Source organism: Diceros bicornis, chromosome 9 (genome assembly GCF_020826845.1).
Source record: "Diceros bicornis minor isolate mBicDic1 chromosome 9, mDicBic1.mat.cur, whole genome shotgun sequence".
Lineage (NCBI taxonomy): Eukaryota > Metazoa > Chordata > Mammalia > Perissodactyla > Rhinocerotidae > Diceros > Diceros bicornis.
Window position 1 is genome coordinate 13170805 of NC_080748.1, and position 144179 is coordinate 13314983.

Below are 144179 nucleotides of genomic sequence, written 5' to 3' on the forward strand. Positions count from 1 at the left end.
TATCAAATCAGGTTAAAAGCATAGGGCTATAACATTGTGCTATGCCATTTGGAGTTGCAATTTACCCTCTCAGGAACCTGTTTTTACCATTTTGTGCCTTGAGGTGATTCTTTTATAAATTCTCAAAAGGAGCATCACACACCCTTAGATAGGTCATTCCTGAGGAATCTTCTATTTATGGAATCAAAGATAGGAGGCTGACAATATTATGTGCCTTGCCAAAACCATTTAGCCTAAATCTAATCATGAAGAAACAGGTGCATGCCGAGGGCCACTCTATAAGACAACTGATCTAGGCTGCCATAGACTAAAGAGAGGTGACAACTAAATGAAATTAGTGCTCTCTGATTGGATTCTAGAGTGAAACTTCATTGTAAAGGCCATTATTGGGTTGATTGGGAGGAACTGGACATAATTTTATTGTCAGTGTTAAATTTCTTGGGTGTGATAGTGATACTGTGGTTGTGTAGAAGAAAGTCCTTGTGCTTTAGAGACACCTGCAGAAGGATTTAGGGGTAAGAAATCATGACATTTGCAACTTAGTTTCCAAAGTTTCGAAGAAAAAACTATATGTGTATATATGTATTTGTGTGTGTGTGCGTGTGTGTGTGTGTGTGCACGCACACATGCACATGCATAGAGGATTAGTAAACACCAAATGTCTTACGGATGTTTTGGACTGGACCAAATGTCCTGAAAGGGCATAGAGAGAGACACACAGACACACATAGATAAAGCAAATGTTGCAAAACATAAATAACTGGTGAATCTAGGTAAATGAATTCACTGTACTTTTCCAACATTTTTGTGGGTATGAAAGTTTTCATAATACAAAAGGTGGAGGAGACTTAAGTTCACTCTATGAGAAGCTGGTTACATTGGCTGCAGGACAGGAGAAGGAGGGAAATTTTTCACTCTGACATACGCCTTTCTGTACCTTTGAAATTTTGGACCAAATAAATGTAGTATTATTCATACCAAAAGTAAATAAAATTTATATTTAAAAACTTTTAAAAAGATAGGTGGTTGATTAATAAGTTGCAAAAGTTGCAGTGTTGCAAAAAGCCTTAAATTATTCTCAAATTTTCTTAAATAAGTGAAAATGTAGCAATAGTCAATTTTAGAATAATTAGGCCTTAGAGTACCTGCTTTTTATGTGATATATTAAATCGTGAGGTTCGGTCCTGTGGTTTATGGAGAGGATCATTGGCACCATTGACAAGAGCATGAACATTTCCCCAGAGTCAATTCTGGAGAAACTGCAGACGTGCAAAGGAAGCGTGCATGGATATGAAGAACTAAGAAGAAATGGTGAGAAAATCCTGGAGAAACTGAAAGTTATTGCTAACCGGCAGGTGTGGGAGGTTGTCGGGTGGGGCCAGAAGCATGGCGCTACAGGTGCTGAGACAGGAGCAGGAGAAGGTTCTGGAAGAGCTTGAAGTTCCGCTGTTGCCTTAAGTTCTCCAGCACTGCCTTGGGACTATCAGAGCCTGTCCATTGCCACAGAAATAGGCAGCAACGGCCCAGGTCTCGAGAATGTCAGCTCCCCAACTCTGCTGAGCTGATGGGATGAAGAAAGCAAGGGGGAGCTGACCCCCAGGATTGGAGCCTTGCAATACAGGCACCCCACCACCTCCCAAGGCTGTGTCTCCCTGAGGCTTTACAGACACAGCTCTGAGCAGGGGCATCAGTGATGTGGTGGCTGCAAACAGGGAAAATCAAAGGAGAGGCTGAATGGTTCTCTGGTTCCTGGAACTCTGCTCTGGGGCTCATTCCCTCCCCTCTCCTTAAACTCACTAGGAGGGATACACACGTATCCCTTCTCTGCTAACACACATTACCAGAGACAGAAGCTGACACTTTCAGGGAAATATGAGCTCCTAGGCGAAACCACACCTCTGAAGAGTACAACCACCCTAGAAGACAGCCAGCCAATCAGCATACGCCCTGAAGCAGAATTGTTGGAACAAACCAACCAAGAGTTAGGTCGACATAACAAATAAGCTCAAAGAGATAAGGGAGTATAAAAGCAATGTGAACCAGGAACAAGTTATTGAACAGGAAGCAAGTAGCAGTCTTTGGTGTCTGACATACTCACAGTGAGGTGGGGGCGGTTCCAAGATTCAACAAAATTCCCAGTACAGCAGATGGAACTCCGGTTCTTTTCCTACCTCCCCAGTGCGAGTGAAAGAGATTATAGGGATAATGTTAAATCTACCCTTCCTCATTGTTTTAAGGATGTCCTTTGCAAACCTCAACACTCTGACTGTACTTTTATTTCTTTACCACGTCTCAGAATCGATAGCCACACAGCAGTGAGTTGCAGCGCTGAAGTGAAGAACTGTGCCCTACACTGTGCACAGAGGATATTTTGGAAACACAGGTCTGACTGTGTTATTCTCCAGCCTAAAAACTTTTAGTGGCTTTCTGTCATCAACAGGAATTCAGAATGACATACAAGGCTCTTTACATCCTGGCCCCAAACTACCATCCCAACTTTGTCCCAACATCATCACCTGCCTTTCTTCTCTAAACTCCTTATCATCCAGCAGCATGAAAATTAGAATCCCAGATGGCAAAGAGGCTCCTTCTCAAGCACTGATTCCATAGATCTGTTGTAGCTGCCTGGACCCCTCTGGAGAGGAAGCCTGGGGAGAGACTGCTGTGGTTGATTGGCTTGTCTGCGGTGGGCTCAGGAGGTGGGGAATGGCTTGATGTACTGTGACTTAATGAGCCTCCATTAGACATTCTCCATGCATACCACGGTTTTTCATAACTTCATACCTTTGAAAATGCTGTTGCAATTGTCTTGAAGGTTCTTTCCCACTCTATGCACCAATTAAACTCCTACTCATCCTTCAAGACTCCAGCCTTTTGCCAGTAGAGCAAGTGTCTTCCTTTCTATGTGCCCATAGCTGGGATTACAGGCACATGTCACATGGTCCTGGTGGTAGTTGTTTACAGATCCATCTCTCCGTTAGCCCCTGGAGGTCAGGGACCACATTTCACTCTTCTTTGAATTTGTGAAATGCCTGTCACATAGACTCCATTTAATAAACGCTTGATTAATTAATTAAAGATGAATGGCTAACCAGCTAATTAATCATAGTGGATAATTATACATTACTAGAGGATCTGTCCAGGACAGTTCTTTGGAATTCCTGCCTTGAGGGAGGGTAAAATTAGTTTAATCTGGCTCATTCTACAGGTGGGTCAGCATGATTTAATTACAGACCCTCATTATGCCTCCCTCCAAACACCTGCCTGTTCTCTAGACGGAGGCTTTCCCCTGAAGGGTCCTCCAGCTTCCTTCTTAGTGCAGAGGCTGGCTGCCTAGCAGTGCTGGCCAGGGTCAAGCGGTGAATGTGTCAGAGATTAAAGGTTTGGTTTTCAAATCTCCTAGACCCAAAGGATGACCTTGTTCTGTTGAGGAAGACTTCACATTCTTTTACAGGCAAAAAACCTTGGGCTGTTTGCTCAGCCAGAATGAATGATCTTCAGTATAAAGCTAAGCTTCCTTTAGGGTCGGGGCTTCATCCAGAGACAGCCCAGGAGTCCTGGGTACACTCTGCTCCCTCATCTCTCACTGCACCCCTCCCACAGCAAGTATCCTCTATGCTTCTTCATCTTCGGTCAAGGTGTTTCCCGGAATTCTCCGTCCCTCTCCCACCCATCCCACAGTCTACTGATGAACACTTACTCTTCTTTTAAAACTCAGGTCAGGTACATCTTCCTGAGGAAGCCTCTTTTGATCTCCCATGCCCCACCACTCCCAGACCCCAGGAAGCACCGACCCCTACCCCTCTCATGCCCTTCTATCTAGCACCTATCACCCCATAGTGTTATTTGTGGGACTGAGTCTGCAGAGATCCCTGCTGTGAGGCCAGGACAATTAGGAAAAAAGAGCCAAGTCCTCCTGTCATCACAGGAAACAGTCCCAGACCAAAGCCTGAGACACCAGCCCCGGATGCAGCACAGGTATGCATGTCGTGCAGCAGGGTTCCGAAGGCGGGCTGTGTGGTCCCGCTGAGTGTGGACCATCAAAGGCCTGCATGAGAGCAAGTAAGCATGGAGCATGGGCTAGCAGCCGGGAGGCGGGGCTCTCCAGGCCATGCAGCCACTGGCTGTGGCTTTCAGGCCTCGCTCAGGAATTTGTCTGCTCTCAACAGCGACAAGCAACTTTGAAGCACTTCTTCCTTCCCTCTTCTGCTAGAGAAAGAAAACTAACTTGCAGCACAAGGATACTGCAAAATAAATTAAGGTCTTCGTTGCAAGGAACACAAACATCCTTGGCAGAGTGTACAGGCCACCTGTGGTTAAGAAAGAGCAATGATAGCTCAACTCTGAGAGATAAGGAGCCCAGGGCTGCCTCAACAAGTCAGCCTACAGCATAGAAACACCCGTTCAGAAGCGCTTTTGAGCTAAGATCCTGAGTCAGTTCACAAGGGAGATTAAGAATTAGAGAAAATGGTACCAACTTTTCGTAGGCATTTCTTCTATGAGTTAATATAATATTAAGTTCAACTTTTTTAGGGAAGAGAGCTCTTTTCAAAAATTACAAACAGAAAAGCATCTGGAATTCCCTTCCCCTCCCTTAAGCCTGGTTTTGATTTTCGCCTTCCTGTTCAGGCTGGGTGGCCAGGCATGCTAAGCACGATGCAATAGCGGCACTCCTAAAATTACAGAAACAAGTTTTTAAAAGCTGGCTTAGCTTTTAAAGATTAACTTAGCAAAATAGTAAATACATAGCACTTACTATGTGCTAGGCCTGTTCTAAATGCTTCATATGAATTCATTCATTTAATCTTCCCAACAACCCTGTAAGGTAGCTACTCTTAGGAAGTCCATTTTATAAATAAGGAACCTGAGGCTGAGAAAGAGTCACTCACCTGCCCTGGGTCTCACAGCTAGAGAGAGCAAAAGCTGGGTTTTGCAGCCAGGCAGCAGCTGGGCTCCAGAATGCACACTTTTAACCACTGTGCTATCCCACCCTCAGCATAAAGGCCATATACAGTCATGCGCTGCATAACAACACTTTGGTCAATGACAGACTGCATTATACCATGGTGGTCCCATTAGATTAGTACCATATCACCTAGCTGTGTAGTAGGCCGTACTATCTAGGTTTGTGTAAGTACACTGTATGATGTTTACACAATGAAGAAGTGGCCTAACAACACATTTCTCAGAACATATCCCTGTTGTTAGGTGATACATGACTGTAGTGAGGCATGCAGGACATAAAGGATGGTCACCCCTATCATAGTGGGGTTACAGAAAGGCTAAATTGGATTTTTGGCGTGACTATTCATGGGTGAGGAAGAATAAGAAACTGGAGCATCCAGTGAGGGATCTGGCCACAGAGGCTATTGCCTGGGTGGGCAATGACTGAGAGCAGCCAGGGGCCCATGGATGGGTTCAAGAGAATGTCAAAGGTTAAAACTAGAGAGATCCATAAGATAAGTGAAAGCCAAGATGAATCCTAAAGTTGAGGATATGGACAAGTGCAGAAGCCAATGAGGGGCCAAGAGACCAACATGGATGAGGAACAGGGAGGTAAGGTCCCACGTGGAGAGGCAGTGGGGTGGCTCAGCTGGAGCCTCCTGGTATGTGGTTGACGCATCCACCTGAAAGCCACCGGCTCACGCTGGCCATGAGGAGGAGGCCTGGGTTAGGGAATGTCATGGTAAAATGACCACAGACATTTGAAATCTGGCCACCAGCAGTGACAATGTCACCATAGAAAGATGAACCAGGATGGACCCATCAGGAGCATGCGGTCAGGAAATATCTGGGCTGGACCTCTGAGTTCTGCTGGACTAGGAGGCCACAATTCCAGGCTTATCCCTAAAGGGCCCCAAGGAAAATCTCTGTTCTGCAGCCACAGTCTCACTTGCTCTGGCCTTACTCGCTGAGGGTGCTGATGACTTAGGGCAAATCTGCCACCACGTCATATCCTATAAATTTTGGGCACTAAGCAAATCCTAAGCAATAAAACAAGAGCACAGAAATCATTAGCAAGGTACCAGTGATCTCATAATGTCACTGTAGAGGTTTCCCAAGTAAATAATTTCCTTTCCAACCACCAAGTATTATAATGATACAACCAAGAAAGGTTTCTATTTATTCCTGGCCAGTCTCTCTCAGATTTACATTCCAATCATGCGATGGGACCTCTCACTGCATTTCAATGCATTACTTAATCAAATGGTATGCTGGTTGACCCCAGTGTGTCTTAAAGTTGGGATTATTTATGGATATGGTTTCTGTGTAGGGTCACTGTGGGGCCTAATCTGCATATGTCTCTCAGGAGAGCTGGGAAGTTATTTGCATAAGAACCCCTGGTTTCTTCGGAGGGCCTACAGAAGACTGTGGAGCAGCTGAAGGGCAGATTCGCCACATTTAGGGCCCAGCTACCCAAGGGGAGACTCTAGCCAAATCCCAAAGGAGAGCACTTTGGGAAAACAAGCCCCTACCACTACCTTGAGTCAGGAGCGAGCCAGTCAACATCTGCTCCGCTTCAGAGGGCATCTCAGGTGGTACAGGCCACCATGGTATCCTGAATAGCCAGGCTCCTCAGTTGTTCTGAGGCCCTTCCTAGAGAAGGGGGTGTCCCTGTGAGCCAGACTGTAACTGCAGTGAACTTCCACTGCACTCAGTTAAAAACATTTCTTAAGCACCTCCTGGGGCATGTGGAGTGAGAAAGCAAGACTGGTAGGCATGATTCCTCCCCTCAAAAGCTGTTGGTCTGGTGAGGAAGAGACTCGTGTCATCACAACCAAAGAGTGGTTTATCTTTTGTCTTACTGCTTGATGTCTTCCGGGTAGCTTGAGCCTTCTGTCATTACATAATGTCCCTCTATGTCTCTACTAATTTTATTTGCTCTGAAGTCTACTTTATCAGATGTTAATACAGCTACTCCTGCTTTTATTATTAATTATTAATGTTCCAATGGCATATCTTTTTCTATCCTTTTACTTTGAACCTAACTATGAAGTTGTATTTAAAGTGAGTTTCTTGTAAACAACACATGTTGGATCTTTTTTTATCCACTCAGTCAATTTCTGTCTTTTATTTGGTGTATTTAGACTATTTACATTTAAGGTAATTGTTGATGTGTTAGGGCTTAAATCTGCCATTTTTTTGTTTTCTGTTTGTTTCCTCTATTTCTAATTCCTCCATTTCTCTCTTTTTTTTTTTACCTTCCTCTGGGTTACTTGAGCATTGTTTAGGATTCCATCTTGATAGATCTATAATGTTTTTGAGTATCCTGTTTTGTATAGTGTCCTTAGTGGTTGCTATAGGTATTACAATATATACATAATTTATCACAGTCAACTCGTAGCAACATTTACCACTTTGAACGAGGTGTAGAAACTTTACTTCCATTTCAGTCCCTTTACCTTTCACATTTTTAAAATATGATTTTTGGGGCCGGCCCTGTGGCTTAGTGGTTAAGTGCATGCGCTCTGCTACTGGCGGCCTGGATTAGGATCCCGGGAGCGCACCGACACACCTCTTATCTGGCCATGCTGAGGCGGCGTCCCAAGTACAGCAACTAGAAGGATGTGCAACTATGACATACAACTATCTATTGGGCCTTTGGGGAAAAAAAGGAGGAGGATTGGCAATAGATGTTAGCTCAGGGCTGGTATTCCTCAGCAAAAAGAGGAGGATTGGCATGGATGTTAGCTCAGGGCTGATCTTCCTCACTAAATAAATAAAAAAATAAAAAAATAAAAAAATAAATAAATAAATAAATAAATAAATAAATCATGATTTTCTTAAGTATCTCCTCCATATATATTGAACAGTACATCAGATGGTGTTATAATTTTTGCTTCAACCATCAAATATGTTTTAAGAAACTCATGAGAAGTAGGATAGTTCATTTACTCCTATTTTTACCCATGCTGATGTTCTTTTTTCCTTTTTGAAGTTCCAAGCCTTCTTCTATTATTGTTTTCTTTATGTATAGAGAGTTTTCTCTAGCCATTCTAAAAGGATAGGTTCATTAGCAACAAAACCTTAGTTTTTCTTTGTCTGAGAATGTCTTTATTTTCCCTCATTCTTGAAAGATATTTTCACTGGATATAGAATTTGTGGTTGACAGCTCTTTTCTTTCAATGCTTGAAAAATGTTGTGCCACTTCCTTCTGGCCTCCATGGTTTCAGATGAGAAATCTGCTGTCGTTTGAATTGGTGTTCCCCTGTAACTAATACACTGTTTCTCTCTGGCTGCTTTCAAGAATTTTTTTTGTCTTTAGTTTTTAAAAGTTTAATTATGACGGGTCTTGGTGTGAGTTTCACACCATTTGGGTTTATCCCATTTGGCTTTCACTCAGACATTTGAATCTACAGATTTATGGCTCAAACCCACTGATATCTTCCCAGCAAAAGTAGGGCACCAACTCCCACTGTCCCATTTTCTCCAAGGGTGCGTGTGAGCTCAGTTTCTCCCCAGGGCCCCAACGACACCTGGCAGTGGGGAAGTGGAGGGCTGACTCACACTGCTGTGTTGCTGCAGGGTTGGGGCAGAAGCTCAGCTCCTTGCTGGGCCCTGCTGACACCAGGGAAGGGAATCAGTGTGCCAATTATCCCTGCCTCCCACCTCATTCTGTCTCTTTGAAACAGGTAAGTGTGAGGCTCCACCAGCCACTGGACTCCACTAACACCACTCTGGCAGGGAAATTGGAGCACTGCCTGTTTCCACTGAGAAAAGATGGAAGATCAACTACCCACTCGGCTCACAGACAGCTGGGGAATTAGGGTACCACCTTCCACCAAGTTGGAGATGGAAGATTAGATCTCTGCTTAGCCCTACTGGTAGGAGAATTAGAGGGCCACCACCTGCTTCCATAGGGCAGGGGGGTTGTAGTAGAAGAGCAGCTCCCTATTTGGCCCTGCTGAAACTCTGGGGGCAAGAGGTATGGTTTTTCCACTGGTGTTTGGCTGGAGCGGGGTGAGTATTGCCCAGAAAGTTTTCTGTTGTTGGGTCATCCCTTTCTAAGTTTTCTGGCTATGGGGAACAGGATTTTCTTGAAAACTTTTTTGGCCTGTGGCTGTTGGCAATTTCAGGTTGGAGGTTTATGTAGAGCCCTGTCTGGAATATACAGGAGGCAACACAGGAAGCAGGAGGACCCCCACTATGCTGTTTCTCAAGACCTGAGCACCCTGGGAAGTCTGCCTTTTGGAATCTTCTGATGCTTGTCTGTTGTATAAAATCCAAGGTCTTGAAGTTGTAGGAGGGAGGGAGGAGCTGGGAGGAATGGGGCTGCTTCATCTTGGCTGGAACCGGAAGTCTGACTCCATCTGGCACGTTTTGGAGAGGTCAAATATGTTCCAAGAGACCTATAGTTCCCTTTGGGGTTATAGGCAATCTCACAGTTCCCTCATGACTCATCCCTCAAGTGGGGTGGAAAAGCTGTGGAGAGAAACTGCCAGTGAGCTTGCCAAAAGGTTGTTGTGACATGGAAGGAAAAGTTTTTATTGCTTTAAACATAATCCCTTTGCCACAAGTTAAAACTAAGCAATGATCCAGGAATCCTGCACATTGAGCCAGTTTCAAAATATAAACTACAAACTTTACAGAGCACAGCTTACACAGCTTACTTTCCCATGTTGGATGGATACATTTGGTTATTATTATTTATTACTCAGTAGGCTACTCGAGGTACTTAAAAAAATACCATGAGCACCATAAGTAAGCCAACATTTCTAGAACCTAAATTCTACCATTCCTTAACTGTGGCTTTTTCAGACATTGTCTTCAAAGGCCCTTTATGAAGCATAACACACTCAAGGCACTAGGGTTGCACCCAAGCATGCTGAAGCAGCATGCGTGGTTAATTTAAATGGGCTTTCCGGGGAATGTGGTGTGAAGAAACCAAATCAACAAGATGCCCATTAAAAAGGAAAACTTTGATAGACTGCAAGGAACAGTGACTTTTGTCCCCACTTTCTGACATCTCTTTTAACATGAAGTTTTTAAACATCTGTTTCTGAAGCAGAACAGGAAATCTCTAAGCAGCCGTAATTCTTTGGTTGTGTCACACAGTAACTACAGGCTGTCTGCATTTTTTTTTAATCCTACCAGGAAATCTTTCTTTTTCCTTTTAAACTAGTTCAAAGCAGAGCGTTTAATGGGCATTTATATGTAGGGAGAGTTTGAGAGGCCACTTTTACAAATGGTGTCATGAGATGAGTCACGGTCAAGGGTGTGTGACTCCGCTTTCGGAAGGGTCATGAATGGGGCTGCTTTATGAGCAAGCCAGGGTGGTGGGGGAAACCGCCTGATTCTGCGTCAGTCTCACAGAAAAGGCAAATTGCAAACGTATTTGTCAGGTATCTCTCTTCTGGGCACCTCTTTGAAGCAAGAATAACTCTTCTGGCCTTTGATTGAATGGCTTTCAGAACTGTGTTTCCAACCTTTGTGACAGAGGCTTATATCGCTTCAGTGGCCACGGATTAGATGTAGAGGGTGTGGGGAGTACATGTGTGTGCGTATGCCTGCTCAGTAGGGGGAGGTCAAGGTAGTTTTTTTCCTTGATGAAATATATGAGGTGCCACATGGTGGAGCAACCTGAGAATACCAGGTGTGCCTGCATCAGAATCTAATGTGCTGTTACCATGGAGACCAGAGCACCCTCAGCTATGTAGGGCCTCTATTTACCCGCTCTGAGGAGCTCACTCATCTAATAGGAGCAGGTGCTTTGACATACAGAAGAAGTAAACCTTGAAGGCAAGCCTTTAGCAATTTCTAATTTTTTTCCTTGATTCTTCCCAGAGAGTTTTCTCCCTCTCTACTCATGGCTCTTAGTTGAGTTGAGCTAAGGCCTTGGTAAACTAATAATAATAATGATGACATTTATTAAGATGGTACTTTGTGTTATACATACCATATCTACCCTCTGGAGTGTTTTATCTACATTTTACAGATGATAAAAACAAGGCTTCAAGAAAATAGGATATTTTCCCAAAGTCATAAATCTCATAAACAACTGTCCAAGTTGGAACCTGAACCCAAATCCATCTCACTTATGCTTGTGCACTTAACTTCCTGCAAAAGGGTGATGAATTCATTACATCTGGAATATGTCTTTTCAAAGGATCATCAAACTTTTTTGTCCTATCTGGGCTCTTCTGAATAAACTCACAAGGTAATCCGAGTTAGGAATGGACTAAGAACTGAGAGGCCAAAGAAAAAGGATGTGAAGTTCCTGAAGGCTTTAAAATAGCCAAGTAGTGACTTATTAACAAGACGTGCCACAACCACATTGAGAATGAATGGCTAAGATTTATTGAACATCTGTATGTGTCATTTATTCTTTCATCAAATATGTACTGAGACCTACCTTAGGCCAAGCATCATTCTAAGTCTCACGGATGCAGCAGTGAACGAAACAAAGCAGACAAAGATCCCTGACTGCAGGGACTTTCTGGACTCCCTAATTTGTGTCTGTGTCAGGCACTTGGACCTGGGAACTTGGAAAGGGGTAAAACATGGTCCTTACCCTGGAGTTTACAATTAAGGAGCCAAGACAGCTGCACAAATAACCTAACCGTAATGCACGTGATAAGCGCCAGACTCAAGAGAGGTAGAGTGCTCTGAATGGTAGATTGCCGGGTGGGCACAGGCTTCCGAGGTTTTTCTCACTAGCTTTCGATGACTAGAGCCCTCAAGAAATCCCAGATCCACTGACCTGCCTGGAGGTCCTCTGGGACTCTCATGACAAACTTCTGGGAAGCTGGAACCCCTCAGGTGACACATATTGGTACAAGCCTTTGTCATGTAGTGACTGTTATAGCAGGTCTCCCTAAGTTGCTCATCAGGCAATTGAGAAGTATAGGATTTTACATCCGTTCCTACCTCGTTTCATTTCTTACATTTCGCTTTGCTCGTTCCAGCTCTTCCTTAGACCTACTGAGCTCTTTTTAAATGCTGTTTCAATAATCTTAAATATAACCTGTCCTTCCCAGCTTTGGGTCATCTAGAAACTTGATATTTTCATCTTCGCCTCCTATTAAAACACTTAGAGAACAGGATCAAGTAAGAGGCCCAATAGCAAGGTATTAAAGCCTTCTTTCCAGTCCAGCAGAGATCCACTAATTAACACGCTTTGATGGAGTCCTTCGACCAGCCAGGAATCCACATAACTATCATTCAGGTTACATTTCTCTACCTTGTCCATAATGACGTCATTGGAGATGTTGCCAGATGCCTTGGCAAAGATCCTTCTTCCATTTTCAAAGACACACACATACATCCACACACACATACATCCACACACACACACACACACACCTCTATCTTGGTAGACGGTTGGGAAGACTGCAATTGCTTCGAGATTCAAAATGTAAGCTGAGAATACCCAACTATCTGGTTCGAGCCATACTAGTAAATTCAGGCCTATTGTTTACATTTGGGTTTTGTTGCAATGGTGCCAAACTGCCAGTCAAACACAAATGCAATGTTACCAGACAATTGTCCTACTTCGTTTTATTAATTTTTTAGTAGACAGGCATGGTAACAGAGCAACATATAAACATAGTTCAGTGTTGGCATTAAATAAAACTTACAACAAAGTAAATCTAATACATTTTAATAACATGCACAGACCTGATTTGCTGTATGGTAATTAAATAAGAATGATAAGGCATTTACAACAATTGAAATAACTTTCTTACACAGTAAAAAAGGAGTGAGAACTGGGTAAAGAGAGGTCCTAAAAAATGGAAGAAGGCATATGGGGGAGGGAATTAGGGCCATCTAATAAGATCAGGCTTAGGGGTGGGTTTTGCCTTTGTTAAGCCAAGCAGTTCCAAGGACTATGGTATTTCCAATCCCTGCCTGTGGCTGAATTTACAAGCTAGGAATTGGGCAGGCAGAACAGAGTCTAGGAATATTTAATCAGCCCTTCTAAGAGAAAAGAAACTAAAGAATTCTAAAAATAAAATCAACTAAAGCTGATTCTAGGAGTATTACTGAGATACTAAGGTGAAAAGCAGCACCTCTCTCTGTTACGACAAGCAACGAGAGAGAGCAGGCTTTCCTACGCAAGAGTTCTTTCCCAGGGAGGTGAAGAACTAGATGATTCGATTTAAATAACCTAGGAAGCTTACTAAAAATTCAGACACCTACGTCACTACAAACCTACCCAATCAGCATCTCAAGGGAGGGAGGTTTGTGTATTTTTAAAAGCTCCCTAAGTGGTCTTGATAATCACCCTAGTTGATTATCTAGAACCTTTATGTATATAAGTTTCATATTTAGGGGTAATTAGAAATTGCAGCCACAGAGAGGGGAAAGATTGGGGAGAGCAAGCCGAAGAAGAATATGCCAAGTGCTGCAATGTCAGTATGTATAACAAAATTTAATCAGATTGCTTTCCTAACACTAATACTCAAGGCAAAGGCACTCTGACCGAGACGGTGGGTGGGGAGATGGCTTTGATGCAATATGGAGCAGGCTGAGTGGGATGTTAAAAATTGAAGTTTTAGAAAACCTAAGGGGACTGGGCATGAGATTTGCAGGGAGACGATGTTTTGGGACGTGAGAGAGAGGGAAATGAAAAAAACAGAAAGAGGCCTTTTCAAAATTTAGTGGGACTAACCCTACCTCTATTCTCCAGATGCCAAAGCAGTCTTCAACTAACTCCTGTCAGGTGTGTCCTTTCCCCTCCTCCCCCTTTTCATTATGACAGGCATCCAGGGAGGGGGTGCTCTTTCTACCCTACAGCACTACCCACACATGCCACTTAACCTCAACCACGCTGGCAGCTCCACAAGAAATTCCCTACTTTTGTGGCCTATGTTGTCTTAGACACTGACAAATGCAATCGAATATTTAAATTATTTTGGTCACAGATGTAAGAGATTTAGAATGTGAAGTTAACCCAGACTGGTGCAGTCATTCATCAACAGGCTCTTGCCTGGAACTTTCCCTCAGAGAAAAGAGATTACACTGTACATTCAAGGCTTACTGGGGCACACGAGCAATCATCCCATTCACTCTCGTTCTGAATCTCATTTGTAATCCTCTCATGCCATAAGCACTTGTGTCTCCTCCACAGCCATCACCTTCCCAAAGCACTGGCAGCTCCTATTTTGCCTCTATCTGTTGTCTCCCAACCATAGGCCTCTACATGGAGCTCTTCCAGTAACTTCCATCTATTTTATCACTTTTTCATTGGTCCTTGACCTCAGAATGTGAAATCTCCGAAGAGCAGAAGTGGGGTGTTGGGAAAGTCAGTGGCTGAATAAAGGTTATCTGCATTTCCCACAGGCAATGCTGGGCTTTGTGATGTTTTATCAGTTGTGCACCACGAGAACATTAGAAGCCCGTGCAATACCCACTGAATAGCTCTCACCTAGTTTAATGTCTCCAGTATTAAGTCACCCACCTACTGTTCCCCACACAAAGGGTTAAAGGAAACCTACTGCATACTACCCACAGGTTTTATTTTAAGTCAAATAAGCATAGGGTGCAGACTATTTATAAAATAGAGACGCAATTTGCCTTGGCAGGAACTGTGACTTACTATAGCACTAAACAAATCCTGGTGCTCTGTTGATGCTACATAATAAATTCAAATAAGTTGCCTCTAATACGAATGTGGCTAGAAAAAAAAACTGATAGAAAATTGAGCCAGTTTTCGTTCCAGGACTGACCACTCAGGTTCTGTTTTATTTCTCTGTCTCCCAGGAAGGGTATGATTTCAGGAACAAGAAAGTCATTTTCTTTTACAAGTAGCAAAGCAGCAATTCTTTCCTAACGTTTTCACAAGTTGATGTTGTGAAGAGAGTACTGTAGTGAAGTCTTGCTGTGTGATCTTGGGCAAATCACCTCACTAGGCCTCAGTTCCTCTACTAGAAAAATAAAAGCATGAGATAAGATCTGTAAATGTCCGTCCAACCCTAAGGCTTTCTACTTCTAAAACTTCCAAATAAGAAAAAATGAAAATTAAAAACAGAAAGCCAAATTGAATAGCCCAGTCAGCCAGAGCCCAGTCAGCCAGAGTGACGAGTGGCTGTGAGGTGCACAGTTACATGGGTTACTTGTGGTGGAGCATATTATTGTTCCCAATTATTCAACTGCCCTCCTGGAAGAGGATTATACAATTACGCATTGCATAACATTTTGATAACGACAAACCACATACACAACGTTGGTCCCATAAGTACCACGTAGCCTAGGCGTGCAGTAGGCTATACCATCTAGGTTTGTGTAAGTACACTCTATGATGTTCACACGATGAAATCGCCTAACAACGCATTCCTCAGAACATATCCCGTCATTAAGTGACATATGACTGTATATCTCTATCCACTGCCATGTGATGCCTTATGGAGAGAATAATATTTCCCAGTTCCACTGAAAATGAGTTTGGTGATATGATTTGTTTCGGCCAGTGGAACATAACAGAAATGATCTATGGGACATCTGAACAGAAGTGTTAAGGGCCTTCGAGTGCTTCTGAGCCTTCTTGCTCTTTTCTCTATGTCACGAGAATAGGGGCTACTGAAGGTACCACGGATCTCAAAATGAGACATGCAGGGAGCAGAATCACAGCCAAAGCAGGGATGCAGATGACATGTGAACAAGAAAGATACCTTGCTATTGCAAGCCATTGAAATTTTGGAGTTATTTCATTACCTCAGTCTTACTGAGAGAAAGCTGACCGATCCACCACCCTCTACTGGGCATATGTGATAAATACTCACAGAATGACAAGGATGGCTTGGCTAACGTATGATCTAAGAATGAATGCTCCTGGCAGCAGTAGCCTTATAATTCAGATAGTACCATGGACATCAGAAATATACAACTATGCAAATATGTGGCACAAGCTGCCTCTCATAGGAATTTGGGGCTGGCATGACACCGCCATTATGGTCATGCCCTCAGTGCACCATATATCTAATCGGAGTCCTATGTGGTGAAGAGGGACCCTGAACTTATCCCAGAGGCCACAGGCAGCTCCCACTTGCTGAATTCCTTCAGGTTTGCAGGAAACCTTGATCCTATCACTGGAGCCAAGTCATGGGACCTTTGAAATCTCATGCTTCTCAGTTCAGAGAGGTCATTCCCACGGGTCAGACTGTGCTTATATATATTTTTGTGGTTGTTCATCTAAATGAAAACACAGTATTTAAAAATTTCTCATAGAACAAATGGATTCTCTAGCTCAGTATGAGAAACACTGGATTCAATGATCTGTAAGGTCCCTTTCACCTCTGAAATAAATCAGTCTTAAAGCATTACCTAATCTGGACATAATTTTCCTCACCATTTCACAGGTGGGTATCATATCTATTAGTGACACACATCAACTTGATGCAGCAAATTAGTGCAGAAAAACAGATGAATCTTCCAAGTGAACTGAAAGGGTAATTTAGGTGTGGTGAACACGGTTATAAGGCAAATCTGCCCCTAGTTAGCAGTCTTTGCTCAGCGAGTAATGTGTATGTTACTTTCAGAGAAAAAAGAATCAGAGACCTAATTAGATTTACAATCTGTGAACACAGTCTAAATAAAGAGCTCAAATCTATTTTTTTCATTCTTATATAGCCTGAGGGCAATAGCCAAAAGAAATTACTATTAAGTGTGAGTAATGCAAAATAGATTGTGCGAATTTCAATCTGAAATGTGTGAATTTAATATATAACTGCAAATTAAGAAATGCCTTTTGATTCATAAAGTAGGTTTGGTTCATACATGGAAAAAATTCTATCCTATAGACAACTCCAAGATGGGCTAACAGACTGCATGTGGACCTGGAAAAATGGAGGGGGTTTCATAGCACTGAGAAGATATTGTGACTGCAGAGCGGTGTCATCATCCATGGCACGTAAACATTAAACCACTGAGAGGAACGGCTGCTGCGCCTGCACAGCCACAGGGCCTGCCGTGGCTGGGGCAGCCACCATCCCTCTTGCGAAAGCAGGCAAAGCAGCTGATCAACAACTCAATAGTACTCACAATAAGGTACCTTTAAGCCACATAAAAATGAAAGGAAGTGAAGTTTTGTGTATATGTAGACCATGTCCACAGACGAGACATCCAATTTGGCTCTGGCCTTTCTGCTCAGAAGCTGATTTCAGATCTGAGCTTTATCATCATCACGCAGCGAATATGTTTCTTCATGTCAGCGTTCTTCAGAACAGCTTTGCTTACAGGGTCACGATGAAGAAAGGTGACCTTCCTGTATGATTACAGATTCTCATTGCCCGCTGAGGATATGAACACCTACAATATGCAAAGCCCTGTGGAGGAGGCAATGATGAGCGAGTGCTCCCTACCCTCATAGAACTCATCATCTAGTGAAGAAACAGCTGTGTAAAAGACTCACTCTAATAGAAGGCAACTGTAACTAATACAAGACACCAGGAAGGTGGTGACCGTCACCTCTACCTGAGTTAGTATTCCCTCTCTTGCCACCTAGTAATGCCTCTTCCTGCTTCAGAACATGGCTGACATCACCTCCTCTGTGAAGCCTTCTTTGTCCTTTTCCTCCTCCACACTTGTCAGTCACATACCCACTGTTGTTAATGCACATACAGTCATGTGCTGCACGACGACGTTTCGGTCAATAACAGACCACATATATGACGGGGGTCCCATAACATTAGTACTATACAACCTAGGTGTGTATAGGCTGTACCATCCAGGTTTGTGTAAGGACACTCTATGATGTTCACACAACAACGAAATCACCTAACGATACATTTCTCATAACGTATCCCCGTTGTTAAGTGATGCACGACTATAGCATTCTAGGATGGTTTGTCTCAGGGCTTTCTCTACCAGGATGAGTTTCCTAAGGCAGGGGCTGTGCTTAGACTCTGTTGGGCATTCAATAAGTTAAACTGACGTTATAAAGGTCTAAATAATAGACCTACATAAATAAATGTATAAGATTCAAATTAGAATGGATGGAAAAATAAGTCCTGGCTAGATCCTCCAGACTCCCTTCCTGCATAATTCCCTGTGGATTACACAGAAAACTTCCTTACACAGAAAACCTTGGAAAGCTCCCCTTTCTGGAACCTGATACCCTCTGACATCATGTAATGCTTTTTCTTTCTTGTGAAAAGCAAATGGGACTAACAAACCGCAACTCTAGTCTGTGATTCTTAAGCAATGAACACAAAAACCTGTGTGATCCTCTTGAGAAGATATGTATATATCTGCAATAACAAAAGACAGCGTGGAGTTTGTAAATTCCCTATTTAAAGTGCTTCTTTTCTGAGAAATTATGCTTGCTTTTTTGTTTCTATTGTAAATAGGGAGAAATTTAATCCTTAGTGTGCTAAATGAGGCAAGAGAGTTCCAACTGGGCACTACCACCCAACTCTGCTTTTTGGTTCAGGGAAGATACAAAAAAGTGAGGACAGAGCCCCCTCTTCCTCCTGCCTCTCCTGCCTTTGCTGGAAAAACAGCCAAATAGCTCTCACAAGCACTTGGCAAAACACTTCTGTGGACATGTGTCTACCATGACCACTAGGTAAGCCATGCCAATTTGGGGTTCAGAACCTTTTGGACGATTGAAGAATCTCACCTTTGGCAAAAGGCTGAGAGCAGTGTGGTATTGCCTAGATATAGCTCAGACTAGATTTGTCAGGGAATAAAAGGGTAGTAGAACACTTTGGTCTTTTTCTGGTGTCCTAAGATTTCTGTTACATTGCAATGAAAGTAATGGAGTCAAGTCTAGCTCAGAGAAGAGAGCGGTCTCTAATTTTGCCAGATCCAAAACAGCCACTCACCCCTTGAGACAAAAATGGCTAACTTCCAGTTAAACTGACCCTATTCACACGACTGGCAAGGGTTAGGAGTATTATTCATCATTGCAACTACTTACTTCAGAGGGATTGACAAAGAGCCAGGCTAGGTATCCAGAGCTGCTTTATTTGGAGAAAAAAAAACCCTACACAAAATAAAACTAGCTAACCCGTGATGTGCTGGTAAACTGTCTCTCCAAGGGAGTTGTGTGAAGGAGGAAGCCTTGACTTATGGTGTTTGCTGACTTCCATGGTGTAAATACTCTCACTACAACCAACTTCAACAGCTGACAGACTTGCGACATTCCTTAATATTCAACAATTGGCTCTGGGAAAGCCTGTTAAGTGCCAGCTCTAGCATACCTTGCAACTAACATGTATCGAGGGTTTATTACAGTGCTAGAAACTGATAAGCACTTTAAATTCAGTATCTCACTTCAACTTCCCAACAGTCTAATAAGGAATGTATAATTATTATCATCTCCATTTTAAGATGAGATAACAGAGGCACAGAAAGGATAAGTAACTTGCCCAAGTCACCCAGCTTGGAAGTGGTGGAGCTAGGGCTGGCATCCAGATTTCCGACTCCAGAGTTGAAGGTCTCACAATACCATAATGCCTCCCAGGATCCAACAGACAGACCCCTTGTTTAAATGGCTAACAGATCTCTAGCCAAAGAGCAGGAATGATGCTTTGACCAGAGTACGCACCATCCAAATAAGACCAAACATTTATGGTTCATGTCACTCTTCTTCACCCAGTCACGGAATTCATGGGGATTCCTTTCCTTTGAAAACTCAATATCCTCCTTCTTTGATTCTTCCTCCTAGTCTGACTCTCCTACCTTAGCACTTTCCTGTTATTAACTAAGAGTCTTTCTTCTCCTCTTGGTCCTCCCTTCAACGATTCCACTCACATTGAACTGAACATGAACAAGGCGAGCTCAGCAAGCGGCAGCACTGTCCCAGGTAGCTGACAGCTATCGGAATGTCCCACACCAATATATGGAAAAATGCAACAACCTGGTGCCTCCCCAGAGGAAGCTTTTAACATAAGTTGGAGGAATGTAGTGGACACTGGCACAGGGATCATTGATAACCGAAATGGAAGAAAGGGACAGTGACATCATATTACACCTATAAGTCAGGAATTATTTTAAGACTGAGGAGAAATGAAAACTCATAACAGAAATTAAACCTGTCCCACATAATTTAAGGACTATCATGTCCAGACTGAGCAGAATCAGGAAAGTCATCAATGGGACTGACTGAGAAGTGGAATCCGTAGGCATATGAGGGTCAGGGAGGCAGGCCGAGTGAAGGCTCCGTCCCTCACCTCGAGTATTTGTTTCCATTGTTCCCTGATTTTCTTGCCAAAAACAGTGAGTCTCTTATTAAAAACTCTAATATGTACAACTTAAACTTGAAACAACTTTCCTATTTGTTTAAAAATCTTCCAAATAAAGAGGTTCAGTGGGTTTTGAAACTATTCATATAAAATACAACCTTCCAATTAATTTGCAAGAACTGACTGACATCAGGGAAGATGCAAATTTAACAGCCAAAGTTAAATGGAAACTTCTGCATAAATAATAGGCATGATTAAAAAATGAAGCTCATGACATATAATTGCAGTCAATGATTCATTTCTTCCCCTTGGATCACAACCAGTGTGAAGTAACTTTTTCACAACAGTCATTAAAACTAAGCACTGAAATAAACTAAATCACTGTACCTAGCTAGCCCAAGGTTTTTAAAAAAAAACGAAGACATTTTTCAGTGTTTTCAAAATTTTCTAATTTTGTGAATATTTTTATAAATTACATACAAATACTACTATAAATTTCAAATATTCTGTAAACTATCAATATAGTAACAGTGTAAAATTCACGAACATCTTATTGATGGAGAGGCACCATCACGGAAGTCTGCAGATCATTGTCCCAGGTTACAGGGACAATGACCAGAACAATCTTGCCCTATGAGTCAAATGAAACGTGGTCAAGAGCCACGACTGACTTGTAAGCCAAAGGCTTTTGGGAGACAGAAGTAAGAGCAGGCATTTACCCAATTTCTATAAATATTGCTTTTTAAAAACTACCTTAATATTTTGTAAGCATATTTCCTTTGTAAAGTAAACTAATTACCATATGGAAAAATACAAAGTAAAAGCTAAAAGTCTCCCCTCATGCATGAAGTTTTTCATTTTGGTTTAAATAAAGAAAAACTTAGGTGTTAATTTTTAAAAGGAATTTATCTATCATAAAATTTTCCTAAAATATTAAGAGTTCATTTATAGCACAAACTAACAAAATATATAAGAAACTGTATACTTTGAAAAGTGAAGAAAAGATGTATTCATTGTTTAAAAATCCCACACCAAAAAACTCAGGGAAAAAACTTACAGTTTCCATTAAAAATAGGAATTTAAGAGGTTATTTCTTGTGATTACCACACATATATTTCACACAATTCCCTAATGAGAACCCAAGAAAATGGTGTCTTTCTTTTAATGTGAATATTTCTGACACAGTTTCTAGCTGCCTTGAGCAAACTCCAGTCTTTTGCTGCTATGTTTCTGCAAATCTCTTCCAGAGTCACATGGTGTATGACATTCTGTCCAATTAGCTGTCAGCTTATTTCCTTTTACCTTCATTGTAATGATCTTAATTTTTCTAAGAAGATTTCATACAATCAACCTGTTCAATTAAAACTGCACAAAAAGCTGTTCTCAAAGACCTACTGCTAGGCAACAGAAACCTGTTGAACCAAATCTCAGGTGAAAAACATTTCTAAAGAGAGATGAGAACAATTATAGTCCTTTCACAATAAATTACTAATTCAATCCAGAATACAGTAATGTCGTTAGAATTTATAAGTAGAGGTAAAAACAAAAAAGATAACCTATAAAAATTTAAACATTTTTATGAGCACATACATGTATATTTGAGTATGTACAAATACGTATACATATTCAGCATACATGATAGATCCCCAATAATTTAGTGGGATATTTTTGATCAACCCATATTTGTCACCTGTGCTATGACAGTACAGAATGTCAGTGCACTGTGTTTTCAAAAGAGCACATTGTGATTACAAGCTCTTTGCAGAGACTTCCTTTGACGAGAAACAAATGAAGTGAGTTCTTACAGTAAAGGTAGAATAACTTATTAGACTAAATTCAGAATTAGCTTAGATTTTGAAATATGGGCTCTGCATTGTAAACTGAACTGAAACATTTCACGCACATTTATCCCAGCAGAAAAAAGTTTTGATTGGGGAAAAGGCTTTCAAAGGCTGATAGAACACATGAGAAGGATTCCTAAGGCTTCTTGGAAACCAAATTGTTCTTAAAAAATAACTTTGATGAGTTAAGTGCAAATGAATCAGAAACACATGGATTAAATTTCCCTTGAAATACACAAGAGTTTAAAAATTAGAGGAAATATGCTTGGTAAAGTATGTTTGAGAAATGTTACAAAATATATTTCAAAATGTTTGAAAAATAGCTTGAGATATTTTACAAATCCCAGATGAAGTTGATTCATCCATCTCTAATTACATAATAATTACTAACACTATAGTTTAGGATTTATGTTGTGGAATACAGTAGTCATATCATGATTAGTTGTTTAAAGAAGTTATTAAGATGTGCTAAGTGAAAGCATTTCGAACACTCAGAACTAAACTCAGTTCTGGGGTAGTGCTTCCAATATGGACACCGAACCCAGCGCCAAGTACACTGGGGCTGCTCTCCCGATAAGTGATGGAGACCATACGTACCCAGTGAGTCTGGAGCTGTCATCCAATGAGCAGAGCACTGTCAGGAATCTTATTAATAAAAATAACTTACAGAGCTCTACGTCACTTAAGTTGGTGGTCTAAATATAATTCATAAAAACTTTTAGAATGACAGGTTCATTTCACAAAGCCTGCCCTGAAAGACAAGTACGTGTATATTTACACTCTGATACAGCAAATGGCAGCAATATTCCCAAATTCATTTTAATACCATAACACAAGAGCCACTATTTTTTTTCCTATCATTATAAACATAAATACTGTAACAGAATATTTCACAGTAATAAGCCTAAAAGTCTCCTGGTAAAAAAGCACTACAGCAAAGGGAAGGTAAAAGAGTGATTAATAACCTCAGAAAAATGAGTGAATGTAACATATTTATTTCAAGAATTGAGTACTTCTGCATTTAACATTGTTAAAAGTAATCTTGGAATATGGCAGAAGAACAGGTTCTAGAACTAACCTGACCTACGTTCCATTCCTTCTTCCACTTCTTAGGAGCCAAATGACTAGAGTAAGTCACTCTATAAACCTCAGTTCCCTCTTCTGCAAAAAGAGAATAGTAGTAAACACATTTTAGAGCTAATGTATGAATTTAATAAAACCATAAAAGTAAAGTATCTAGCACATAGTAAACAAAGTAAAAATGTTAGCTCCAATCTTATGGTGTCAACTTATCTTACATTTCTTATTCTTAACTATGATCAACTTGGGTGAATACTCTATATCAGTATGGTGCTTCAGAGGCCTAAAGGTCCTTAATAAACGTTCAGCTGGCTGGCTTGCTTTCTTTACACCTTATCTGCAGCATTCTTCAAGATCAGAAATAGATAAAAGTCCTATTTCCCAGTTCAGAATGTGATCTTGAACACATATCTGAAAATCTCCCTGGGTTCATTCTTTCACCTGTAAGACGAGGGAACTGGACCAAGTCATTTGCTCCCTATTTCAGGTCTCAATGCCCTAGGTTGCTGCCGAGCCTCTCAAAACTTATAGGAAAGAAGGCCTTAGAAAAATTAAAATTAGGGAAGACTTGGCCATAAAACTTTTGTGATTGGAAAGAGGACAGGAAGTAGCCACTGAACACATGTGCTCCTCCCCCTTGAGTCCCTTTCCCACCTGTTCTGGGGTAGCAGGAGCAATGGCTAGAAGGACTGGAGGAACCCCAGGTGAATCTCCATGTCTGTCTGGGCCAGGTGCAGCTGACTGTGGTAATATCCAGCCAGGGAGGGAGGAAGGCACGTTGCACAAGTCTCCAGAATCTGAGCATGAGTTGATGGAATCAGCCGGGGAAGACTTGAGCCCACCCTTCCCTTCTGTCTATCCATTTGAAAGGCAGCAGCTGACGCCAGCCAGACACTAGCTTTTATCTTCCCTCACAGTATCCAGCTAAATTCCTGGCTTCTCTGGGCAAACACCCCAACACTCAAGTATGCTCTGCCATATGAGCCAGTCACCATGTCACATCACTGGGCAGTACTGGCCATATGCACTGGAGAAAGTAGAAAGGACTGAAAGAGTGGGAAGGCTCTAGCCATAAATGTTTCCTTACCTAACTCTTTTGTCCCACTTACATAACTCTTTTCCTTTATACCCTTTAGTAGATCAAACCCTCATTAACAGTCACAGCAAGAAAACAGGGCGGGACCATGGAATTAAACTGTTGCTAGGTGCCTTCTAGCTATAAATATTATACAACTACATGACAACACAATCATGCATAAATATCTACTTCACACTTGGTCTACCTGGAACACTTCTGGCAACCAAAGGTAAAGGTAAAAAGGCCACAGATAGCCTAGAGGAAGGACACAAAGCACTAAAGCTCAAAGAGTAGACCCCTCTACCACTCCTCATTTACACATCTTCTAACCAGCCTAACAACTACTTCACTAGGTTCACTGAAGACTGGGGTAGGAAATTGAAAGAGCAATATGCTGACAGCCTGATAAGAGATGAGTAAAAAGGCTAGAAAAGCAAACACCAACACTCATATAGGGATGAGCAGAAAAGCTCTGCTACCCGACCACCAGCTGCTGAGGGCAGCATATCATAAGGATAACTCTGAATCACAAAAAGGTTAAGTTCAAATTCTCTATTTTACAAAGTCAGACAACAATATGATACATTTTAGCAAGGTTTCAATGAAGAACAATTAAAAAACAGATAAGCAGATGAAAAGATACTCAACATCATGTCATTAGAGAACTGGAAATTAAAACAGCAGTGAGATACCACTACACATCTACTAGAATGGCAAAATCAGAACACTGACAACACGAAATGCTGGTGAGGATGTGCAGCAGCAGGAACTCGCACTCATTCCTGGTGAGAACGCAAAATGGTACAGCCACTTTGGAAGACAGTTTGGCAGTTTCTTACAAAATTAAACATACTCCTACCATACAATGCACCCATCGCACTCCTAAGTATTTACTCAAGTGAGTTGAAAACTCATGTCCACACAAAAACCTGTACATGAATGTTTACAGAAAGTTTTATTCATAATTGCCAAAACTTGGAAGCAACCCAGATGTCCTTCAATAGGCGAATGAATAAACAAACAGGCACATCTATGTAATGGAACATTGTTCCATGATAAAAAGAAATGAACCATTAAGCCACAAAAAAGACATGAGGAACCTTAAATACATCTTGCTAAGTGAAAGAAGCCAATTCTAAAAAGACTACATACCGTATATTCCAATATGTGACATCCTGGAAAAGGCAAACTACAGAGACAGTAAAATGATCAGTGGTTTCCAGGGGTTAGAGGAGGAGGAAAGATGAATAGGCAGGGCAGGGAGGATTTTTAGCACGGGGAAACTATTCTGTATGATACTGTAATGGTGGATATATGACATTATGCTTTTGTCAAAACCCATTGAATAGTACAACACAGAGTGAACCTTAATGTAAACTATGAATTTTAGTAATAATAATGTATCAACATGGAGTCAATTATAACAACTGTACCACACAAAAACAAGATATTAATAAAAGGGGAAATGGGGGGAGCGGGGGGAAGTATATGAGAACTCTCCTCCCTGTTTAATTTTTCTGTAAACCTAAAACTGCTCAAAAAAATAAAGTCTATGAATTAAAAAATTAGTTTTGGAGCATTCATAAAATAAGACATAGTCATCTGGAAATTTCACCATATGGAACATCCATTTTGTAATGGCACCACACAAATAAGTATATTTATTAAACCACTTAGAATTAATTGAAAAGCCACTCCTATCTTACCTGCATCAACCTTGAAATTATTAGTGAAATGCACGGCAAACACAAAATGTCAGGTTTACATGTGACTTTATAAGAACTAAAACTCTGGGAAAAGTCATTCCTTACTAGTGAGGGATTTGCTACTCCCACTGGTGACAATAAGTGGACCAGTGACTAGAGATCAAATATGAACCACAAAGAAAATACCGACCAGCAACACTCCAGGAATTTATTAGAAAATTACAACCTATGTACAAACACAACTAAGTCATGAGACTGGCAAAGTAGCAGCACAAAATGTAAGCAAAAGCACGTTTAATAGATCCAATTTAGAAACGTCTTTTTCTTTAAATTAGGTTCAAAATACTGGGAGACAAACACTGCAACAAAAATCTTAACAACACACTTACAAACCATCGTAACATGTAGTGATCCTGCTGGACACTGTGTCCACACACTGTCAACTGAAGGCGACTCCCTGCTGCTGCACCATGTGAGCAGACACGTGTCCATTTGTGCCTGTTGTCATCAAGTATTAAGGTTCTTAGAGTATGGACACAAGAACTGTTAGGTTCCAAGACTTTTCATGTTGTCACATTAGCTTGTCTTGATGAAGCTATGAGAAAACAGGAGGATGTGTGTTGTGTTTGAAACTGCTCCTTGAAATGAAATACATCCAAAAAATGCAGCTAGCCATAAAAAAGAGGGAAGAATTCAGACATTTCACAGAGGCTTAACTTGGAATATGGCTTTGCCAGAGGAAGAAAGACAAATGTTTTAAATTAAAATTTCAGGGTTAAAAAAAAAAAAGCTAATGGAAGGAGGGCAAGAAGAGAGAGAAGGAAGTGCTTAAACAAAAAAAAATCTGCATAGACGATGAACTGAATTTAAATATGGTTTCAATTCATTCCCACCTAAAACTAAGCCCAGTTAACTGAGGTAGACTCTGGAAATAACACGTGCAAAGATTCAGGTTTTCCAAAGGGCAATATTTAGTCATTTCAGAGATTGTAAAACAAAAGTGCATTATATAGTTTTGAACATAAAATCAAATGGAAGCCCTTTTATAGGAGGAAATTCTCTATATTAATTCCCTATTTATTGTGCCAAATTTCCAAATGTTCAAAAATCTATACACTCCTGGTGACAAAGCAGTATCCAGGTTATTTATATACACATAAAAAATATGGTCAATCAAGACATGAGAAAGGTAAAATAAGAAGAATAAATTTTATCATTACAGTCTTATGCCACATAACGACGTTCTGGTCAATGATGGACCACATATACGATGGTGGTCCCATAAGATTAGTACCACAAAGCCTAGGTGTATAGTAGACTATACCATCTAGGTTTGTGTAAGTACACTCTATGACGTTCGCACAAGGACAAACTTGTCTAACAATGCATTTCTCAGAACTTAAACCCTGTCTTAAGTGATGCATGACTGTTCCTTAATATTTTTCCTGTTTTTATTAACAAGCCACCAAGAAATTTAGAAATATCCCTAAAGCCAAAGGTTGTCCAGAGCCAAAAAATCCAATAAAAATTCAAAGAATTACTGGGGGCCAGCATGATGGCACAGTAGTTGGATTCGTGTGCTCCGCTTCAGCAGCCCAGGGTTTGCGGGTTCGGATCCTGGGCTCGGACCCGTGCACCGCTTATCGAGCCATGCTGTGGGAGGCATCCCACATATAAGATAGAGGAAGATGGGCACATGTTAGCTCAGGGCCAATCTTCCTCAGCAAAACGGGGGAGGACTGGCAACAGATGTTAGCTCAGGGCTAATCTTCCTCCCAAAAAAAAAAAAAACAAATTCAAAGAATTATTGTTAATTTGTGAATGTTTAAAAACACAGCTATTATCTTAGGGATTTTATTTTTAAAATACTCATATAGTTTCCACATTAATAAACAATATTAAAAGCAAATGTCCTTAAAATATTAAATAAATAAATATGAAAAGCCTAACTTAAAAGTATAAATAAGTAAACATAGTATTATAACAGAATTTTTAGTTTTTCCCACAAAATAATTAGTGGAGATGAGAATAAAACATTTGGGGTTTAAATATTTTTATCCCCTTAACATGTCCTCCAACTATAATTCCTATTCTTCTCTATTGTGACAGATTCTTAGATTCACATAAATATTCTGTACATCACAAATTAAGTGGTATGTAAAAAATATTATACAATCAAAACAGTTAAGGAACAATAGATACAAAAAAAGGTTAAAAGAGTAATTACTTTTGTTTTCTGATACAAGTTAAGGTGGCCCTTTCTTGGAAAAGGCCAGCAAATATCCTTAACATTTTATGCCTGTCATACAGGATATATCCTAAGGTGAGTTATCATTAATAGGAAGCATGGGAATCTACTATTAAGAAAAAAAGACTCACTATCAAGACAATACTGAAGGAGCCAAAGCCCACATACCGTGAGCCCTTCTCCTTATCTCAGGTTCGGGGATGCAGGGGGGAGAGTGAAACAATGCAGTCAACTGGTTACTGTTTTATGATTCTCAGCATGGATTCAACAGTGTATACAGAAACATCCAAGGAAGGAATTCAAACAAACTCAAGCCGTTCAAAACCTGAAGAGTATCAATAAATTCATGTTCAATAGTCAGGCTACAAAGTGAAAGAGTGACAATTATATTGTAAATCTGGGCTGTATACACACGTTTTTTTCCTGATGTTATCTGTATGTCTGTTCATAGTAGATTCACCAGATGCTTGCTCACTTTTTGAGGAATTAGTGATTTCAGCCTGTTTTTTGACAGTCAAATATCACATCATAAAAACAGCAATCTCAGGAGCTCAAAGGAAGCCCCTAGTTACGCAGCTAGACCACAACATGTTTCCTCTTCCAAGCTGTCTGGGCATTTTTAGAGGCAGAGGTCCGAGCCCAAAGTGTGTTTTGGTCATTGCGGAATACCTACGCTGCTACTGACTAGAAGATAAAGCCTGTGATGCCATCGTCTATTTTCTACTCGGACTACTAGAAGGTTTCAGCCTACGTTAAAGAGCCATATGTCTGGAACATTTCATCAATATTAATTTCCTTTAAAAAATAAAGGAATTATGAGAGCAAAACGTTTACAATAAACATGTAATATGTTTACATGTTTACCATAATTACATGTGTACATGTTTACAATAAAGATGTAGCTGAGAAATGACAGAAATGCTTCATGAAAATAGTCAGATCTATAACAGTTATATTGTTCAAACAAATGGGTACGAGTTCTAATTTTAATCACTTTTTTTTTTTTTAAAGATTTTATTTATTTATTTTCCCCCCAAAGCCCCAGTAGATAATTATATGTCATAGCTGCACATCCTTCTAGTTGCTGTATGTGGGACGCGGCCTCAGCATGGCCAGAGAAGCAGTGCGTCGGTGCGCGCCCAGGATCCGAACCCGGGCCGCCAGCAGCGGAGCATGCGCACTTAACCGCTAAGCCACGGGGCCGGCCCATCCAGTTCTAATTTTAAAACAGATTTAAAGACAGAAAAAGAGAGAAACTTTTACGTACCATCTTCCCAAAGCACACACAGATACTGTGCCTCTCCATTTATGATCTGAACTCGCTGCATCAGTTGGAGCCAGAAGCTACACAGTGTAATTACACAGAGTTCCCAGTCACAACCGCACTGCCTGATCCAACTCTGTAAGCCACAGAGCTCCCACCCGAGGGTGGTGTACACACTAAGCAATCAACGCAAGCCTGCTGAATGAAGGAACTATCTGATCAAATATCTGCAAGACAGAATTGTACAAAACTTAGTCCTAACACCATTGTGCTGCAGAACCCAAAATACTCATGTTTTCAGATGAATTAAAGGAACCAAAATCTTTCTAATTTGATAATGCAACAAAGAAAAAGTAAAACAAAGCAAAACACAACAATTCGCTCATTCTGGGTAAGGCAACACACTATCTTGCAATAAAGACAATGTACATACAATGTACAGTAAAGGTTGGATAGAACACCAGAGGGACCTCCTCAAGATCCTTTAAGGAGTTTGAGATATACAAGGCATTCACCATCCACTGACAGAGTCAAATGAGAAAAAAGGGAAATAAAACAGCACACTTAACGTAGTAAAGATAAGCTTTCAGGAAGCTTGAGTCTCCAAATACTGCTTAACTGATAATTTTTAAAAATCATAATTACCATGTTATGATCCATGAAGAATTCAAGAAAAAAAATAAAATGCATGCCAAGACAAATAACATAAAACCTAGAAAAATGGTCTAACTAATCAACTAAAATATACAAACAAGTTTTAGGAATCAAAACACTAATGCTTTAATGATTGCCCCTGGGACTTCAGGAAAAAAATAGATTACTGGATGGCAATAGTTTGCAAGACTATATTAGTGGGATTACTTATTTCTTTACTTAAAAAAGTTCATTAATAAAAGGAAACTGCAAATTCTAAGATGAATTAATTCAATTGAAATAAAATCATGATGCCTTCTGATTTTAACTCTTATAATCTATGCCTCAGAGGAAAGGAGGGTAATTTACAGCATTAGATAAACACTGGAGTTTAAAGGCAGACTTAAGTTATCCGAAAATTACACAGTTCTTAGTGAAAAAAAAATCTCTTAAGCAAGATACTAGGACTTTTTCTTTAAGTATCTAGAAAGTTATATTATTTTTAGTTTTAAACCAGTAGGTGCTGTCCAAAATTGAGAATTCAGGATACCATCAATACAAATTTTAAAAAGCTTGACCATTAAAGCACAGGTTGCCCAATCAAAATAGGATAAATGTAATTTTAAAAAACTAACACCAGGATACAGTCATGCGTCACTTAACAACAGGGATACATTCTGAGAAATGTGTCGTTAAGCAATTTCGTAGTGCAAACATCATAGAGTCTGCTTACACAAACCTAGACGTATACAGTCTACTACACACCTAGGCTATATGGTACTAATCTTAGGGACCACCATTGGCCTGCAGTGACTGAAACGCTGTTATGCAGCGCATGACTGTACTCTACTTGTGATTAGATATACGCCATCTACTTTTTCTGGCCTCTTTCTATTGTGTAATTCTTGCTGAACTGAGTGAGCATGTCAGATTTCTATCCTAATCTCACTGTGTGTACAAGTTCTCAACCTAGGCAAGGAATAATTTTAATCTTTTCAAATAAACATCGTTCATTATGTACGATGTTATTTTGTTAAACAAGCTGTCTGGAAAACTATAAAGATTTTGTTTTGTTTCCTTTGCATCAACCACAAGAGAGTGGACTTGTTTAGAATACCAAAGTATTTACTTAGAATACGAAAGTCAAATTCAGCAAAAATCAAACAATGTTGGAGCTGAGAAAAAAAAAAGGGTTTATCTGTTTGAACACAGTGAAAGAAAAGTGAAAACAAACTTAGAAGTCTAGAATGAGGAAGTGCATCTTCTGCAATCACAATATGCTTCCCACCCTTCCGATATGAAATATAAAAAGTGCCGGCAAAAAATACTAAAGACCAGAGAAACGACCTGGCCAAATGATTCAAAAACCACAAAGCATGAGGATACTCCCCCATAAAGCTTAATAAAAGATTAAACAGCTAGTAGAAGAAATGGTGGGGGAAGGGAGGGTAAAAATCTTAACTATATGATAGACTCTAACAGTAATAGTTGAATTCTACAGGTGTAATTAGCAAATTCATTATTTAATCCCAAACTATCATTCTTAACAACAAATAATGAAGTTGACACAAACCCAGTTTTGATGTTAAAAGTCAATGTATAGAGGTCCCTCATGTTCAGAGCAAAGAACAGAAAAAAGCAAAAAACAACAAATGCAAGTGAGAAAAAGAGGACCTTCTAAATCTTCTGTAAACAAGTTTCTACAATAGCACATTGATCACTTTCTTCAGCCTCTGACACACTGGTTTGGGTGTGCAATGTTGATGCATGAGTATGTGGAATACCAGCACAAAGCCAGGTGATGGAAATTATCAGGCTCTCTATGCAAGCTTTTCTTATTTCTCAACTGCATTTATATTCTTTGGGGTTTTAGGGTTTTTTTCCTTTAAGTGAAAATCTCTCCAATGATAAGTTCCAAACCTGTTTTTTAAAAAAAATTGCAGGAACGTCTTCACATTTTATAAACAAAAATACCAGAAATGAAAGAGCTGACAGAAATTCAAGCAGATCCAAATTCAACCATCCATTTTTCATACTTCTCCAAGTCTGCAGCAGAGACAGACTTAGCAATTTTCTTAAGAGCCAATTCAAAGTCTCCTTTGGTAACTGGCATCTGAAGTTCCTCTTTAGAAAGTGCACGGATCTCTTCTGGACTTAAGCCATTGATTCGCCGTCTCATTGCCATTAAAGAGGCATCCCTAAAAATATACCAAAATCAGTGAATACTTACTGTTGCAAATATTTTAAACACTTCCAATTGTAACAAAGTTAAGAGAAAACATTCAAAAGATCATTTTATATGTTTTTACAATGCTGCTCAGAATTTTCCACTTTAGAGACATCCTGAAGGTTCAGGAAAGGTTAAAACAGGATGCAAAGGACTTAAACAAAAAATGTACTATTAATGAATCCTAAAAGTCTAGGTTGGGCTCAGATAGTACTGAACTTCCAGTATACTCAGATAAACTGAATTTTCTTCCCCCACTTTTGCTCTCAAAGACAGCCAAGAAGTTTAGGAAACTGAGGTAGAATTTTGAAATACTGAATTTCACACTTGAAAATGAATATACGGCTAATGTTAAGATAATTCAAACCTTATACTGGTTTGTCTACAACCTAATTAGAGGAGGTAAAGCCAGGAACCTCTCTCTCTGGAACACGAATATATCTACATATAGGATGTGGAATTCCCAACATGGAGTATTTGGGGACAACTAAAGAGATAAAATCTGGCTTCTCCAAACCCCATTTTCAGCTCCATTCTGATCACTTGCAAATAATCAGGAAGATTTGGAAAAAGTGGACAATCACCACTCACAAAAAAAGCTATTAGGAAGCCAAGCCAACCAAAACTTCAAATTTTTTTACATTTTACTATAGTGATAGGAGAAACTTCTGCGAACTTATTATGTGCCACTAAACTTAGATGTACATAGAAAAAATACTAGAAAAAGTGAAAAAAAAGATGTTATGATTTTAAAGAAAGACTACTGATGTCAATTTAAGTATACTTAGGAAAGTAAGAACTCAACGAAAAAAATCCTCTTCACTGAGTGATGTGAAATGTCTAAAAATTATGGCACTAAATGGAAAGGAAAATTTTAATATGTATCTTTCACAGCTCAAACTGATCAAGTTTGTTCATCTGCATGTGGTAAAATAATGCCAACCAAAACTAAATGATATTATTTTATGTTGATGCATCTAGGCTTCAATTCAGGGCTAAATCAACCTTCAGTTGTAAAGGTCATTATTACCACGTTAGGCACAACAATTTCTTAAAAATCAAAGGATCGGAAAGGTGACTGTATTCTTACATAATTATTCATCTAACAATGACCAATGAAGTTATGCAAAAAAAAAAAAAAACAAGACAAATGGGAAATCATTTCAAGGAAATGGGTAGCTGCTGTCATGTCAAGGGCTAATAACTACACTGACTTGAAGACCAGTCCTCCTGCCAAATCTACAACTAACGTCTAAGGTCACAGATCATTAAAAAAAATACCTGCAAACATTAGTTATATCAGCACCAGAATAGCCCTCAATCTTCTCTGCTATATCTTCCAGTTGGATATCAGGATCCAATTCAACCTCACGAAGATTGATCTTCAGAAGCTCAGTTCTTCCTTTTGCTATTAGAAGATTTTTTGTTATGGTTAGATGTTTTACTTTACAAATCATTTTGATGAGAAATCACATATTAACATTCAGGAAAAGAAAGAGAGACTAATGCAAAGAAGAGTCAATAACTGTGAGTCCACTGGTATTATCAATTCATTGCATGACTCACGGAATCATTTAACTTCCTAAGTACCCTGGATGCAATAGCTGAAAACTGAAACAAAACTCAGAGTTTTCCTTATAGATTGTGAAGATACTTGCTATGAGAACAAAGGGTCTGAGATCTTTTATGAAAAATAAAAACATTAGTATATAAGCACCAGAAATGCTTTTAGTAAAAAAATATTTAGCCTAATTTTATAAAAGTAGATTGCATGGAATGTAACACCTATGAATTATTTTGCTCACCTTTTAGTATGATACAGGAAAACATTTCCATAACTCTCATCAGTTGTTTAAAAAAAATTCAGTTTTGGGGCCGGCCCAGTGGCACAAGCGGTTAAGTGCATGCGCTCCGCTGCAGCGGCCTGGGGTTCCCCAGTTCAGATCCCGGGCGCGCACCGATGCACCGCTTGGCAGCCATGCTGTGGTGGCGTTCTATATAAAGTGGAGGAAGATGGGCACAGACATTAGCCCAGGGCCAGTCTTCCTCAGCAAAAAAAGAAGAGGATTGGCAGATGTTAGCACAGGGCTGATCGTCCTCACAAAAAAAAAAAAAAAAATTCAGTTTTCTTCTTCTAGAAATTAACAATTGGCACAGAACACTTTTTAATGTATTTTTTACTTGGAGAGCCAGTCTACAGATATTTGTTGTTCCAGTATGATTGAAATGTATATTGAGTAAGCACAAACAAACTACAGAATTTTTTAAATAAACAATCATACTTGCTGTTTCACTATCAGTTTTACTGGTAAATCTGCTTAATACAGCATACTAAGATAATGCAAAATTAGTATGGATCTGGTTCTCTACTATCTCCTGACACACATATGAAATATAATTTTCCCCAACTTTTATTTTGAAAAATTTTAGAACTACAGGTGGAAAAAAAATCAATGAACACCCATTTACCTTTCATCTAAATTCACCAATTGTCAACATTTTGCCATTACCACTCTCTTCTCCTCTCCTTTCCTCCCCCCTCTTTTTTGAATTGAGAGCTAGCTGTGGGCATCACAACACTTCACCTTAAATTCTTCAGCATGTCTCCTAAGAACCAAGGTATCCATACAATTATCACACTTATCAGGAAATTTAACACTGGGACATTAGTATCGTCTACTACACAATCCAGATTAAAATGTCCTCATTTGTCCCAGGTCTTTATAACTTTCTTAAAAACCATCACATGATACATTTAGTTATCAAATCTCTTTAGTCTTATTTAATCTAAAACAGTTCCCCAGTGTTTATTTTTTGTTTGTTTTGTCTTTCGTGACATTGACAATTCTCCCCCAAATGATCTTATAGAGTCAAGTCATTCCAATAAAGATCCCAACAGGTCTGCTGTGGAACCTAATAGGGAGATACTAAGATGTTTATGAAAATGGAAAGAACCAAGAACAACCAAGACACTCTGGAAGAACAACAGCAAGGTGGGAGGAACTGCTCTATCAGATTTCAGGACGTATTATAAAGCAGTAGGATTCAAATCAGTGTACTACTCTTGCAAAGACAGACAAATAGATCTCTGATACAGAATAGGGAGCCCAGAAGCAGATCAGAGCATATACTATGGACAGCTGATATAGGGGGGAAAGGAGCGTTTTTTCAATAAATGATGCCAGAACAACTGACCATCCACAGGGGAAAAAAAGAAATTGCATCCCATCTCATACCATACATAACAATCAGTGCCAGATATATGACTGATCTAAATGTAAGATGCAAAATTATGAGCATTTTAGAAGATAAAACAGGAAAATATCTTAATGACCTCAGAGTAAGTATTCTTAAAATATATATTCAAAAAATCAACTACAAAGTAAAAGATTGATAAACTGACCACATTAAAATCAGGAACTCCTATTCATCAAAAGAGACTGTAAATACAGTGAAAACACACAAGCTACAGAGTTTGAAAAGCTATCGACAACATATATAAGTAATGAAGGATGTATATCCAGAATATTTAAAGAACTCCTACAAATCAATAAGAAAAAGTCAGGACAATTAATAGAAAACTGGGCAAAAGACTTGAAAAGATATATCACAAAATCCAAATGGCCAATAAATAAAGGAAAAGATGTTCAAATTCTTTCATAATAAAGAAAATACAAATTAAACCACAGTGAGATAGTGCTGCAAACCAAGAGACTGGTATAAATTAAAAGTATGACAATACCAGGTGTTGGAAAAATGTGAAACAATAGGAACGCTCATACACTGCTGGTAAGAATGTAAATTGGAACAACCACTTTGGAAGACAATTGGATTTATTTACTGATGTTTCAGCTATGCAACATGACCTAGCAATTCACTCCTAGGATGGAATGTTCCATCCAGACCCAAAGAGACTTAGGCATTTGCACCATTACACACGTATAGGAATGGTCATAGCAGCATTGTTCATAATAGCCTAAAACTGGAAATAATCAAAATATCCATCAAATAATATGAAAGATACTTGTGGTATAATCACATAATGTATGTTATGGGCTGAATTGTGTTCCACTCCCAAATTCTTATGTTGAAGTCCTAATATCTCAAAATGTGGCTGTATTTGGAGATAGGGCCTTTAAAGATGGTAATTAAGGTAAAATGAGGTCATATGGGTGGGCTCTAATCCAATATGACTGGTGTCTTTATAAGAAGGGGAGATTAGGACACAGCCACACAGGGGAAGACCACATAAAGACACTGGAAGACAACGGCCATCTACAAGCCAAGGAAAGAGGCCCCAGAATGAAACCAATCCTGCTGACACCTTGATCTTGGACTTCTAGCCTCCAGAACTGAGAGAAAATAAATTTCTGTTATGTAAGCCACCAAGTCTGTGGTACTTGGTTATGGCAGCCCCAGTAAACGAATACAATGGAATACCACACAGCAAAAAAAAGGAATTGCATCTACATGTCACAACATGGGTGAATTTTAAAAATATACTGAGCAAAAGAAGCAAGATACAAATGAACAAAATTAGTGTGATTTCATTTATGTAAAATTTAAAAGGAGGTAAAACTATTTGGGGATACATTATTAAGTAACAAAATTATAAGGAAAAACAATAAATTATTTCCATAAAAGGAATAACAGTCATTACCACCAGGGGGCAGGAAAGGAGCTGTGCTAGGGAAGGAACATACCAGGGAGCTTCTGAGGTCTGATAACGCTCCATTTCTTGTCCTAGAAGGTGGTTATATGGTTGTTTGCTTTGCCAATCACCGGATACAGTGAACATTTTAATACATGTTTCTGAATCTGAGTTATATTTCACATACACATACACACACATCCCGCCCTGAAGTAAGACAAAGGAAAGCAACACAAAGAGCAGCCACAGTGGAAAGAGAAGCAAGCAGGCATTATCTGGCATTGTCAGAAAAAAAGAAAAGGCATGACTAGAAAACCTTTACCCTCAGAATTCCTTAATCTGGGGAGCTCCCTATCCTTGACCATCCCCAGCCAATAGGCCTGCAGTTCACAGAGGTACACCACAGGTGGTACAGGGCCAAAGAAGTCCTTTCAGGTGGTCAGCAAAAGGGGTGTGGGAAGAAAGAAGGAAGGGGAGGAAGCTCCTAGGTCTGCTGCTACAGAAGGTGGTTGTGCTCCTGATGCCCCAGGAAGAACTCTGAATTTAACATAAGAGCATCATTTCACAGTGCTCCACACGTAGCAGGTGAATGTTAGTGAAGGAATATCACTTTGTTCTTTTAGTCCCAATGTTAGAATACCACTGTATTTGTAAATCAAATGTTTTACTATGGCCTGCCCTAAGAACTTAAACACCAAGCTTAACATAATGTATTCTCCCACAGAAACGAAGTTCCAGACAGCCAACTTAAATGAACTTTGGAGCACAGACTTGTTCGTAAGCGAGGGCTTTGTGGTACTGAAGCTCAGTAGAAGCATCCTCCTTTTCCCTAGTAACTATGATTTGGGGAAAGTTAACTTTTAATACTGGTTGTATCAGTGATTTCTTAGAATATTCTAAGTAGGATCTGTCAGCTCTATAAAACTAAATTAATGACATTTAATAACCTTGTGAAAGGATTTAACGAGGAGTTAATGTGTTAACAAGATAAAGATCAGTGAATGCCACATAACCAAGTTAATACACATTCTAAATTTAAATTAACATTGTTAGAAGGATCATACACTTCTTGTAACACCAATTCTTCTCAAGTATACTAGGCAGTCCAGCACAGCGCATACAGCGTGTGCTCTGGGGTCAGACTGTCAGGGCTCACATCCCTGTTCTGCCACACTGGATAGAATACCTAACCTCACAGTGCCTCAGTTTCCTCATAAGTAAAATAAAGATAAGAACAGCATCTACCTCACAAGACTGTTGTGAGGGTTAAATGAGTTAACACATGTAAAGCCTGGTCCACAGTCAGCAGTCAATAAATGTTCATTGTCCCATCACCACCACCACCATCAGTCAATCAACAAACAGGATTAAAGGGAGACAAAGAAAACCCAGATCCCTTCTACTAAGGAACATCTGGGAGACAGATAATACAGATGAAACACCCAGGGAAGTAAAGTCCACACAACAGAGATAGGCCAGAGCAAAGAAAACTTCATAGAATTGGCATGCTTTAATGTCGACTTTGAAAAATCAATAAAATTTAAATAGAAGGGAAGAGACAGAACAATCTGGGAAATGGGAGCCCCATAAATAATGACACGGAAGTAGGAAGAAGCATGTGTATATCAGAATGAAAAAAAAAGGAAGTGGAAAAGTACAACAGAGTACTAAGAAATGCAAATAGACACAAATAGGATAGATAAGGTGTGAATTTGCAGTAAAAAAAAAAAGACTCTGACCCTGATGGGATAGGAAATTAGTGTCATTCAGAGTCTAAGACACTTTATGAGGCCTTGGTGGTTTAGGGAGGTTAGGCTAAAAGCAAACTATAACTAAATGAAGGGGCCGGAGAAAGGAGTTCATCAGGCTGACCACGTGGCTGCTGCCACCGTTTAGATGTATCAGGTAAGAAGAGACTTCGTGTGAGGCCAAGCTCCACCTGTGCCCGTTACTTTCCCTTTTGTTGACTACGGTAGATTGTATTCACCAAGACGGCTGCAAGAGTCTCTCTCACCCTACACTTGCTTCGACAATGTGGCCTTGCCCCTCTCCCACCAGAGCTGGTCTAATTCCCCTCCTCTTGACAATGGGGGGGATTGTAAACGCTACAACCCAGACTACAGCAGAAATGACACTACATGACCTCCAAGGCTAGTTTACAAACAGCAATGCACCTTCCACCTTTTCCAGTGGAACAACCACATCTGAAGCCCTGACATACCATGTAAGAAATCTGACTATCCCGAGGCCGCCATGTCTGAGGAGGCCCAGGCCACATGGAATGGACACAGGTAACACGGAGGTGCTCCAGACAGCCCGAGCTGAGGTCCCAGGCTTCAACCACCAGGCATGTGAGGAGACACTCCAGATGATCCCAGGCTCCAGATGCAGAGTCACCCTCAGCCACTGATTCCTGGCTGTGACCCCAGACATCATGGAACAGACACAAGCCATCCCCACAGTGCCCTATCCAAATTGCTGATCCACAGAATCTGAGCAAAATAAGATTGTTTGGAGTGGTTTATTAGACAGCAAGAGTAACTGATACAGTGACTTTCTTTGCCATCAAGTTCTAATTGCCTCTCAATCTTAAATACATTTGCATATTTCTTTATGTAAATTACATAATTTACAATATGCCTTTTTGGGTGGTTTTTCTTGTTTTTTTTAATTGATGTTTTAATAGTTTTTAACATTGTGAAATTTTGGGTTGTACATTTTTGTTTGTCCATCACCATATATATGACTCCCTTTACACCTTGTGCCCACCCCCTACCCTCATTGCCCCTGGTAACCACAATACAGTTTTCTCTCTCCATGTGTTGGTTTATATTCCACATATGAGTGAGATCATACAGTGTTTGTCTTTCTCTTTCTGCCTTATTTCACTTAACATAATACGCTCCAGGCCCATCCATCTTGTTGTAAATGGGACGATTTTGTCTTTTTTTATGGCTGAGTAGTATTCCATTGTATATATATACAATACACCACATTTTCTTAATCCAATCGTCAGTCGAGGGACACTTAGGTTGCTTCCACTTCTTGGCTATGGTGAATAATGCTGCAATGAACAGAGAGGTGCATAAGCCTCTTTGGGTTGTTGATTTCAGGTGCATTGGATAGATTCCCAGTAGTGGGATGGCTGGGTCACAGGGCATCTCTATTTTTAATTCTTTGAGGAATCTCCATACCATTTTCCATAGACGCTGCACCAGTTTGCATTCCCACCAGCTGTGTATGAGGGTTTCTGTTTCTCCACATCCTCTCCAACACTTGCTGTTTTTTGTCTTGGTGATTATAGCCATTCTAACGGGCATGAGGTGCTATCTTAGTGTTGTTTTGATTTGCATTTCCCTGATGATTAGTGATGTTGAACATCTTTTCATGTGCCTATTGGCCATCTGTATATCTTCTTTGGAGAAGTGTCTGTTCATTTCCTCTGCTCATTTTTTGATCAGGTTGTTTGTTTTTTTGTAGTTCAGTTGTGTGAGTTCTTTATATATTATGGAGATCAACCCCTTGTCAGATGTACGTTTTGCAAATATTTTCTCCCAGCTGGTGGGTTGTCTGTTCATCTTGATTCTGGTTTCGTTCGTCTTATAGAAGCTCTTTAATCTGATAAAGTCCCACTTGTTTATTTTTTCTTTAGTTTCCCTAGTCTGGGTAGGCATGTCATCTGAAAAGATTCCTTTATGACCAATGTCAAATAGTGTGTTGTCTATGTTTTCTTCTATGAGTTTTATAGTTTCAGGTCTCACCTTCAGGTCTTTGATCCATTTTGAGTTAATTTTTGTGAATGGCGATAGCAGATGGTCCACTTTCATTCTTTTGCATGTGGCTGTTCAGTTTTCCCAACACCATTTATTGAAGAGACTTTCCTTTCTCCATTGTATGTTCTTAGCACCTTTGTCGAAAATTAGCTGTCTGTATATGTGTGGTTTTATTTCTGGGCTTTCAATTCTGTTCCATTGATCTGTGTGTCTGTTTTTGTACCAGTACCATGCTGTTTTGATTACTATTGCTTTGTAGTATGTTTTGAAGTCAGGGATTGTGATGCCTCCTGCTTTGTTCTTTTTTCTTAGCATTGCTTTAGCTATTTGGGGTCTTTTGTTGCCCCATATAAATTTTAGTATTCTTTTTTCTATTTCTGTGAAGAATGTCATTGGGATTCTGATTGGGATTGCACTGAATCTGTAGATTGCTTTAGGTAATATAGACATTTTAACTATGTTTATTCTTCCAATCCACGTGCATGGGGTATCTTTCCATTTCTTTATGTCATCATTGATTTCTTTCAATAATGTCTTGTAGTTCTCATTGTATAGGTCATTCACCTCCTTGGTAAGATTTATTCCTAGCTATTTTATTCTTTTTGATGCAAGTGTAAATGGTATTATCTTTTTGAGCTCTCTTTCTGTTAGTTCATTATTAGCATACAGAGACGCAACTGATTTGTAGATTGATTTTGTACCCTGCAACTTTGCTGTAGTTGTTGATTTTTTCTAACAGTTTTCCAATGGATTCTTTAGGGTTTTCTATATATAAAATCATGTCATCTGCAAATAGTGCGAGTTTCACTTCTTCGTTACCTATTCGGATGCCTTTTATTCCTTTTTCTTGCCTAATTGCTCTGGCCAAAACCTCCAGTACTATGTTGAACAGGAGTGGTGAGAGTGGGCAGCCCTGCCTCGTTCCTGTTCTCAGAGGAACAGCTTTCAGTCTTTCCCCGCTGAGTATGATGTTGGCTGTGGGTTTGTCATAAATAGCCTTTATTATGTTGAGGTACTTTCCTTCTATTCCCATTTTGTTGAGAGTTTTTGTCATAAATGGATGTTGTATCTTGTCAAATGCCTTCTCTGCGTCTATTGAGATGACCATGTGGTTTTTATTGTTTGTTTTGTTGATGTGATGTATCACGTTGATTGATTTGCAGATGTTGAACCATCCCTGAGTCCCTGGTATAAATCCCACTTCATCATGGTGTATGATCTTTTTAATGTATTGCTGTATTCGGTTTGCCAATATTTTGTTGAGGATTTTTGCATTTATGTTCATCAGCGATATTGGCCTGTAATTTTCTTTCTTTGTATTGTCTTTGTCTGGTTTGGTATCAGGGTGATGTTGGCCTTGTAGAATGATTTAGGAAGTGTTCCATCTTCCTCTATTTTTTGGAATAGTTTGAGGAGGATGGGTATTAAATCTTCTTTGAATGTTTGGTAAAATTCACTGGAGAAGCCAACTGGTCCTGGACTTTTATTTATTGGGAGGTTTTTGATTACTATTTCAATCTCTTTACTTGTGATTGGTCTATTCAGATTCTCCATTTATTCTTGGTTCAGTTTTGGGAGGTTGTATGAGTCTAAGAATTTATCCATTTCTTCTAGATTGTCCAATTTGTTGGCATATAATTTCTCATAGTATTCTCTTATAATCCTCTGTATTTCCATGGTATCCGTTGTAATTTCTCCTCTTTCATTTCTAATTTTATTTACTTGAGCCTTTTCTCTTTTTTTCTTAGTAAGCCTGGCTAAGGGTTTGTCGATTTTGTTTATCTTCTCAAAGAACCAACTCTTTGTTTCATTAATCCTTTCTACTGTTTTTTTGGTCTCAATTTCATTTATTTCTGCTCTGATTTTTATTATTTCTCTCCTTCTGCTGATTTTGGGCTTTGTTCTTCTTTTTCTAGTTCTGTTAGGTGTAATTTAAGGTTGCTTATTTGGGTTTTTTCTTGTTTGTTAAGGTGGGCTTGTATCGCTATGAGTTTCCCTCTCAGGACCGCTTTTGCTGCATCCCATATGGTTTGGTATGGCATATTTTCATTTTCATTTGTTTCCAGATAGTTTTTGATTTCTCCTGTAATTTCATCAATGATCCATTGGTTGTTCAGTAGCATGTTGTTTAATATCCACATTTTTGTCACTTTCCCACTTTTTTTTTCATGGTTCATTTCCAGTTTCATAGCATTATGATCTGAAAAGATGCTTGTTATGATTTCAATCTTCTTAAATTTATTGAGGCTTGCTTTGTTTCCCAACATATGGTCTATCCTTGAGAATGTTCTATGCGCGCTTGAGAAGAATGTGTAGTCAGCTGTTTTTGGACAGAGTGCTCTGTATATGTCTACTAGGTCCATCTTGTCCAGTTTTTCATTTAAGTCTACTATTTCTTTATTGACTTTTTGTCTGGATGATCTATCCATTGATGTAAGTGGGGTATTAAGATCCCCTACTATTATTGTGTTGTTGTTAATGTCTCCTTTTAGGTTTGTTAATAGTTGCTTTATGTACATTGGTGCTCCTATGTTGGGTGCATATATATTTACAAGTGATATGTCTTCTTGATGGAGTGTCCCTTTTATCATTATATATTTCCCTTCTTTGTCTTTCTTAACCTGTTTTATCTTGAAGTCTACTTTGTCTGATATGAGTATGGCAACACCTGCTTTCTTTTGTTTGCCCTTAGCTTGGAGTATTGTCTTCCATCCTTTCACTCTGAGCCTGTGCTTGTCTTTAGTGCTGAGATATGTTTCCTTGAGGCAGCATATTGTTGGGTCTTTCTTTTTAATCCATCCTGCCACTCTGTATCTTTTGATTGGAGAGTTCAATCCATTTACATTTAGGGTAATTATTGATATATGAGGGCTTAATGTTGCTGTTTTGTCACTTATTTTCTGGTTCTTTTGCGTTTCCTTTGTTTCTTGTCCCATTTGTTTCGGACTGCCAATTCAGTTTGGTTGTTCTGTCTTATGACTCTTCTAAGTTTTCTCTTTGTTCATCATATGTGGTTTTGTTTTGATTATATGTTTAGTGGTTACCTTGAGGTTTCTGTAACAAATCTTGTGTAAGAGATATTCCACTATCTGATGGCCTCCTATTTCCTTATACTAAGTCAATTCAATCACTTTCCTCTTCCCCTTCTAAGTCGTTCTTGTTATACCTTATTCTATCTTGTGTTGTGGCTGTGTGTTTACAGTGATGAGGTTAAATTTATTTTTGGTGAATTCTTTCCTTTGATCTTTGATTTTAGTATTTAAGTGGTTGCTAACCTATTCCAGTAAAGATCTACTATTTTTCTGAGTTTATCTACCTATTTTTCTCCTTGCTCCAAGCTTTGTATTCCCTTTCTCTTCTTTTTTTCAGGCCTGAGGGCCTTCTTGAGTATTTCTTGTCGTGGGGGTCTCGTGGCCATGAACTCCCTTAGCTTTTGTTTATCTGGGAGAGTTACTATTTCTCCATCATATTTGAAGGATATTTTTGCTGGATAGAGTATTCTTGGCTGAAAGTTTTTGTCTTTCAGTATTTTGAATATATCATTCCAGTCTCTCCTAGCCTGTAAAGCTTCTCTTGAGAAATCTGCTGAGAGCCTGATAGGAGTTCCTTTGTACATTATTTTTCGTTTTTGTCTAGCTGCCCTTAATGTTGTTTCTTTGTCATTGACTCTGGCTAGCCTTACCACTAGGTGTCTGGAGAGGGCCTTTCCCTGTTGATATATTTAGGTGACCTTGGCTTTGCTTACTGGTATTTCCTGCTCCTTCCCCAGATTTGGGAAATTCTCAGCTATTATTTCCTTGAACAGGCTCTCTGTTCCTCTTTCCCTCTCTTCTCCCTCAGGAATACCTATAATTCTTATGTTACATTTCCTAATAGAGTCAGATATTTCTCGGAGACTTTCTTCATTTCTTTTTAGTCTTAGTTCTCTCTCCTCTTCCATCTGGAGCATATCTGTATTCCTATCCCCTACAATGCTAATTCTTTCCTCCATATTGTCAGCTCTGTTCTTTAAAGATTCCAGATTCTCCTTTATCTCCTCCATTGTGTTCTTCATCTCCATCGGCACTGATTGGTTTTTCTTTATGATTTCAATCTCCTTTGTGAAGAAACTCCTAATCTCACTAAATTGCTTGTCTGTGTTGTCTCGTATTTCGTTGAGTGTTTTTATGATAGCTATTTTGAAATCTCTGTCGTTTAGATTATGGATTTCTGTGTCTTCAGGGTTGGTTTCTGGTGCTTGTCATTTTCCTTCTGGACTAGTGATTTCATGTATCTTTGCATTGTGGTTTCTGTGTTGGCTTTGTTTTTCCTCATCCTGGAAATCTCTGGTTGCAATTTCCACCCGCTGCCACTGCGTGGTGGTAAAGGGCTGTGTAATCTAAGCCCCCTGCGCTCTGCCGTGGTTTTTCCGCTGCAATCCGCAGGTCAGATCGTTTGGTCTGGTCTGCCATAGATCGCTTGGTCTGGTCTGGTCGGCTGAGCTGCAGGGTCTGGTTTGCGGCGGGGGGGGGGGGGGGGGGGGGGGGTGTCTCTGTCTTTTGCCCTCTGGGTCCCTAGCCTGGGGGGCTTCTCGTTCGCCCCTCCTTATGCGCTCTCTGGGGTGCTCAGATGTTGATGGTAGCCCTGTGGCTCTTCTGAGTCCTCTGTGTGGGAGTTTCCCACTGGCTGAGAGAGCCGGAAGAGCTGTTTCCCCCCAGAGGGCCGCCCCTCCCCCCTCTCTGGGAGCCGTGTGGACCGGGATCACTGATCTGATGGGGAGGGAGAGGAGTTCTCCTTACCTCTCCCCACTTCCTCTGGGGGCCCAGCATGCTCCACTCTCAGATGTGCGGCAGTGTGATCTTTCTGATCTAGCTTTTCACTGTCTAGGATTCCGTTGTTGGTCTGTGACTGTTCCTTTTGTTGTATCTTATCGGGGGAAGAGTTCACGGGAAAGCTCACTCCGCCATGACGCTGATGTCACTCCCTCAGCTTTTCTTGTTTTATCTATTCTCATTCTTGCCTTTTCAAACCACTAATTTCTCTTCATGTTGATTTTGTTCATAAAATGTCCTTCAGTTTTTTTACTTTAATATAATCTACTTTTTCTTTCTATTAATTTTACCCTAGATTTCCAAATCATTCCTTCATGTCTCTCACCTTTCCAAATTTTCTTCATTGTTCTGTCTCTTCCAGACCCTTCCATCCTATCAGATGTGCCAGCCACAACAGCTATTCATTTTCAAGCAACCATGCCTTTGTTTCTGTCTTTCTCTATGGAAATTCAGTAAAAATGCAACTTCCTCCATGAAGTCTCCCCTAAGCACCTCAGTTAGAATTTATTACTCCTCATTCTCCACTCCCAAAGTACTACAGAGAACTCTAGTGTCACATGTTACACTGTTTTCATTGCAGTTAGGTTAAGTGTATGCCCACCTTCCAATCACAGAGTGAGTTCTCTAAGGACAAGAATTATACATTATTTACCTTTATATTCCTACAGTACCTAATAAATGTCTTTCAGATAGCAAAGAGCTAAAAGACACCTGTTGAATCCATTAATGCAGATGAAAGAAAAAGAAAGAGTGGAGTTCTAATTATGACTATTTGTTTGGGAGCCCTTTAGGAGAAAGCAATTTCTCAAGTTCTGTTGTCATGAGGTACACACCTTCAGACTAGTAACAAGCAGAGAACCACCCAAAAGTGATTACCTATTACAGACATAACCTCTTTACAAGGGAAAACAAGTTTAGAAGAAAGCCCTTTAGTTGGCCAAATCTATTTTCTTCTCCAATACTTCAAAGAAAACTAAATGCCTACCTTTGTACCATAAAGTGTGTCCTTCCTCCAATACCTAAGCTTTCCTTGGCAGTTTATAAAACTGCTGTCATTAAACATTTTTCCAATTGCATCTTTTTCTCCCTGTTATAGTGAATTAAAGTTCAAAGTACAAAAGTTTAAATGACGTCAGGTCAAGTAGTAAAACATTTCCCCCATCGGTAGTAATTTTTTATTTATAATCATTGTACATGATAGCAAAATTAAAACTCATTTCACATAAATATAGTAGATATCATACACACATTTTGTTTAGAAAGCAAAGAAAAAGAAAAAAAGGGGAAAAAGAGAAAGGGAAAAAGCTTATTAAATCAGAAGTGATAACAAACCACTCTAATTTCAAATCTTCATGTGACTAACATAAGAGTGAGCCAGGCACTAAGGGAGCCACTTCTGGGAAGTATAATGTTCCAGGACAGCTTATAGGTTCTAAATTGAATCACTTCCATTACTGCTTTAAATAAGCTTCTTATTTTGTAAGCTCAATCAGTAAATTCAGCATTGTTTTAAGAAAAAGAAAATTTTTCTTTTTTAAGCAATGAGATTATTAGAATTAATAGAATACATAGTAGTAGCCAGGAAAGACAATACAAGATAGAATCTGTGAGCTAGAAATCTACCAACTAAGTATATTATACAGCCTTGAGATCTAGTTGCAAAAGTGAGTAGGGAATATGTTATAAAAAATTAAGTTTCAAAAGTCAAGGTGAGGCTTCCACTCTGGTCATCATGAAAAAACTGGTACCAGACTTGTCCTTCTATGGTAAACAACTGCAAAACAAAACATAAGAGGCAACTGTTTTCAGGCATTAGCCAACAGACAGCAAAAAATTGTAAATTGGCTTTTTCTTATGTTCTGCCAATAATTTGAGTGTCTTTCAGAACCAAACTGCACACTCTTTAAAGGAAAACAACATAATCCAGACTCCCTACAACATAGAGCATACAATAAAAAGATGACTGGACATGTGAAGAAACAGAAAAATGTGACCTATAATCAAGAAAATTAAAAAGTAACCAATAGAAACAGATGTTCTAGATGTTAGAATTAGCTGACAAAAACTACAAAGCAGTATATTAATTACCTATTTCTGAATAGTAAATTATACTAAAACTTGGCTTAAAATAACAATTATTCTCACAGTTTCTGTGCATCAGGAATTTTGGAGCAGCTTAGCTACAAAGTTCTAGCTTAGGGTCTGTGATGGTTAATTTTATGTGTCAACTGGGCCAGAGTGCCTAGATATTTGGTCAAACATTATTCTAGATGTTTCTGTAAGGGTATTCCGGGATGAGATTAATATTTAAATTGGTAGACTCTGAGTAAAGCAGATTACTCTCCATAATGTGGGTAGACTTCATTAAATCAGTTGAAGACTTGAACAGAGCAAAAGACAGACCTCCCCAGAGCAAGACAGAATTCTGCCAGCAGATGGCCTTTGAACTTGAATTGCCTACCCTGTAGATTTTGGACTTGCCAGTCTCCATAATCACATGAGCCAATTCATTAAAATAAATCTATCTATCTATCTATATACACATTCAATTGTTTCTGTTTCTCTGGAGAACCCTAATACAGGGTCTCTCATGAGGCTGCAGTCAATATACGGGCCAGGATTACAGTCGTACAAAGGCAGCTAACTCACATGACAGTCAAGCTGGTGCTGGCTGTTGGTGGGAGACTTCAGTTCTTTCCCATGTGGGTTTCTCCACAGGCTGTTTGTCCTTCTAGTGTGGTAACTGGCTTCCCCAAAAGCAAATTATTTGAGAGAGGACGAGCCAAGCAGAAACTATCGTTTTTATGATATAGCCTCAGAAGTCATATAGCATCACTTCTGCCATATTCTATCCCTTAGAAGCAAATCACTAAGTCCAATCCATTTTTAAGGGGAGGGGAATTAAGCACCACCTTTTGAAGGGAAAAATCTCAAAGAATTAAAGGAGAAAATAGACAAAATGAATGTACACATGAGGAATCCCAGCAAAGCAATGCAAACTATAAAAAAATAACCAAATGGAAATGCTAGATTTGCAAAACATATCTGAAATAAAAATTTCACTGAACAGAATTAAAAACATATGGGCGACAGCAAAAGAAAGTGTCAGTGAACATGAAGATAAATGAATAGAAATGATACAACCTGAAGAACAGAAAGAAAAAAGACTGAAAAAAAATTTAACAGAGTCCCAGTGACCTGTGCAACAATATCAAACAGTCCAACACACATGCAGGATAAATAAAAAGAAAGCCCCACAGAGGTATACCATAATCAAACTGCTGAAAAGCAAAGATAAATAGAATATCTTAAAAACAACCATTGAGGACAACCACTCAAGAAAACGTCAACCTGTTTTCTAGAGTTAAACATATACTACCACATGACCCAGTTATTTCACTCACAGGTATTTATCCAAGAGAAATGAAAGCATATGACCACACAAAGAATTGAACATGAATGTTGACAGCAGCTTTATTCATAATAGTCTTAAACTAGAAACAATAAAAATATCCATCAATACGAGAATGGATAAATAATCTGTGGTATGGCTATATAATGGAATTGATGAATCTCAAAATAATTATGCTGAGTAAAAGAGGCCAGTCACATCCTAATACATACTGTATGATCCTATTTATATGAAATCCAAAAGAATCTATAGTAACAAAAATCAGATCAGTGGTTGCCTGAGATGGGAAGTGTTGTGGGGAGAGAAAAATGGACTGCAAAGGGGCATAAGAAATCCTTTCATGATTAAAGATATGTTCTGCATCTTAATAGTGGCGTGGTTTCATAGCCACATACAACTGTCAAACTAATCAAATTTTAAATGGATAAAGTTTATCACATATAAATTATTCCTCAATAAAGTTGATTTTAAAAAACAATAGCCAGAGGGAAAAAGATATATTGTATACAAGATACATTACATACAATGATATGAATGACAGCTGATGTCACATAAAAAACAATGGAAGCCAGAAGATGATAGAATGATATCTTTACAAGTACTAAAAGGAAAAACAAAAAAAACCCTCTTCCAATCCAGAACTACGTATCAATCAAAAATATCCTTCAGAAATAAGAGTGAAATAAAGACATTTCAGATAACAAAACCTAAATTTGATGTTAGCAGACCTTAACTAGAAGAAATGCTAAAGGAAGTTCTTTAGATAAATGGGAGATGAACCCAGAAGGAAACTTGGACCTTCAAAAAGGAAAGCAGGGCAGCAGATGCTAAATATGTGAGTATATAGAAAAGACCACTTTTTTGTGCTCCTCTTAACTCCTTTAAGTTTAAACCCCATTATATGGTGGGATTTATAATGTATGTAAACGTAAAATACATGACAAAATAGCACAAAGGCTGGGAGAGGCAAATAGTCCTTACATTTTACATGAAGTGGTACAATATTAGCTCTAAGTTGACTGTGATAAGTTACGGATGCATATTGGAATCCCTAGAGTAACTGCTAAAAAAATACAATTAGGCATAGCTAAAAACCCAATATGGGAATTAAAATGGATACTAAAAAACAGTCAATTATCAAAAGAAATTAGGAAGGACATAGAGACAAACAAACACACAAAAGGGACAAATAGCAAGATGGGAGACTTAGAGCCATATTAATAATCACATTATACTTAAAGGGACCAAATACTCCAATTAAAAAGCAGAGATATACTGGATAAATAGCAAGACTCAATTACATGTCTACAAGAACTGCAAACATAAAGACAGAGAGGGTAAAAATTAAAGGGAGAAAGCAGATACATCATGCAGACAGTAAGCAAAAGAAAGATGGTGAGGCTATATTAATGTCAAATTAAACATTAAGTCAAAGGGTACAACCAGAGATAAAGAGAGACATTTCATAATGGTAGAATGACCAAGAAAATATAACAATAATTGTTATGTACCTAATGACAGAATTTCAAAATGCATGAAGCAAAAATTGATAGAATTAAAGCAAAAAAATAAAGAAATTCATAATCATACTTGAAGAGCTTAACAACCCATTCTCAGTAATTGAAAGAAAAAACAGGGTAAAAAAACCAGTAGAAAATCTAGAAGATTTGAACAATACTATCACACCAAATTGATCTGACATTTATAGAATATTATAATCAACAAGGACAGAATAAATAATCTGTGGTATGGCTTGGTGAATGTTATACAAAGATAGAGTATATGCTGAATCATAAAATAAATCTCAATAAAATTAAAAAACTGATATCTTACATAGTAGTTCCTGACTATAATGGAATTAAATTAGAAATCAACAACAAGAAGATACCTAGAAAATCCTCAAATATTTGGATACTAAACCACACAGTTCTAAATTACCCAAGGGTCAAAGAAAGAAAGAAAAAGGAAAACTAGAGAATATTTCTAAATGAACAGTAAAGAAAATACGATATAGAAAAATTTGTGAGATGAAAGCAAAGAAGTGCTTAAAGAGAAATTTACAGCTTAAATGTTTATATCAAAATAAGAAGAAAGGTTTAAAATCAATAGTCTAAGTTTCCAACTTCAGAAAAAGAAGAGAAAATTAAACCCCAAGTATAAGGGAAAAATAATAAAAATAAGAGAAAAAAATCAATGAAATAGGAAACAGAAAATTAACAAAGCAAAAAGTTGGTTCTTTGAAAAGATTAACAATATTGATAAATCTCTAGCAAGAATGATCAAGAACAATAGAGATAAAACACGAATTACCAATTTTAGGAATGAAAATTGAGCCATTACTATAGATCCTACAGACAATAAAAGGAAAATAAGGTGTATGGATTTGTATTATGTTGACTTCAGCAAAGCTGGAATTTCATTTCCCAGAATTCTCTTCATCGCATAGTTCTGGGTTAGTGTGGACCACATGAGTCATTATGGGTGAGATCTGGGAGGCAGAAATGAATCAACTCAGAAAGTTGGTTCAGGGCCTGAAGTGCATTTGCAGCTCATGCATATTGTCACTTATCTGCTGGCTCACCTTGTTAGTGTGGGGCAACACCTGAACTCCAACTCTTTCCAGCTCCTGCCAGATTTCCTCTTTGAGCTTTTTTGACTCCTCAGCCAGACATGTATTTAGTACTTATATTTGTTAGTTACAAATAGTGCCAGCTTCTTCTATAGGACATCCCAACCAACAAAACTAGAAATCTTAGAGGCAAATGAGAGCCCAACATGGGTTCCAGTCTATCCTCATGGGTTACAGCACATCCCCACAGGTTATAGTTTGTCCTTGTTTCCAGCACTTCATCTTCTCTTCCTGACTGCTCTCCCTACTGACTTCGGGCTCCAGAACCAGACATGAAATCAACAGCTTCACAGAAACCATTTAGTCAGCTTCCACATTTGTATTAGGTCAAATTCCAATAAATTTGACAACTGGAAGGAAATGGACAAATTCTTTGAAAGACGCAAGGTACTAAAGCTTACTCAAGAAAAAACAGATAACCTGACTAGATAGTCCTATACCTATTTTTTTTAATAATTTTAAAAAATTAATTTATACAAAGGTGCCAAAGTAATTCAATGAAAAAAGAAAACTCCTTTTAACAAGTAGTGCTAGAACAACTTAATATACATAGGAAAAAAAGGAAACTCAACTCCTAACTGATACATATACATAAAATTAATTCAAAATGAATCACAGATCTAACTATAGTTTCTAAAAGAAAATATAGGAGAAACCTTCACCCCCTTGGGGTAAGCAAAGATTTCTTAACATACAAAAAGCACTATCCATGAAAAAAAAAAAAAACTTGACAAGAGGACTTCATCAAAATTAAAATTTCTGCTTATGAAAAAGACACCATAAAGAAAACTGAAAAGCAAACCACAAACCAGAAGAAAATATTCACAATGCATGTATCTGATAAAGAACTATGCAGCATTAATAAAACAACAAATATGCCAATTAAAAACTGAGAAAAAGACTTGAAAAGACACTGCACAAAAGATATACCAATGACCAACGGACACATGAAAAGGTGTTCCACATCATTAGTCATCAGAGAAATGTGAATTAAAACCAAAATGAGACAGCATTTCTCACTTAATAGAATAACTAAAATTCAAATACTGACAATACCAAATGTTGGCAAGGATGTGGAGTATTGGAATTCTCATTCATCAATGGTGGGAGTAAAAATGGTACAACCACTTAGGAAAACAGTTCAGGTATTATAAAGTTAAACATATACCTACCCTATGATCCACCTATTCTATTTTTATCTGTATTACCCAAAAGAATTGAAAACATTCATCCATAAAAAGATTTGTACAAGAATATTTATACAGTTTCATGTCAACAGTCAAAAACTAGAAATAACTCAAATGCCCATCAAAAAGAGAATAAACAAATTTTGGTATAACCATACCACGAGTAAACTACTGATACATGTAACCACTTGGATGAATCTCAAAAACACTATGCTAAGTGAAAGAAGCCAGACACACAAGAGTACATACATCATGATTCCATTTATATGAAGTTTAATAATAGGTAAAACTAATCTATGGTGACAAAAATCAGAAAGTGAATGCCTACTGGGGGTATGAATTAACTGGGAGGAAGAACCCAGAAACTTTGTGAGGTGACACAAACGTCCTATATCTTGAGTAAGGTACTGATTAAATAGGAGAATTCATTTGTCAAAACTCATCAAATTATACACTTAAGATTTGAACATTTCAATTTATGTAAATTTTATCTCAATATAAAAAGAAAAAATTCATTTTTGAAAATTTCAATATTCATCAATAGGATGAAATCATATTTTTCACAGTAGCATACTTTGAAAAAGATCCCAAGAGAACTTTATGTGTAATCACTTAAGGTTTAATGAAGACTCTTCAAGTTTAAAAGTAAAAACTCAGATGTCCTACCAAATTTATTAACACGAATACTGCTCTGAATGTAAGAACTGCTCTGAAATGTAAGGAACTTCAACAGAGTACTGTGGCCTGTTTCCATCTACTACAACTTGGTTTTGTGATGCTATAAACTTCTCTAAGCAGAATACCAATGGAATAAAGACTTAAGAGAAATAGAAAAAGGTAACAGGAAGTAGAAGAAAGATCAAAACATAGTAGAAGGAAGGCATCATACCTGTTGGGAGAGGTATATATATCCTTTTTTCTAATCTCCTTCGCAAAGCTTCATCGATGTCCCATGGGAAGTTAGTAGCAGCCAACACCATAACCATTTTGGAAGGATCATCACTCTCTAAAGCTCCTCCAACTCCTACACACAGTAAGGGGAAAAAAGAGTGTTTTTCTTACAGTCCTTTATTCTTTCATGCAACCAACATTTATAAGTATCAGCCACAGGCCTGGTGGTACGCTCAGTGATGAGAATAATGCAGTCCTTCTGACCTCTACATGGTGGCAGAATCAGACACATCAGCAGATAACTATAAAACAAGGAGGTAGAAGAATTCACAATTTAATCTATTACAGGATTCTAATCCAATGAGAAAACTATTTCTTTCTGTAAGAAAATGAATGCATATTTCCTCTGAACAGAAAAGGCATGAGAGATTATGCTGTTTTATTCCTTTCTTATTTTTTTAAATAACGAAGTTCCTCAAAAAAATTTTTATTTTAGTTGTTAGTCTAATTTATTTGATTTTCTCAAGAAGAGAGAACAGAAGAGGGTTCACGTTTATTTAACATACTAGCATGCAATCATAATTTTGAAAGACAGGTTATACCGTAATAATTTTGTCCTTCAAACTTCTAAGTGACTCGTAAAAAATAAATAAAAAATTTAAGAATGAACCTAATAATCAGTCACTACTGAAAATACCATTTCTTTTAATACCAAATCAAGTATATGCACATACAGTCTACTGTTTCAGCATGAAAATTTTACCCTAAGACACTTCCGGTTAGCCCGCGCAGCCGCCACGTTGGGTGCGGCGCCGCCGCCAGGGCCTCGCTAGGGCACGGGGCGATCTTGGAAGGGGCCCGAGAGGCTCCTACTTGCTTTCTGACCTCATATCCCGGTCATCTGCTCTCTGCAGGCCTCCTCTGCAGGCCCGGCACCCTCCTGCGTCCAGGCTTTGCATTTGCTTCCCCGTGCCTGGGGTGTGCGGAAACCACGTGTGCGAGAGCCGGGCCCTAACTACCCTGCAGAAATTAGCATCACCTCCTCCCCATTGTCACATACACACACCTAAATTTGCCCCTTATCCTGGGTTATTTTTCTCCGTAGCTATGTCGTCATCTGATCTGTATGTTTTTTCTGCCCTCGCTCTAATAAACCGTATGGCAGGGACAGGATTCCGCGTGCCTAGAATGCTCCCTGGCATGTAGCCGGCACTGAATAAAGACTTATGGGGCAAATGAATGTATAGATGATATGCCCTCACCTCTAATCCTTTGCATTTAAGAATCATTTACTAATAAAAATTCGCAAGGAAAGATTAAAAAAAAAAACGAGGTTACACAATGCAAACTCTGGAAAATATGCAGTGAAAAAAAATATCAAAAACTCACAAACTTTACTGATAAGACTTTCTAGCCTAGCATAACAAAGTCATGGCTTTAAAGCAACCCAGTTCAATATGGTTATTTTCTTAAAATTATTACTAAACTCTTATTTCAAACTATCACAAAGAATCAAGCTGTCCAACTAATAATCAACAGGTCACAAATACCCCTCAACAAAATTCGGCTGACTAAATTTGTACTCAGTGATTTTGGTTTTTTTTTTGGTGAGGAAGATGTCCCATCATTAAGCAACATACGACTGTATTCAATAAGTATCCATGGCTGGTGGCTAACCATACCTGTTTTGAAACACCACATTCTGGATACTTTTTCTTTAAACATATTTTATGTTTTCTCACAGTCTGCTTAAATAGCCTCCTGTTTTACCACACAACTACCAGAGTAAAATACCTCTAAAAAGCAGCTCTGGGCCCATCACTCTCTTTTTCCCACCGCTTCCCTATGCCTTTTCTTCTTTGAATAACTTCTGCCAATGCTTAAAGCCCAACTCAGCTATTCCCTCCCATGACTCCCTTAGTCTGGGTGGTACCTTTCCTACTGTGTTTTCACTACACCCAGACTTTAGTTCTACCACAGAACTCATAATGTATTGTAATTGTCTCTTAAGTTGTGTGCTTCTCATTTGGATCAGTGGTTCTTAAACTTTTTGGTCTCAGGATCCTTTTATACTCTTAAAAATTATTGATATAAACAGCTTTTGTGTGTGTAGAATATATCTATCAATATTTATCATTAGAAATTAAAACAGAATTTTAAAAAATATTAATTCATTTTTTGTGTGTGTGAGGAAGATCAGCCCTGAGCTAACATCCATCGCAAATTCTCTTCTTTTTTTATTTGCCGAGGAAGGCTGGCTCTGGGCTAACATCTGTGCCCATCTTCCTCTACTTTATATGAGACACCGCCACAGCATAGCTTCACAAGCGGTGCATTGGTGCACGCCCGGGATCCGAACCTGCAAACCTCAGGTAGCCGAAGCAGAGCACGCGCACTTAACCACTGCGCCACCGGGCCGGCCTCCAAAAATATTAATTCATTTTAAAGTAACAATAATAAATCCATTATTTGTTAACATAAATAACATATTCTTATGAAAAATAACTATGATTTTGGGGCCGGCCCCATGGCCTAGTGGTTAAGTTCAGTACACTCTGCTTCAGTGGCCTAGGTTTGGTTCCTGGTCATGGACCTACACCACTCGTCAGCGGCCATGCTGTGCAAGCAACCCACATACAAAATAGAGGAAGACTGGCAACAGATGTTAGCTCAGGGCGAATCTTCCTCAGCAAAAAAATAAAATAAAAAAATGACTACGATTTTCAAAACCAAAAAAATTAGTAAGAAGAGTGGCATTTTTTCATATTTTTGCAAATCTCTTTAATGTCTGACTCAATAGAGAATAGCTGGAGTCTCCTATTTGCTTCTGCTATCTATTATGATATCACACGTCTTGTAACCTCTGAAAAATACCACTGAACACTTGTGAGAGAATGAGAGTGAAAAAGCCAAATAACATCTTGACATTATTATGAAATAGTTTAGCAGACCTTTTAAAAGGGTCTTAAAGACCCCTGGGACCCTGGACCACATCTCTAGAACTTTTGCTCTAAATTGTAAGCTCCTTGAAGGCCATAACATTTCTTTTCTTTGTAACCTCAGAACCTGAAATGGTGCAGGATTCATAACAAGTATGCCATAAATGCTTTTTGAGTGCATGAACAAATGAACTACTGGGTAGACGAACAAATGATTACAAATAAATCCAGGCTGCCAACTAGTTCATTCATTGAGAATTTCCAAAGTATGAATCTACACAAAATTCAAAAAGGAAATATAACGAGTTTTGAGACAGTAATTAAATATCAATTACCATCCATCTGAATGAGTAGTTCAGACTTGACTCTGCGACTTGCCTCATGTTCATCAGAGGTTCCTCTTCGACTGCAGATAGAATCTATCTCATCAATGAAGATTGTGGTGGGGGCATAAAATCTAGCCTTTGTGAAAATATTTTAAAGAAATCATTCAATTATCTCATAAAATAACCTAAATTTTTAAAAATGCCATTTCTTCCCTCTAAAACAATGGTAAAAAGAGCAGAAATTCTCACTGCTTTAATGCCATCATTTGGTTATTGATAGAGGTTAAATCAATCATTCACATCAGAAAAAAGAAACTTCTAAAAATAAAAGATAAGTTATATGGTTGGTGAAGTTGAGTGACAGATACATGGGGATTCAAAATACTATTATTTCCACTTTTGTGTTTGAAAATTTCTGTAATACAAAAAATTTTTGAAGATAAATCATCAAACTCTAGCCTCAAATATGCATTCTTAAGTAACTATTGCAAATCCCTTATGAAAAAGAAACAAACTTTAATGACAGATCAATTTCTAACTGATTTTTAAAATACATATTAAAATATACTTCTGTTCAACCAGCTCATTAGAGATCCAGAAATACCAGTCAAACCATACACTTTTCCAAAGTCTCTTCTACACGCACTGGATAGGATTCCAAAGGGCGTTCTTTACCTCAGAGAGTAAGATACACTGAAGACACATCAACTACTCCACAAAACCCATCACACTATGTCTTATTAGTGTGTCAAGAACTATTAAACTAAACTACACTTGCCCTTTTTAAAAAAGATCACTGGGTGAATAGATCTAGACTATAGGGATAACATTCGCCTACACAAACAGTACTTTGAAATCTGAATATATCATCACTCACCATTTCAAACAACAGACGGACTAACTTCTCAGATTCACCTCTATATTTAGATGTCAGTGTAGAAGAGGAAACGTTGAAGAATGTTGTGCCACATTCAGTGGCAACAGCTTTAGCTAGCATAGTCTTACCAGTGCCTGGGGGTCCAACCATCAGCACACCCTGGAATTTCAAAAGGTGTATTAAATGATTTATCAGATTAAAATGCTTTCTTATAAAATATCATCAACTATTAATGTAAGTGAAAATTTTACCATCAAAAGATAAACTCAATTGTCACGTAAAATCATGGTGAATTTAGAGTGATTTCACAAAACGTCTCAAACCAGAGGTATTCAGAGATGGGCTAACGAAGGGCCTAGACAACAAGGAATCTTCTGATATATTTAGAAAGAATCTATCCAGATTCTGGAATAGAAGAAGATAAATATGTACAGTCTTGAACACCACTTAAGAGTGACTGCTCTCTTAAAACATAATGAAAACAAGACAACATTTTCTGCCACATGTAGTAGAGCTATACATTCCTTGCCCTCCTAAGGGACAACAGCTATCTGCCAAAACACACTCATAATATATAGCTTTTAATCAAAAATAAAGATCCATTTACTAGTTAATAGTAACTAATTATTAGTTATTCTGAGAATTTAAACTTTGGGGATTTAAACTTTGAAAAGTTCTGGGGATTTAAACTTTGAAAACTATGTGCACGTCAAAGATTCATAAACTCTAAATTCAGAAACTCTCCAACCCCTTTTCTAGCTATAGAATTTTAATACCCAGAACAACCCGGGATCACTAGGATTTGAAACACTAGTTTTATAAAAAATTTTGCTTTGGAAAGGAAGGAGCCTTTATGCATGAGATTGATATTTTTAAAACTGTAAAAACAACTAATGGTATAGGCACAACTATAACAAAGTTCATATTTCTCTTTCTAATGTCCCCTTTCAATGCCATCTCAGTTCCTGTAATGTCATTAATGCGGCCCTCCAATAGGAGTTAATTTCCACCATTAATATCTGTATACTAGATACAGCTCATAGATACAGTACAGTATTTATAAATTTCACCTCCTCATGACATTACTCCTTCAATTATCTCCTCTATTTCCTGTATCTCCTTCTCTATTGGTTCTTTCCCCTCGTAGATAAACATACTTAAATCTGTCCCATTTAAAAAAAAAAATCCTTCGCTTGACCCTACAAATTCTTTAGCTACTATCCACCTCTCCTTCCCTTCTCAGCCAACCTTCTTAAAGAAATGGTTTATGCTTACCACTTTTTCTTCACAAGCTACACTTGACTTCTGCCTCCACTACCTCACTAAAAATACCTAATTTACTAATCCAGTGGTCACTCTTCAATTCATATCTTCTTTCCTTCTCTCTGACCCTTGACGCTGTTGAAATCTGGTGTTCATTTCCTTCTTTTCAAAGCCCTTTCTCCCTAAGGTGGTTCTGTGACACTGCTCTTTCCTGATGCTTCTCCTACTCATGACTATCTTCAGTGTCTTTCAGGTCTCCTCTTCCCCCTGCCCTTTACATTCCCAAAGCAATTCTAAGTCTTTTGTTCTTCTCCCCTTATAACACTCTTTGAACAATTTCCATACCCATAATATCAACCACCACTTACATCTTGCAATTTTAATTTAAACTCAAACTCTATCTTAAGCTCTAGACTTCTATTTCTAATTACTTGCTGAGTATTTACCTAAACATATTTTGTTTCCATTTAAATCTGCTCCTCTTCTCAATTTCCAATATCAGTTCATTGTACTCTATATAATAAAACATTTGGCTGGCCTTTTTCCCCAGTTCCTGGGAGGTAGACTCTAAATCCTTGGAATTTCCCAAGTGACAGGAGTATCTCTGTTCATGTTGGGCCCTGAAATGTTATGCTAATGAGGTGACTCATGGCTTGCCACTATATAGTTTATGCTAATGAGATAACTCAGGATGGGGGCTGGCCTTTCCAGAAAAACCAACCACATGATTAGAGGACTGGGGCTTTGAGCCAGTGCTGTCAACTGGACCTCTGGGGAAAGAAGGGGGACTAGAGACTGAGACACATGGGCAATGATTCAATCAATCATGACTATGTAATGAAGCCCCAATAAAAAACTCTGGACACTGAAGCTTGAGTGAGCTTCCCCATTGGCAATACTCTACATATTGTCACAGATCCATGCGCTAGGAGGGTACAGCATCCTGATTCCATGGGGAGAGGACAACAGAAGCTTCACTTTCACCATCCTCCCAGATCTCACCCTATGCAATTCTTCTTTTGGCCAGTTCTGATTTGCCCCCTTTTGCTATAATAAAACTGTAATTATAAGCACAATGCTTTCCTAAATCCTGTGAATCATTTGGGGAATTATCGAACCTGAGTGGGTAGTGAAAATCCCCGAATTTATAGCCAGCTGCTCAGAAGTGAGGGTGACCTGGAGACCCTCAAGTCTGCAGCCTGGCATCTGAAGTGAGGGCAGTCTTGTGGAAAACTGCCCTCAACTTGTGAAGTCTGGCTCAATCTGGGGTAGTTGGTGTCAGAAGTAACTGCATACTCGTTCAATTCAAACCCAGAATCTGGGAGTCACACGACTCGTCCCTCTCCCTCATCCCTATAAACTATCAGTCATAATGTTATCACTTGTACCTTCTAAACATCTCTCAGAAGCCCAACCATTTTTCACTAGCCAAATAACAAATGCCTTTGTTCAGGTCCTCATTGTTTGGCTTGACTATTCCAACAGCCTCCTAATCAGATGCCTCATCTATATCCATCTATGCCCGTCTCCAATCCATCCTCCACCCTGCTGCCACGGTGATCTTTCTACATTTGCAAATCACTCTCCTGCTAAAAACTTACAGAGCTCATCATAATAGGTAGGTTACAGCTACCATTCCAGCTGTTTCAAAACTCCTTTAAATATCTATTTTAAGACTTTAATCTCTCTTTTCAATATTGTTATAAATATAGAGGAAAGGTATGGTAATATGTTCCAAAAATCAGGTAAATCGATAACAAACAGTCTATAAGTTTTAAGTTGTGACAGGCAATCAAAATGCCATGGGTGTTCCAAGCTACTCACGTAAATACACAATTTCTCCTCTTCTCTACTTTTAAGCAAGCCAAAAGAGGAGGAGGTATTGGGAAGAGAAACAGACCTTTCTAGCTAATTCAGAAGGGCAAAGTCAGATCACGCTTTTATTTCACTCTCTCAGTCAGAGTAAAGGAAGACTCTGCCTATGGCTAAGACCAAAAAGAGTTCCAGGCAGCAGTCATTGGAAGGGTTTTTTAATATGCTAAAATGAAAACAATGGACTTAGGAGGAACTGGTCTTGGGCAAGCTTTAAACTCTAAAGCAGAGGGTAAGCTAGAAAGAAGCAAACATTCTGATTATGTCTAAGAATTATACCAAGACTCAGGGAAGTGATCGAAATAATTAGTGAGAAATATGTCAACTTTTAGAAAGATATTTATTTTATCAAACACGTATTCTATAAGACTATGTACTATTACTCTTTAGTCTGCTTGTTAACTTTTTTTTTGTGTGTGAGGAGATCAGCCCTGTGCTAACATCTGCCAATCCTCCTTTTTTTTCTTTTTTGCTGAGGAAGACTGGCCCTGGGCTAACATCTGTGCCCATCCTCCTCCACTTTATATGGGACGCCACCACAGCATGGCTTGCCAAGCAGTGCGTCTGTGTGCACCTGGGATCCAAAGCGGCGAACCCCGGGCCCCCACAGCGGAGCTCGAGCACTTAACCGCTTGCACCACCGGGCCAGCCCCACTTATTAACTCTTTATTTACAGAAGCAGACATCTAGGAAATTCTTAAAACTAATCTCTAGCTCAGCGACCCTGAGGGACGTGACTTTAACTGAAGACTATAGTTTCAACACTCCAAGCACCTCTCCTGCCATGCAGAGGCAGCACGCCTCAATTACAAATTCAAATCCAGGTATTTGGAATGTACACAAACCTCCCCCAACCTTTATAAACTGTGTTAATAAACATAATAGGAAACAACGATGCTGTCTTTCATTATCATGTAAGCAGCATTTTTATACCTATATTATTTTAATAAATTCTCACCTTCCATGGCCTTCTAATCCCTTTGAAAAAGTCAGGCATCCACATTGGAAGAACAACAGCTTCCCTTAGCAACTTCTTAGCTTCTTCCAAATCTGCTATGTCATCCCTTTGCAAGAACAGCAAAGTTTCATGTTTATTCAGGGACACTTTTTATTTATGGTCAATACTGACTCTTTTAATTTTTTTTACTTATAAATTATTCTTATATTAAGAACATTACTCTAATTCTTACTGCATAAAATGATCAGTGAAAACACTGCGGTTATTAATGAGGACATGTTATTCAATGAACAACCTTTGTCAGTTACGTCAACATCAAATTAACATGTAAAACGTCTGGGTATATTCTGAAAGAAGAACTGTCCTATCAGTTCCACACACTCATATTATGGATGAGGTCATAATTAGGAGACTAACGGATAACAGCAGAAGACTCATACCAAGCCAACCTAGAACTTATTTTCTCTGCTACTTTAATTAAAGAACTTAAAAGACTAACCAATGAATGCTAGGATTCCTGGATACAATGTCTCTCTCAAGGGCTTCCACCAGATCCTTATCATATCCAGCACCATCAAATTTTGGAATTTCACCATCACTTGCACCATCTTGCATATTTTTCCTTCCCTGGGGACAGGTATAAAAAAAACAATGGTCAATAACAAAATAATTTTAATTAACATCAATAGGCTTTCAAAATATTGTAATGTAATCATTTCAAAAATAATTTTTTTATTATTTTAAGATAATGTTTTCTGATTACCCAAATGCCATCCTCCCCTATTTAATTCATCAATAATAGATGAACTGGTCAACTTTACTATATACTTCTTCAAATTTACATTCTTGGGGGGACAGCTGCAAGTCAGAATAAAATAATACTCGCTAGATACCTCTGAATTTGCGGATGCAGGTGATTTCCACCACTGCCAGAGAATATTTAGAATATTAATGCAGAAGAAGAAAGCAAATTAATTTACTGAGAACCTACTATATGGCAAGAAATCTCACACATATTATCTAATTCAATATTCACAACAACCCCACAGGTAGGTATTATTATCCTTATTTTTACAAATAAGGAACTGGGACTCAGAAAGGTTAAGTAACTTAATCAACTTCACCATTATTCAATGTCTGAGTAGAGATTTTAACTCAGGTCTTCCTGACTCCCCAAACTCATGCCCTTTCCACAACATCAGACCACCTCATGCCTGGGTGAGTCAGCTTAAAGTTTAAGAGTGGGTTGCATATGGCAGAACTATCACATCCTCCAAAGCATCCAAGAAAGAGGCTGCAGATGAGGAAAGAGTTGGGACTTTTTCCTGTTACTGTAAGTACCTCCTTAGGATTCAGGATTTCTTCCTAGTGAGGTCCTTGGACCACATCATAAAGTCACTAATGATAATGGTAAAGGATCTTTTTAAATTGTAGTATTAATACCATTAAAGCAATTACTTTACCTCAAATTCTTTATTTAATAATATGGTGGCTTTAAAAAAGAATTATACACTATGGTTTCTATGGGGTTCTGCCAAGATTTATGAAGCTTTGAAGAGCTCAAATGAAATGTGCTCAGTTGCCAGAGCCGGTTCAACCACTGGAACGCTTTTAGCAGACAGAGCCAAGTACCTCCCCAGAACTTCAGCCCCACAGTTACTGTCGAATACAAAAATGAAAGGGGAAAACAGTCAAAAAATGAGTCAATTTCCTAAGCTTAAATCTGAAGAGAGAGAACAGGATGAACCTCTCCTACCATACCTCAGCTGAGATAAACCACAGGCTCAATCGTAAGTGCTGCGAGTGGACTAAATCTCTCCCTTTGGGCAAACGAATAATTGACCATTTCTGGGTAGCATGGTGACAATATTAAGCTAAATTTTCAGAAAGATTCTTGTATTTCAGATGACAGATATTGGTATTAACACTACTAGCAGGAGTAAATTTCTGACACGCCTACCCAACAATATCATAATAACATCAACAAATTTAAAACAAGCTCAGCCTAGAATCACGTTTTAAAAACAGACAGGCCAAAGCTACAAAGTCACATTCAAACAAATCATTGGCGCACTCTGCAATTATTTTAAAACTCTTCTAGAAATAAATCAACTAAAGAATGCAACAGAAACTGATATCTCTGGGACTTAACAAGCCTTGATACGGCATTGCAATTTGAGACTTACCAAAAAATTAGCATTAAGAAATATCAGCAGGAAGCTATTTTAGTATGAATGTCCAAGTGGTGGGCAGGAGTTGCTCAACACTACCAAGGGAAAGGAAAAGCTGTACACTTATCTGAAAGTAACAGGAATCATAGGATTTTAAGGACAATAAATATGTGAGCGTCTGTGTCCAATACATTTTATTGTGCATTAGGTTTTAGATCAGTGAATGAAAATACATTATCTGCCCTCATCAAGCATCTAGTCTAGTGGGGGGAACAAGTAACAAGTAAACAAACCAAAAACACACATTATTATAATGTGTGTATTATAATGTGAAGTGCTATGAAAAAACTGAGTGGTCAATGTGGCTAAAAGGTACTGAGCAAAAGGAATAAGTTGGAGAGACGGGCAGAGGCCAGCTCACCCGGGCTCCTATAGGCCACAGGGAGGAGTTCCGATTTTATTCTAAGCACATGGGGAAATTTTTGAAGTGTGTTAAACAGGGGAATGCCAGGATCTTACTTTTTTTTTTTTTTTTGGTGAGGAAGATTGGCCCTGGCCTAACAATCTGTGCCCATCTTCCTCTACTTCATATGGGACACTGCCATAGCATGGCTTGATAAGCGGTGCGTAGGTCTGTGCCCGGGATCTGAACTTGCGAACCCCAGGCTGCCAAAGTGGAGCATGCGAACTTAACCGCTACGCCACCAGGCCGGTCCCCTCACTTACATTTTTAAATGACCCTTCTGACTGCTGTATGGAAAAAGGATGGGATAGAGGCAGAAGCAGAGAAATAAAAGCCTGTTGGAGTACTCAAGGGCAAGCTTGTCAATTCACAGAAAAGGAAACGTGGGTATAAGCCAGTCGAATGACTTGCCCTAGAATCCAAAGTTTCTCAATGGTAGGGATGAGATTTGACTACAAATTAAGTACTCCAAAGAAGATTCCAGGAATTTTTTCAAATCAAAATGGTGAGGTTATTAAAAAATAGATTTAGGAAAACTAAAAATAAATGATTTCCTTACATAGGGAAATCAACAAAATGGGGGACTATTATCTTTCATAATATATACTCAGATAAACTGGAATAGGATGTCAAATATAAGTAACTGTGATTTCAGTTAACCAGCGAGATTAACTGCAATACCTAAAAGAAACTTAGTTTTTAGGCAATAAAGCTAACATCACCCAAGATACTATTACCTGTACAGTTTATAAAAATAATACTAGCTGCAATGTCACTGAAATGATATCATCTTAGAACTCTTTCTTAGATTTTCACATTAATTGACTATGGTCAACATTAGCAAAAATTTGATATTTAACATGAAGGCTGATACACTTTTTTTCTTGTTAAAGCAAATACTTAGCTTCCTTTTACTAAGTTACCCATATCAAGAAAAGTTTGTTAATGATCTTTCATTAATATTGGCTAATCATTCTATTTGAGGAAAATGAAGCTAAAAATAGTGACTAACCCAATATTGAGCCAATAACGACACAGCTTGGCCTAAAATGCAAATAATGGTTTTTGCATTTTACTGTGTGCCTTCTCATGGTGGAAGCTTAAGTGAAACATGGTCAGTTACTAGCTCTGGGTCTTGCATTTTAAGAGAAATACTGACAAGTGAATTACCCAGAGAAGGATGACCAGCGTGATAAAGGGTTCAAAAACCATGTCACATGGAGGAGAATCGAGGACACTAGAGACATTTAAGCTGAAGAAGAAAATGCTAACAGAGCAACACAACCAACTGACCTGTTTACCTCTATTTACTCTATATTACTCCAAAGGAAAGAACCAGGACCAAGATAAAGTGACGAAAGAGGTCAATTTCAGATCAACAGAAGAAAGAAGTTTCTGACAATGAGTTCTATCCAACAAAGGAGTCATCTCTCTTGTTAGGTAGGGAGCTCCTCACATCAGGATTACTGGCTAATTAGCAATAAAAACCACTGATCCACAGTCACAGGGACATCTAAGCAGAATTATAGCTGATCTTTGGTTCTTCCTGTAAAGACACTGCCTCTCACTTGCCCACTTACTCATTTGTTTCCTGAATTCAATAGCCTAAGGCAAGTGCAAAATTTCTTGGAAATCTCATTTTCTCTTTTTTAAAAAAGTGATTTGTATTCTGTACCATATCTGTGTTAGTTCCCCACTTTCATGTTACCTTTATAGCTAACACTCACATACTGCTTACTATGTGTCAGGCACTGTTCTAAGCACTTGACATAACCATCTTAAAGGTCCTATGAGGCAGGTACTCATTATTTCCATCTCACAGATGAGAAGTGAGGCACAGAGAAGTTAAGTAAATTGTCCAAGGACACACAGCTAGATCCTTGGCTGTCTGGCGCCAGAATCAGTGCTTTCAACCACTTGGCATACTGTGGCATACTGCTGCACACTTGGGGCTACTCCTACCCCAGTGTGGGAAGCAAACACAGGAAAAGTTTGACAAGATCTCTAAACTGTGTCCCACTCTAAGACTTTATTATTTTACAAAGGAAAATAGGTTGATAGATGCAAAACAGTGCTTACTAATTTCGATGCTATGCTCTGCACTGGAATGTTAATACAAAAACATTTAAGTTGAAATAATGAATCCATAGCATTCTGCATGCTTAGCAATAAATATGCTCTTTCAACACATTTATATCTATGAATACTTACTATATGCCAGGCACTATTTTAGGCACTGGGGAATAGCAATGAACCAAACGGACAAAACCCCTGCCCTCATGAGGCATTCATCCACATTAGGGGACACAACTCATAAATAACTAAAACATAGAGTGAAACATTTTCAGGGACAGAACAGCAAGTAACTACTTCACTATACTCTCATGCAAAAAGGTAAAAAAATAAATAAATAAAAGCAAAAAACAACACTATAAATTAGCTGCCATCAGAGAAAGAATATGTGGAATGACTTAATATCCAAAGGATAGAACAAGATATTTCTTAAAAACAAGTCACTGATAATACAAGTGGCCAACAAACATATGAAAGGATTTCCAACCTCATAAGTTATCAGGTAAATACACGGTAAAGATGCTGGTAAAATCACAATGAGATATGATTATACCCACAAGAGACAGACAATATCAAGTGTTGATGAGGATGAAGAGCAACTAGAACTTGTATACCCCGTAAGCAGGAGTGGAAATTGGTATAATCACCTTGGATAACTATTTGGGGTTATCTACTAAAGTTTAACATATGCAAATCCTAAGACCCACTAATTCCACTCCTAGGTATACGCTCACTAGAAATGACTGCACATATATACAAAGGAAAAGTATAAAACTATCCAAAATAGCATTACTAATAATAGTTCCAAAAGAAAAGCAATCTAAATATCCATTAACAGTAAAACAGATTTAACTGTGGTATAATACTGTATATGAAGGAAAATAAACAAACTTTAGATATATACAACAGCATGGAGAGATCTCACAAACATATGTTGAGCAAAAAAAGCCAGACAAAAAGGAATACTTACTGTATATTAAGTTTCAAAATAGGCATAGGTAATTTATGACCTTAGAAATCAGAATAGTGGGTACCTTTGGGGAGGAAGTGGCAGGGATTGGGAGGGATCATGAACATGGCTTCTGAGGTGCTAAATGTTCTATTCTTGACCTCTGAGTGATAGTTAAGTGGATTACATGGTAGTTACTGGGGTTACAAGTAGTGGTGTGCTGAAGCTGACTCTTACTGGTTTGCAAGAGCCAATCATTAAATTTTCAAGGCATTTTGCAAGACAGCTGTGAAATACAGCCATTAATAAAAATTAAATTACACAAACTTAGAAAAAATTATATCAAAAACAAAGGTAAAAAACACTAAAAACTCCTCACCTTTTAATTATTTACCTATTACCTATGCACTTGAAGTTACTTAAGTCAACTGTATCTGTATGGTGGAAACGCTTTATGATGGTAGGCTACTATCCATATCTCATCTCAACTCTGAGTTCAGTTCAGCCTGAAATCGGTCATAGTGGAAGTATTTATACCATAAAAATCAGCAAATGCGACAAATCAGGGCTTGACTTGTTATTTTGTTAATTGTCTAGACAAGAAAATAATGGGGAAAATGTTAATAACACTTAAAAGTGTGTCATTTCTGTAACTGCTGCATTGTAAATAGCACAAAAATTAAGGAAATATTTTTCCAGTATTTGAAAACTATTATCCGATTCATCAAAGTTGCTCAAGTGATTGATGAATGAGTGAAGTTCCAGTCTGCCTCTGCGGTTTCACTTTTCGTCTTACTCATTAATGAAAAAATATCAACCAACTTGCACATCAGAACTACGTTCCCATTCCCATTGACAACCCAATTGTGGTTGTCAATTGCAACCACAGGTTGGCTACAGATACAAGAGCTGAGCAAACATCAGCAAAGGTATTCTGTAGAAGTCCACTGGCTCTATAAAATTTACAATAAAGAGTACTGTATATTTTATTATTTGTAAATTATGTGCTACACATCCGTATAGACACACACACACTTTTTTCCAGTTATTAAATATTTACCAGTACACTGCTGGTTAGATGATCATCATTCAGTTAGTACCCTTATAATCTGCACACTTTTCTTCAATAAAAATATTTTTTTTAAAAGTCACTGTTCATTTGTATAATCACACTCAACAGCTCTCAAAAGAATACTCCAACCCAGCTTACAACATCTCTGCATATCAGACATCCCTAGACTTACTCAGTTATGAGAAGGAAAGTATTCAAAAACTGCCATTCGTTACAGGTAATTCAATGCTGAAGTCCTTTAAGAACTTTAAATTAATTCTATGAATATAATTTCCCATACTTTAATCTGAATTCTATTTAAAAGTATATACAGCTTTAATCATGAGATCATAATGGAAGCACTGCTCATTTCACTAAGAGTTAATTAACCGTAAAGCTATAGTCTTAAAAATATTTAAGAATCAGAGTTTTACGAATTAAATTTATTTTTGGTTATAATACAAAACATTTCTTCTGCTACCTAATACTTTTAGACTCTCTCTTTTAAATAAAAAATGCATTTGTTATTTCTATGTGCATTTCTATACTGACTCTAGGCTTAAATAATAAAATAGTAATACATCCAATTTTCTCAGGTACACTCAAATAAGACTGAAAAACATAATTGTAAAGGTTAATTTATTCATCTGACTCCCTCTCATCAATAAGAAAATAATCAATTTGAGGCCAGGAGTTACACGTTACTAAAGTTTGTATTCCTAGTACCTAGAAGTATGACTGACACGAAGTACTCACTTAAACGTTTGAGCGTTAAGTAAACGGGGTAACAAACTGGCCTTATGATGATTCTGTGACCCTCAGGGGGAAAAAACTATAAGGCCTGAACAACAGATCACTATATAAAGTGATCGTTACTTATTGAAAAACAGTATTTTTAAGCTTGGACCTAACTTGAAGCCTGTCAGCAGTTTAAAAAAGGATAAAGAAAAGATTTAATCACTCAGAAAATGTACTGGTACTTTCATAAGAAATAGGTATTTGTGATACATTAAAATAAGACAATAAGCATTTTCAAATAAGAGTCTGTACAGCATAATGATTAAAAGCTCAGGTACTAGAGTTTGAGTTTAAATCCTAGTTCCACCACCTACTCGTAGTTATAACTTTGGTGCCTCAATCTCTTCATACGTACAACAGAGGACATAATGCTGAGTCCACAGGAATTTATAGGAATTAAACGAGCCAATATATGTAAAAAGCTTCAAAAAGTGCCTGGTACAGGTTAAGTGTGCTCAAGGAAGAGTGATATCTGTTGCTACTCCTATTAACTTTTGGTTGCTCCATCCTACAGTTCACAACACTAAACTAAAAATTCAAAGATACTGAGAATCTTGGCCTAGATGTGTAATTTCTCGTCATCACTTTTTTTATATCTATAAAATTAAGTGGTTGGAGTACAGCAGCAGCTTTCACACTTCTGACCATAACATACAGTACAAACTCTTTTTAGATCACGAGCCAGTGTACACAAACATATAACTATATAACTAAATTTTTTATATATTCATATAACTAAATTTCTGTTCTCAAAATAATATTGTCTTACTATGGGCAATGCACTCTGAATTTTCAAGTGTATTCTACTTCATTTATTTTTAAAGCTGGTTGCAACACACAAAACTGATTTTAAAAAACTAACAATGAGGACTACAATATCTCTGAGGACCGTTCCAATACAGTACTTCCCCATTATCCACAGTTTTGCTTTCTTCAGTTTCAGTTACCCATGGTCAACTGTGGATAGAAAAGATTAAATGCAAAATTCCAGAAATAACTCATAAGTTTTAAATTCTGTGCTGTTCTAAGTAGCGTGATGATATCTTGCTCTGTGATTCACCTTCACTGCATCTCATCATGTAGGCACTGTATCACCTCACATCATTACAAGAAGAAGGGTGAGTAAGGTATAATAAGATATTGGGAGAGAGAGAGAAACTACACTCATAACGTTTATTACAGTATATTGTTATAATTGTTCTATTTTTATTATTATTGTTGCTAATCTCTTACTATGCCTAATTTATAAATTAAACTTTATCATAGGAATGTACATACAGGAAAAAACATAGTATACATAGGGTTCAGCACTATCTGTGGTTTCAGGCATCCACTTAGGGTCTTGGAACATATCCCCTGTGGATAAGGGGGGACTACTGTACTCATTTTCGAATTAGCTTTCAATAGCAGTGGATAGCTGTCAGTTTCACCTACACTGCCTCAAACCCTATCACAGCCTTCAGTGAGTTTTAGGGACTCTAGTATTCTAATGAATATCTGAGTGCTTATGATAATCACAACTGAACCAAGTACACTTTTCAAATTCTGATGAAGTTTTCATGAGTTTGTTTTTTTAAACTGTAGTCTCTTTTGTTTCCAGAGTGATTCAGAAAATAGCTTTTATCTTCAAACAACTGTAGAGGTCACTTTTTTTTTAAATAAACAGCTTACTTTCCAGTGACATTCTGAGTACTTACAAGTCAATGAAAGAATAGCTAAGATTTAGAAAATTACTTGGAACTTTTTAAGTGACAGGTAATTTACACTCTCCAGAAAAATTTATCTGACATTCAACAAATGCTGCCTGATTGTTTTTTTTATTATTATTTATTTATTTTTCCCTCAAAGCCCCAGTAGGTAGTTGTATGTCATAGTTGCACAGCCTTCTAGTTGCTGTACGTGGGACGCGGCCTCAGCATGGCCGGAGAAGCGGTGCGTCGGTGCGCGCCCGGGATCCGAACCTGGGCCGCCAGCAGGGAGCGCGCGCACTCAACCGCTAAGCCACGGGGCCGGCCCTGCCTGATTGTTTTGTTCTTTGCTTAAGAATCACATTTAGGGGCCGCCCCGTGGCTTGGCGGTTGAGTGCGCGCGCTCTGCTGCTGGCGGCCCAGGTTCGGATCCCGGGCGCGCACCGACGCACCGCTTCTCCGGCCATGCTGAGGCCGCGTCCCACGTACAGCAACTAGAAGGCTGTGCAACTATGACATACAACTACCTACTGGGGCTTTGGGGGAAAAAAATTAAAAAAAAAAAAAAGAATCACATTTAAAGATCAACATTTATTTAACTGTTCTGGGACTCTTTTCAAACTCAATCCAGATTTTAATCTAGTTTGGTAGGTATACTACATAATGTGAAAAATCCTAAAATAAAGAGAAAAAAATTCCTGACTTCACAAATTTCATTCCAAGCTCCATTCCACTCTTTGACTTTGGGCAAGTTACTTTAACTCTCTCTACCTCAGGTTCTCCATTTGTAAAATGGAGAAAAGACGACTACCTACTTGGGATTGTTTCATGAATTATTCTCATCACTCTGAATGGTGCCCAGCAGAAAAGCATCCAATAAACCATGACCAAGGTTCTTCTCTCGTATTATGCCAAATTAACGTAAAGACTGAAAGTTCCTCACCCGGCTATAAACATTTACCTAAAAGCTACTTGCAGAGTAAGGGTTGGACTTCAGCCCCCACTTATCCTCTAAAATGCAAACCAAGGTTAGCTGCACAAAAATGAAGAGGAGAGGAAGAAACAGATGACAATAAGATACAGATTTTTAAGTATCTACTTATGTGGCTTTTGATAATGGGGGGTGAACCAGTTCAATTTCATCAGCAGGAAAAATTTATTTATTAGTATCCCTCACTAATTCCAAAAGAGATCTGAGACGGAATCACTTACTGTTTTATGGCATAATAGCTCCAACATTACAAACATAAAAAAATCTAATTCATTTTCAGCATCCTAGTGAGGGAGAGAGGTGGAATGTGTCTTTGAATCTATCTCATGAACAGAAATACCAGTTTTACTCTATCATGGCGTAAACATCCACAAGGCCTAGGAAGCTGGTCTGTATAGAGTCCTTATCTACTGACTGAAATTATACACAGTAAAAAATTCAAATATAGTATGTAATTTTCAAGGATAACCATTTGCCATTAGTTATAAATTATATTTTCATTATAAATAGCATGGCATAAATGTGATGACATATCCTGAACCCCTCGCTAGGAAAACCAAACTTCTCTGTGGCTGTTCAATAACACCATCATTCATTTATGACATCACAATGGAAATGGGAAATGCTATCACTAAAAATTTATTCTTGTCTTTTCATTAACATTAAGGCTAAGAGATGTGTCAGGTCATCCTAGGTACCTGCTTACTCCGTAAGATTATCTTCAGCCCATTTTTCTAAAGTCCATTTTAAAGGCAGTACAGAATTTCCACCCAATACTACGTTTATTCACTGATCAATTTCTCAGATCAAGTAAATGTACACAGTGAACCCTAATTAAGGGAAATTTTCTCATTAAGGAAAAAAAAACCTTGCTCTACTCTAAAATTTACAGATAAATCAAAATTTTTTTTTATTTTTAGCAGGAGTGAATCATACCCATCATCTTATTCTATGAATATCTACATCTACTTCCTTATAAGTCTTTTCCCTACAATTATGTTTTCATTTATTGTTCATTTTAATTCAGGATATTTGTTTAAATTTTTTTTGTGTGTGAGAAAGATTGGCCCTGAGCTAACATCCATGGCAATCCTCCTCTTTTTTTGCTGAGGAAGACTGGCCCTGGGCTAACATCTGTGCGCATCTCCCTCCACTTTATACGGGACGTGGCCACAGCATGGCCTGACAAGCGGTGCCTCGGTGCATGCCCGGGATCCGAACTGGAGCCGCCAGCAGCGGAGCACGCACACTTAACTGCTACACCACGGGGCCGGCCCCTGTTAAAATATTTTTAAAGTTTTAAAACTTTATTTTGAATATTTCTACAAAAGACCCATTTTGCTAAAGACTGTGTGTGTGTACTTTTTAAAATATACCTCTGAGGTTACTGGCAGTGCAGAATGGCCTTCAGCATGCAAAGACTGCTTAGGTTTTTGAATCAGACTTTTTAAAATCTCTTCCACATCAAAACCACGTCCGAAAAGCCAACAAAAATTATAATATGCGCCAAAAGTCATGGGCTTCACGTGAGTGAGTTACAAAGAGCGAGTCTTGCCTTGTCCTCTCTCCCTCTTGCTCTATAATCCTTGTCCCTACTTGCGGAGGGTTTTTCACTCTTTGATATCGGATGTGCTCGGCCTACAGGCCCCCGGGCTCCACCTCCTGGCATTTCTTTCCTCAGAGGCCTTACTTCTCGATTGGAACGCCTTATCTGAGGCGGAGCTCTGACAAGAAAAAATAAACATAAAATTAATCAAAGGCAAAAGTATTTCAATACTACCTTAGTCAATAAAACTATTAAATTAAGAAGCCCAAAATCTCAATTTTTCTCCCTTTTGCCAATTCATGGTCAGTTGACAACTATTAGGTCAGTTTTTAAAAGTGCTTTTCTGTAAAATATACTGGTTAATACAATTATTAAATATACATAAATGATACATATAGCAGCAATTATTTTGTCAAAAATAACTAATAATCACCAATAGAGGGCAATACAGGCTATCGCCATCTAATAATCTTAATAACACAATGGAAAGTCAATTACTTTATTCATTACTGTCCTAAACCAAGAATAAGTAACTTAAAAAAAAAAAAAGCATTAAAAGCTGAAAGGACAAAAATTCAAAAATATATCTATTTTACACAGTTTACTAATTTATTTTTACAACCAAAATGATTTTCTCTGCTTCTGTATTGGAAAAATCCAATTTAATTCATCAAATTACAAACTGCAGAGCTTAACAATGAAATCTTATAAACAAAGTAATTTATGTGTAAAAATATCATCCATGCTTTGAGGGTGTCAAAAATTATAGGATCATTCCAATTATATAGGCCCCTAAATGGAAATTAAGAATGTTGATAACTATATATGGTGACAAATTTTAACTAGACTTATTGTAGCGATCATTTTGCAATATATACAAATATTGAATCATTATGTCACACACCTGAAACTAATATAATGTCGTATGTCAATTATACCTCAATAAAAAAAAGAATTTTGACATATATAAATGTAACCATGCGCAAGGAGCGGCATATTTTGTTTCATGTAATGAGAAACATCTCTTCTTCAAATAGTGTAGTTCTAAGGTTTCTCAGCACAGTATTTGTCTCTCTGTGGGGGCTGGGGGGACTCTATCACTGTGTCTAATCTCTCAGTTCTTCTTTCTTGAACTGTCTCTGCCTCTGTTTTCCTACCTTTGCTGTCTCTACAGCTCTGCCTGTATTTTAGCCCTTCAGATCCCATATGTGTATTCCTTTTTCACCCATATGCCATATCTATTATTATCTCTCTTCCAGCTTCATGCTTTTAATTCATCTAACTCATCATGGAGTTTCTCTTCCTGGTATCAGAAAAAGTGACACAAGTTTACAACTCAAGCAACCCAGCAAAAAAGGGGAATGGATGAAAAGCCAGGAAGGTTGCAAACTCAACACAAAAAAGGTAAAAAAATTGTTAACATATTGCAGGTCTAATATAGCACCTTCAGACTGTTGGAATTAGACCACTACACGAAACTTAAGGACTTAACAGAGGCTGGTGAAAACTGTATATCTATCTACTAGGTTACCACATATTGATATCTGAATCATTGGAGTTCAGCCCAGTTAAACAATTATTTACTGAACACCCATTAGGAGGTATATAGCCTCCACTGTGCTAGGCCCTAGGAGGAGACAAAGATGAATAAGCAATCTTGTGAAAGAAATCCATAGGAAAGGAAGTAGAAAATAGTGCACAGTAAAATAGTTATAAGGCATTTTCAAATTTAAAGGTATTATTGCACTATTAGTTCTAGTGCATTATTAGTCTTTTAAGCATTCTGATAATAAAATTAAAATGCCCACGGTTTGAGCCAGCCCTGATGGTCTAGTGGTTAAAGTTCAGCGCTCTCACAGCTTCGGCAGCCTGGGTTCCCTTCCTGGTCGAGGAACTACACACCCCCATCTGTCAGTTGCCATGCTGTTGTGGTGGCTCACACCAGAACAACTTACAACTAGGATATACAATCATGCACTGGGGCTTTGAGGAGAAGAAAAAAAGAGGAAGATTGGCAACAGATGTTAGCTCAGGGTGAATCCTTCCCTGAAAAAAATTTAAAAATAAATAAATAAAAATGTGATGAGTGATAAAAACTAAAAAACTAAAAATGTTACATTGCTCTATTCCTAGTATTTCACTGCAATCACTATTTTTTGATTGAATGTTTGTTTTGTTTTGATGAAGGGGTGGAAAGTAGCAGAGCAGAACTTTACATTTATTTATACACATTTGCATATGTATAAATGTCTTTCCTGAATCAGATTCACGTGTATGGCCAAAGACAATAAAATGACACCAACAATCTCTTCCACACAGAACACACGTCAAGCCTGCCCTTCTGTTAGCAGCTGCGTCTGCTATTTAAATAGTCTGTCATTGTTTGTGGTCCTGCTTTTTCGACGCACAGCCAGCCTGAAGCTTTGCTCACCAACAGCGCCCACCCCTTACAGCTGCATGCCAGGCTGCTCGTCAGCTGCAGCGCTTACCACGCTAGGCCTCGTTGCTTAGGGGTGAATTGCAGTGAATCTTGAAACATTTCTTCTGCCTTCTCAGCTTGCGCTTCCCCACCTCAGCTTGCTATTTAACAGTTGCTTAGGAGTCCTGCTGTAGTTCATTTTGCACTCACATCCAGCTCAGTAAAGCTGTGTTGTGAGAAGAATTATTTCAAAGTTCGTACACAGGCTGCATTCCAAGTGTTTGCTGCTGCCGACCTTGTCCTGCCACTCAATATTCTGATGCGCTCATAAATGGTCTGAATGAAACTGCTCAAGAAGCCAGATGTGCCATTTGTGGCAAGCCCCGTGTCTCACAAGTGTGCCTGTGCTTTGTAAGTCTTCAGTTCCATCTCACTGCAGTTTGATATTACATTTGTAACAAACTCTGTCAACTTCCCAAAGGACATCCTTGATGCTGTTCTGTACTTCTTCCTCCTTTAGCGCATCACTGCACAATGTCATGCTTCAATTTAAGGACCCAGTGACAGCTTCCAGGTTGTGTAAAAAATAAGTCTCAAGGCTTCTTTTACTAGTCTCTTTTTAAAAAGAGACTTTAGTAGACTTTATACAGCATCATCAACCTCTGCCCTAATGGTCAAACACAGACCAACACTGTACTAGCTTACAGTATTTCAAATATAGACAATAACTGGCAGATCTGCAGATAAAAGACTAGAATGTCTACACCACGTTCAATTCTCCTATTTGAGGATATTTCCCTATAAGAATGGAAAAAATACGCCTTATTCTATCATGCAAATAAGGCTGATTTCCTCCAAGATCCAATACATCCTCTTTCTAAGCTATATTAAATATCAGTATCTTATGTAAATGTTCTTATCAGCATTGTTTCTAACAGCAAATACTGGAAACAACTCAAATGTCTAGTATCAGACTAGATACATAAATTATTGTATATTCACATAACGGGATACTATATTAACATGAACATGAATTACAGCAACAGGCAATAACAATACACGAATCTCAGGACCATCCTGTTGAGTGAAAAAGTAAGTTCAATGAACACATACAGCATAACTCCAAGCAAAATGGAATTACTGTTTGGTAATACAAATGTATGTACTAAAAGTATAAACAAAGGCAAGGGAATGATAAACCCCAAATTCAGGATAGTGTCTAACTCTGAAAGAGGAGGAAAGGGAATTGGATGCAGAGGAGCTCATAGGGGGACTTCAAAGGTACCAGTAAAGGTTTTTATCTTAAACTCCGTGGTGAGTACATAGATGCTATTGTATTGTGATTCCTTATAACTTACATAAATTTTAATTACTCATATTATCTACTCAGTAGTTAATAAAACTTTAAATATGATTATACTTCAACCACACTAATTAAAATATCTGAGCACCTAAAAAATGAAATTACAGGGCTGCTATAAAGTTTTTGGTATGTTCTAGAAACACACATGTTCTAGTGATGTGAGCTCAGAGTATGCATCTTCAGTTGAACCTACTGGATGACCGCCTGGCAAATCTTTATAAAAGATCAGGCAACACAAATAAGACTGTCTTATAGCACCACTCTTCCATGATTCAAAGGGAAAGAGACCTCTTCTGAAGATGCCTTTATTTCACATCAAACTAAAAATGGGTCTAAGATACTTTCACAATTTTCTCCAATCACTATATAGACAACTTCTTAAGATTCCCATCTACTGAGTTCTTTCGCTTTCTTCAAGCTTTCTGTTTAATGATTATTTTAAATTCTTTGGTTATATCTATTTGTTTATACATTGTTAGAATTCAGGTATAAGAAAAAATAATTTGGAACAGGTCCTATATATGCCCAAGAACATAAGCCAGATTACTTAAAGTTAACTTCTGGAAAAGAAAGAAAAATAATCTTATTTTGCTATCACATTAATCTATATAACTCCAGAATTAAACAAACAGGAAAACATCTCTCTCCAGAGCTAATAAAAAGACAAAAAAGTTAAGTTCCAAGTAGTCCATACTGATATTTTTACTATAAGGATTTGAAGTCAATATATGAGACTTCTGAGTCCAAGAGAAATTATTTAGCAAGAAATCAGGAGGCAAAAAAACAAAGCTTAAATAGAAATTACAAGACCTATGATTTTAAATTAAACATTCATGATTAAGAATTTTAATGTCCACTCCCATAAAATATATGACTGCTATTTTTTCAAATCAGTAAATTACTTATTGTTTACCTAATAAGTACAGGAACTATGTTGGATGTTATATTGACATAAAAATGTTGCAAACACTATTCCTACCTTCACAGAGAAACAACACAGTGACCTGGAGTCAGCATTAGATTTAGAATCTCAAAACCTGGGTGCCTTTTTACTCCCAAGTCCACCAATTACTGATTAAATGAGCATATCACTTAACAACTACAAGCCTCACCTTCTTCTTCTGTAAATGGAAATGATAATACTTCACAGAATTTTTTAAATCTATTTTTCATTGATATATAACATATGTATAGTAAAATGTACATATATTAAGTATACTACTCGATAAATTTTGGTACCATATAACCACCAATAGATCAAGACAGAACATTTCCCAATATCCCAGAAAGCTTTTTCATGGCCCTTTTTAGTCAATATCAACCCCTAAAGGTGACCACTATTCTGACCTTACTATCATAGATTAGGTTTGCCTATTCTAGTTCATATAAATGGAATCCTATAGCACATACTCTGTGTCTGGTTTCTTTCTTTTGACATTACTTGTGAAATTCATCCATGTTCCTGCAGATAGCATTAGTTTATTTAGCTTCATTGCTGTGTAGTACCCTATTGCATAAATATACTACAATTTATCTATTCTACTGTTGATGGACACTTGAGTTGTTTTCCATTTGAGGTTATTATCAAAGCTTCTATGAATATGGAGATTATGTTCATGGTAAACATAAGGCTTCATTTCTTTGGGGGATGTACCCAGGAGTAGAATTGCTGGATTTTAGAGTATATGTAAGATTAACTTTAGTAAATATAGGCCAACAGTTTTCCTAAGTGGTGATGCCACTTTACCAGCCCATCAACAATGAATGAGAGTGCCAGTTGCTCCATCCTAGCCATCCTGGTGGAGGTGCAATGGCATCTCGTTGTGGTTTTATTTTGCCTTTCCTGAATGACTATGGATGTTGAGCACCTGTTCAACAATATGCTTATTGGCCATGTGAATATTTTCTTTTGTAGAGTATCTATTCCAGTCTTCAGTCCATTTTTTTGCAATCAGGTTGTTTGATTTTTTCGTGTTGATTTATTGATTGTCATTCTTTATACATTCCAGATATAAATCCTTTGTCAGATTTATGCATTGCAAATATCTTCTCTCAGTATATGGCTTATCTTTTTACTCTCTTAATGGTGAGTCTCTTGATGAAGAGTTCATAATTTTAGAATTCTGACTTATCAATCTTTTATCTTTAATGCTCCAGTGTCCAGTTTAATAAATCATCACTACCCCAAGATCACGATGATATCCTTCCATGTTTTCCTTTGGAAGCTTTATTTCATTACCTTTTACATTTTAGGGAGTAATCTATTTCAAATTAGTTTTTCTATATGGTGTAAGGCAGGGGGTCAAGATTTTCCCCCCACATGGATATTCAATTAATCCAGAAGCATTTACTGACAAGACCCACCTTTCCCTACTGAATTGCAGTAGTGTCTTCTTCATAAATCAAGTGACTTCACAGAATTTAATCTTTAATGATAAGTTCCAGTTCTAAAAAGAACTTTAGAAATTTTAGTTGTTTGCTATTAGAAGATTATAAACAAATATTTTATTATAATATTCAGCAGTCTGTTCAAAATACTAATTTTTTCAACAAATATCTGAACTCCTAAAGAATCCAAGACACTATGCTACACAATATGAAAGGCTTTATTAGGTTAAGTCTTCCCTCATTGTCTAACAAGAAAATCAATCACATTCAGAAATGCATTGAGCACTACAAGCCACGCTGATATGAGTTTTTTTGTATCCTCAAGGGTGCTTTATGTGCAGAAAATACTCTTCAAAGGCTTACGCTGATTTTTTAAATATTCAACTTATTAAAGTTAAAAAGCCAAAAATTCAGTTATTCCTTGAAGCTTTTAGATTCAGCTTACAAATCTTTTTCTATGTACAAGAGTAGCAGATTTTAGAAGTCACTTTTAAGAGGCTTTTGAATAATGTTTGGTCCCATTTACAAATCTGGTTAATTAAATGCCACCAAAATGTTTTACTTACATTTATAAACTTAATATATTTTATTTCCTTCTCAGTTCTTCAATTGTCTTACTTAATAAAGCATAATGACTTACAGATAAATACTTTTATAAACCTAGTAAAATAAACTTATAAATATGGTAAGCCTAAATTTCTCCTAAATGTCCCCCAAAAGTACTTAACATAAATTTTTACGTAAAAAAAATCACAGATCTAAATTATTCCATAATACATATTAAATTGGAATTGCATGCTATCACCCTTATTAGACACATTTTCTTAAATTACAAGTACATAAAAATAATAAATACTCAAATATGCACATATCTCTTAACAGAAAAACGTCATTACTCTAGTTTTGATTCTCTTTGACATGTCTATTCTTAATTCTAAGTCTTCCTGCAGTTAAAAGATGCTTACCCACTACAGAAGACAATTATCATCCAAGTTAACCAAGGTTAACACTTAACCAGAAATTTCAGATGGTACGCGATCCAGAGCTACAGACTTACTTCTCACACCAAATATTATACACTCCCATTTAATATCATGGGGGTTGTCTTCTTAGCATTTTGATGTTACCCACAACCAGATATTTCAGCTAGGATAGCGACTGAATTCTTGTCAGTGATTCTGATGGCACACACTAAGCCGTATTTAAAGTTGCTAAGCCAGTCATTCTCTCACTTCAAGGGTGGGGGGAAAGGGGATAACATTACTAATTCTTTAGTCTAACTGGTAGAATTCCACCCCTCCCAGGCAGGTTAATTATTTGATCGTACCTTGCTCTTCTCTGGCTCTAAAGATAGGCACTTGTCTTTTCCATTTAACACTCAAGACCCTTGAGATTGAAAAACTTAAAATATTTAATTTATTTTCTGCCTAATCCTAAAGACCTTAAAACTAGATGGACAATGACATTCTTTCAGATTATAAGGGCTACACAACTTTCACAGATATTAAAATAATATCAGTTGAACATTAGATATCTCACAGTTCTTTGTCTAGCTTACAGTCAAGTTCTGAGATTATTCTACTGACTTTCAAAAAGGGGATATAAAAAACATATGATATAGTCCCTGTATTCAAGAAGCTTATGATTTAGCTAAAAATATATACATATTTTAAGAATTACACCAGACATCCCTTTCTGTCCACACATAAATCCTACAACTAAAGCCTTGCTGAAGAAGAGTTCCCAAGTCTATAAACAAGAGCCCACAAAAACAACAAACTGTTGGATAAGACCCCCAAGAATTTATGATAATAGAAATACAAAAATAATAAATATATGGTAACAACAAAAATAAGCTGAAAACCTTCCCACTATAAAACATGTAGGAATTCTGGATAAAATATAACAAATATCCTTTTATACAGATAGGTGATCTTACCAGCGGGTAAGGGAAATACCTAAAGGCCAAAAAAATAAATAAAAAACGAGAGTTGATGACATGGCAGTCCTTTAGCGTTTCTGGGCCTGAGACACCTAAGGGCTTGAGATTTAAGGACCACACAGTCAGACCGGAGACAAGGCCTTAGGTCCACACAAGTCAAAGAAGTTGAACTGAGACTACCACATGAAGCCAGGACTCTCAAAGCGCTACCCTCTCAGTGAAAGGGTAGAAATTAAAACACACACACACGCCGATGAAACAAGTGTGTCTGTCTATCTGGGCCTAGGTTCTATATTTGTGGAGTGAGGCAAAAGTCCCTCCGAGAAACAGTAACCAAGGGCCTGCTCTCATGTGATTTGGGATTCAGTTTTATATTAACCTAAGCAAAGAAATTCACCTAAAAAGTGGTCCTAAGCAGGTGACATCCCTAAGGCACCTGGCTGAAGAAAACACAGACCCTCTCAGGAGTGACATCCCTTTGAACAAGCCACATATCAGAATGACTAAAACCTTGAAGAGACATTCTCAACTTTACCACAAACAAGAGTCATCAGAAATAACAAAAAAAGATAAGACTCCCAATAACTTCTGATAACAGAACTATCAGACATAAACTATAAAATGAATGTTTAAAATGGTAACAGCATAAAAAAAATTTAAAAGAAATACAAGTCTTAAGTAGTAAATCCACACTTAGATAATTCATAGTGAAACTGTTTAACACCAAAGACAAAAAAATAAAATCATAAAAACAATGAGAGAGAAAAAAGAGGTTATCTACAAACAAACAACAATTAGACTGATAATGCAAGCCAGAGGGCAAAATAATGCTATTACTAATGCCATGTTCAAAGCAGAGAATAAATAACTACCAATCTAGTATTCTATACTAAACTATCAATTAAGAGTGACAGGAAAATAAAGATATTTTGAGACAAAAACTGAGGGTTTACCACTAATAGAGAACTTTATTAAGAACTACTAAAGAATACACTTCAGCAAACAAGAAACTGAATCTAGAAAGAGTGAAATGCAAGGAATGGTGAACATAAAAATCATTTTATTACTCATTCCCTCAACAAATATTTACGGAATGCCTACACTGTGCAGGCACTATTCTTGGTGCTGGGGGTACAGCAGTGAAAGAATCAAAGGCCCTGACCTTACAGAGCTTACAATGTAGGGGGATGAGCAACGATAAACAAATAAAATAAGCAATAAGTACTATGAAAAAAAATAAAGCAGAGTAAGGAGATAGAGTGATGACAAGGGGAGATGGGGTTTAAACATTTTAAATAAGGTGGTCAGGGAAAGACTCTCTGGGTGACATCTGAACAAAGACCTAAACGAGATGAGGGCAGTAGCCATCAGGTGCCCAGTGGGGCAGTGGCGAGGGGGTAGGGGAGTGAGGAATAAAGACTACGAATATCTCTTGAGCACTTCTATGTGCCAGGCTGTTCTTTACACTCTACTTGTGTTCAGTCATTTAACTTTCAAAATAACCCCATGAGGTAACTAATATCGATCATCAATTTATAGAGGAGGAAAATGAAGGAGAGGTTGAATGACTTGTCTTCACAGATGCTAAGTGGCAGAGTTAGGATAAGAACCCTCAACGCCTAGTTAATTACCAAGCTCTGGGCAAAGGAAACAGCCTTCCTAGAATCTGAGCTCCTGGAGGGCAGGAACCTTCCTCCTCCTCCATGCATCCATAGTGCCTAGTACATAGTGGGTGCTGGATATGGTGAGTTGAACTGAATACAGAAAGAGCAGGAGGACGAGGACTAGGGAACAATGAGATAAAAGAGAAGAGGCCACAGTCAGAAAAAAGAAAAAGAGAAAGAAAAGCAGAATAGTGTAACATCAGAAGCCGTAAGTTGAAGAAAGTTCCAAAGAAGAAAGATGGTAAACAGCATCAAATGTTACAAAAGTGAAATATAGTAAGTCTTGAGAATAGGCATTTCATTATCAAATTAGGAAGTTATCTTCAAGAAATCAGTCCCAATACTGCAACGATTAGAGATCTAGGATTTCTAGTTATTAAGGAAAAAAGGGCAGTGAAAGGCAATAGACATACAGTATACATTATAGCAGTCTGTCAAAGGAACGAAGAGGGGAAATGACAGTGGCTAACGTGCAGCAAGGCAAAGATTTTTTTCAATAAAAATTTAAAGGTAATGTGCTATGATTTCATTCTGACTGACCACTATCTTGTTCCCATTCTTTAGTTTATCTCTAATGAATTAAAATTTCTATCTTTTAGTTGTCTTTTCTGTAATATAAAAAAATGATAGAAATATCAAGTTTTAGGCACTTATTGTAATAAATGTCTAGGATTCCAAAATAAAGATTTCAAATGAGTGACTACTGAGTTCTATAAAATAAGACAAATGTTCCCTAGAGAAAACTTACATAAAAGAAATAAAATAAAATAGCCAAATGGAATGACCTCCCACTTTGGGGATACTTTAGATCAGAATTTAGACCCTGGAAAACATCTGCTCCCTCTGTCCTCACTCTCACATGATCTTGCTTACTTTTCTTCCCTCACTGAAATAATCAGAAGAGAATTTCCACAAGCACTCACTTCCATATCTACCCACTTCTCTGCATCCATCCCCTTATAACTAACTGCCTTCGCTGCAGTTACTCTGACTCAGGTGTCCATGCACCCACTCCACTTGTGCTCTGATTCCACCTCCTCTTATCTACTCAAGGACATTGCTCCAGGAGTTGTCCAGGTCCTTCCACGCATCATCAGTTTTCCCCTTTCTGCTGGAGCATTCTCATCAGCATACAAATATCTTGTTATTCCTTTCCTCTCTAAAACAACAACAAATCTTGACTCCCTGTCTTCCCCAACTATCACTCAACTTCTCTGCTCCCCTTTTCAGCAAGACTCATTGAAAGAATCGTATATACTCATTGTTTTCAATTCCTCTCTTCCCAGGCTCTGAACCCACTCCATTATCCTCTACCATTCCACAAAACTGCTCAGCATGGTCACAATGAGCTACACGTTGCTACATCCAATCCAACTCTCAATCTTTTATTTCACTTGACCTTCACACAGCATTTAATAAAGTTGCTTAGAACCTTTAAATCTCAATATCTTCTAAAAAATAGGGATGATAATAATACCTATTTTAGAGGGTGTTGCGAAGATTAAGAAAAAAACCACGTAAAAAGTTTATTAGTGCACTACCTGGTTCACAGTTAAGAAGTCAATAAACGTCAGTTACTGTGGTTAATCAGCACTACTACCTACATTCTACCCAGTCTAAAAGTAAAGTCCATCCCATACTCCAGAAACAGAATTTTGGAAGAGAATATAACTCCAGAATGTTAAGAAAAGGAGTATAATCTCAATTTGCAAATCATATTAGGCAAATAGCCTCTTCCACCATATAAAGAATGACCTTAAAATTTCTTTCTTAAAATTCCTTACTTGCTGATGATTCCTAAATAACTACCACTAACCCCAATCTCTCTTAAACTCTGGTTCTTATTTCCAATTCCTATTCAACAGCTTGGTCTAGATATTTAATTACCTGCTCCAGTTTTTCTCTCATTCTCTGCATCTCATTAGTCACCAAATCCAGTCCATTCTACTTCAGTAAAGGCTCCCATGCCCATTTCACAAGACAGTATGCTTAAGAGGGCAGGGAACATGCCTGTTTCTGCAACCTACCATATCCCCAGCATAGTACCAGCACCTGGCACAGTACTTGGCATATAATAGGTGTCACCATCCTAGCTCAAGCTTTCCAGGATGTCTGGATTGTTTTCTCTTATTGTTTCTTGAGGCCAAGGTCTGTGGGATTTTTTATTACCTTTATACTTTCCAATGGGCCAAAGATAATGTCTAGTATATGATGAATGTTCATAAAACATATGTTGGAGAGATCAATGATAGAGTGTTTTTCTTCCTAAGACTTCAAAACAATTTTACAAAACAATCTCATAACTTTACATGTTTTGTAAAGAGGAAAAAATGAGTCACAGAGAAGTGAACTTAACTTGAAAGACCACTCAATGAGTGGTGGAACTGATACAAAATGTTGCTCTCCTACCCACTAATCCCAAGGAAATAACTGAGCCCGAGCCCAGGTGAAACACCTGTAAGCATGAGATGGCAGTTTACCCTCTCCTGGTACTTGACCTTGGCCTTAATTGATCTTGTTCCACTGCAAATTGGAATTTTAAATGCTAGCAGTTACTTAATCTATTTGGGTACCCAAAGAAACATGAAAACAACAACTTTGATACCAAGTCAGTAAGAATTCCCTCTTTGCTGAAATTCTACAGAACAGAACAAATTTGATTAAAAAATCAATCTTATCTATTTGTATACAGAAACACATTATGCCATTTCCCTTGGTTCTAGATGAAGTAACATTAGAGGGCCTAGTGGAGTTCTATTTTATCTATACAGAATAAGCCAACTTTCAGGCTTGCGAATCCTATTCTTTTTTCTTTTTTTTGTTTTTTTTTGGTGAGGAAGATTGGCAGTGTCTAGGTCCACACCTGGGATCCAAACCTGCAAACCCCAGGCCGCCAAAGCAGAGCGTGCAAACTTAACCACTATGCCACCAGGCCGGCGCCTGTGAATCCTATTCTCACTGCCATCCCTCCCAAAAGATGTAACTTAAAAAGACGTAACACGGGGCCGGCCCCATGACGTAGCAGTTAAGTGCTCGCGTGCTCTGCTGCTGGCAGCCCGTGTTCAGATCCCAGGCACACACCGATGCACCGCTTGTCAAGCCATGCCGTGGCGGCGTCCCATATAAAGTGGAGGAAGATAGGCACAGGTGTTAGCCCAGGGCCAGTCTTCCTCAGCAAAAAGAGGAGGATTGGCATGGATTTTAGCTCAGGGCTGATCTTCCTCACAAAAAAAAAAAAAAGATGTAACATTTATTTTTTATGTCGAATAAAGAATCGTTTACTGAATATATGCTATGTCAAATACTGCTCCAAGACAGAAAATCTTAGTTTCATGGCTTCAGGTCTCACTGGGAGAGATCATTTTAAAATGGTCTCCTTAAGGAGAATGTACTTTAAAAACTCACATGGAAAATATTACAAAATAATTTAATTAATACAAGATACCTTTTAACTTAGGATACTAAGAATGATTTGGAGGCTTCATCTCTTTGGAGTTTAATTCTATATTGCCACTACCTCCCATTATAATCCTACTTTTGTAGCTCAATTTCCTTACATTTAAGGCAATGAATCTAATTCATTTTAAAAGATTGTTTTGATTTATCCAAGCAGCTGCTGGTGATTTAAAACAGGATCATGATTAAACTCAGCAGATGCATGACATAAAAGGTATAACTTCAAACAATGTGGCAAACCACTGCTGGAAACCACAGTGTACAGATTACCTCGGTGTGCAGCAATAGGGATAGAGGAGAAGTTTTGCGTTAAAAGTCCTTGAAGAGAAAAGGACAGACCCACAAGCAAAGCTACCAAATTAGTCGCTAATGTCTGGGATGTATCCCAGAAACATTTTGTAGAAAACAAGGTAAAGAAAATTATATTTTCCTATTGAATTACACTGTAATTCCAGTGTGGTGTTTCCATAGAGAAATGCTTTAAATTGCATTTAAAATATCAATATTTATTTCATTAAGCATTTTCAGCTTCTCTATTCTCCTACCACCTCTAACAAGAATTTAATCAAGTGGGTAAGAGATCTGTATATCATGTACTAGGATGTGTAGATGTATATCAAAACATATCCACAGATATCACTGGGTATGTGTAGGAAAGTAACACAGAAGAGTGGATATAAATAACACCCCTGAAGTTGAGGAGATATGGGTTCAAATCCTGGCTCTGCCACTTTCTTGTTCAGATGACTTTGGGAAAATAAATTCTGTGAGCTTCAATTTCCTCAGCTATAAATGGGGTTCGTAATAATAAATTAGCAACAGTAATATGGGCACGCAATAACACAAGCTACTTCATGGGATCACTGGAGGTTTAAATAAGGTAATTAATGCTTGTAAAACCTACAGTAAGTAACCAATAATTAGTTATCATCCTTTCCCTGAAAATGATCATCAGCTTCATGAGACTTGGATATAAAAAACCACATCCTTTCTGCCAGAGTTATTCAAAACGTTTCAGAAAACTAAGGATTTATGTAGAATGTGCAGGGAGGAAATAAAATTCCTTGAGGAATTTTATGAATGAGGCTATCACTTTTTAATTCTGCTATTCTCTTATTATTTATCTGAAAGAATATTGTAATACTTTATTTCAGAGTTCACCACTCATTTTAACTACTTATTACAAATCAGTTACTCTTAGACATTAAATTCTCTTAATTAATTCCATGAGGTAGAGATGTCCATTTTACGGATAGTGAAACTAATATTTAGAGAGGTTAAATAACTTGCTCAAGGTCATAAAGCAAGTACGTGTCAGAAGTAGAATTCAAACTCAGATCTCACAGACTCAAGTCAAGTGTCTTCCCACTAAACCAAGAATACCTAAGGACTATATCCACTATTCATTATCTTCAGGTGACAATTTTATTATGTTTGTTTTACACAACTTGCAGAAGAAACAAAATTGTAAAAGAAGAAAAATATTATACAACTCTAACCTCCCATAACTTTTAACCCAAACTTACAATCTTAACATTTACTTATTTTATCAGCCCATGCACACATTCTGTGCTACAAACCTGTATAAAGTTTACTTCATTAACATGTGCCTTACATATATGTCATTCTGATGTTATTACTTGATGAAGGAACTATGGCTTTGCTTATGTAAAGATTTTATTCATAAAGTTTAAAACTACTAATCCCATGCTATTACTCCAGATATTAAACAGAATTTTTTCACTATTAGAACCCTGTGGAGTTGCTGGGTGTTCTTCTATTGTTGTGAATGATATATGTGGGAACAGGAATCTTTTTTTAACTCGGGCAATATACAGTCTTAGATCTGCTGTTATTAAGGGTTTCTGATCCACAGAGAAAAAAAATACACACAATGGCTATAAACAACGCAAACTTTTTAAATTTAGTATGGAGAAAGGAGGTTCTGAGAAATATATTGTGGTTCATTCATCTTTTGCTTTAATTAAAAATAAGGATTAAAACACAAGTATAAAAACAGGGGCCGGCCCGGTGGCGCAAGCGGTTGAGTGCACACGCTTCGATGGCGCGGCCCGGGGTTCGCCGGTTCGGATCCTGGGCACGCACCGACACAACGCTTGGCAAGCCACTCTGTGGCGGCTTCCCATATAAAGTGGAGAAAGATGGGCATGGATGTTAGCCCAGGGCCAGTCTTCTTCAGCAAAAAAAGAGGAGGATTGGCAGATGTTAGCACAGGGCCAATCTCCTCACAAAAAAAAATAATAATAAGATCTGGGGCCGGCCCGCGGTTTAGCGGTTAAGTGCGCGCGCTCCGCTACTGGCGGCCCGGGGTTCGGATCCCGGGCGTGCACTGACACACCGCTTCTCCAGCCATGCTGAGGCCGCGTCCCACATACAGCAACTAGAAGGATGTGCAACTAAGACATAACAACTATCTACTGGGGCTTTGGGGGAAAAAAAAGGAGAGGATTGGCAACAGATATTAGCTCAGAGCCGGTCTTCCTCAGCAAAAAGAGGAGGATTAGCATGGATGTTAGCTCAGGGCTGATCTTCCTCACAAAAAAAAACGAAAAAAACAAATAAGATCTGTGTAATGGGCAGTTAAGGGAGAACAAAAAGAAAGAAAGAACTGGGCTGGTGTTTCTCTGATGAGAAGATGTTTTTAGGTAAGTGTTCATCAGTGGCAAAATGCCAGCCACACTTTTTATTCAGCTTGAGCCATGAATATTAGAGTTAGTATCTGTGGCCACTGCTTTTTGAAATACATCATGGTGCTCTAGCAATTTAGAACAGGTATCTCCTATATTGAAACCTATTCCCAGGAGCAGATGGCTTCACTAGCAAATTCTATCGAACATTTAAAGAAGAATTAATGCCAATCCTTCTCAAACTCTTCCAAAAAACTGAAGAAGAGGGAACACTTTCAAACTCATTTCATGAGGCCAGCATTACCCTGATACCAAAGCCAGATAAGAACACCTCAATAAAAGAAAACTATAGACCAATATCCCTAATGAATACAGAGGCAAAAATTCTCAACAAAATATTAGCAAACCAAATTCAACAATACATTAAAAGGATTATGCACCACAACCAAGTGGGATTTATCCCTGGGATGCCAGGGAGGTTCAACATACGCAAATCAATAAACATGATACACTACGTTAACAGAATGAAAGATAAAAATCATATGATCACCTCAATAGATGCAGAAAAAGCATTTGACAAAATATGACATCCTTTCATTATAAAAACCCTCAACAAATTGGGTATAGAAGGAACATATCTCAACATAATAAAGGCCATATAGGACAAGCCCAAAACTAACATTACACTCAACAGTGAAAAATTGAAAGCTTCTCCTCTAAAACCAGGAACAAGACATGGATGCCCACTCTCACCACTTTTATTCAACACAGTACTGGAAGTTCTAGCTAGAGCAATCAAGTAAGACAAAGAAATAAAAGGCACCCAAATCGGAAAGGAAGAAGCAAAAATTGTCATTATTTGCAGATGATATGATCTAATATACAGAAAACCCTCAAGACTCAACCAAAAAACTGTTAGAACTAATCAACAAATTCAGTAAAGTTGCAGGATATAAAATCAACATACAGAAATCAATTATGTTTCTATACACTAAAAACGAAACATCTGAAAAAGAAATAAAGAAAACTATCCCATTCACAATAGCATCAAAAACAATAAAATACTTAGGAATAAATTTAACCAAGGAAATGAAAGGTCTGTACAATGAAAACTACATTTAATTTTTAATGAAACTGAAGAAAAAAACACAAACAAATGGAAAGACCTTTGTCATGGATCAGAAGATTAATATTGTTAAAATGTCCATTATACCCAAAGCCATCTACTGATTCAACACAATCCCTATCAAAATTTCAATAGCATTTTTCAGAGAAATAAAAAAAAAAATCTAAAATTTGTATGGAACCACAAAAGACCCCAAATAGCCAAAGCAATCATGAGAAAGAAGAACTAAGCCAAAGGCATCACATTTCCAGATTTCAAACTATACTACAAAGCTATAGTAATTAAAACAGTATAGTACTGGCATAAAAACAGACACACAGATCAGTGGAACAGAATAGAAGGCCCAGAAATACACTCTTGCGTTTACAATCAACTAATATTTGTCAAGGGATCCAAGAACACTCAATGGGGAAAGGATAGTCTCTTCAACAAGTGGTGTTGAGAAAACTGAACCACCGCAAACAGAAAAACAAAATTGGACCCCTATCTTACACCACTCACAAAAATGAACTTGAAATGGATTAAAGAGACTTATTCATAAGACCTGGTACCATAAAACTCCTGAATAAAATAGAGGAAAGAGGCTCCTAGACACTGGTCTTGGCAATGATTTTTTGGATATGATACCAAAACGCACAAGCAACAAAACCAAAAGTCAACAAGTGGGACTACATCAAACTAAAAAGCTTCTGCACAGCAAAAGAAACAATCAAAAAACGAAAAGGCAACCTACCAAATGGCAGAAAATATTTGCAAACCATAAATCAGATAACCAGTTAATATCCAAAACATATAAAGAACTCATACAACTCAATAACAACAAAAAATCTGATTAAAAAACGGGCAAAGGAACAAAATAGACATTTTTCCAAAGAAGACATCCAAATGGCCAACAAGTACATGAAAAGATGCTCAACATTACTAACCACCAGAGAAATGCAAATCAAAACCACAATGAGCTATCACCTCACACCTGTTAAAATGGCTATCATCAAGAAGATAAGAGATAAGTATCAGCAAGGATGTAGAAAAAAGGGAACCCTTGTGCACTGTTGGTGGAAATGTAAACTGGTTCAACCACTACAGAAAACATTATGGAAGTTCCTCAAAAAATTAAAAATAGAACTACCATATGATCCAGCAATTCCACTCCTGGGTATATAACCAAAGGAAATGAAAACAGGGCATCAAAGAGATACATGCGCTCCCACGTTCACTGCAGCATTATTCACAATAGCCAAGATACGAAAATAACCTGAGTGTCCATCAACAGATGAATGGATAAAGATGATGTGGTACATATATACAATGGAATATTATTCAGCCATGAGAAAGAAGGAAAGCTTGCCATTTGCAAAAACATGGATGGACCTTGAGGGCATTGCGCTAAGTGAGATAAGTCAGACAGAGAAAGACAAATACTGTATGATATCACTTACATATAGAAACTAAAAAAGCCAAACTCGTAAAAACAGAGTAGAATGATGGTTACCGGGGGATGGGGGAATTGGGGAGATGTTGTTTAACATACAAACTTGCAACCAGTAAAGAGATAAGTCCTGGAAATGCACAGCATAGTGATTTTACACAACAATACTGTATTAAAAACTTCAAAGTTGCTAAGAGACTAGATCATAATTGTTCCTATCACAAAAAATAAATGATAATCACATGACTTGATAGAGGTGTTAACTAATGCTATGGTGGTAATCATATTGCAATATATAAATATATCAAAGCAACACGTTGTACACCTTAAACTTACACAATGTTATTTGTCAATTATATCTAAATAAAAATAAAGTTATTTTCAGCTTTTAGCTTTAAACTAGAAGTATATTTCTGAGTTAATGACTTTCAGAAAAAACAGGGTATTTTATTTTATATATATTCACAAAACTGTCAAGTTCTGATAGATTAAAATGCCATTATTTCTTTTTTCAGTATTCACTTTGGAACTTCCATGGTGACAATCCTACGACTCTTGAAACATTACCTTTTGAGGGGTAATGGTTACCTTAATCCAAAACACCTGACGGTGGTTACATCTGAGGAAAGCACTACATTGTTGTAGACCTTAGAAAAGAATCATCGGGGCCGGCCCTGTGGCTTAGCGGTTAAGCGCACGCGCTCCGCTGCTGGCGGCCCGGGTTCAGATCCCGGGTGCGCACTGACGCACCGCTTCTCCGGCCATGCTGAGGCCGTGTCCCACATACAGCAACTAGAAGGATGTGCAACTATGACGTACAACTATCTACTGGGGGGCTTTGGGGGGAAAAAAAAAGGAGGAGCATTGGCAATGGATGTTAGCTCAGAGCTGGTCTTCCTCAGCAAAAAGAGGATTAGCACGGATGTTAGCTGAGGGCTGATCTTCCTCACACACACAAAAAAAGAAAAGAATCATCGTCTAGTGTTTTTATAATGACAATCATAAAATTATCTGTTGAGTGGAAAAAACCCTGAAGGAATACATTAACCACTTTCACAGTTCTTTAAATGCTTTTAGGAAATTTTAAGAGATCAACAAGTTAAACACATGATCACAGCTACTGACCAAAGGGAAACTTACTTTCTATGATGCAACACTCTGGCCACAATACCACCTCACAATCAAAGGGACTGAAAGCCAGAAAGACCTCACTTAGACCCTGGTCAAGCCTATCTTACAGGTCAGGGTCTCTCAGGCCTCAGTGTCCTCACTTGTGGAATTAATGGAGCTATTCATTCAGTGTTGGCTGAATGCCTACTATGTGCCAAACCCTGTGTTAGCAATGGAAGTTCATTGTTGTTTTGAATAAATAAAATCATGGTCCTTGCCCATGCAAAGCTCCTAATCTTGTGAAGAGACAAAGAAATGCAATATGATAACTGCTATGAACAAACTGTTATGCCTGGGCAAATTGAAAAAGCCTACAGAGAGGAAATACAGTTGGGCTACCACTTGAAGAATGAATATGAGCTGCTTAGATGGGGATTATGAGTATTCCTTGAAGAAAGAACAGACTGTAAAGACAAGACAGGAAAGAACAAGAAGAGGGAGGTTTAATGTAGATGGTGCATAGGCTGGGCATCAGGGAGATAAACTTAGAGCCTTATATGCCACACTAGGGAATCTGACCTTTAACCTTGAAGGAACGGTAAGGTTCCTTCTACACTAAGACTCTGGAAAACTGGCTGTAGGCTCAACCAGATGAATCCAATTTGTCCATCATTTCATCTAAAGTTGTTAGAGTCTTTTAAAGCTCTAAAACTTGGATGGAAAAAGCCATCCAAGTTTTGATGCTGATATTATGAAATCTAAAAGAACTCGCTTAACCGATAAATCTTAGGACTACCAGATTTCTATTGTTATGATTACAGTAGTAAAACATTCTAAAAGCAAGATACATGACAAGTGATTTACTTCTGTTCCTTATCAAATGAATCTACAGCTGTGAAAATTATAAACAGATACTAAATTTACATGCCCATAAAAATACTTTTTTATACTTTGTTCAAATAAAGCTTCACTCTTTTCACTCTGAATATCAATTAATTATAGAAGTACCTAAAGAAAACATCAAGTTCCATCTACCTGTGTTCTGCAGGTACAGGGGGCGGCCAAACAGCAGGATCTCTAAATGGTTCATCTTGAGAGGACACAGGGAAATCTGGGGGCTTGTCGATTTTAAAACTTTCCAAAGTGCTGACAATACTTTTAACTTGTTCATATTCTTCCAGTAATTCCTGCCGAACCTTAAAAAAATAACGGTTATGTTACTTAAACTGTTTAAAGTTTATATAAATTGCAAATAATAAATTGCTATCGAATGCAAGTTTTCTTTTTTTTTTTTTTAAGATTTTATTTATTTATTTTTCCCCCAAAGCCCCAGTAGATAGTTGTCTGTCATAGCTGCACATCCTTCTAGTTGCTGGATGTGGGACGCGGCCTCAGCATGGCCGGAGAAGCGGTGCGTTGGTGCGATCCCGGGATCTGAACCCGGGCCGCCAGCAGCAGAGGGCGAGCACTTAACCGCCAAGCCACGGGGCCGGCCTGTAAGTTTTCTTAATGTCGTTCAAAGTATGCAAAATGAGTCATGAAAACATATCCAAAAAACAAAGAACTAATTAAAGTAATATAGATAGGAGGGTTAGAATCGGTTTAAAAAAAGACATAATTACATACCCTTTTTGTAGGAGAAGTAGTTATATATCTTTCACAAGGGAACTCTATTTCTACCAAAGAATGTGATAACCATTAATACCATTTAAAACAAGCAACTAAGTCACTAACAAGTTGATCATTCCCAGAAATCTATAATGCTATGCTAAATCCTTTTACTATATCTGTAAATACCTTCCAAAAAATTACCAGCCAAATCTTCACCAGCATTTTCTACCCCCAGTATCAGTAAATATGAAATGCTTGTCATGAGTATCCAAAAGCCTGAAGTGGTATAATACTTCATTTCATTCCATATAAGTCCATTCCACATATTCATACCACAGGAGTGGGTATGAACTACCCACTTCCAATTTTTATTTAAATTCTTCTTCAGCTAAAATCTGAATTCTTTTGGCCTTGTTTAAATTCTTTCGAGTCCTGGGTAAAGTTTATTTTGAGCTCAAAGGTAAGATTTCTCCTATATTTAAAAAACTTCACTGAGCACCTACCATGTGGAAATTCTTGTTTACCCAAACTAATTTTCAAAGGCAAACAGATAATAGATTGAAAATTACATTTATAAATTCATTTTAACAATTCTAATTTTTTTTAACCAGAAAGCACACTTTACTGTAAAGCAGAGCATAAGAAACTTTCCCTTAACTTTATCTTGATAAACACATAGAAAAGAACATACAAAGGAGTTGCAAAACCAAAGAAAAATCTAGGTAAAATTCAACTGCTAATATATGCAATTTATATGCTATACTTGGAGAAATGAAACTTAGAACTTAGTGGAAAGAAACATAGTAGAACTATCTGAATAGAAATGGTCACTAACACAATTAACAACATGTCAAAAATATTTCCATGCTAGATTAATAAACAACTCTTGCCTGTGGCTAGTATGTAGAATAGAAGAATACAACTAAAAATTTCAACTTGAGTCAGATCAAGTATATTGTTCTCACTCAACATAGCTTGGTAACACTTAAGTAGGAAAGTAAGCCCAATTTACCCTGAAAACTTAGTAAAACATCAATTTCTGACTAATGAAGAAATTAGAAGAAACACTTGAAAGGCATTAGTACATAAAATGGAAACTTCAAAGAAACGCTTCACTTTGTACTTTTAATTTTAAGAGGATTTTAAGTTTTAAGAATAAGTGGGGAAATATTTTTATTAACTGTACTATTATATAATCTAGTGGTATAGTCAAGAGACAGCAAATATATGTTTTTTTTTTTGTTAGATTACTGACTTCTTTGTATGTAAAGAGTCTTTCAAAAGAAGAGGAAACTTTCTTAAAAGGAAAACGGTCAAATACACATAAAAATTACGAAATGGGTCAAAATATACGTAAAAACGACAGGGGAAGGGGAGAGTAGAAATATCTTATTTCAAAAATTTGTAATCACATACAATCAGGCAACTGATCATGAAAATAAAAAAAAGAGTAGATTCAATTAGAATTAAATATCTTTGAAATATGTCTCTTGAAATATATTATTGAAAATATATAAAATATTAACTGGGCAAGACAAAATTATTCAGAGGTCATTTTAAATATATTTCAGTAATCAGACAATTAAGAATTATTTACAAAATCTCAAACTAATTTTCCAACTCCAATCTTTCAACTATAATAGCCTACTGCTCTCATTCACTGAATAATGTGATCTTACCTGCTGCCATTTGCCTTTGACAGCCGGGTCTCTGACTGTCTGGCAATGTCTCTGAATCTGCTGTATCACTCCCTGATAATATACCATCGACGAGTCATAATTTCCAAGAAGTGCATATTCTCTTCCTTTCTTTGCATTGTCACAAATCTCGGCCAAATTCATCTTCTTTCAGAGACCTAAACATAAAATATAATGACTTGTTACTAAATTTTCAGCACTGACTTTAAAACATTTTTTATTATTCTTTAAAATATCTGCTCAAAACTACTTTGGAAGTCAGAATGGTTCTCTCATTCTTTGGGGTTATCTGAATGCATCTTATAATACTGAACAAAGTTTCTAATTTTAGAAGTACAAAGGAGATCACAAAAGAACACCCAAGGAGATAATAAGGAGAGAAATTACACAGTTCTGAACTATTGATTTAGGTTACAGGTACATAAATTGGACACTAGTTTTCCTTGCTCATTTATAATTACACAAGCTGCAATAATAGTAATGATGAACTTGCTTTATTTTATGCAATTTATTCTTGACAATGAAGAAATAAATATATGAATAACACATTATGTTCCACTGACGTCAACGAAAACTGCAGAAATTAGTTCTAAAACTTTTTGGCCCCAAGAACAAAAAGTCATACTTAAGGAACACATTTTAAAGGAACAGCCTATAGTTGTCTTTGCATCATTTATATACGTTTAATTGTCCCATACAATTTAAATCTAAGCAAATACCTCTGAATTAAACTACTTGAGCCCTTTTTGCTCCTCAATTTCTAATCTTCCATGATCCTGTTATTCTCCATGACTTTTTGTCTGTGTAAATAACTATCATTAATCTTTTCCCTTCTACAAGGTACTAGGAAGGTATCTGAACCTCTGGCTTCCACCAAAGCCCCCCAGCCCAGTAATTCTGACTTTCTTCCAGGCTTCCCAAAAGTCTCCCAGAATCATCCAAGACTTCTATGCAAAGATACTTTCCACCCAAGACTACAAGGAGGAGGAAGTCCAGAGATACAGAAGAATGACATCCTGGGAAGGAGCTCAAATTGCCTTACTCATTTCCTGCAACAATAAACCAATGAATACACTTAGTAGAGAAAATCAAAGTATTTCTCCATGCCTTCCTGAGGGAATTAAATTTTGGTGTGGGTAGCCTGACTCTTCCTCTCTGCCTCTTATCTATTCTTAAGGGGCTCAAAAACTCTTCCTCAAAATTAACCACATCTAGTTCTAGGCATTTCAACCGACTCCAGTACATTCTTGAAAATAAAGCTGTTTCCTTTACAGCTATTTTGGCACATTATTTGCCCCTTGCCCCAGCATAGGTTCCTTGAAGGCAGCCTCTATGTTACTTGAGAGTCACACTGCAGCAAATAGTACACTACTTTTACACAGTAAGAAATTTCAACATTCAGTAGGTCTATCCACAGATTATAAGACCATTGAAAGCCTCTTCCTCAAATTAGAACATGAACACAAAGAAATAAGGTCTTATTACAATGAATATGCTGCAATTAATAAATCCAATTAATAAAAGCATCAGTTCTGCTAATACATGCAGGTACACAACTATCCAGAACAAAAATGTCTTGATGTGAAGCAGGTTTTCTGTAAAGTGCCAGACAGGAAATATTTTAGGCTTTGAAGGCCAACAGACAAAACTGAGGATATTACATAAGTCCTTATATAACGAGACAAAAATTTCCACAATTTTTATTGATGAAATTCAAAATAGTATAGTAATAATAGTTGAGTACAACTTTCTGTAAAAACAGGTCTACTAATGAGAATGGAACTCTTTTGTGGGGGATAACATTTCACTTAGTGTTCTCTATCATCAAAACCAATTGCAAATGTTCATATGTTAATGCTGCTTTTTAATAAGATTTTACGTAGTTCATGTTTGAAAATGTAATTTTACCCAGACAGATACTGTAACATATTGATACCAAATCTCAAGCATATGATTTCAGTTCAGCATATTCATTGTTTGGAGGGCATTTAAAGAGTTTATTCTGGGGCCGGCCCCGTGGCTTAGCGGTTAAGTGCTCGTGCTCCGCTACTGGGGACCCGGGTTCAGATCCCGGGCGCGCACTGACGCACTGCTTCTCCGGCCATGCTGAGGCCGTGTCCCACATACAGCAACTAGAAGGATGTGAAACTATGACATTCAACTATCTACTGGGGCTTTGGGGGAAAAAAAACGAAGAGGATTGGCAATAGATGTTAGCTCAGAGCTGGTCTTCCTCAGCAAAAAGAGGAGGATTAGCACGGATGTTAGCTCAGGGCTGATCTTCTTCACAAAAAAAAAAAAAAGAAAGAAAAAGAGTTTATTCTTCTCTTGATATTTGTCTCTGAGCATGTTACCAAACTGCAGGTTAATCACTTCCAATTGAAAGCTAGGTGGAAGTGCCTCAACTGCACAGTGAAATGGATTTTCTAACATGGAAATTTCCTTTGCACTTGCATCAAAGTCTGAAAGATGCTACTGAAACTGTAGTCTGAGCTCAGAAAATATATCTATTGCAAATCGGGGTGGGAATGGAGATCTCACTTCTTTGCGCTAACTTTTGACAGCATGGAAACCTACATATAACAGCTTGATATTACTTGTGACTCAAACGTTAGTTGGCATCAAAATAACTTTTAGGGGCCGGCCCAGTGGTGTAGTGGTTAAGTTCGTGTGCTCCACTTGGTGGCCCAGGGTTCACAGGTTCGGATCCTGGGTGCAGACCTACACACCACTCACCTAGCCATACTGTGGCAGTGTCCCATATACAAAGTAAAGGAAGACTGGCACAGATGTTAGCTCAGGGACCATCTTCCTTACAAAAAAAAAAAAAAGTTAAAATAACTTTTAGTTTTGCATATAAGCACTGTCTTGTCTTGTAATTTTATGTTGAATTCATTAAGAAACATTATCAAGACTGCAGCAAAAACTGACTTCCAAAGCCACTCAGCGTTCAATAACAGTGGTTGAGAGCAGTTCCTCTCACTCATAAAAATTTCAAATCAGCCCTAAGCTCAAAAGACTGGAATATAACTTTACCACTACTAGGCCACTGAACTGCTGTGTGGTAGGGCAGTTCAGCTTCTATTTCTGACAAAAATTCACGAACTGACGTGTAATGACAAGGTCCACAAGACCAACATTCTTGAGTCTTGAGATACTACTAGTTCCATATCTCAGGACAGATTCAAATTTCTCTGTAAAATACCTGCTGATAAATAAAACAGTGAATAACCATAGACTTTAACCAACTTACATTTTCACAGCTTTGTAAATTTGTTCACCTAAGCCTTTTTCTGTTCTACACATATTTTTACCATCAGTTGTAACACATCTTAGCAGATTCCACTTCAGGTTATAAAGAATTAGTGTTTTCTCAACTTTTTGTAAATATTCTTGTCTGTAGTTATTCCACGAACACTTTTCATTAAAACTAATTCTCAGTAACCTCAAACTCAGCATTGACTTCTCAATTAACAATTGAGCTGTATTAGTAACATCTGTCCATTCATCACGAGCCCAGGAAAACCATTCAAAATCATTTGCCTTTTTAATTGATTACTGATGTCCTCAACTCTTCCATCAACTGTTCTTGCCAAAAGGCTAATAGTCTTAAACAAGTTTATCTTCTCCAGACACATTTCTTTGGCTGCTACCATCAAAAAAGATTTAGTAAAGTTACCATAGGTAAATGACTTCCTTGTTTGGTTAACAAATAAGACACTCATAAACTTACTCTGAGTGCAGCCTGATTTTCATTTTTTAATTTTGTGAGGAAATTCTACTGTGATAAGACATTCCTTTTTACGTTTTCTAATTTTTCTGACCATTGTTTTCCTGTGAATTGAGAATACTACGATGAGTGATTAGTCTGGTAATGTCAGTATATACTGTATTTCTTTAGCACAGCTATAGTGTCACTGCATAATAATCACAATGCTTTGTCACCTAATTCGATAACCCACACTCCACCGTGCTTTAAAAGTACAATACGTCAAGTCCATTTTTCTTATCTTTTCTTGTTTTGATATGACCGGTATATGCTGATAATAAATAAATAAAGTAAAATCTCACAGTACAGTGATATGCATGGCACTTGAAACATTGTGATTCGAGTCCACCAAGCAGCAGTGCAAAGCAATGAGAATGCCACAAAGTCTGTTGCAACTACTCAACTCTGCCCTTCTAGCACAAAAACAGCCACAGACAATATGTAAACAAATGGGTGAGGTTGTGTTTCAATAAGACTTTATTGATGGACACCAATGTCTGAATTTCATTTAATTTCCAGATATCACAAAATAGTGTTCTTCTGACTTTTTTAACCACTAAGAAAATGCAAAAACCATTCTTAGTTCACAGGCCATTCAAAAACAAGTGGCAGGCTGGCTTTGGCTCCCAGATTGTAGTTTGCTGACTCCTTCTTTCAGCTTCTAGCTTAAGACTCGAGGAAAATAAAACCAAATTAAACTCAAAAGAAGTAGAAGGAAGAACATAATAAGAGCACAAATCAATAAAACAGAAACAGAAAAACAAAAGAAAATTTTAATGTAGCCAAAAGCTGGTTCTTTGGAAAGATCATCAAAATAGATAAACCTCTAGTAATACTGACCAGGAAAGGGAGAGAGAAAACACAAATTTCCAAAATCAGAAATGAAGGAGGGGCTATCACTACAAACTTTAGAGATATTAAAAGGCAAAAGAGGGCTTAATGAAATGGACAAATTCTATGAAGGTCACAACACACCAAAGCTTACTCAAGAAGAAATAAAGTTATTAATCTGAATAGTCCTATATCAATCAATGAAATTCAATTTGTAATTTAAAATCTCCCTCCTTACACACAAAAAAACTGCAGATCCAAATGGCTTCAGTGGAATTCTCCAAAGCATTTAAGAGAAAAATAAAACCAATTTTAAACAAAGAAAAAAGAAGAGTGGGAAGAACTTCCAACTCATATTTTAAAGCCAGCATTACTCTGATACCAAAACCAGACATTATAAAAAAGGAAATTTACATACCAATATCCCTCAGGAACACAGACACAAAAATCTTTAAATTTTAGCTAATCAAATCCAGTAATATATAAAAAGGATAACGCATTATGATGAAGTGGGGTTTATACCAAAAATTCAAGGCGGTTTGTATTAAAAAAATCAAAGGGGCCAGCCCAGTGGCGCAGCGGTTAAGTTCTCGAGTTCCGCTTCAGCAGCCCAAGGTTCACCGGTTCAGATCCTGGGCGTGGATCTACTCACCGCTCATCAGGCCGTGCTGAGGCGGTGTCCCACACAGAAGAACTAGAAGGACCTACAACTACTATACACAACTATGTACTGGGGGCTTTGGGGAGAAAAAAAGAAGAAAAGAGGAAGATTGGCAACAGATGTTAGCTCAGGGCCAATCTTTCTCAAAAAAAATAAAACACAATATGATTTCAAGAAACTAGAAATGAAACAGATGATCATCTCAATAGATGCAGAAAAAGCATCTGACAAAATTCAACACCAATCACGATAAAAACTCTTAGCAACTAAGAATAGAAGAGAATTTCCTCAACCTAGTAAAAAGTATCTATGAAATACCTACAGCTAATATTATATTTATTGCGAGACTGAATGTTCTCTCCCAAGATCAAGAAAGAACAAGGCCAGTATATTTGCTCGCACCCCTTCTATTCAACATTAGAACTAGAGGTTCTAACCAGTGCAATAAGCCAAGAGAAAAATAAAAGGCATACAGATTGGAAAAGAAGTAAAATTGCTTTTATTCACATACACCATGACTGTTAATGGAAAAAATCCTACAGAATCTACTATAGTTACTAAAACTAATGAGTGAGTTTTGTAAGGTTGTAGGATACAAAGTCCATATACAAAAATCAATTGTATTTCTACATACTAACAATAAATAACTGAAAACTAAAATCAAAACAATGAAATCATTCAAAAATATTAAATACAGATAAATTTAACAAAATATGTGCAAGATCTAAACACTGAAAACTACCAAAAACTGCTAAGAGAAATTAAAGATGATCTAAATTAATGGACATAATATACATGTGTGTGCACGCACACTTATGAATTTGAAACACTCAATACAGGTAAGACGTCAATTCTCTTGAAAGTGATCCATAGAGTTAATGTGATCCCAATGAAAATCTCAGCATCCTTTCCTGTAAAAATTGACAAGCTGATTCTAACATTTATATGGAAATACAAAGGACCTAACAGCCAAAACAATTTCAAAAAAGAGTCAAGTAGACAACTTATACTATCTGTAGTAAATCTTGGATTTACTATAAAGTTACAGGAATCAAGACAGTGTGGGATTGGCATAAAGATGGACACACAGACCAATGGAACAAATTAGAGAGTCCAGAAATAGATCCATACATACATGGCCAACTAATTTTCGACAAAGCTGTCAAGGTAAGTCAACAAGGACAATTTTTTTCAAAAAAGGGTGCTGAAACAAGTGGATATCCATATGCAAAAAAAAAACTGAACCTCAACTCTTACCTCACATCATATACAAAAACTAACTCAAAATGAATTATTGACCTAAACGTAAAGCACTATAAAAATTCTAGAAGACAACCCAACTCAAGGCTTTTTTTTTTTTTTACACCAGTACCACAAGCCCAAGTCCCACAGGGCAATGCACAATGGGCCAGGTGACATCTGCACATGCTGTAGGCTACATTACAGGAGAGGAACCCTAAGTTTAGGAAACCTCAATCTATTATACTGAACAGTACGTATGCCTACTCTTTGTTCCAAAGGAAGATACTATCTCTTTCTTCTATGGCTCTATGCAAGCCTAACCTTTGCTCTAGAGGAAGATACTATTATCTACCTTCCAGGGCTGTTCAACTTGGTATCTCCTTTCATCCTGGAGAGCCCCTTTGCCTCTTTTACGTTGAATCCTTTTTTGTCTATCACGTCTTTCTCTTTCTGGGATTACTCCTTTACCTTATGAAGCATATTTTCCATAGATGGGAGGTAAAGTTTTTGAGACTGGACACATCTGAAAATGCCTTTATTCGACCCTCACATTTCAGTGATAGTTTGGCTGGATATTGAATCCTACTTTGGAAATAATTTTCCTTTAGAATTTTGAAGGCATTGCTCTATTACCTTCTAGGTTTCAATATTAAGAAGATTGAAGTCATCAAAATTCCTGATCCTTTATATATCACCTTTTTTCCCCCATTCTGCAAGCTTGTAGGATCTTCTCTTTGACACAAGCTTTATAACACTGTTGATGATGTGCTTTGAAATGGGTCTATTTGGCACTCTTTCAATCTAGAAATTAATGTCTTTCAATTTTAGGAAAATTTCTGAATCATTTCAGTGATGATTTCTTTCCATTTTTTCTGTTCTTTCTGGAACACCTTTTATTCAGATATTGGACTTACTAGATTGGTCCTCTAATCTTCTTATCTTTTCTCTCCTATTTTCCATCTCTTTGTCCTTTGCTCTACTTTCTTGGAGATTTTCTCAACTTTATATTCTAAACCTTCTCTAGAGTATTTTTCCCTTTTGTATTTTATTATTGCAGTAATAACATATATAGAGTACACAAGTCTTAAGTGTACAGCTCAATGAATTTTAACATTGGGCACACCCAGGTAACATCCACATCAAGATACTGAACATTTCCAGCACCCTAAAAGGATCCTTCACGTCTCCTCAGTTACTACTTCTCCCCAAGGGCAATTACTATTCTGACTCCTCTTACCATCAATGAGTTCTGCCTGTCGTGGGTTTTTTTGTGTGTATGTGAGGAGGACTAGCCCTGAGCTAACATCTGATGCCAATCCTCTCCTTTTTTCCTTGAGGAAGATTGGCCCTGAGCTAACATCCGTGCCCATCCTCCTCCACTTTATGTGGGACACCACCACAGCATGGCTTGACAAGCAGTGCGTCCGTACGCGCCCGGGATCTGAACCGCGAACCCTGGGCTGCCGAAGCAGAGCACGCGCAACTTAACCACTTGTGCCACCGGGCCGGCCCCTCTGCCTGTTTTTTTTTAATGAGCTTTATTGAGCTGTAAAATTTTTATACAATGAAATTTACTAATTTTAAGTGTACAATTTGATTTATTTTGAAAAATGTATACAATTGCATATCTACCACTATCAACATATAGAATATCTCCACTCCAGAAAATTCCTTCTTGCCACTTTGTAGTCAGTCCCCACTCCCTACCATGTATTATTCTGTGCATTAATCACCATGGTTTTGTCTTTTCTAGAATGTGACATAAACAGACTCATGCGGTATGTATTTTGGTGTTTGACTTCTTTCATTTAGAATAATGCTTTTGAGATTCAACCATGTCGTTTCATGTATCAGCAATTCAATGCTTCTTATTGCTGAGCAGTATTTCAGTAGTATACTAAAATTTGTTTATTAATTCACCAGTTCTCCATAAAGCACTTCGCAGAAACAAACACAAAAATACAGGACATATCCTTGACCCAATCCTCACAGTATTTCCACTGAGGTTACATCTAAAATTTCAAGATACAAAAAATACAATCTACCAAGAGAGTCAAATGACACAAAATATAGCAGAATTAATGCTATTATCTAAAGCACTTGAAAATCTATTCGTTACTATAAAATAAGTATATTTAAAAACATAGGGACATTTACAAAATGAACAGGTAGATATAAAAAAGAATCAAAAAGAACCACTAGCATTAAAAAATATAGTCTGAACCTACGAACCCCAGGCCGCCGAAGCGGAGCATGCAAACTTAACCACTACACCACCGGGCCGGCTCCAAGAATCCTTAAATTTAAAGATACATATTGATTTACAAATAAAAAAGATATGATATCTGGGTTCAGCTTTAAAATAATCCAGTTAAGGGGCAGGGGTTAGAGACGAAACAAAACTGGTTGTGTTCATTTTTCAAACTAGGTGATGGCTACACAGGGGCTCATTATTCTATTTTCTTTTGTATATGTATTATCATGGAAAAATTTGAACACTTTTTCCAAGTAGACTATGCTCAGATTTCTCTTCTTCATTTTTGCAAAGTTTAGAAATGATTTGTAGCCACTAAATCCACTGGACACTTTTCAACCTTTACCTTACTTGTCCTGTCTGAGGCACGTGATACTCTGGACCACTCCTGCTTCCTACTTTCCTCTCCTTTGTCGTTTGTCATTCATGCTCTTGCAGGTTCTTCTCCTTCCCCTCTGCCTCCTAACCTCTCAGGCTCATTTGTGGGCTCTTTTCCTATTTCCTCTCAAACACGCGCCCCCAAACACACACACACCCTAAATGCTGCTGCTTCCCAAGAGTTCCATATTCAAACTTCTTCCTTTTTCATTTCTACACATTCCTCCTATGTGAGCTGGTCCATTCTCTCTTATAACTTCAACTACTTACCTACATGCAAACCTCCACCTCCAGTCCTGAACTCTCTTCTGAACTCCCAATGCATCCTTACCTGAATAACCCACAGAAACCGTGAACAAATCCTCAAAACTGAACTGATTTATCTTTATCTTTCACCTCCCCAAAAAAACCTGTTCCTGCTCATCTCAATCAATGGTTTCACTATCCTGTGAGTGATCCTAGCCAGAAAACTAGGAATCACTTGCCTTAGGGTTCTAAATCTTTCTAGCCCCCAACATTCAAACTCTTATTAAGTCATATCAATGATACCTCTGAAATATTTTTACAAGATATCTCTTTCTGTAACTCCAACTGCTTAGTTCAGACTCTTCATTTCTCTACTGGACATTTTTTTTTTTAAACTGGTTTCCCTATCACCACTCTAATCTCTCCTCTCCTAGGTCCATTCTCCACACTGGAGCTGGAGTTATCTTTCTAAAATACAAACCCAATAACGCCAATACTCCACCTGAAATTCTTCAGTGGTAGCCCCACGTTGAAGAAAAATTCCAAACTCTTTAAAGTACTCTTCAAGTACTTTAAGATCTGGCCTCTCCCACTACACTGCAAGTAGGATTCAGTCATCAAAATGACCTATGGTTCCCCACGTACAAAACACCCAAATCTATCCTTTGCTTCTGCTGTGCCATTTGCCCAGAATGACTTTCCTCATCTTCTCTCCAGTGAAAGCTTACTCAGCTTTCTTAGCACAAGTCAAATGTCACATCATACTGGAGACTTCCCCTGATCTCCTTAGACAGTCAGAATCTTTTTACCAAAGGGTACAGAGAACGGCATCAGTGGTTGAGATCATGACTTGGATGAATTAGACTCACCTGGGTTGAAATCTCAGGTTCACACCTTATCAGCTATGACTTTGGGAAAGGTCTCTAAGTCTGTTTCCTCACCCCTAAACAACAGTAGCTACTTGACAGATTGAGGATCAAACAAGAGGCTGCATGCAAAATACACCGCACAGTGCCTCAAATAGAGTAAGTATTCAATAAATGTTACTGTTATTTATTCCCACCCTGGGGTCCTAGAGTAACTTGCACCTACCTCTATCACACTATTGTGATGACATGATTGTTGGCCCATGCAGAACTCAGACTACCTTCTGTCAGCTCTTTATTCCCACCACCTGGCATAATGCCTGGCTCGTAATAAGTTCTTAACAAATCTTGAATGAATAAATATTTCAAATCCCTATACTACATAACATAAGGCCTCAATTTTTTTTCTAATGGTCTTACTAAAGCTGCTTTCCATTTCCTGTACAAAATTGCTACTTTAAGTAAAATTTACAGAGGCCAGATTCATTTTAACTCAGAAAAAAGGAATTTTATAGGGCCTTACATGGTTTTCTTGTTTAAAAACACACACACACAAAGTAAGCCCACAATACTATCAACTATTTTCCAACATACAGAAAATACCAAATTTCTAGAATGGTTATCTACCTATTAAAAAAACTGTATAGGGCAGTCAAGGCAGGTTTTCTAAATCTGTGTCAGCTTCCTTACCACCAGGGCCTGAGCCAACTATAGGAACTAAGCTGTTTTCCAGAGCATTAAAAAAATAAAATTAGATCATAGCATTTTTCCATTCTGAAAACATGCTCCTTAGAAATTCTTAAAAACATTGGAATAGTCAAAGAAAATAATTATTACTACCCACTGCTGGGGGGGAAAAAAAGACATGTGTGCTTTCAAAATTACTAGTAATTCAAAATTTAAGTAACCTTCAAAGTAGAATCAAAGTATGTGTAGGCAGTGTTCAAGCTGGTAGGTGGGGGCGGGAGGTAGTCATTTTGCAATCTGGATCCTCAATAAATAAAATGCAAAAATGCAAAACGGTAAAAATACCAGATACTACTATATAATAGCATGGCATCTTTTATCTATTTCTACACTTAACCTTTAAACATTAATACCCTTTAGTAATTATTAATTAATGGCTTTAATATGCACACACCTCTGAGCTACTTCAGAATAAACATGATTAAATACCTAGAAATAAACGTATCCGGGAAAGGAGAAATGCCTGTTAAAATATAGTTTCTCGGGTCTCACATCAAATGTGTGACATACGTACGGTTCTGCACCCAGAGGCAGCAACCTGGGAGGGTCAGAAGTGCCAAAGGCCCGAGGCCCTGCAGCTTGGGCGGCTGCTCATCCCTGAGACTACGCGGGGCGGGCCCAGCCGGGGTGGGGCTGAGGGCTGTAGCCCTGGCGGGCCAAACGGCACGGCGGGAAGCCCAACTCTCACCTCCACTTCCCTTTCCCAGCTCACACAGCCCAGTTCCGCGACCACCCAAGAAGCCCCTCACCACAGAGATTTTTCTCTCCTGGTCGGCTCAAAGTTTATCGGTCTTTCCCAGCTGTCGGGGCCGCCGGGCTTTGTAGTTCGCCCATCCAGGCCACCCCGCCAAGGCCGCGAGCCCGATGAGCCCCTGAACTACAATCCCCATAATGCCCCGCGAGCCCCGCCCTTCCGCTGCTCTCCCCCGACCCGCGCCGTGCCCTGCCCTGGCGCGGGAGACGAGGTGGGGCTGTCAACTGGGGCATCCCACCACCTGCTCTGTTGCTCGCGCCGGCCTCCCTCGGATTCTTTACCTAGGTGCTGCAGATCGGCTGACCGCAGGTGATGCGGTCCGGGGCGGGGGGGGGGGGGGGGCACAGGCCTCCGCCACCGCGGAGTCCGTTAGTTGGCGACGTGCGTGAAGAGGCGGCGGCGGCGGCGTACGGTTGCCATGGCAGCCGTGGGCCGCGCGGTGGGGGGAGCGCGGGTGCTGCGGCTCGCGGGAGGAGCCTGGGAACCGCGCCCCGGTGCGGGGGAAGGGGGGCGCGAGGGTGTGTCTGGGAGAGGAGCGAGACGGTGACATTGAGGAGGACCGTAACTAATTGAGTTCTGGTTCTGCCTGCCGTGGCGGTGTCCAGTCCCCGTGGCAGGACGCGTGTGCTGTCCTCTCGGCGGAGCGCGCTGATCCTGCTCTATTCTGAGAGGATGCCTGTGGCGTCAGAGAAGGAGCGCCAGGGCGTCTGGTCCTGCCCTTCCCCCGCCGCCTATCCGGGCTTCCCCCCTGGCTCTGCCGGATGGCACGTTTGGAACCTAAGCCACCTCTTTTGGGGCTTCTCGCCAATAAAATCGTATTTGCAGTGTTTCACCCCTCCTTTCTGCCATTTTCGGAGAAGTGGGACAGAAACGAATCGTTTAGTAAAATGTAATGCATATGGTCTTGAGGAGATTTGAGAACTTGTAAGTGGCATTGATTTCAATTGAATTTTGATCCATCATACTTCGTAGGTAATCGTTTGTGGATCTCCATGACCCGACTCATAGATGCAGTATGGTATAAACTGAGGTTAAGAGCACGGGCTTCTAACTCACTTCTTAGTTCACGTCCTGCCGCTACACTTGGTAACTGATAACCAGGGGCAGCTTCCCCTCTCTGATGCTCAACGTTTTAATCTGCAAAATGGAGATAATATCTATCTATCTCACGGTGCTTGTGGAAAATAAAATAGTGATACTGATGAAGCGTTATAAAACAAAGCCTTCCATTGTGATAAGAGAAGAGTGGTAGCCTGGAGGTGAGGGTGGGGTTTGACTGAAGAGGGCATTTTCTGTAGTCATGGAAAATCTCTGTATCTTGATTAGGGTTTGGGTTACAGAGTATATGCATTTGTCAAAACTCAGGAAATGGTACACTTAAGATTTGTACATTTCACTGTATGTAAATTTGCCTCAAAAAAGAACCATAGACTCTAATACGGACCATAGAGACAGTCTAGGCCCAATCTCCAGATTTTGCAAATGAGGAAAATGAGGCCTAGAGATTTAAGTAAATGGTGGCAGGGGGCGGTGGCTGACCATGTTGTTTTCTAGTGATAAATGTCTCTTGAGAAATTATGATTGAAAATAGCAAAGTACTGTGTATGTCATCCAGTTCTCAGTCGGGGTTACCTTGTACACAGAAATTTTGTTGAAATTGACTCAAGCCCCCTTTCCACCTCCTGTGGAAAGGCCAGTATTCTCTTCAAGATTGCACATTCCCTGGGGGCTTACATTCTCAGGGTCATTTCTGGCTCTGAGCTCTTGCTGTCTCTGAACACTTAGATTTCCTCACATCTCACCTCCTGTGACTCTTTTCTCTCTACTCCTGCTGACATAATGTGGACATCAAGCCCTTTTCTTTGGTTGGTTGTATAGCAGACTCTTCTGGAGTTTTGGAGCAGCTGAGGGATTTTAAATGAAGGATGCAAATAACCTAAAATTAGAATTCCCTGCTCTTGAAAGTCCTTCGGTATCCCCACAGCATTGGTATTCTCTGACCCCTGCATCTCTTTCAGCATAAACTACAACTTCCCTCTATCCACCATCTCTCTGGTCCCCTCTCTCCCCTCCTCTTTTCTCTCTTGTATGGTACTTTTGGTTATCTTTGTCTCCTACGCAATACCCTCAGGGCTCCCTTCCATTCCTAAACTGTTTATCAAAGTACTTCCTACACAAAGTACCTTCTTCAAGAGGAACTCTAGTGCCAGCTATTAAAATAATAATTCTTCACTCCAGTATATATCTGCATATTCTATGTGGTTCAGCCCACAGTATAGTTACTCAATAAATATTATGCAGCTTATGCACATGACCTGTCCAGGCTACCTACATAGTGGGTTCAATTATGAAAACTATTTAGTATAAATGAGGAAGCAGTTGGCAATAGCTGGAATCTGATGTCCAAGAAAGAAAAAAAACCAAAGTCTACATGATCATAGCTTATATTGTGCCGAAGAAATGACAACATTCAAGCAATAAAATCCAGAACAAAATCTGAATAGTAAGCAGTAATGACATCCTTATAAGCAATAATGGCATCCTTATAGAAGCAACACCTGGACCTGTCACCTCTAGCAATTTGGTCACAACTCTGCATATATAATGAGCATATAAATAGATTCTCTTTTACTCCTGGAGAAGATGATACTGATCTGCTATCAGCTGAACACATGTTTTTGTAGTAAGGAATGATCGGTTCACCTGATCCATCTATCCCTCATCTAGTTTCCTTGTTACCAGTCGCTTGCATTTGCAAAGCAGCTGGCCAGGGTTGTAGTGCAGTTTACAGCCATGAAGAAGTCTCCAAATGCAAAGTCCCGATGCATAACCCTCCTTGTTTTGTGAAGTCAGGATCCCATAGCATCAGCTGAGCAGGACGAGCCACTTGAGGAGAAGGGATGACAGCAGTGAAAGGAAACAGCTGCTCTGCAGTAAGCTAAAGGAGAGCAGTCACGCGAAGGAAGGCCGTGAGCCACTGAAGCACAGCCTTGAAAAACCTAGCATGACTACGGACAGCTGGGAAACTATGAGGACTGACGATAAACTTTAGTTTATTGTTTTCACTAGATGCTTCAGACCAGTTCAAGTGATGGTTAAACACACTGTGCAAATCTAAAAGACGAAGCTGAAAGTAATGACAAATTAATCTACACCGATAGACAATATGGTCAAGAGCCACTGTCCTGTTAGGGAGACCTGGTGCATCTGGTTCAAAGCCAGAGGCTTTTCCTCAGTTGTCAGTCTTCTTGGCCTCTGTAGCATTGGACTTTTCTGGCCACCATTCTTAGTGGTCCATGACCTTGGTTCTCTTCAAAGCATACTTCATTGTGTTATTCACCAGCACCTCTACCTGCTCCTTAAATGTGGCAAGAGTTCCCAACATTCAGTCGATACACCCTCTCCATTTCCAAGGTTTCCTCTCTCAGCTCTGGTGGTGCTCAGATTTCCCTCGCTAGTTCTGATCCCCAGGTTCTAGTACCGCCCCAAGCATGCCGCGTGCTCCCTTACCTGCTCTATTGCTCCTAATGTTCTCTTCCCCTGGAATGCCATCCCCCTGCCCTAAATTCCACCTATTCTGCAAAAAGTAATTCATGAAGGCTTTACATGAAGCCTTTCCGGATCATTCCTGCTCACTGTCATATCACCCTGCTCTGTACTCACAATATCTCCTGCTTGTATCACCCACTTGACAACTAACCATACTGCCTAGTGGCAACTTGTGTATTGTTTACTCATTGGCTTTTGTCTTTTCTCCTCACTAGATTTCAGACTCCTGTGATGTATATTTCTGGGTATTCCCAAAAATATCTTTATAATACCTTTCATATAATAATGATACTATATTTTTGATTGGTGGCTCCTTAACTTTTCTCCTTGGGAAAATCTTCTCTGTGGTGGCTCTCCTGCTTCTAGTACTAAACAGGACATTTGCAGCCTCTTAATATAAATGTCCCTGGAACCTATGAAAAAGTGTGGGTCCCCATATGTATTTAGTGGCTGGGTGCCTTGGGAGGCAATTCCTTTAAGTCACTTTTGATATGGAGCGAGTTCAGGAGGTGAGTGGTTCTGAATTCCAGTGCTGAAAAGTCACCACTACAGTTGAAGGTGTCTTAGAACAGAGTCTAGTAGGTCATGAAATCAATTTGATGGGTCCCATCCAGCTTTTTTTTTTTTTTTTTGCTAAGGAAGATTTGCCCTAAGCTAACATCTGCTGCCAGTCTTCCTCTTTTTGTGTGTGAGCCACCACCATAGCATGGCCACTGACAGATGAGTGGTGTAGGTCTGCACCTGGGAACCGAACGTGGGCCACTGAACTAGAGTGCACCGAACTTAACCACTCGGCCACCGGGGCTGGCCCCCATCCAGCTTTTTAATATTTAAAATGTGACAGTTTAAGGTAGATTAGGGTAAGGTAAACCAGAATAGAAGCAATAGAAAATTAAATGCAGAGTGCACGCTCATAGTGACACTATGGGAAAGGGTGGTGTGGCAGTTACTGAGCTTTCGGCTTCAGACCTACCCTCCATCTGCTGCTTCCGGGGGGTGGAGCTGGGACTGTGCAAACGTGTTTCTCCTTTGTCATCTGGCTCCGGGGTGCACTAGAGGAAGAGCACAGGCTGGAAGAGGGGGAAGCGACTTGCTCACAGGGTTGCTTCCTGTTGGCTTACTCTGCCTGTCAGCATCACCCCAGCAACGGGCTTTTCGCCTGATAGTGGTATTTCCTGTCTCCAGCTTCTTCCTGCACTTCCAGAACCAGCGTCCTCATGCCTCTTCTCCATCCACCTCAGACTTACTAGCGTCAGCCAGGCAGCGCCCTCTTCAGAATCTGGTCCTGCTCCGTGGTGCCTCTCCTCTAAGCTGCTGGGTTCTGATGAGCCCAAACCTCTCTCCGTACTTTGATGTCCAGCCCCTGTGGTGGTAGCTGCTTCTTGTGTTATTACTCATGTGTTCCTCTATGCTCCTTTTTAATTTTTTCCGTCCTCCAACATCTCTTTAATCAATTCCCTGTGCTAAATTCTTTCTGTTGAAATACTCTCCTTTCTTTTTTCCTGACTAGTGGACCCTGAAAAATATGGATTGTGAAGTAAAACGTATTTCCTACTGTGAGTGTCAGTCCAAAAGGTTTAAGAAACACCACCTTAGAGGAGTGGGAGAGTTCTTAAATAAACAGATGTACTGCGTGACACGGGGCCAGTCCTAACATGCAGAGGTGCTCTGCATTTCATTCGAAGAGCAAAGACCCAATTCCAGTATAGTGGCTGTTACTGTTGGACCCCAGGCCTAGCCTGCCTGTAGGTTCACTGCTGAGGAACCTACAGTGTTCTACCAGAGTTTGACCAGAACCCCAAGCTTCATCTGGAATCTGACCTCTCTCAGACATGTAGAAACTCAGCTTTTTAACTTGCTACCCTGCTACCTCTTATTAGCAAGTGGGGGGAAGCAAAAAGTTAATGATGAAAAAAGCCGGGAAGTTGTACCAGAGACCTCACAAAATTAAGTGGATCTTGGTGAGTGCAAGAGAAGGATTAAAAAGATAGATTTTCAGGGTGGCACTTTTGTCTCTCTGATTCTGCCCTTTCTCACAGGTAGTATGAGGAGATAATAGACAAGAGAAGGGAATGAAGAACCTTATACCTGTGTTTCTGCCTCATCCAGACAAAGTGAGGCTTTTACTGTATTTTATTCATGAACTTGCTGTACTTCTGCTTCAGTGCTCTCAGTACAAGTGAGACAGTCTTTAAAGACCAGAACTGTTAAGCCAGCCTCACTTAATCACGTATTCCTAATGAAAAGAACTGCTCCACGTTTTAGGAATTCAAAATATTCCTTATGTATGCCAAAATAAACACAAAAACCTCTTGGCAGTAGCCTATGGGGATTCTCCTTGCTTATAATTTTGTATTTCTTTATGCTAATTTAGAAACATGAACAGAAAAGCGGGGACTCAAGGCTGTTAAGCGGATTTGTAACACTCTGGAGTGTTGTGGGTACGTAACTCAATGAATGAATATATAGCCCTCTGTGATAGCTGCAGTAATAGTATTTTCATTGAGCACTGCAGTAAGTCATCGTGTATACTCTGCAAGATGCTAATACATTAGCAACACGTCTTTCACCTAACTGTTTTAGGAGCTTACATTTAGTGGAGGAATACGTAACCAAATGTGAATTACTCGGGCAAATGTTGGCAAGAGTTACTTCATTTGTGACATGCAGAATATCTTCTAGTGAATTGAAAAGCATGTCACCTTCTGATTAAGCCACTGAAGCCTGTTACGATGTAGGTGGCATGTCACAGAGGAAAAGCAGCTTGTGATCAGATTTTCTATTTGTAGAACACAGTGTTGTGCCAAGCAGCCCCAACCACAAAACATTTCAAGTCTGAATGGAAAAAAGAGCAGGACAGCTGGGATCTCATTTCCGCTTCTAAGAAGATACAAGCCAATCTCAACGGCCCCTCACATTCCTGGAATCTTTTTTTTTCTCTCTATTTTTCTGTGTCCTGTTCTACTTCAGCTATAGAGAATTGAGAGTGGTGGGTGGAGGGGCTAAATTCCATTTCCTTCCTTGCCTCTTGTTTTTCTGCTCCGTTTTAGTTCTTCTTTGTGATTTATGTGCATAAATGATAGAAAATCATAAATTCTGGCTATATGAATCATTCCTAAATGGTTAACTATTCAAGCAAACTGTTCCTCATCCCATTCTCCTTGATATTCTCTCCTTATATTCGCCAAGCTGCTGCACTGCTTTCTCAAATCTCACCTCAAATTTCACGTTTCCAAAAAACTTTCACTGACAGCTGCAATAAAGAATTCCAACAGCCCTTGTTCAACCTCATCTCTGGCCCTTTTCCCCACCTCACCAGTTACCTGTTCCCACTATCTGAAAGTGAAGTTACAGTGGTGAAATAAAGTAAGGATGGTAATTACGTAAGTTTTGTAATGTTTCTTCCTTCCTGCTCTGTGCCAGGATTTATGCCTTCATGACAGATAAGGATTTCAGGTGTTTTTTTTAACATTTAAAACGTACATGAAAATTCTAGAGAGTTGTATAACAGACAAACAAACAAACAAAACACCTGGTACCCACCACATCCTGATTTTGATGTTATTTTTCAGATGCATGTTTTTTTACTATTACTATATATCTCTATATTGTAAGCATTATATAATATTGCTTTATATGTTTTCAAGCTTTATATAAATGTTATTATACTGTGCTTTCTTGAGATTGCCTTTTTCTATTCAATGTTGTGTTTCTGAGGTTTATCCGTGTTTATAAACATAAAGTTAGTTCATACATTTTAATTGCTGTAACTATATAATACAATTTATTCATTTCTTATTGATGGATGTTTAGTTTCTTTCCAATCTTCATGTCTTAGAGCATTCGAGCTGCTATAACAAAAATACCAATAGACTGGGTGGCTTATAAACAACAGAAATTTATTTCTCACATTTCTGGAGCCTGGGAAGTTCAAAATCAAGGTGCCAGCAGATTCAGTGTCTGGTGAGGGCCTGCTTCCTAGTTCAGAGACAACCATCTTCTCACTGCGTACTCACATGGCAGAAGGGGAGGGGGGCCTCTCTGGGGTCTCTTTTATAAGGGCACTAATCTCATTCATGAGGGTTCCACCCTCATGACCTAATCACCTCCCAAAGGCCTCAGTCACCTCCCAAAGGCCTCACGTCCAAATACCATTACATTGGAGGTTAGGATTTCAACATATGAATTTGAGGGGGACACAAATGTTCAGTCTGTATCATTCCACTCTTGGCCCCTAAAAATTCATGTCCTTTTCACATGTTATCAACCCAAAAGTCTAGAGTTCAAAATCTCCTCTAAATCCAATATGGGTGAGACTCAAGGTAGGATTCATCCTGAGGCAAATTCCTCTCTAGCTGTGAGCCTGTGAAACCAAACATGCCATGCGCTTCCAAGATACAAAATGGTGGGGAGGCACAGGACAGACATTTGCACTCCGAAAGGGAGGAATAGGAAAGAAAAAAGGAGTGACAGATCCCGAGCAAGTCCAAAATCCACTGAGGCAAATTGCCTTAGACCTTAAGGCTGGAGAATCATCCTCTTTGGCTTGATATTCTGCCTTCAGGCCCGTGGGGACAGGGTCCTTCCTCCCAGACACACTGGGGTGCTGGTCCTGCCCTCCCAGCTTTGCTGGGCTAGAGTTGGCCCCCGTGGCTGTACTGGGTTCTGGTCTTACCCCCATGGCTCCACTGGGCATTGCCCCAGGCCCTCTGCCTGGGCACCACTCCTCGGCTCCGTGAAACATTGGTCCCGTCCTTTGAAATCTAGGTGGAGGCAGCCATGGCCCCAGGATTGTACACTCTGCAGGCAATGCAGATGCCACCAAAGTTTGCTGCCTATGCCTTCTCGAGGGAAAACCCTGCAGCCCGTGCTGCATGCAGGCCAGCCGGCCGGTGCCTCACCTGGGACAACTGCGAAGCGCAGTGCAGAAGTGTGGGTTGTGGATAGGTAGTGTGAGGCAATTCCTCTGCTATTCCGGAATAAACTCAATCTCAGGGCATTTGAGCTTGCCTCAGTTCCTCTCTTTATTTAAGTTGACACCTGCAAGTTCTAACTTCCATAAAACACTAGAACGTGAACACAGTTCAGTTCTTTGCCTCTTTATAAGAAGGATGGCCATTCCTCCATTGTCCTGTAAAATGTTCTTCATTTCCATCTAAGACCTCATCAGAATGGCCTTTACCGTCCCTATTTCTACCAACATTCTGTTCAGGATTAGTTAAGAAAATTGAGGCTTTCTCTACAGCTTGCCTCTTTCTGAGCTCCCACCAGCATCGCCCTTAATGGTCTGTTCACGACAATGTCAGCTTTTTCTAGCATGCACCTCAAAGCTCTTCCAGCCTCTATCCACTACCCGGTTCCAAAGCCACTTGCACATGTTTAAGTATTTGTCAGGGCAGCACCCCACTCCTAGTACTTCACTATTATTGAAGATTGTACAATGAATATTCTTGGATATTACCTAATTCATGTGTGTGAAAAGTTTTGTAGAGTTTATACCAAGAAGTAGAATAATGGATAGCAAAGCATGTTCATCTTCAATTTCCCTAGATTTAACAATTATTTCCTAAGCTAGTTGTATCCATTTACACTCACAATAGCAGCATAAGAAAATTCCTACTTCACCATATCTTAGAATTATCCAACATCTTTCTTTTTGCTGGTGTGATGAGTGTGAAAGTATGAAGGTGTATTTGTGTTGAGGTGGGTGTCACTGTATGAGTGTTGTCAAGTCAGGAAGATGAGGCTGAAGCCAAGGAAGCAGAGGAAGTAAAATATAAATTAGGCAGTGTATTAGTTATCTATTGCTACATAACAAATTACCCCAATCTTACAGGCTCAAGACAACACACATTTATTATCTCAGTGTCTGTAGGTCTGGAATCCAGGCATAGTTTAGCTGGGTTCTCTGCCTCAGGGTGTCTCATGAGGCTGTAGTCAAGGTGTTGGTCAGGGCTGGGGTGTCATCTGAAAGCTTGACTGGTGAAGGACCCACTTCCAAGCTCACATCGTTGTTTGCAGGATTCAACTCTTTGCAGACAGTTGGACTGAGGGCCTTAGTTCCTTGCTGGCTGTCGGCCAGAGTTTGCCTTCAGTTCTCTGCTATCTGAGCCTCTTCATAGGGCAGCTCATAACGTGCCAACTTGCTCCTCAAATCCAGCAAAGATGAGATTTACTAGCAAGATGGAAGTCAGAATCTTCAGTAATCTATTCAGGAAATGTCATCTTTTGCATATTCTATTGGTTATAAGCAAGTCACAGATCCCACCCATACTCAAGGGGAGGGGATTACCTAGAAGTGTGAATACTAGGAGGTGGGGATCATTATGGGCCATTTTAGAGTCTATCTGCCACAGGCAAGTATAATAGTTAAGGATATTGGTTACTTGCCATTATAGACACAAATAGTAATAGGCTAAATAAGACTAGAGATTTATTTCTCTCTCATCTAGAAATCTGGATATGCAGTATAGGGCTGGTATGGCAGCTCCTTAATCACCAGGGACCCACGCTTCTTCTCTCTCATTGATTTGCCATTACAACATGTGGCTCCTACCTCATTGTACAATATAGCTGCTCTAGCGCTTGCCATCACTGCTTCCAACCACTCAAATCCATTCTACATACTGTGGCCAGAATAATTATGCTAAAATGCTAATCTAATCATGTCACTCCTCTGGATAAAAACTCTTCAATGTCACTTCCAGCCTATACCAGAGGATCTCAAACATTTTTTACCATTAAACTCTGTACTGAGTACAAACATACATCTATGTGTGTAGACACACACACACACACATACACACACACACACACACTCAAACATATGTCTATAACTGAAACATAAGCTTCATGAAACAAAACTCACCCTTGCTACATATCATGCATTCTGATATTCCCTATTCTACATGACTTACATTTAATTAATGAACTACTAATGAACGTGAGGAAACACTGGCCTGCAGGATACAGTCCAGAGTGTGTGGTGACCTGGTTGTGCTTGCTTTTGTTGCTATCTGTACTCCAACCCCCTCAGGCTCCCAGACCTCTGTGCCTGTTCACTTCCTCCTTCTGCCTATAGCCACCTTCCCCTGCTGTCCTCTCACCTTCCCAGCTCCTCTCTGCTCTTCAGGAGTCAGCTCAGGCATTCCCTCTGGAACCCCGTTCCCTTGCTTGTGCCCCATAGAACTCTGTGCCCCACACCGTCATAGCACTTACGCTGTTTCTGGTCGTCTGTTCCCCTTTCTGCTTCCCCACTGGACAGTCAGCTCCTTGAGAATAGGGACTATGTCTTGACAGTTGTGTATCTCCAGTCCTTGCACAGTGCCCAGCATAAAGTCAAAACTTCATCGATGTTTCTTATATGAATAAATAAATGAATGAATGTCATAGAGAAACAAGTTCCTGACAACATTTATTGAAAATCTGTTGTATGTAGAGCATTGTGCTGGAGAGAATTATGAAAAAAATAGTGGAACTTGACAATGATAAATGAAAAAATAGGTATAAAATGACCTGCTATTATAAATAAGGAGTGTCTTGATATCTAGGACTAAGTACTATCAGGTGACTCCCTGACAGTGGAGCGAGTGATGAAAATGGGATTGAAAGAACTCATTTCTTTCATCCCTTCTCTTAACTGATTCCCTGTTTTCATCTCTTGTGAGAAAAACCTCAGACATCCCTCAGACATTTCCTTCCTAACCCAGGTCTACTCTCCAACAGTGAGGCCCAGTGTTGAGCAAAAGAACAGAGCTTTTCAAGTGATTTTTGATCAAGGACCCCACGTGACTAATTCAGGGCCCTCCAGAATAGGCCCAGGGAACCAAAATGAGGTAATATGATGTGTTACAGATTTTAAGGGTGGTTAAGGACACATACAGCAGCTGCTTCGGATGCCATCATGAGCCAGAAAGTTCAGGAATGCAGCAGGAAGGGAAGTGTAAGTCCCAAATGGATTCAATGTCTCACTCAGACACTCCTTGGACCCTGGGAAGCCGAGTCTGCTCAGGTCAATTCTGCAATCCTGGCTGGTAAATTATGAATAAACCAGGCCAAAAACATATGCAGACTATATTGGAAAGAATGAAATATTGTAAGGTAACAACTTACACTTTGAAATTAATTTAAAATCCCAAGTGCAGGAAAATAGCATTATAAATAACCTGACCTCTCTCAAACCCCGGCTTTCTGCCTCTGGTTGGTAATAATAGCAACAGCTTCTATTTGTAGTGAGTTTATAGTCTACAAGAAGCTTCATCTCACTTGATCCTGGAGAAGCCCTTGCAAGGTAGGTCCAAGTACTTTCCCTATTTTATAGATGAGGAAACTGAGAGGTTAAACAACTGCTCATGGGTTCCACAGTGTGTAACTAGAACTGTATGGGGTTCTAATTTATAATAGTCCCAATTTGTTACAAGGGAGCAGCAATCAGAAACCTGGATTCTAACCCCAAACCTGCTAGCTACTTAGCTGGGTGATCTTGGACATGTCATTCAGCCTTTCTGAGCTTCATTTCCTAACCTGTGAAAAAAGTACATCACAATCCCTTCCCTGTCTGCCTCCCAGGGTGTGTATGAGGACAAAACTGGTGGAATGTGTGAGAGTGCTGTATAACTGGGATGGTGATACAGTCATGCGTCACTTGACAGGGATACAGTCTGTAAAATGCCTTGTAAGGCAATTTCATCGTTGTGCAAACATAGCGTGTACTTACACAAACCTAGATGGTACAGCCTACTACACACCTAGGCTGTATGGGACTAATCTTATGGGAACACCGTCTATGTGTGGTCCATCATTGACTGAAACGTTATGCTGCACATGACTGACACAGATGTCAGGTCTTAGCAATCTTCTTTAACAAAATAATGAGAGTAATATTTATCATCTTGTACTTTGATAGTGGCTTTCACTGCAGCCATTCAATAATTTTGCAGCATATCATTGCCTACATAACACCTCTGTTGCTACCATCTCTTAAGGTACACCAGCACTGGCCAGTGAGGGAAGAGGACACTCTTTCTTCTCAGGGTGACCCTAGAGCAGTGATTCTCAGTGTTGTAGCACATTAGCATAACCCTGGGAACTTTAAATATACAGGTGTCTAGGCCTGACGGTGACCAATTAAAATTTTAATCTGGTGGTGGGAGGAGGAACTGGGCATCAGTATTTTTTAATTTGATTCTAATTTGCAGCAAAGGTTGGAAACCATTGCTGTAGAGACTACAAATCCATCCATTTGTTCCAGAGATGGAAGTACACAAGCTGAATACGTCTGAGGTCACTTGGGAAAGAGATCCAGGGGTTGGACCTTGAAGCGCAAAGATACTAAAGTCCCACCATCACATATATAGCAGACCCCCTTTCCGGACCATCACTGTCGGAGGAAAGCACAGCTGATGTGTATATGGTGGAAAAGGCGGTGAACACAAAGGAGAAGCCTAAGTAGTACTGAGCCCCCTTCCTCACTGTTTCTTTATTAAGATCCACTTCTCAAAAACATTCTACAGTAACTTCCCTGTGTCAAAGGGATTCGAAAATTAAATACCTTTATTAAAAAAAAAAATCTCAGAGGATAGGCACATAATCTACAAGTGGCCAATCCTATAATTTTTCCCACTGATAATAAGAAAATAATCGTGCATTATTTAATATTAGCTTCTTCCATTCAATTCCGATGAACTTACAAATTAACATGTTCTATAGGTTTCATTTTCAGGTTAAGCAAATAAGCATAAATTTACTTTATAAATGTGATCTCTTTCATATCTATTAAAATATTATATTATTTATATATATATTTATAGTAAAAACATAGGTTTAGATATTTGGCTGAAATTTCTTTAAAAAGCCATTATCAGAAGAAAATATCCAGCTAAAATCCAGAATATAACTGCAATTAGACCTTTGACTTTGTGTCTTCATAGGAGACGAAGTAACACTTCCTCAACTATTCACCTCTGAACTCCCTTCTCACACCAGAAATGAAGCAACAAAATCAAGGATTGATCCCCCTTTAGGTCTGGGCACCACTAGAAAGGGACATTCCTTAAACTTGTCCCATTAGAAATGATCTTTAGATGAGTTACATTGTCTCATTTGATCACTTCTCTCAGAAGACTGGGAACAATTTAGTTGGAGTAAACTGTTATAAGACCTGGAGATTTAAATAATGAAAAGGTTTATCTCTCATCTGAGAAGAGTTTATAGTCCACCGATAGCCTGGAGACAAATACTCGAGCCTCTGGGACCCCACAGAGGCAGTAATTAGGCAGCATTTTATTGTGATGCCATGAGTGTGCAAAAGACGGAGCCGGGCTACTCTCAGGGGCTCAGGAACAAAACTGGCTTCCCGGAGAACCAATAGAAAGAAATTCAGCAACCTAAAAATATTTAAAGAGCTTAGGACCCCCAAGGGAGAATTTCCAACTATTGAAATGGAAAAGATTAAGCATTTGCTAAATCCAAAAAGGAGACGTTTAATGAAAAACTCAGAAAGTGCGCAAACTTTGGTAGGGCATCTTAACAAAGTAATAATTAAGATCATACCTATCATATACAGAGTAATCAAATTGGGGACTTTATGACAACATAAGAAAAAGGATCTAAAAATAGACTCTACAGATAATGAACTCTTCTTTCTCCCAAGTTCATTAGAATACAACACCTTCGTTGTACAGAAGATATGCTCCATCTTACCATCTCTCGGGCGTAAATCTTGACATGGTCTTCAAGATCTTTTCCTCTGGCCTCTAATTATAACTCTGCTACTTATTCCTCAACAAAGTCTACATTTCATATGTTCCTTATAGGAATGAGATACAGTGTGCGCTGTGGTTAAGCTCTTGTGCACCAGGCCCAGCTGCCTGGCCCAAACTCTCTGACCTTGCAATGACTTCACTCTTTGTGCCTTGGTTTCCTTGGCTGTATAATGGGGATAACAACAGTACTAGCCTCACTGGGTTGTCGGGAGAGTTAAAGCAGTTATTCCACAGAAAAGCACTTGGAGAAGTGCCCAATACACAGTAAAAAAGAACTCAATAAATATTTACCATTATTATCACCACACTTGACATTTCCTTTTGTGCCTATAAGAATATTTAGCGTATTTTTAAAATAAAAAACAAGACACATGGTCTAACAAAGAATTGTTTTCAGATTCGTGGACTTATTTATGTGGAAAGTCTCAACAAGCCATTGAGTTACACATTTAGGGTATTGTTTTTTATTACATACAGCCCTAAATCCAGGAAGTATTCCACAATGTGGTCCCTGATCTCAACCAGTTTATACTGCATTTGAGAGACAGAATATATGCTCATGCAACATTAATTAAAAATTCAAATCACGTGGTGGTTGTGTATACAGTAAGTAGTTCAGACCATAAGAGCTACAAACATTTGGAAGAGAAAGAATTCTGAGGGAATTGAGTCTTCGTTGTGCACGTAAAGTTGGCAGAGAATTGCATGTAGGCCACGAAACACAGGTAAGGAAAATTGGGGAGATGTTCCAGCAGGAGGAGAGGCATGACGGTAAGGCAAGTAGATAGATAGAACCATTCACCTGGAACAGGTGATTTGTGTTTGAAACTGAGGGAGAGGGATTGTCAAAGCTACTCCAAGTACAGGCTACACGGTGGAGGGCTTCAAATGCCAGGCTAAAGAGTATGATTTTGCCCTGAGAGTCCCTGAAGTTTTGTTGGTTGGGAAGTGACATAAACACAGATATATGCAAGATAGGTTCATGTGGGGAGAGACCAGAAGCAAGGAGAAAAGTTAGATGGCTTTTAATAATAATCTAGGTATGAGGTGATGAGGTCCTGGGAACAAGAAGTAACAGCCATGAAAGGCATGACAAAGATTTGTCCCTTTCCCTCCATTCTCATAGCCAAACTGTTCCCTAGACCAGGCCTTTGTCATCTGAGCACACCAGGCCAACTTGAAGAGTACCAGATGCCTTCCTCAGGTTTCCAAGGATGTCTGGGCCCTGGTGCTTCCTCTCCCCACTTCTTAGGTGTTGGAGGACAGAGGCCCCACAGGCCTCCAGGAAACTATTCCCATGGCCTGGTGGACCGTCTCATCCTGATTCCCATTTGCTCCGTCTTGCCCTTCTATCATGTGTGTCCAATAGATTCCAGACGCTAAGATAAAATCATATTTATGTCTTGCTCCCTCTGAAAGTCACATAGTACTCCCCAACTGTGTAGAGTTTTTTAAACTATTTTTTATTTGTATTGGGAATAACTCTTAATAAATCATTAGTAAATTAGTAGCTTAAAAAGTTAGAATAATATACACTTTAAGTGGCTGCAGTTTATTATGCCTAAATTGTTCCTCACTAAAGTTGATTAAAAAAAATACAGGCTTGATGATTGAAGATACAGAGAGGTGATAATTATAGCTTGAAGCTCAAGTGAAAACAGCTTAACTGACCAGTTACTCTAGTCCCAAGGCATTAGCTGTCGTAGTTTAGAAGGTTGTGTCGTTTGTTATGTGTATGATAATATATCTCATATTGTATCCTGGGATCATTTCTTATGCAAGATTACAAACTGTAATAACCAGAACAACAACTTCTACTTCCATGAGCATCAGGACATGAAACTGCAGGCATCTGCTTTTACTTGACACCTCATTGGAGGAGTCGTGCTTGGATAGTAGTTTAAAGTGATGATTAGTCTAGACAACCTCTTAAAATGCCTTTCAACTCAGCAAGTAAGGTATAGATTAGTGTCTTTGGTGTTGAATTTAATGATGGAGATACTGGCGTGTAGAGCAGCGCTACGCACAGAGTGGTCTCGGGATAGGCAGCACTCACATCACCTGGGGGCTTGTGTTAGAAACGGATTAGAAAGCAGGTGCTGGAGCCCACCTTACACCTTCCGAATCAGTGGGGGTGGGGCCCAGGAATCCAGCAATCGTACTTTATATCAGGAATGGGGAAGCTGTGTGTGTGTGGGTGAAAGCTGTGGTCCACACAGTGGGTGGGAAGCAGAAACATAATGAAGAGCCACATGGCTAAAAATAAAATAAATTTAGTTGTCTTATAGTTACATAAAAAATATAGAGACATACGTTATAGATATATGTTTTATAGTTATATATCTCTATAGAGACAGAATATTCCTCTAATTATTTTTAAATTTTAGAACTTACTATTTCCAGTCAAAATTCCACAACACTTATATGCCCTAAGTACTGTCTTATGGCAATTTCCAGGAAAGGAAGAAAGAAGGGAAAGAGAGTGGGAAGACCTAATTTAATGTATATATTGGTCCAAGCACTGAGAAACACATATCTTACTCTTTTACTAATACTGTAATCACTTGAGGGAGAGTACCCTTTAGCTTAAAAATGGTTAAACAGACTTTACTGTAAGTTGACATTTGTATCTACTGTTTTAAAAGCATACATCTTCCTGAAACACTTCACTCCTGGGATCTAATCACAGCACCTGCTCTCCACTCCCACTCAGAGCAGGAGTCATGCAGCCTCTGCTTGGGTATCCGTGGTTGTCCTGCACTCTGCCTTACCAGCAGCCCATTTTCAACTGAAACCTCCAGCTACCTCTCACAGTTCACATTCTATTAATATAGACCCTCCTTCTCCAAGGGTTCCTTGCTCTGTTACAGTTCAGCACCTTTGCACATGCCCTTCCTTCTACCTGAAATTCCCTCCCCCTACTTGTGTACCAGGCAAAACCCCACCCCTTCATCGAGCCTCAGTTCAAATGCTCTATCTTCTGGATGCTCTTCCAGAATCTCCCAGGCAGATTTAGGGGCTTCTTCTCCTGGACCCCTCAATCACACACACACACACACACACTCACACACCTTTGTACACAAATCCACTATAGCCATTATACTTTTTCTCATTGCATATGTTTATACTCAAAGTCGTCTCTCCATTGGACTGCATCATTTGAGGGCAGGAATGATGTCTTACCTTTGCATTCTAGTGGCTAGTTTATTGCCCAGTTTGTATTGTTTAATGAATAGAGCAAATGAATGAATGAATGATATGTAAACAAAGTTCTACAGCAGCATAGAAATGGAAGCTATAACCACTGACTGGCCACACTGAAGAGAAACATTTGACCTGGGTATTGAAGGACAAATTCAATTTTACTTGGACAAAAAAATAATTAGAAACAGAAGAATAGCAAGAACAAAGACATGGAGTGGGGAGGAATATATGGCCTTCTCGGAGAGTAACCATGTCATATTATAGGTCTGGTAGAAGACAGACATAGAAGAGGAAGTTGGGGCCAGTGCTAGAGCCAGAATAATGTATTGGCAGTTTAGGCCTTATTCTGGATGTACCGAACGACCATGAAGGGATTTTGAACAGAGGAGAGATGTGATCAGACATGTGGCTTGACTGGAGATTGGTTAGGAGGAAATTGCTATGGTCCAGGCAATTATAGTAATACCCGATAGAGCACAGCGACAGGGGAACAAGGAAAACAAAGGACATTTGAGGAGCATTTTAGAAATAGGATCTAGAGGACTTGGCAACCAGTTGAATGTGGGAAGCGAGGAACCAGTGCAGTTGAAGATTGACCTAAGCTTTCTGACCTGGTGACTGAGTAGACGCTCAGACAACACCACCCCAGAGCATATCTTGTCTTCATGAGCAGACTGCAAGCTCTGAGAGAGCAAGGATCTCGATGGACTCCTTACATCTGCAGTTCCTAACACACGACCATACATTCAGAGGTATTTACTAAACATTCATTGAGAGAATTACTGTTTGTTACACTCATCAAATATACAAAAAAGGAAACCATTGCAATACTTATAATGTCTCTTTTTCAGAGACTCTGACTTTTTCTTAGATTTTCAGCATGTTTTTCAACCAAAAATGGATTCACAACTACTTCAACCAAATCATTCAACTTGTGCACCCACTAAATGACCGGTCATGCACAAATGGAAATCTCCCTTAAGACTGTGTGCTGCAGGGCGACAGGCAAGTGGTTGGTATTTTCACCTTTCTGGAGGGAGGGCTATGATAGTTTCAGTACTCTGAAAATGAATCCAAAACAATAAAACAGGCTGCATGTTTTTCTCCAGTAAAAGAAAAGAAAGCAAACCTACTACAGGTAAATTGAAATCTTCAAATACATCCATTACGCATTGCTGAGACATTCCTGAGATAATGGCTTTAGTTAGACTGGGGCCACAAATCTTTATATTTCTTCATTCGCCTGGCAGGACTAATGAGATTTTATGGCGGGCAAGCTGTTTATCCCTTGGGTGACATTGGCAAGAACAACTATATCTTTATCAATCAAGAATTTTCTGCACTGTAGCTTTTCTCCCCACAAAAGACTGCCCCAGCCTAGATCACAACATTTGCAACATGTAAGAACCTCATTTCTTCATATAAACACTCCACCCATCCTCTTCTGTTGTTTGGATCTAATCATTCTTTCCTAAAGTCACATTACTCCAGAAAAGGGGCTGGCAGAAGAAATAGATATAAGGAAAAGAGAAGAAAAGAAGGTTTCAAAAGGGACCTGCAAAGAGATGCAGGGCTGACAGCTCCACATCTATAGTATTATATGTGTCCAATAAGCCATTAGGAATAGAGCTGCAGACCAGCTGTTGCCCGCAGTACCAGAACAGCTGCACAGGCAGAGGAGGCTCTGCCCCCATCAGCAGTGGCTAGGAATAGGAGCATGGTGACCACCACTTCAGTCTGGGACAAGGATTTGGCCCCTCCTTAGAGCTTTCATATTGCCTATAATAGCCTGCAATCTCTTTTTTTCAGCACTTAGTTAGCACTCATATACACACAAATATATAAACTCTCATATTTGACAATTGCCATCATAAACTCCTATGATGACATATGCATTCTACCTTTGTAACTAGGAAAGTGTCACCAGTTCTTAGACCCAAGGGATATTGGAGAAAAGGCTCAGCAAAGGTCAGTGAACAGGTTCTGGTTCTGGGTAAGATGGAGGAAGCACACTGCACCCTGTCCTCCCACTGAATGCAGCTGTACCACCTGGAAAGAATGCATGCAGCAGCTATTTGAGGACTCTTTAAAAAGTAAAGAGTAGCAGGTTGAGTGGGGAAGAAAACAAGAATTCTAAGTACCATCAAACTGGCTGTGGATTTACCATTTTTTCCCCTTGGTATTCCCTGGACAGGACACAAGGCAGCCTGAAACCCAGAAGTGGGCATCAGCGTGGACAGAGAGAGCTCCAGCAGAAACCTTCTAGTTCGGCTCAAGGTGTGGGAAAGGAGTCTTCTGGCAGTGACAGTGGCAGCGTGGAAGGACCCCAGCATGGGAAATGTTGAGGAAGGGGAACCTTCATCTTCAACTAAAAGAGGAGTGGTCACAAGAGCATGCTTTTTTCCTCTCTCTGTGCTCCCACCACTTGGCCGTGGACATGGGCAGAGCCACAGGGATTGCACAGAAGAGCAGGATAAATGAAACTCCAGCTTTCTGGATAGATGAACAGAAAGGAGAACCCCTAGGAAACTGGAAAATACCAGGGGGTCAGGGAGAGAAAGGAGGTTGGGAAAACAAACCCATTAAGTTATTTGCTAACTTTTGGGCTCACCCCCAAGCTATGAATGCTTGGATTTGGTCACAAACAGCACACTGAAGACTTTGAGAACTGAACTAACAGATGCCTCGCCATCTGGGCCCCAGTCTGACCATGAGATGGTGGAAAGTCAGGAGAAGGAGCACTGCAAGGATTTTGCAAATGGAACTGACACTGGACCCACAACCCCCAGAAAGCTGGTCAGAACTGCAGCCTAAGCTTAATTGTGTCAATCGTCTGCTTAAAAAAAGAAAGTCAACATTCCCTACAGCATTTAAACAAGCCCCAGTATTTATAACGTACTACTCAAAATGTCTATGATATGATCCAAAAATACTCCACATATGAACCAGGAAAATCTCAACTCACATGGGAAAATACAGTCTATGGATGTCAATACCAAAATGACAGAGATGTGAAAGTTGTCTGACAAAGACTTTAAAGCAACTATTATAAAAATGCTCCAAGAAGTGAGAACAAACACTCTAGAAAGCCTCAGCAAAAAAATAGGAGACGTAAAAGATGAACCAAACGGCTATTTTAGAACTGAAAATAATAAAAATTAAAAACTCACTGAATGGGTTCAAGAACAAAATGGAGATAGAGGAAAAAGCCAATCAACTTGAAGATAGAGCAATAGAAATTATCCAATCTTAACAAGAGAGAATAAAAATTGAAAAATAAATGAACACTCTTTCAGAGTCCTATGGAACAATTCCAAAAAGTCTAATATGTGTGTCATCAGAGTCCCAGCAGGAGAGAATAAAGAATATGGTGTAGAAAAATATTTGAAAAATGAAAAACTGAAAACTTCCCAAATTTAGCAAAAGGCATAAACCTATAGATTCAAGAAGCTCAGTAAATCCCAAGCAGGATAAACCCAAGAAATCCATACCCAGGCACATCATAATTAAAATGCTGAAAACTAGAAACAAACAAACACAAAATCATGAAAACAATCAGAGAAAAACAACACATTATTTATGGGAGAAGAACAGATGACTGGAATTTTCATCTAAAACAATTGGAGGCAAGAAGGCAGTTGAACAATGTTAATGTCCTGAAAGAAAAAAATTCTCCACTCAGAATTCTATATCCTAAGAAAATATCCTTCAGGCATAAAGGTGAAATAAAAACATTCTCAGACAAATGAAAAATAAGAGAATTTTTTGGCAGCAGACATGCTCTAGAAAAATTGCTAAAGAAAGATCTTCAGACAAAATTATTTTGTGTGAAAGAAGCCAGACTCAAAAGGTTATGACCGTAATGATTTCATTTATGTGATGCTCTCAGAAAGATAAAACCATGGTGGTGGAGAACAGATCAGTTCTGTTTCCAGGGGTCAGAGGTAGGATGAGGGTATAAGTACAATGGGATCGCATGAGAGAATTTTGGAGTGATGAAGCTGTCTGCATCCTGATTGTGACAGTGGTGACACAAATCTCTACATATAGTAAAACATAGAAATCTACAGACATAAGCACAACGTCAGTATTGCTATGTTAGTTTAAAAAAATAAGTTGACAAACAGAGATGTTGCTCCCTAAGAACCTTCTAGTTTTTGAATAATACTTGAAGCTTCACCACCTCCCTTGGACACCTGCTTGTGAGGGCAATCAATGAGGCCATGGCCATGATCAATGCCAGGCTGTTTCTGCTGCTCTTGAGTGCAGCTATAGCTGAATTTACCCTCCCCACCTGCCCCGCTACCAGGTCAAGCAAAGAATATCACATGCTTGAACTGAACAAGGAATAAGAAGTCAGGAGTCATTTTGTGCGGTAGCCCTCTAGTACTACAAATACTATAGTAGTATAGACCTCCCCCCAAGCAAGAAAAAAATCCGCTGGACTCAGATCTGTATGTCACCTCATCACTGGAGCACCCACTTCTGAGTTTCCTTCCTAGCTGCTGCACCCACAGAAGTGCAGCAAAACCCCAGCAGGCCCTGGAGCCCCTACCCACCGTACCACTCTGCCACTTTGCTGACATGTAGAGTATTTCTGTTATAACACATACCCTTTGGTCAAAGTAATAATTCTCTTTTTGTGCCAGGTGGTTGATATTATTATTTTTGCCTTTGGCAGACCTATAGGAGGAAAAGGGAATCCGCCTGTCTGCAGGGGAAGGAACAAGAAAAACCCAAGACCTTTAGCACCACTCCGATACCGCAGTTCTACATTGTTTAAAAGTTATACTGTTTATGTGACTCTTGACCCCTTAAGGCAGGAATTGTGCTCTATTCAGTTTCGTGTCTCCAGAGACTAGCACAGAGGCAGACTCGTAGAGGCGCTCACATAAATGTAGGTTGTAAACTAGTGAATGGATGCATACATGACTGAATAAATGAACTGTGTGACTGATTTAGGCAAAGTCCTGCAAACACATCAGATGGCCATGCTCCCCTCTGTCCAGCCATGTCTCTTGCCACTGGAGAAAACGGGCAGTGGTGATCCAGTGGGGAAAGGAGGATGCCAACAGAGGGACTCAGTCTGGCAATGGGAAGGCAGGAGAATTGGCCACAGCAGGTGACTCATCATCCTGCCCCATGGATTGGCATGAGCAGTCCATCTCTATGTTGAGCAGAAGGAAGGAAATAAGCAACAGGAAATAGCACAGTGAAATGTACTAAGGTCAATGTGAAAACCAAAATATCCTCTAAGCAGTTTCTGTTCTCCAGATGCTCCTTCAAAGAGTGGTCTGTCTTCAAATATGTTTAAGAAACACTCTATAAGGTGCCTCCTTCATAAAGATGTACAACGCATACCTGCTTGATTAACACCTCTGAAAACTCCCATAGTAAAGAAATATATTTTTTTTTTTTTGGTGAGGAAGACTGGCCCTGAGCTAACATCCATGCCCATCTTCCTCCACTTTATGTGGGATGACTCCACAGCATGGCCTGACAAGCGGTGCGTCTGTGCGCACCCAGGATCCGAACCCAGGCCACCAGCAGCGGAGCACGTGCACTTAACCGCTATGCCACAGGGCGGCCCCATGTTTAACTTTTTAAAAGATTTAATTGCAGTATAATTAACATATGCAAAGACCTTAAGTGTTCAGTTTGATGAGTTTTGAGAGTTGAATACTCAATCTACCACCACCCAAAACAAGATATAGAATATTTCCATCACCCCAGAAAATTTCCCTGTTTCAGTCAATCCCCTATCCCTGACTAGCAGCACCACTGTCTGACTTCTCCTCACCATGGTCTGGTTTGGCTACTTCTTAGACTTCATGAAGATCGAATCATGCTACATGGATTTTTTTGGGGTGGTGGAGGGTCTGGCTTCTTTTGCTCAGTGTGAGATTTTTGAGTTTCATCAATGCTGTTGCGTATCTCAGTAGCTCATTCTTTTTGTTTTTAATTGCTAAGCTGTATTCTGTTGTGTGTGTAGATAAATCTCATAATTTGTTTATCCATTCTCCTTTTGATGGACACTTGTTTTTTGGTTTTTTATTTTTGGAGGAAGACCAGCTCTGAGCTAACATCTATTGCCAATCCTCCTCCTTTTTTTTTTTTTCTTCCCCAAAGCCCCAGTGGGTAGTTGTATGTCATAGTTGCACATCCTTCTAGTTGCTGTATGTGGGACGCGGCCTCAGCATGGCCAGAGAAGTGGTGCGTCGGTGCGTGCCTGGGAGCCGAACACAGGTCGCCAGTAGCGGAGCGCGCGCACTTAACCGCTAAGCCACCGGGCCGCCCCAATGGACATTTGGATTGTTTACAGGCTTTGACTATTATGAAGAAGACAGGTATGAACATTCTTCTGCAAGTCCTTTTGTGGACACATGTTTTCATTTTTCTTGGGTAAATACTTAGGAATTGCTGGGCCACAGGGTAGATATGTTTAGCTTTATAAAAACTGCCAAACAGTTCTCCGAAGTGGTTGCACCTATTTAACTTTTTAAACTTAGTATTTCCTGTATTCATTTGACCACAGAGCCCTGTACATCTGTAAAACGAGCAGGTAGGATTAGATCGCTTTTAAGATTCCTCCTGGCTTTACGCAATGAGAAAATGGCCAGGGCATTCAGAAGTGGAGTTGTTTTGTCTTCTTTGTGTATATCTTGTAGGCAAAACCAAATGAAGTGACACCCAGGATGACCAGAAAGATTTAAAGAGGTTGGAAGTAGGAAGAGAGAAGACAGCGCCGAGTCCAGTGAGTGGGGAAGAGGTGCTGGCAGGCAGTTGTTTGGAGAGAGGCATGAAAAAGGGATGTTTAAACCAGAGGGAATTGGAGATACTGAAGTTAGAAACAATTAAAGCAGAGACAATGGTGTACAGAGACTCCCACAGTGTTTACGAAGTTTCTCTGGTCCAGGGGCATCAATAATGACAAGATATTAAGAAAACTCTTCAACATTACTTTTTTTTAAAAAAAGGGAGAGTTGGCTAGACAATTTGGGGTAAAAGTAAAAATAAGATACAGTGTAATTTTATTTATTCTAACTCCATTTTTTAAGAATTTAAGCTTATGAAGACATGTTACTATAGGGATACAGTTCTCCATAGATCTCTCAAATTTCTGCACATGTTGAGCAGAGAAACTGACTTCCCTTTTTTCTGGACTATCTTTTGAAGGATGTTTATATAACCATCAGCCTTGAAAAATAGAGACAGTGTCTCCCTCTGGAGCAAAGTGTAGGTTTTCTTATATCCTTAGAAGGTAGAGATAAAGTCTACCTCTGAAGGAAATAACATGTATGTTTACTGCCCTTTACAAAAGATTCAGGTTCCCTAAACTCTGGGGTCCTCTCCTGAAATGCAATCCACTGCATCTGCAGGTATAATCTGGCTCTCTTTGCATTGCTCTCTGGGTACCGAAAGCAATCAGTACCAAAAAAATCAGTACCAAAAAAAAAAAAAAAAAGTGCTGATAGTGTGTCTACTGCTATGGCTGTGAGTAATAAACTGTCCTTCTCTGAGCCAGCAGTCTCGTGTCTTCACCAGCATCCATGAACTGTAGCAGGCTAACATGTTAGCATGCAAGTAGGGTAAAATCTCAGTCCCTTCAAAGTTGACAATTACACGTGAACTTCTTGAATAATAGTAGCAAACATTCTTCCTCAACACTCTTCCAAAGTCTAATTTGTGAACAAGGAGAATTAATTCTGAAATCAGAAGATTTTTTTAAAAACAGGGTTCAAGAAATTAAGGATTTCTCAATATGCTGTTAATTTCTAAACCTAGCAGCTCTGGGACAAGTATTTTCCTGCACTTTTTAGAAAGTTATTTTGCTGGCACCAGTTGGGAAAAGATACTTCCTTCATTCTAGGAACCAACACAATAAAACTTCTGTCTCAGATTCTGTATCACAAAGAAGAAAATCAAACTCAGTCTCAGCTGCCAAAATCACTAGTGTTGCCCAAGGGTAAGGGCCTATCCCACTTCTTCAGTTTCAAAGGTTGTCTGGCTCCCTGCTTGCAAGGAAGCCCTGAGGAGGGCATACTTCCTTTGCAATTTCTGAAAGGGAGAGGACAAGTGTCTGTCCACATTGCAAACAGTTGGAGAACCCTAAACAAATCAGCCAGAAAGCAGAGGATCAGTGGCAGGGTGCCCATACATCCAGATTTATACCTGTTGCTCCCTGTTTGGACAGTAAATTAGTCATCCTAGTCAAAGGATTCAGGAAGACTCTTCACCCCTTTAATTCCAACCTCCAGAGCCCATGTATCACCTCCCCTTTGTTCCAGTCACTTTTTCATTGAACTCACCTTTGGAAATGATTGAAGTCATATGAGTGCTCTCCACAAGCACTATCTTTACGTGAATTTTATTCACCTTTAAAATCATGACCTTCCCTCACCCCTTTGTCTGAAGGACCAGCATTTCACAGATCAGGGAAGCAATCCCCTTCTCTACTTTGAAATCAGTGTTCCCCTTCTTCATCAGCAGTCACTCTCATCTTCAACCATTGAACCAGATGACTTCATGAGATTCCTTCCAGATCTAATATCTATCATTCAATGTTCCCAGTTCACTTAATCACTCCCCTTAAAATACACACATACCCCCAAAATTGACATCGACCCTACACATATTCCCTCCCCTTCTAATTCAACCTCCCAAAGTATCCAATTTACAAGTCAATTCACTCCCGTATAATTTCCAAGATATATTTTATCTCTGCATGCCACAGAGGCAGTGTGCTTAATAAGGTCCCTAAAGACCCACTCATTTCACATCTGATGAGCATTTCCCTCCCTCCTCCTCATTGCCCTTTATCCGAGGATGTGTATATATGTGTGGGCATGTGTGTGCATGTAATTTATTGGTCCTTAACCTTGTTGTGCCTTGCAAACTATCAAAATGTAGTATGCTTAGTATTCTGCATAGAATATGCATTCTATTCTATACAGTATAGTCTACATAGTGTATTATTCTGCTCAGGCTACCATAACAAAATACCACCAACTGGGTGGCTTAAACAACAGAAATTTACTTTCTCACAGTTGTGGAATCTGGAAGTCCAAGATCAAGGTGTCAGCAGGGTTGGGGTCTAGGGAGACCTCTCTTCCTGGCTTGCGGATGACTGCCTTCTCCCTGTGTCCTCACATGGCCTTTCCAAAGAGGAGGGGGGGAAGCTCTGGTGTCTCTTCCCATTTTTATAAGGACACCTGTCCTTTTGGATTAGGGCCCCACCCTTATGACCTCATTTATCTATACTTACCTCCTTAAAGGCTCCATCTCCAAATATAGTCACATTGGGGTTTAGGACTGCAACATATGAGTTTGAGGAGATACGGTTTGGTCCGTAACAATAGGATGCAAAGCATACATGAAACATTAGATAATTACAGAGTGACAAGGCTAAAAGTAAAGATCACAGCTAAAGGTAGAATGCTAGCAATTCTCTGCAGAAACAAGGACCAGAGAGTAAATGCATCGATTGTTTTATGTATATTTTAAATAAGCTCTTTTAGTTAACATGTGTATATCTTGTTTGCTCAACCTTAGTGGCCACTTTTAAATACAACTATTTTAACTTTACAAGCACAATTACATTTCACAAGAAAAAGGCAAAGCTCAGTCTGTATTTTCATACAGTACCACCTGTGATGGGGGAAGTGAGACCTAACATTAAAGGCAAAAAGGCAGATAATTCATTAACGGCTCTTTCGTCTTTCTGACGTTAGTTGGAGATCTTTGCTTAAGAATCAATCATTTTGAGACGGAAATTGGAACATGGGTTTTGTCTTAGAAGACATTAAAGAATTATTGTTACTTTTGTTAGACGTGATAATGATATTCAGATTATGAAATAAAATGGAAAAACATATAGAACTATTGAGGGGTGAAAAAGAAGGAAGAGGAAGAGGAGGGGAAGGAGGAGGAGGAAAGAAAAAGGGAAATAGGAAGCAAATATAGCAAAATGCTGATAACGTGAATTGGGGGAAGTGTACATGAGGTTCACTATATGGTATGTCTACTTCTGTGTGACTTTGAAAATCTTCATTAAAAAGTGTTTTTAAGAGCCAGCCCTGCTGGCCATTGGTTAAGTTTCAGTGCTGTCCGCTTCGGCAGCCTGGGTTCACTTCCCAGTTGTGGAACCACACACTTGTCTGTCAGTTGCCATGCTGTGGCAGCGGCTCACATAGAAGAACTATAACGACTTACAGCTAGGATATACAACCGTGCACTGCAGCCTAGGGGAGGAAAAAAAGAGGAAGATAGGCAACAGATGTTAGCTTAGGGCAAATCTTTCCCTGCAAAAAAAAAAAAAGTGTTTTCAAAAATTATATCAGTGAACATTTTTAGAATACCTAAAATGGGAGTCAAGTGGTTGCCTGGCATTAGGGGTAGATGCAAGTTTTGTGAGGCTTGAAGCTTTTACATTGGGGAACCCTCTTTAAGGAAAATCCTGAATATAAAATTCTCTTAGAAGGGGCCTCTATGGTGAGGGGTTCGAAAGCCTGAGTTTCATTAACTTCGTGGTATATCTACCTCTATCCACTACGAGTTTGGTTTGGCTGGCCCAATGATTTTTCTTCTTTAGTCTTTTTTTTTTTTTCCTTCTTTTTATTATGAACATTTCAAATAGGGCAAAAAATTAGAGAGATTAAGACAAGAATCAGCTTCCACAACAATCAGTCCTTTGGCAAGTCCTAATTCATTCTCCATAGCCCTGGCCAGCCCCCTCCATATATACTGTGTTATGTTGAAGCAAATATCTAACATCATTTTATCTCCAAAACAGTTCAGTATGCATCTCTAAAAGATAAAGACTCTTTCAAAAACATAACCACAATATCATTATCACACCTAAAAAATAATAATTCCCTAATCAAGGCAGTGTTTGAATTTCTCTAATTGTCTCAAGTATTTTTTTACTGTTTCTTTGAATCAGGAACCAAATAAGGTATATACTGCAACTGGTTGAAATATTGCTTAAGTCTCTTTTAATCTATAGGTTTGCCTTCCAAATTTTTTATTTCCCTTGCAATTTATTTGTTGGAGAAACTGGGTCATGTTGTCCTATTGCATTTCCCATGGTCTGGATCTTGCTAGTTGCATTCCTGGGGTATCCTTTGTCGTGTTCCCCTATCTCTTTTCTTTCCTGTAGATTGGTAATTATATCTAGAAGCTTGATCAGATTCAGGTTTGATTTTTTGACAAGAATTCTTCCTAGGTGTGTTCTTCTGTCAGAAGGCACAAGATATACTGTGTTTCTTTCTGTCAGGTTAGCAGCCATTGCTGATCGTTACTAAGACCTGTTGTTTCCCAGTATTTGCTTGGTTTTTGTTTAAATCTGAGTGCCTTTAGGCAGGTGTGGCATACGCTGCAGGGTGCTGCCTTATGTTCACCCCAGGCTCATGTCACACTGCACACGTTTCCCTGATTGGCTCTCAAAGGCACTGAACTATTGGAAGGATTAGAGGTGGGACCGATTGCAGCAGACAAAGATAAACAAGGTGCAAGCCTTGTCCTAAAGGAGTTTGTAGCTGGTTGCTGTAAACACATGAAAATAACAAGAAAAGAGGTGTCATAAAGTGGTTCAAATGACTGCAGTGTTCCCCCTGGGAGTCAGAGGAGAAGGGAGCAAGCAGCTGGGACAGTCAGGAAAGGACTTGAACCCAAACGCTGACTTTCTCCAAATGAAATAGAATATCGTGTTGACTGCTCTGTAGTTCCAGCTACAAGTTGGTGTCCACCCAGGGCTTCTCTTGCAAATCGTCCTGTCCATTCTTCTCCACTGTGCGTATGGGGCCAAAGGTTTCACAGCCAGGTTTCTGGCTCCCTCTTGGTTACATGCCACCTTGTGGTATGACCACAAGTTACAACATATTTTCCAACCGTGAAGAAGGGGGAGGAGATCAACCATTATCCCCTGCGGGAAGTGTAGAAAGAAGAAGATTTGTTGCATGTCTACTGTGTGCCAGGCACAGTGCTGGGCACATTCACGTGTGTGATCTCATTCATACTCGCACAGCACTGAGAGGTCAGCATTTGTGGCAAACACTACTAGTCACTTACCCAATATCCACGTTCATCTTCTTTCTTTCTAACAGAATCCCAATTCTGTTCACGGTGGCAAAGTGCCTGCTAACACTTGCTGACTCAGACTCCCTCATGGCCAAGAATAACTGTGTGGAACAATGCTGACCAATAGGTTCTAGCTGGAAGCTGGCTAGGGATCTCTGGGAAAGATTTGGGGGCTTCCCTTTCTTCCCCTCCTTCCTCCATCTTTCTGCCTGGAATGCAGAGTTCATTGGGAGGTAGAGCAGCCATCTTGTGACCACGAGGAGATAAGTGTGACAACAAGAGCCCCATACTGAGGATCATGAAGCAGGAAGAAAGAAGCAACCTTCCCTATGTCACCAACCCTCCCCCAAATGCCTACCTCTGGAATTCCTGAGAAGTGTGAAAAAAGAAAGCCTTGCTTGGTTAGACCACCATAGCAGGCTGTCTGTTACATACAGCCCAAATGTTATCTATCTGATCGCTGTTGTTAATATTATGGTAATTCTACTTATGTATTAAGATACTGAAGTTCAGGTAGGTTAAGAAACTCAGTCAAGTTCACACAGCCAGAATAGAGCACAGCTGGTATTCAACACTTCTACCCCTGCCCTGCCACCTGATTACAAAATAAACGAACCTTTTGCAATTCTATGATAACTCTCATTGGGCAAGCTAGAGGCATAACTCTCATTGGGCAAGCCAGAGGCTCTTTCTCAGGATTTGAAAGCCAGGTAGGACGGCATTTTTCCTTTCTCCTGGAATCTGCCATTCTTCTCTCCAGTACTGGGCCGTCATATTCTTCTGCCAGTCAGAGCCTAGGCTGCTGGCAATGAGGACGTCGTCCCTTCCTTTCCAGGCCAGCCTTCCTGAAAATAGACCAGTGGCAGTTGCTGGAAATCCCTTCTCCCCTCAAATGCCTCCTCCCCCTGTCCTTCCTACAGTGCCCGTGTTCCACCAGTAGGCATATCCAGAACATCCCTGTTAAAACAGAGCTGTCTTGCCCAGCGGTTCCCCATAGAGTGTTCCATAAAACCCTGGTCTCAAGGGAAGTTACTGTGTATTACTGGATTTAACTAAGACAAGATGCACAATCTTTCACTTTCTAATGTCTCTGAAATCAGGACGTTTTTTACAATTGACAGATCTTACAATCATCATTGACCATTTTTCTCTTGCTTTAACATCTCTGAAATCATAATGTGTCTTACAGGCACTGGCACTTTAGTTTTATTAGAATATGGTGCTTGGAAATAAAAGGGTTCCATGGTCAAATAAGTTTGGAGAACTTATTAGTAATGGAATAAACTATGTTAAAAGTTTTTAATCCAGGCCTTCTCGGAGACTTTAACATGCTAAAGTGCATCTTAAGAGATTTGCTAAAATGATTTGGCCATGGAATTCTCTTTTTTTGTAGAGCAACTTACAGTACTAGTGTTATATGGAACACAAATTTTAAAACACTGCATTAGGCTTTTATATTTTGGATTAATTGATCGGATTTCCCAACCAACTGTCTTCTGCGAGAGAATTCTGAGAAAGTTGGTCAGAAACTTAAACTGTGAGACTGGTAAATCAGAAGTATGGCCCCTTAGTGGGAGGGTCAGAGACCTCGTAGAGGCATTCACCTGAGTAAGTCAGGGGGAATGTTGGATAAATACCGTCAGGGGGAATGTTGGAAAGTGGAGGGCACAATGATACTAAATTTCACCGCTTGACTCTTTTTATTGGCAGTCAAGCCTGCTTTCCTTCATCTAGTCCAAGAGACAAGAGTATCGCTAGAGTCACACCTCCTTAATGCCTGGGGACTGTCTGATCCCCAGAACCTTAGGACAACAACATCAGTCTCAGAGATACAAATAATCCTGATGTGGCCCCTGTAATGCCAAAAAGGGGAGACTCAAAACTTTAGATAATTCTTAGTACTTTTTAAATTCCCCGGGTAATTCCAATACGCAGACAAAATTGAGGGCCATCCTTTCAAGGAACTGACTTAATTAAGCAGTGTTTAAAGTATGACAGCTGGTGAGAGGGGTATTAAGCTATTGTGATAATCTAAGCCCTAGGCGATAAAGCCAAAAAGAGTGGTGGAAATAGACAACAGGAGATGGAGGCAAGAGCTATTTTAGAGAAAGAATCCCAGGGAAGGGCTTAAAATAACTCAGATTTTGAGACAGTTGAAAGAATTTTGTACCATTGAAAAACCCAGGACAGTGATGGGACAGGTGGGGGACATCGTGGGTTTCGGAGAGAAGATAATTATTTGAGTTTACACGTTGAGCTATAGTTTTTAGAACGATGTCCAAGTGGAAATGCCCAGAGATGAGGACAGGGTCTTAGGGGCAGAGTTATAAACTTTGAAGTCATTTGTACCCAGGAGATGTTTGAAGCCTTAGGAATTTACAGATAGTCTTTCCCACAATGCGATACCCTTCAGGATACTGTGTACATTTATAACTGCTGGGACTCAACGTGAAAGACTTGAAGTTCAAGTTCTACCTCTGCCACTGACCAGCTGTGTGGCCTTGCACAAGATCTTCTACTTTCTGAGCCTCAGGTTCCTTAACTGGAAAACAGGAATAATCATACCAACCTCTCTGGGCTATTGTGAATAGTAAGTGAGCAAATCCTTGTAAAGCGCCTGGCATAAGGCCTGGTGCAAAGTATGGCCTCGAGCTTCGTTAGGTCTCTCTGATTTCCCTTGCCCTACCCCACACAACTCCCAAGCAGGCCATAATACAAGCCCACTTCTCTTCAGTGTCAAGAGGAAGTCTAGCAACAACAATCAATTTGCACTCACCTCAATGGTGTGTAAAGATCAAATCTTGGCAGACCAATTTAATTTTCTTCGATGATAGATAGGCTATGTAGATAAGGAACGAGCAAGAGATGTAATCTCTCTGTGCTGGAGTGTGACCTTAGATTCCATCGCCAATGACTTTTCATCAACAAGATAGAACTAAGAGAGACTCTTCTTTCTTAGGTTCAGGCACCAAGAGCTGAATAATAGCACCCGAAATGTGGCTTATCGATGACTCAGCCTCAACCTGGAAGCATCCTGCCTGATCTCACTCATGTCAGAGCTGCAGCCGGTGCCAAACATCTCTATCTTTACCCCAGTGATGTAACCGAGAACTTCCTAATTAAGATCACAGATGACGCCAAGTTGTGAGGCATTAGTAAGAAAGTGGGAATAGAAGTGAAAATAGCATTAACTGACTAAAGAAACAGTTCGTAAAGAGGTTCAACAGGAACAGGTATAACATTTTTTAAAACAAGCTATATAGACAAAAAGAAGGATATATATTGACTCATTCACTGGATCATCAACCGGTTTCACCCAGAGTTATAACCAGGTAAGCAATGCTCAAGCATGGGTGTCCTTGATGGGTTTAACACATAACAGAGAAAAAAACAAGAAGACAGAAGAAAAGGGAAGGAGAGGCAGGATGAGAATGAGAGAGACAGAGAAATGATAGACAAGTATGACGCTGGAATCGTTGTGAAATATGTAGAGTGGAAGATTCTACTTAACTGGAATTTGAGTTCACTTATACAGTCAATAAATAATTTATTGAGGGGCCAGCCTGGTGGTGTTGTGGTTAAGTTCACTCGCTCTCCTTCAGCGGCCCGGGGTTCTCGGGTTCAGATCCTGGGTGCGGACCTACACACCGCTCATCAAGCCATGCTGTGGTTGTGTCCCACATACAAAACAGAGGAAGATGGGCACAAATCTTAGCTCAGTGACAATCTTCCTCAAGCAAAAAGAGGAAGATTGGCAACGGATGTTAGCTCAGGGCGAATCTTCCTCACCAAAAAAACAAAAAAACCTCAACATATTAATTTGGGGGGGCCACAAGCATTCAGCCCATAAAACATATGTATATTTATAATCACTCAATAAAAGCTATAACCTTAAAATAATAATAATAATAATTTATTGAGTATGTAGTGTGTGCCCAGCACTTTATTCAGTGCTAGGGATGTAACAGTGAACAAAACATTCAGAATCCTGCCCTCATGGGTTCTTCTTCCTCTGCCTGACTTCTAAACGTTGAGGGGCCTGTAGACCTTAGACCTCTTCTCTTTCTATCTGCACTTGTTCCTTTGGTGATGTAGTCCACTAGGCTTCCATACCCATACCAAGCTTCCATACCATCCATCTGCTGATGACTCACTAATTCAGACTTCCATCCCAGACTCGGGTGCCAGTTGTCTACTTGTCCTCTCAACAAATCACAAACTTGGTCCATGCAAAGTAGAATCTTGAATCTTCCCTCTCCTTGCCCAAACCTGTTCCTTCCCCAGTGTTTCCCATCTCCATATACAGCACCAAACACAGCCAAAACAGAGGAGTTGTCCTTGGTTCCTGAGTCCCACGTCCTGTTGGTTCTAATTCTTTAGAATGAGGATTAGACCCCACAGCAGAAAAACATGTCCTAATTATCTCACATTCTAAAGATTACTGCAAATAACTGGGACCAGAGCAGACACCTCCAACTTCCCTGCCCCGTGCACCACTTTCGCAGCCAAATATGACCTTGGCTGAACCAGCTCCACCCACGATCTACCCAACAACAAGAAGACTGGGGAAAGAGAGACAGTCTTGGGCATGTATTGCCTTGAGAGCAAGGACAGCAGTGTTCACGAGGAGAGGTTACTGCCCCCACCCTGTGGGGAAAGCAAGGAGGTAGATTCCAAAGTGATGGGAGGCTTAAGACAGGTCAGTAAACTTTCTCTGCGAAGGACCAGATGATAAATATTGTAGGATTTGCTGGCTGTACAGACTCGATCACAACTACTCAACATGGCCGTTGTAGCGTGACAGCAGCCACAGAAGTAACGAATGAGACATACATGAATGAGCAAGGCTATGTTCCAATATAACTATTTATAGACACTTAAATTTGAATTTCTTATGATTTTCACGTGTCATAAAATAGCATTCTTCTTTTGATTTTTTTCAACCACTTCAAAAGTTAAAAAAAACATCCTTAGCTCACAGGCCATACAAAAACAGGCAGCAGGCCACATCTGGCCCCTGGTCCATAGTTTGCCAACCCTTAACCCGACAGAGTCACTTGCAGACACTGTGGGGGGCCTCAGGAGGGCACAGTGACGCCTCGCTCCCCAGTAGACCCCTGAGGAGCCCAGAACTTCAGACCCACCCTGGAGAGGAGCAAAGCGTGATGAGAGCACAGCAGGGTGCTTGTCTCCTGGAGGCTGGGGCCACACATGGGCATGAGGCCAGGGCCTGCTCTGAGCTGCGGTTTCTGCAGGCAGGACCCTTGGTGAAGCTACCCCTGCCCCAGGAGGAAGAGGACTGATGTGTAATTGTAACTCTTTCTCAAAAATACTGTATATTTATAAAGCTGTGTCACCTCAACTCCAGCTCTCTCTGCAGGAAACTTACACTATAGCAACAGAGTTACAGGTGATTTGTTGGAGTGATTTTATTACAGGTGATTTATTACAGGGGAGCTTTTGCATGGGTTTGGGGAGGGGGGTCATTTTAAAATTTCCACTACTGTTGGTGTAATTTTAAAAAAAGGAGTTATTTAGGTGAAAGAAGGTTAAGCACTGATACCAGTTAACAGGGAGGCTGCAGAATGTCTGTCCTGGGATCTTTAACACTATGATCAACAGCCATCTGTTTGGAGGTTGTAAAGAGAGCCCAGCCTGCCTCAAGAGGCTCTGTGGGATAACACAGCGAGTTTCCTGCATCCCCACAATTCCAGGGCACAGAAGGAGGCAGGTGCCCACAGGGAAGAGTGCTTAGAAAGAGCAGCTCTTCTTTCCTTTCTCCAACAACAGAAATAGTAAAGATTAACTCCCCAAATCCCTGCGTAACACTAATACCCAGCAAAAGAAGTTTCCTCTGAAATTGCATCTGCCTGCATAAGAAGTCCACAAAGCATGCGTTTTAATGCTGAAATAACTCCAGTTATCGGAGCTGCTGTTATTGCTAAAAGATTTGTGAAAAGAAAAAAAAAAGCTTCTCAATATGACAAGGAATTTGTCAGAAAGGACTCGGTACAAACAAGGTGCTGATTTTTTTTCCCTATAAAAGGCGTGGGTGTAGCTGAGAAACTGTTCCTGTCTTCTTGGCTGCAGTCCCTGAAGAGACACAGGCAGACTTTTTCAGGTCACAGGTTTCTCTGCATCAGGTGGCCGCAGAATCTCTCTGCTGAGTACCTGTAGGTCAGGCCATTTTCTCTCCACCTTCTGCGTTTTCCCTAGAGCTAGGGATTCTGGAAATCCAAATGTAATTGGCAAATTGCATTAATGTCATAGAGAGTAAAATTCAGTACAGCTTGCTCTTCCTGGGCTGATTTCAAACTACTGCATTAACAAGAGCCAACATAGAGTTTTTGCCCCCAAAATTAGACTGCATAACTAATTTTTAAAAATAACACAGGGATAGATATTACGTAAGATTTTCTGTTTTCCAAAATTCTTTTTCTGGCCATCACCTTTTCATGACCA

At 39.0% G+C, this 144179-nt stretch overlaps 1 protein-coding gene across 1 annotated transcript; it reads right to left on the reverse strand.

The window, feature by feature from the left end:
* Positions 1 to 28957: 28957 nt before the first annotated feature.
* Positions 28958 to 96530, reverse strand: KATNAL1 (katanin catalytic subunit A1 like 1). Its single transcript, XM_058547947.1, has 10 exons — positions 96358 to 96530; positions 94103 to 94263; positions 73532 to 73700; positions 62292 to 62419; positions 61793 to 61898; positions 57700 to 57858; positions 56832 to 56958; positions 53556 to 53690; positions 33485 to 33611; positions 28958 to 32174 (listed from the first exon to the last, which is right to left on the reverse strand). Exons 1-10 carry the CDS (start codon positions 96517 to 96519, stop codon positions 31976 to 31978), a joined length of 1473 nt encoding a protein of 490 aa, XP_058403930.1. The 5' UTR covers positions 96520 to 96530; the 3' UTR covers positions 28958 to 31975.
* Between the last annotated feature and the right edge of the window lie 47649 nt (positions 96531 to 144179).

Bases quoted from the DNA above. Each gene is read 5' to 3' on its own strand.
- KATNAL1 (XM_058547947.1), bottom strand. From the start codon at position 96,519: ATGAATTTGGCCGAGATTTGTGACAATGCAAAGAAAGGAAGAGAATAT. The intron at 61,899-62,291 runs GTTAGTCTTTTA...GTTCTTGCAAAG, and splicing joins AGGAATCCTAGCATTCATTG to GGATGACATAGCAGATTTGG. The intron at 57,859-61,792 runs GTGAGAATTTAT...TTGAAATTCCAG, and splicing joins GGATTAGAAGGCCATGGAAG to GGTGTGCTGATGGTTGGACC.